Here is a 112,728-nt window from a genome sequence, read left to right as displayed (position 1 = left end):
TAATTATTTTATGAATTTTTATTTTTATTTTGAATGATTAATATTTATGTGGATTAATTCTTAGTTTAATTTTTGTTAAGTAAGTTAAAAATATTCTTATTTTTTTTCGTGGATTTTGCTGGGTGGTCAGAACAGTAATTCCCATGCGAAAAGAATTTTGTGTTTGAGTCAATAACGGTAGAAATGCAGCAGTAGAAACAATCTCTAAGTTGAACAGTACCTTAGTTCAGAGATTTCAAGCGTGTCATGAACAATTTCCTGAGTGGCGCGAAATACATATGTTTCGAAGTTTTAGGCAAAGGTGTTTGGATTCCGAAACAAAGAAGTTTGGTAAACAAAGACTTTTTATCCTTTATCCAAGTTTCGAAGGAGAATGTCGTTTTAGTTTGTTTCATTTTGAAGCCTTGTAAAGAAAGATGCTGACCCGTTCACGAAATAGTAATAAGGAACTGAACGAATCCCTAATTGAAACGCTGAAATCGAAACACACCATAACAAGAAAAAAAGTAATTATTAGTAGTCTTCTGGCTAGAGGGGCTGACATCAATCACTTAAATTGTTTTGGAAACACTCCACTTCATCTTGCCAGTAACACTAATGAGGTTTACTTACTTTTCATGTTAGGTGCAAATGCTAACATCCAAAATTACGTCGGAGAAACTCCGTTGCTGCATATAATCAAAAAGGATAGATCCATACCCATTGATGCCCGAAAGAAACGTTTTAAAGAATCTAAGGACATCATTAGGGAATTTATAAGATTCTCATTTAGAAATCGCGACTTAAATATGAATTTAAAAGATTCTAAAGGTAATTCCCCTCTTTTTGAATATGTTTTTAAGAATGAGTGTGATATTAACATTGTGAAGCAGTTTGTTCATCTAGGTGCAGATCTTAATATCAAATCCTCCGGGCGTAACACTCTCCTACATGCTGCTGTAACAAATTTTTATTGTAAGAATGATGTTGTACAATACTTGCTTGGACAAGGATTACATCCTAATGCAGAAAATATTCACAGGCAAACACCTCTTTATTGCTGTCTAAGAAATAGGAATATTAAGTTAGATATTGTGGAAGAGTTGATTAAGCATGGTGGGGATGTCATTAAATCAGATGTCAATGGTAACACACCGTTATATAACGCTGTGTTGAATAGACATTGTAACCGAGAGCTGGTGGATCTATTATTGCATGGTATTGATCCGTCGTTCTTAAATGGAAGGTTACGATTTGGTGACACACTTTTGCACCAAGTTGTGACTCATGCAGATATTAGTGTTATTGAAAAGTTTCTCTCTTGTGGTGCTGATGTAAATGCATTAGATAGCACCTGCTGTACTCCTATGCATTTAGCAGTTAGTATGCCTTATTGTGATGAAAGGATTGTGGGTATCTTGGTGAAATATGGAGCTGATGTTAATGCCAAGAGCAACGTAAACAGTACTCCACTTCATAAAGCATTTGAAAACACTAGAAATATGGCCGTCATCAAAACTTTGTTAAGGTATAAAGCCAAAATGTGCACTCTTGATAATAATGCATATACACCATTGCACTACTTAATTAAAAATACCTATTTCCAGCCATCGTTTTTGATTGAGTTGCTGTCTACAGAAAAGTCAATTGAAGCATGTTTAAAGCTTACAGCTAATAATAGAAATTTCTTACACTTGTGCTATTGTTACGGGAAGAGAAGTATTTTGAAGATTGTTCTTAAATATTTGTTTTTGAAGCATCATTCAAGGATTAGTGAAAGGAAATTCCCATTAGTTGTCGAAGTCTTTTATTCTAAGTTAGAAGAGTATCATTGGAATTTATTCAATGATTTCTATCTAGCTTGCATGATGGAAATCAATCGGATGCAGCGGGATAGAGTTTCGGATTATATAAATTTTTATAGTCTTCTGGTAAATGAGTTTTCTCTACTGGTTATGGCTCGAGACCATCAGGTCAAAAAGCAAGTGATTGATGCAATTCTAGTTAGAATGACAAATGATCAGTATCCAATTTATAAAGATATGGTATTGTATGTAAGGAAGCAAGATTTCCTTGAAAATCTTGATGCTGTCAGGATTTGTACTAGAGTTTATCGTGATGGATCTTTGAGGAGGATAAATTTACCTCAGTTTCCTGTACGACATATTGCTGAGTATCTCTCTAAACAGGATGTGATAAATTTAATATTAGCATATTCCAATTCTACTGATTCGTTTGAGAGTGAAGCTGATATGAGCTTTGAGGAGGAAAATGGAAGTGTATTATCTGAGAACCATATAGATTTTACAAAAGAGGTGACAGTTGAAGTTTCAAGATTATCTCAGGTAAATGCTGTTTGTTTATTAAGTCTTACTGTGAAAAGTCTTCAGAATTAGCTAATGTGGTTACTTAAACCAGATTTTCATTTTAATCAGCTTGAAAAAAATAGTGATTTAGATCAACTGATTTTTTTAAAAAAATAATCATTCATTTAAATCTAGGGACATTTTTTTTTTAATAACAATAATTTTTGACTTAAGAATTTACAAGGCATTTAAATGAGATCGTTAAATTTTTTTATTGACTTTAGATTTAAAATTTATTATAAATACATATCTTTGTTAATAAGCTTCTGTTACAAAATTACTTATTACTAAGTAATTTCTTGGTTTGTGGTAATAAATTACATTACTTTTGAAGTGTCAGTTTCTTAATTGACATTTGAATTTTGAAATGATTAAATAAATTTTTTAAAAATTCTAATTGATTTTTCAGAATGCAAATAAAAAACAAAAAGAGAATTTAATGCAGTTTTTCTCCCCACCTTTATATTTGTAAAAAGTAGTATTGAATAAGCATTTTTTTTGTGCAAAAAAGATGATACAAATTTGCCAAATTACATCAGTAAAAATTCGGGTTGTTACAATGCTTTAGAAATGACATTTGAATTGTGAAATGACAATCAAAAAATCTTTTGATTTAAATTATTTTTCCAAATGCAAATCGATACAAAATGTGGAAACTTAAAACAGTAGAGAACCGATTATCCGGAACGATCAGGACGATCACTTTTCCGGATAATTGATTTTTCCGGTTTTCTGAATAGCTTCAAAAGGCTGTTTTTTTTATTGGCAAACCCAACTAAAAAAAAAAAAGTATTTAGAAATAATGTTAAAAAGAAGAAAAAACCATTAAGTAATACACTAATGATTATTTCTAAAATGATGGTAAGGTAAACATCTTTTAAAAAAGAGAGAAAAATCCTAAAATCTTATAAGGAAATTTTTATTTTTAAAAATGGCTGGAAAATTTATTGATTTTCGTCCTGGTTTTCTGATTTCCAGATAATAGGTTCTGTACTGTAAATTTTGTTACTCATATTTTTACATCTGAAAAATAGTTACTGAATGTGTAATTTAAAAAAATAAAAAACAGGATATAAATCAGCACAATTACGTTAGTAACTATTAGATTTGTATTACCAATATGATAGTTCTGTAAATTTAGCTATTCAATATTAAGATTTTTTTATCAATCTGCAATTAATTTAATATATGTGTTTTCTTATATAGGGAATCACAATTTTTTGTCTTGCCACTAATAATGCATTTCTATGAAATTTTTAATCATGCATTAGGTTTTATAAAATAATTTTTAATACAGTTATATAAACTGCTGTTTGTAGAAAATGCAACACCATGAAGGAATCATCAGAATCAAATGAAATTCGCAGCAAATGTCAATTATAGGATATTATGCAAATTAATAAAGTTTCAGAGCCATCGCGCGTGCGTGGCGCGCGCAGCGCCCTCTGAATTGATGCTGAAAGCGTATAAATAAAGTGCTGTAGCGGGACGTTGAAAATAGTCTATGATTATTTGTTAGTGGCAAACGTTTAGTGAGACCTGAGTATGCCTCCACGACGGAAGAATAAGAAATTCAAGCAACTTACGGAGTTTGAACGAGGGAGGATAATCGGCCTTCGAGAAGGAGGATTTTGCTATCGCGCAATAGCAGCTCGTATGCAGCGGAACAGTTCCACAGTGATGCGAGTTTGGAAGCAGTGGACCGACGAGCACCGAACAACTCGAAAAACAGGCACTGGACGACAGAAGGTGACGTCAGAGCGCGATGATCGACACCTGCTCCGCATGGCGGTGAATGATCGCACAGCTTCCTCCAGGCAGCTGGCAGCACATTGGTCTACTGCTACAGGTGTACAATTGTCGGCTTCGTCAATTCGTCGTCGTCTGCTGCGCCGTGGATTGCGTGCAAGGGTGCCATTATACAGGATTCCCCTCACGGCGGATCATCGACGGCTGCGTCGGCAGTGGGCTCTTGAGCACAGAGACTGGCGAGCTGATTGGCACCAAGTTGTCTTTTCAGATGAATCACGCTTCAATTTGTGGACCCATGATGCCCGTGTTCGTGTTAGACGTTATGCCGGTCAACGCTGCCTTCCTGAGTGTATTATTGAACGACATAGTGGTCGAACACCCGGAGTTATGGTCTGGGGTGCGATTTCGTATCATGGACGATCCAATTTGATACGAATTGAGGGTAATCTCAATAGCAACAGATACGTCCGTGAAGTGCTACAGCCCGAAGTCGTTCCTTTCCTTCAAGGCATCCCTGGAGCTATCTTTCAGCAGGATAATGCACGCCCACATGTTGCGCGGACTGTTAGAGACTTCTGTTCAGCACAACGCATGCAACTTCTTCCTTGGCCTGCTTATTCACCGGATATGTCGCCTATTGAGCACGTGTGGGATATGGTTGGTCGGCGTCTCACTCGTGATCCGCGTCCTGCAGTTTCCAAAGACGAACTTTGGTTGCGCATACAAGCGATATGGAATTCTCTTCCTCAAGCAGATATTCAACATCTGTTTGACTCCATGCCACGTCGTATAGCAGCACTTATTGCAGCGCATGGTGGCTGCACCAAATACTGATTTCGGACGCTTAATTTGTTTCTTTTGTTTTGAAAATTTCATCATTTATTTGTATCAATACAAGTCGTTTCTGCATTAAATTTCATTTGATTCTGATGATTCTTTCATGGTGTTGCATTTTCTACAAACAGCAGTTTAGTTTCAGATGTATTTTTATTTATTTTTAATGATATTCCAATTCCAATTATATTAATAATATTTAAATAAATATTTAAAAAAAAAAATCAAAAATTTCGAAGTTAACATTGTTTAATGTAAGAATAGCAGATTTCTTCTCATCTGAAGATGGTTATGAGTCAGGATTAAGAGAAATAAAGGCCCTGAGCAGAATATAGAATTAGGAGACAAATTATTTCCAAATTCTATAATTTTTAAAAAATAAATCCATCCAAATCAAAAAAATCTATAAATATGTTAGTAAATTCCGGAATTTTCGCTAACAGTGATCTCCGGAAGTTTCCGGAGATCGAAGGTCCAGACGTTTAAACAAATAATTGATCACAGAAGTATCCGGAAATCAAATTTTCAAAGGTGGAACTTAAAAACACAGTTTATTTTATTTGTTTGTAAGGGAGAGCCAGAGAGATACTTTATAAGCTTATATTCATGATTATTATTCATTTTTTATCAGTAAATAGTTGTTATAATCATAAACTGAAGAAAGAAAGACATATTTGTGAATTTTAATTGCTTCTCCAGGTCATCATAGGTACGTGTAAATGGTAGAGGTATGTGTAAAATTTTAAATATATTTTAAGTAAACTAAGAAATATTGAGAAAAAGGAAAAAAACCTTGTTTACATTTTTTCTTCTAATTTTTCAATTTAAACTGTTTTTTTTTATTTATTTTTTTTAACTCAAGAAATTTTCCGGAATTTCGACTTGGGCTCACAATCACCCCTAACGTTGCAAATGTATTCATAGGGAATTTTAAATTTTATTTTTCAAAATCATGTTTAAAATTTAATAAGTTAAAACATTAAAGCAAAGGGTCACACATTCCTGCAATAGAAAAATGTAAATGGCAAGAATAGTAGTCGCCTGTGGTACCCAAAATGAAAAGTGGCCACCAAAAAAATTAGCATTTCGTACTGCTTCTTTTCGCCATTTGACACCCACCCTTTCCTCTAGGTGACGTTACTATTTCTGCTTACAGATGTTGTTTTTATTATTGTATTTTTGTTTCACCCAAATATTTTTAAAACAGTTGATATTGACATTCATTAATGCCTTTTATATTAATGAACAAATATTTATTTGAAGATGGATTTAAGGAAATTATGCAAACCTTGCAGAGTTGTTATCAAGAACGATATTGAAACAAAACTACTTATTATGTAAGTATGTTAAAATTCTTAGTTATCTAATGAAACCGTGTGGATACATTTTATTTAAATTAATGATAGAAAGAAATTTCCATTTCCGTACTTGTTTGTACCAACTATAAACAGGGGTCTGTCCAGGCCGAATTTACTACAGTTCAGCGGTACCTTCACAAATTCAACTTTAGGACACAAAATCAATTTTAGGATTTCACAAAATACTTTTTCTTAAAATTTTATTTTTGTATCCCTTAAGAGGACGCAATACCTACCCTCTCAATACCAGCTGCTAATGCTTTTTCTATGGGAGCTTCATTTGCTAATAACTTTTTTGCATTTTGATATTTTGGAAAAATTCTTTCAGCATTTGAAACTTCATAGTTTACTCTAAGGTTTTATGAAATCACTTTTTGTTTTACCATAAATTTTAAATTATTAATGGAGTTTAAATATCGGTAATAGAGACATCTTCAAGAAATCCGTTTTTTATCAAAATTCATTCAGTAAATCCTTATTTTTGAGTTCACTTACTCGAACTATACATTTCAAGCTACCAGAAGAAATAACTAGTAATTATTTTCTTCAATTATGAAATGTGTTATTATCAAAGAAAGATGAAAAAATTCTTTAAAAAATTGGGAAAAGAGCCTAAACCACGCCTCCCATCTGTCCTCCCTTCATTTACCAATACGAGTAAAAGTTCTAGTGGGGTGGGATTTTTTGGGGGGTTAGGAGAAAAGCCTCTTTACTTTCTTTGAATAGTTGAGGGGTTAAATAGCCTTGGGGTCTTCTGTTGTGGTTGAAAACAGTTTTTATTTCATTCTCTTTCTTTAAAATGAGTTAGGATGGAAGACTTTCTTTCGAATTTTCTTATGTTTTTTATTATTATTTTTTCTTCTTAATTTTAGCAATAACAACTTATCAAAACATTGTAGGATAAATATATTTAATTAGTTAATTATATATATCAATTAAGCTAACAATAATTATGCAATCTTCTGTAAAAAATTTTATGTAGCACTTTTAAATACGGAGTTAAAAAATAGTAAAAATTTTAAACTTCGTAATTTAAATTATAATATTGTCATTAAATTTTTTTTAGCTTTATATAAGAGGTTAAAAATTGAAACTAGCTATATGAAATTTCTTTACTTAAATATCAGTCCTAAATTTCATAAAATTACAATAAATTTCAGAACAGTCACATGTGGGTCTAATACTTTCCTAATTAAACTTGGCACCTTCAATTGGCAATTTCATAAAATTACTATAAATTTCAGAACAGTCACATGTGGGTTTAATACTTTCCTAATTAAACTTGGCACCTTTTTCTTTAACTACTTAAATAAAATTATCAACAATATTATTAAAGAGGACTTTTTTGGATTATCACTAATAATCCACCGATTTTAGAATTTATTAAAGATAATAAAATTAATTCTATTGCCACTTATGATTTCCAAGATCTTTTCAATAGCATTCCCCTTTCTAAACTGAAAGATGCTCTTTTGAATTATTACTATGTTTTGAAAAAATCTTTAATTGCGATTTTGATTATTGGGAAATTCCAATTAATTTTTGTCTTTTCAATAATTGTCTTTAAAATGGAAAAGATATTTTTTTTCCTAGTTGATGGAATACCGGAAGGACCTAACGTTTCATCTCTCTTAGCTAATTTTTTTTCGCACTAAAAAAGAGAAATTGTACTCTTAATATTAAATTTGTTTTTAGATTTATTGATGATTTAATTATCTTTAATTTTCATGAATATACTCTTTTATTTAATAATATTTACCCCTAGGAATTAACCTCGCTTCGTAATCATAATGATAGCTTTAATTTTTTGGATTTGGGTATTATAAAAGAAGAAAATATCTGCTTTGTTGATCTATTTTATAAAAGAAATTATTTTTATTTTAAGGCAAATAAATTATTTGGAATTCTAACGTTCTTAAAAATATCTATTTTAATACCATTTTTAATCAAATGTGTAGAATTAAAAGATTATGTAATGTTTAGTTATCCAAAAAACAAATAGACAAAATTTGATAAAAAAAAACAATGGTTACCCAAATAAAGTAATTAAATTCTATATAAAAACATTAAGTTAATTGTATGTTATTGTGAATAAATTTACTAAAAAACTTCTTCGTTAATTTATACAATTTTTACCGTGTGCAAATCCATTTCGGGCAAATCCTTAGCCGAAATTATGTGCATAACAGGCAATTCATATTTCCTTCTCTCTCTCTTTTCTGTTTTATTTATTTTTTTCTTAAATAATCCGATATAATAACCGATTTGTGATTTATATTTTAATTTCTTCACTAGCAAATGCTAACTATTTCTAAGCATCATATAATGTTACTCAGGTTTTTATGTTCGTAAATATATATTGCTAGTTTTAAATATGAATATTATATTTTCCCATTTCGTAAATTTTCCTAACTGTTCAATAATAATGAGTTATTCTGAAAATACGTTTCATTTTCTTTACAGTGCTAACAGAGTTAAATGAACATATTTTATTTTAGTATTTTCAAATCTAATTTTTATTACTGTGCAGCGTCACGTATATTTTTGAAAAGGAAATTTTTTTTCCCTGTATAATTTGTTTTATTCACGTTTTATTTTCCCATTTTCAAATCTCTGCCACTATTTAGCATTATGTGTTTATTCGAAAAGATACTTCTTGACTGTGTCAATAAATTTTATGATCCTTGTAATACTTCCACATTTGCAAATTCTAATTATTTTTTAGTATATTTCGATGATTTAAAATTGACAGGAAAATGTTCACTTTAAGAAAATAAATGTTTACTTCAACTTTTAACTACTACAAAATGCCCATAATTAGCATTGTATTATTTACTATGCCAATTTTACCTTTAATTAACTTTTTGATATTACATTCCTTTTTTCCATCTGTGATAAAGTAAGAGTTGTGCTCTTGTTTTTAGCCCTCATTTTGTCACCATATGTAAACATAATAAATATATTGCAATTATACATTTCTTGTGACTCAAGTTATACTGTTTGTAATGCGCATACACATGTAAACTATTTATATTTGCTCTATTTTGTAATTTATATTTTTTATTTTTTCCTTTTTATGTTTTTATTTTGATTATACGGAAGTAGAAGATCGGGATGGTTATAAATAAAGATTTTTTATGCTTTTAATTAGAGAGTTTTTTTAATTGCATGCTTTGCCCACAAAATTGGAATTTTTTGTAATATTACAGTCTTTTTCTCTATTTTTGATTTATTATTTATTTTTGTGTTTGCGAAGTTCTGACATATGTCTACAAACTTATCTGCGTTATAAATAAGTTTATATTTCATTACGTAAATAAGAAATACATCAAAAAAGTAGTTCGAGAAAATTTTTTTCACTAAATTTAAACCCCCCAAATAACACAATGACCATTTTTTTTTTAAATATAGTGTCTCTTAGCTTTTATATGTATCTGTATGAACAGGTGTGTGCTCATAGATACACAATTAAAATGAAAGTAAAGAATTCAAGGTGTGATCAACACAAAATTTAAAAACTGTAGAGAACAAAGTAGAATCACAGAAAAAAAATCAGGGGGAAAATTTTTTTTAATTCGTTGATTATCAAACTACACGCTAACAGATGTTTCATCTGAATTCCATTTTTCTGAGGCTGAAGTAATATGGAACATGCGGTGAAAATTCACTTTAAAAAAGGAGAGCAAATAAATAATACTAGAATACAAAAATAAATAATACTCAAACAGAAATTTTAATAATTCAAATGGAGATTGAAATGTATGAAACAGAAAAGAATATAAAATTATTGAAACGGAAAAAAATAAAAAATTATTTTTGTGTAAAAATATTTTTTTTAAAATTTTCTTTTTCCTTTGCACAAACACACACCCATATTCCAATATACGTATGTGTCTTAAACTATTAAAAATGAAAGGAGAAAAATTCTCAGACAAATACAAAACATAAACTTCAGCAAAATTACAACGCAATATAAATAAATTATAAAATTTATTGAGAAATTATCATACTTATTTACAGAAAATAAAATTTTCCCGGATGGTGAATGTAAGTTTAAAAAAGATACATCAAAACAAAAATTTTCTTTGATGCAACCTAAAAAGCGTTTGATTTTTCTTTTATCATATTTTATAATTAATTCTTATTTTTTTATTTTTAAAACTTTTTATTATATTTGTATAAGTTTTAATAATTTCTTTAATTCTGTATTATGACTTAATAAATTGCCTACGTTTTAATAAATTATGTATTTTTCAGAATTTTTATAATTATATTTCTTCATATATTTACAGCTCAATATAATTAGCAGTTCTAGCTCCGATTATTAAAACTAAGCTACTTTAATTCCACACACATTAATAAAAATTTATATTCTTCTTGGTGTTTTAATTTGAAACGAATTAATTGTAAGATATAAGTAATCTCCATTATCTTGTAAACACCTATTTACATACAAATAAATAGTTAGAATGTCTATTCTGGATATTTCACAACGAAACTAAGAATGGGTTTAAAAATAAAAGACCGCGTACCCGGAATCACTTTTCGAAACTAATGCTTATATTGTTCAGTTTTGCTAAGGAAGGATGGGATAGTTTAACTGACCCTCTATCATATATCACTGTCACTGTACCAATTCACTCCTTCCTCAAAGCGACGCCCCCAAAGTGTGACTATTACAACTCTGATTTTGCCAATTCCGGTTTTTTATCTGGGTAAGGCGTCCTCTTAAGAAACGATAAATCCATATTTTTACCATATTTTTGTGTTGATTTTTAATTTTTCACAAATTATGTCTAAATTTTCACAAAATAGGTAGCTCTCAGAAAAACCTAGACAGACCCCTGATAAACGTTTAGAAACCAAAGTGTTGTTGCTTGGTTCTTTTGCGTGGAAGAAGCTCGCTACTATTCTACTACTACTGTGTTTGATGCTTTTTTTTTGTAGTGTGGGGTGCTTCTTTTTTTCATTTTTAAAATAGTATATTGAGTAGTGTGATATAAAAATAACAGTTTTTTAGGATTTCTGGCAGCTACTTTAAGCGTTAGTTCGGTAAGGAAACAAGGCTCAAATGCTACTAATTTTGTGAATCTGTTTGGTATAAATATTCATGGTTCAGTTAAAAGATGCTATGTGAATAATGTCCTTGCAGTGAAGTGTTTATAGGAGTTACATCTGATATTTTAGAGATCTGAGGTTTTTAGGAGCAGTAAGGATTCAAATAGAAATCAAATAATAATTGTGTTAATTTCAACTAGAGTAGCATATAAAAACTAAAATAAAGCTACACAGGAATGACCATGACCGTGAACATTATACAGCTCTCACAATATGCATTTCAAAGTACGGTGATCTTAATACAGCTCTCCCGGCTTCTCACCAAACAGCAATGAATCAACTAGTGGTATCCATTCATCGAATTCTATCACAGCTAAAATTCTGGTAAGAGAGTCATTTCTCGAAAAATCGCCCGTCAAGAATTCCCCGTGGACAACGAATTTCTCGAATCTGATGTCCGTGCGGACGGCCATTTTCCCGTTGTGATGCATTTTCAATTTTTGTTATCTTACAAAAGTAGCGCCTCACTTCTAATATGACCTTCTAATCTAGAAATCCAGTTAATTCCTTCGTTACTATTGGTAACCTAGTATTTCTTTTATTATCGTATAATGTAATCCTAGTAACTACTAATTCGTTGTGCAATTTATATAAATGTTTGCAATAAATAAGAGAAAATTATATTTTTATTTATTTAGAAGCTATGGGTTAGTTCCAAAGGAGGCCGGGTACATTGTTGGACCAGCCGTCCACAGGGACAGGCAAAATTTCTGAGTTTTTTCGAGCCCTGGGGGGAGTACTGTAGTGTGTCTACCTCTACAAAAATACAATTCCAATTCACAAGTATATGAGGCATGTTAATTTGATTTTATGATGGGGGACCTTTTCATCGATGAAGGTTGACATTGTCAATATCTACTCTCCCCACAAAGTGATCAGAGCCAATACAGGATTATCCCCAAAATAGAAGGAATATGATTTTAGAATTAAAAAAGTTAGATAAGGGTTAATCAAGCTTTTCAAATGTTAAAAAAAGTTTTGAATATAATACTCTTCTTTTTTCTTTTTCATTTTAAAATTAAAAAAATACTTTTCTGTTTTATTTTTGTTTAGAAATTTAGAGAATAAACAACATGCTGGCAGTTCATCGCAGCAGAAAGAGACTAATTTAATGTCTTGTGTAAGTTCTTATATTTTATATTCATATAAATTTCAATCAAATTAAAATAATTTTTCATTTGTATTACTTTATTTTGTCTGTAATTTTGTTCTGTTATTGTTTTTTTTCTTTTTGAAGGTATAAAAAAACTTTTGGGATTTTGTGTTGTCATAAACAGTTACCCCTTCCGTTAAATAGTTTAAATGTGAACTGTGTTTAGTTTAAAAATAAAAGTAGTTCGATTTATATTTCATACAAAATTCTAAATTCTCTTTATTTTTCAAGATATTCTTTAAACTTTAGTAAGTTGTTGAAACCTTAAAGCGAAAAGTAACGCATTCTTGCAACAGGCCATTGTAGGCCTGGGGGTCATGAAGATTAAGATTCCACAACTTTGTTTCCAACAGCTTGATCATGTCAATGTAATCAACAATTCATAGTAGCCGCCTTTACTTCCTAGACAAGCTGGTACTGGTTGATTTAGCCTATCCAGGCTGGTAGAGTCGAACCTTGATCCTATATATCAAGAATTCAGGCTCTTGAGCAGAGATTTCTTTGGGTTCAATTCTATATTATAGTTGGGAAGATTTCTGTATTGGGTTTTGTGCCCCAATTTGATGACAAATTGCTGTGACATGTGAGAAACTAAGAAAAGAAAAAAAGAAATCATGGAACAAGACCAACTTATAAGATACGGCTTGTAGCCACATTCCAGAAATGAAAACATATTTTTTTAAAAATTGTGCAATTTCAAAAACCTTTTGCATCCTGGCTATCATAGTTGGTATTAATGCTATTTTCATAACATTGTGATAAATCTTACAGATTTACGAAGAAAAAAAATTTCAAACAATTCAAATTAAGATTTTGTATTTCTACTGATTATTATTTTTTTTTTAAATTTAAATAGGAGAAAGTGATAAGCCCTTTTAAAAATATATTTTATTTATACTTAAGTATTTTGCTTGCAGTTATTGTTGACATTTGTTTGTACCTTTTGATTAATAAAATATTTTTTATATGAAGGAGGATATCAAGGATGGTGATGAAACAAAGCCAGATGTTGTGTAAGTTTGTTAAATTTTTTTTGTAATGAATTATTGTGAATATATTTTATCTTTGTTAATGAAGGGATAAGAATATATTTCCATGCCGAATACTTGTTTGAATCAACTACAATTGCCAATAAAAAGTGTTTCTTCACGGTTCTTGTACTTCGATGCATGAAGGGAGTACAAATTTTACTCTTTTGCACTACTTTCTGTGTTTTTTTAAAAAAAGTTTTTTGTGTGTCCCTGTGCAAGTACCCTTAAATATAGTCAACCAATTTATTACTGATGTATGCATAAATCTACCAAATGTGAATGTATTAACGTTTATAAAACATGTTCAGTCAAAATTTAAAAGAATTAAAATTTTTGGTTTAATTACATCTTAGTTTCAGATATGTAACAGATACATAAATTAATTTATTCTGCCAAATGTAGTTTTGTTGTAGTTTTTTGTTTTATTTTAAAATAGTATCAATAAAAGTATCAATGAAGCTTATATTCAAAACTTTTTTTTAAAATTTGGATTGCTTGAATATTCTATTTCTAATTGTCATGATTTCTTAGACTAGATTATTCTAATTTGGCAACATTCTTGTATTGGATCTGATTATTTAAACTACAATTACACAGATGCTCAAGTGCCGCTGCCCGGTTTTTAAGCTTGTAATAAATAAATAAATTAAGAAATATTTATTGTGGCTTGCTTGAAGTAAGCTTCTAATAACATGTTTTACTTTTCATTATGTTTCCTTCTACTGTTTCCACACTGAAATTGATGTTTTCTTATCATTAGATGTTGGCAAAACCAGTTTATGCTAATTTATTCTTTAAAGTTAGCTGTTGTTCACATTGTTTATGAGTCTGTAAACAAATGTTTTTTTATTATTAACTTTCTTTTAATTTTTTTATTAACTCTAATATTAACTTTGTTTTTACATTCCCTTTTATGAATTGTAACTTGGCACAAAGTAAATACTCATTTGAAACTTGGCTTCTTTTTCATTTTAAAAATAATAGAATACTTTTATTTTGTATAGATGTTTAGAGAATAAGCAAGGTACTGAAGGTTCATCTCTGCCGAACGAGGCTAATTTATCATCTTGTGAAGCAACTTGCGTAAGTTAATATATTTTATATTCATGTAAATTTCAATCAAATTAAAATAATTTTTCATTCATATTACTTTATTTTGTCTGTAATTTTGTTGTGTTGTTTTTAACTCCTTTTTAAATTTTTAATATCAAGTTTGAATCAAATAATGCCATGTTTCTATCCCTGTTCATTATAATTAGTAATGTTTGAAATATAAATCAAAATCAGAGATGTTTGAGACGGGGATGTGCAACCATTTTTGGACAGTGAACCACAAAAACTGCCAAATCTAGTGATAGGGAGCAACATTAACTTAAGGCTGTAATTATAAAATTATAAACTTTTGTATTATTTTCTTAAATTTTTGAATATATATATATATATATATATATATATATATATATATATATATATATATATATATATATATATACAGAGAGAGAAAATGAGAAAATATGGAAAACAATAAAAATATTGATGAAATGAGATGAAGAAAGATAATTGAAATAAATTTTTTTAAAAAGAATTTAAATATATATATTAAAAACTGGATTAAAAAAATGAAAAGATAACTCTTCATCAGTTCTCAAGATTATATCCGCAAAAAAGATTTATTTATAATATTGTATCAATGTAGCCTAAACAAAATATATCAGTACAATAATGTGAGGAGCACTAAAAGAAATTAAAACAAAATGGAACACATTAATTAAAAAATATATCATGCAAAAAACAGAAAATAAAATGTAAAGAAAAAACAACAGACGCACAATGAAATTTATAAAGCAAGTAGCAAATTCAAATGAACTTACATGTACTTGCATGTATTCTTTTTGTCTTTATTATGATATATATACTCTTATGAACTTCCATAATTTTCTTTTCTTCTCTTTTAATTTATTTGTACAAATTTATAAAAATATTATCTGATATTTTTTACATGAAAATTAGCCTTATAATATTTAATTTTTAAAACGAAAGAAAACAAGAACTACAATATTTCTACATGTAATATTGTAATATAAAAGTAGGGCATAACTTAAAAATTAATGATTAAATTTATGCCCCCGGTTACAAAAATTAGGGAAATTTGATAAAATTGATCTGAAATGATGAGGGAAAAGTGTGAGAGTTTTTTTTCTGATTGTTTGTGATCACTTTGTATCAGAGTTGACTAAAACCATCATTTTTTTATTTTAATAATTTAATAATCTTTAATTTTAATAATTTTTAATAATCTAATTAAAGCTCTAATAAAATGTAATAATAATGCTTTACTATATAGCTAAAATATTTAATGTTTGAAATTGAAAAGGTTAAAATTATTTAATTATTACAAACTAACCATAGAATAAAATCATAATTTTTGTTCAAACTCAACCCTCTCATTAATTGTGGTTAAATACCATTATTTGCTTACGCTAACTACATTTTGATAAAAGTACTTCATTTAAATAAATTTGCAACTAAATAGGTATAATTGAATTATTTTTATTAAAAGCAAATTGTTTGATATTCAGATGTTGAAAAATAATAATTTGAGAGTTTCATGCTATTAAACTCAACATTTAGTTTATTATACTATTTTGAACGTCAAATAATAATGTATAAACATTCTTTTTTTATCATTTCTTTTGATAAAACCTGTATTAACAGGGGTCTGTTAAGACGAAATTTGTCCCCTTGAAAAAAAAACGGACCCTTCACCTTAAAAAACGGACCTTATTTTAACTTAAAAGCGGACCCTTCACAAAATAATTTATCTTTTAATCAGACCCTTCACAAATTTGTTTATCTTCAGTATTGTTTTGTTAATCGAATTAACCCTTCCCAAGAACGGGGAGGGAAGGAAGACTAATGTAAACGAACTAATATTGTCTTCGTCAGACGCTTCTTCCTTTATTCATCCGAAATGAATATTCTGCGTTCAGCAGTATAGGCTTAGTAACGAATATTCGTATGCTACATCTCTAATTTAGTAGCAGCAATTGCTGTTTATTTTTTAAAATTTAATTTTTTTATTATTTTACAGTGTTGAGCATATTCTTGTACATCTTTACAATTTAAAAACTCCTTGAAAAAGTTTTTTGAAATAACAGGACCCTTTTTGCACAAATTCACAAAAGCAGGACCCTGGTTGAAGGAATGTGACTTAACGTTTATTTTATATTCACAAATTACGAGTAATTTTTTCACAATTTTACAAAAACAGACCTTTCACAAAATGTCTGGACAGGCCCCTGATTAACGACAAAAACAGAATTGAAAATTACTTTAAGCATAACTCATTAATTATACTGCGTAAAATTATATTCAACTCAAATTAATGCTTTAAAAAAATGAGTAAAAATATAATCAAAATCTATTATTATTTTTATTTTTAAATTCATGCCTACCCTGCCCTGTATTATATGAAGCTATGTGAAAATGGTATAAATGCTCCTGTAGCTCTATTTGCTTCTGCAAAAAATTCTAATACCGTGAGGCAAATATCTCTTCAAATATATTTTTCGCCTGCAATTCTATTTTAAGAAAAGTTAAGTGTTAGGAACTTTTTTAAAAGGCAAACTAAATAGATTTTATACTAAATCTAATTTCTCATCAGAGAATTCAGGAAACATTTCCTAAAACTGTTTTCTAAAAAAGCAAATGGCTCTGCAGGAAGAAGTAGCTTTAGTTGCTTGCCCCTTTGATCTTAACAAACTCCCCTTCGTTGGAAACCCCTGTTCTAGATTATTTCTTGCAGTGGTTTCTACTCAATAGAGTTGATATACTATCTAGAAAAGTTTTGACAGTGGAGAAAAAAGTTTACTTTTATTATTATTTTTATTTAAAATAGGAAAATGTTAAGCAGTTTGGTATAGCAATCTATAAAGAATGTGATACATCAGCGATACTGATATGCAGTCAATTTTCATTTTGTGGATATTCCGTTATTTTATCCTTTTGCTTCAGAGAAGTTTTAATTATTAAAATCATTTATGCAAGGCTGTGGCTTTCTTCTTAATTCAGGACAGTGCTTTTTTAAAATTTAAAAAGTTGTGACATTGCCTCAGAATTTGTTTGCTGTTAAAAGATTTGATGTGTCCATGACTACCAACAACTAATGAATATTCAGGAAAAAAATATACCCAATATACCTATTTTAAAGAAAATTTGCACCTAATATGAGAAATTAATTCTTGCTAGTTTCAATTTATTATTTTGAAAAAAACTTTCCCGATTAATCGAAACCCCTGCATATGATTTATGACTGGTAAATGTTTATTTCTGTGTCTTGCTATATTTTACAAGTGTATACTGTGCTGTGTGACAGCAATTTTCTTAAAATACTTCTGAGAAGTGAATAAAAAATTTCAGCAATTTTATTTTGCTTGTGAAGAAAAAAATAAGTGTTAAAATTTTTCTTTTACTAAACCCTCTCAATTTTTCGCCACACCCAGCTCGCAAGCCCTCTAAAACCTTTAACTGTAATAGTATAGGTAAATTTTTAAGGGAAAAAATTTACTTTCAAATTATTTTTAATTCCGCATAATTTATAACTAAAAGTGTCTTAATGCATAATATTTCATGCTAAACAAAATTTTAACTGTTTGGGAAATCCATGATGCATGTAATATTTTGCTAAAATGTTCTTTTTCTCCAGCTATGTTTGAATGCTGTAAATTTTTTAAATGACAAATTTTTACTTTTTTTTGTAGGGTTATGAAAATATTAATGCTAACTTAGCTTCTCCTTATTTGATTTTTAGGGGCCCAAAGAACAAATAAATGATAACTCAGTCATGCCAATGGATCATTGAATCTTTGTAATTCTGTTTAAAAAAAATGTTTCAAATGATAAGTCAAATGATAAAACTTGGTTAATAGCATTATTGGATTGATGAGCAACAGTTAAAAATCATTTTGAGTTTATAAATTTTATAACTTTGTTGATAATATCAATTTTTACTATGGTTAAAAAGGCTTAATTATTTTTTTTAAACAAGATATGAACAAAATTCAATAACATGCCTTTAGTTTATTATTATTGCCATTTTAATTTCATAACATTATCTCAGCTTTTTTTTCTATTTTCTTTTCTGATTTTTTATATATAAGCTCATTACAACAAAAAATATTTAATTTTATTAAGGTTCCAATAATGTGAAACATCAATGTTCAACAAATCAATCTTTACATGTTGTTTGATTTTTATTTGCATTTTCATTTATTTTTAAATATAATTTATAGGTTTTATAACTGGTACTAAAATTCAAAATTTTATTTTTTGATACATTTTTTACAATTTCTTCTGATAAAAGATGGCAATTTACTTTTATAATATAATTCTTTAATTTCACTGATTATCAGCCTGTTTTAATTTTATATTGTATTCTCATTAATTTATAGAATTTATTTTTTGGCATTGTATGTTTGTTTATTCAGTGATCTTTTCCATTTATGCAATGCTATTATTTACTTTATTCAACTTCATTATTTCATTATGTTACTGTAATATATCTTATTATATTTTAGTAGCATAAGTGCATCAGCACTGTTAAAAGTGAAGATACTTCAAATACTGTTATGCAGTTTAAATATTTTATAATTCATTCATTTTAAAAATTTGTCAATTTTTTTTTTTAAAATACTAAAATTGAAGGATTTGTTGCTAATATTGTAATAAAGTTTTTATTAAATAATGATTTTTATTTATATTGACTGATGGGATTCAACTATTTTAATAATAGGTATAATAATAGAAATTAAATTTTTAGAAAAGAAAGATTAATATCAAAATGTTTAATTAAACTTAGTCCATTACAAAATTACTGAAGTCTTTTCGAAATTTAAACATATTTAAGACCTATATTTTTAAGATTATATATAGTTTTTGAATATTTTAATTTTAAGAGTATATCAATGCATGCTCTCTTAATCCCATAATTAAATATGAAAGTTCAGTATTGTTTATATTATAGTTTTAATGTTCTATTATATTCAAATTTAATCGGAGCTCATTGCAATAAATCATGAATTTTTTTTTAGTTCGATTAAATTAAAACTGTTACTATACATCGTTTTTTATGTAATATTTATTTGCATTTCTTAAGAGTACTCTTGCTTATAATTATGGAACTTAAATGTGCATGCTAAAAATAAGAAGTAACAGCAGAGTATGTTTTGAGCATATTTTGTCGTATTATTATATTGTATTGAAGAAATTGATAAATTTTATTACTTTTATAGGTTAGTATTTTTAATGATATTTATGATGTCAGTATTTCTTCATTTTATTATAATATATTCCATTCTAAGCATTCACAATTAATGATTTCAGGTTGAGGTTTGTGATTGTTCTTTACTTTTCTATTAATTCATTAAAGAGATAAATTGTTTTAATAATCTAGCCTATATTATATTTGTATTGAAGAAGTTGATAACTTTTTTTTGTTGTGAAAGGTTAGCAAGTTTGATTATAATTTTTCATATTTACTATGATTTATCCCATTCTGAAAATGGTGCACTATATTGTATATTGATTACCGAATTGTTATTTGTATTTGATAAGTTCGAATTCTAAAAATTCTTTTTTTGTTCATAATCTACAATGATCAGTTCATCTATACTTATTTACATATTGGGGTATTTTGTGATGAATGTACCTACATCCATTTTATTTCTTTTTTTTAATTTTATTTCTTGTTTCAGTTTTTGTTCTCTTAAATGTTCTGGAACTATTCTATTGCACATTAACATTAAGATTTAATGTTATGTTGTAAAAGAATATCAATCCATATGAGCTTAGTTATGATTTTAGTTTTTGTGATACTTGTGATTTAATTGGTTTATAATTTCTTTAAAATTTTACATTTGTGTATTATTGGTAAAAACACATTTTTATTTATATTTTATAAATTTTTGTGATTTTTTTTAAGTTATAATTTGATATACATTTTGGAAAAGTGCAGTGCATTTTGTTAATTATAATAACAAATGAGAATAATATAAACGTTTTGTTAATTATAATAAAAATTATTTAATTTGTTTTGAAATTTGTTTTGAATTGTCTATTATTTTTGAAATTTGTTTTGAGATTATTTCATTTGTTTTGAAATTTTTTCTAAGTTAATTTTTGATTGTTATTATTTTATTTAGTTTTTTTCTTATTTTAGACTATTCTTTGAAAATAAAGAAATAACATGTTCCTTTTTTGCATTTTTCAAGTGTAGAGTTTATGTATTGAAAATGTCTAAAATATTAAAATAAAATATTAATTTCCAGATTTTAAGTGACTTTTATGCAAAGAAATTTTATTAATTACTGTAAACATTTGTTTTCTTTTGATGTTTCTATTCAAACATACATTTATACTAGAAGATCACTAGTCTTTTGAGCATCTCTACTTTTAGATAGTAACCTCACCTAAATCTAACACAACTGAGTTATATATACTTCTAACTAGGACTGGGCGATATTAGAAATTATATATCGTGATATATCGTCAGTTTTGCATCGCGATATAGCGATGTATCGCGATATAGTATTTTTGAATTTCATTTACTTCAAGGCACAGAAAGTCAGATTTCTATCAAGACTTCATACGCATATTGATTTAAATCAATTTATAAATTTGAAAATATATATGTTTTGCTAAAGAAAGATATTAAATAAATTAACTAAGAAGTACAAATCTTACTTAAAATATTTATTGAAAAAATGTGTGTAGATACAGAATGAAATATTTGCACTTCTTTATCGTTTATAAGGTATAAGCAGTCCTAATTTAAGTTAACCCCTAAAACACCCTTAATGAAAAAAAATATTGTTATTAAACAAAAGCTGATTTTAAAATTTCAAAATATATTTTAATTAAAATAAAAGTTAGATTGACTAAAAGCCGAAGTTTAAAATTAAAAATGTTCGAATTTTAAACTAAAAAGTAAACATAAGATTTGTAATAATTTCTTAAAATTTTCGTTCTCTGAAAGATTTCTCAGTTTACAAATAAAAAGGGAATTTTATAAAGATATCTAGCTGAAATTATTGAGAGAAAATTTAAAAAATTAAAAAAAAAGCTTGTTAAGAAACTCATTATACACTTAAAACAAAGTGTTAAAAATATTTTTTTTTTTAAAAAAAGAAACTTTTTTTAACAAATCAATATTTGCTTGTACTATTATGCGTAAATAATTACGGAATTATTAAGTTCGATCGTAATGTTCAAATTCTTAATGAAGAAGTAAACACAAGTTTTGTTATATTTTCTAAAAATGATCACGCAAATAACAAAAGATTTCTTAGTTTAAAAATAAAAAAATAAATAAAAGTGAAATTTATCAATATATTTACCTAACAGCATAGGAACAAAATTTAAAAAATAAGTTCGTTAAAAAATTATTTGTATGCTTAAAACAAAAGAGCTAAATAAATTTTAGAAAAAAAAATGCTTCTTAAACACTATTTTTATTATTATTTCATGTAAATAATTAAATTAAATTAAATAATGACCGAATTATGAACGAAAAACAAAGTAAGGCAAAGTTTCTTAATTAAATTCTTAAAAATAAAAACAAAAGAATTGTGACATTCGGTAATATATTTAGCTAATTAACTAATAATATAAAACGAAAATTAAAAAAAAATTATGATTTTACTCTCTAATAAAACGAAGTAGTAATTGATAAAATAAAAAAAAAGAAATGAATAAAATTCGCAAACTTTTCAAATTCTTTTGAACAAATAAAGTTTATTGACTTATGTCCAAAAAATAAGTTTTGTTTTAACTTTATTTCTAAAAATAAAAACAACTCAAGATTTATAAATTTAAAATCAGTAATAGAAGCCCATTAAATTATTAGAAGTTTTATCCGAAAGGTTTTTAATAAATTAAAAGAAAGTAAAAAAATAACCTAACAAATTTATTTACTTTGTAATTTAATTCCTTATGGGTGCCTTAAATTAGATTTCCGATAATTTTCACATTTAAAAATATAAAAAAAGTTTTGTCAGAAAATAAATAAAAAACTTACCTAATTAATGAAGAAACTTTTCTTTATAAATTCTTTTCAATAATAGATTGCGTTCAGAACAAGGTTACGACGGCGATCACGAAGTTAATCCCATTGAAAATAATCTACAAGAAACGATTTCAAATCGCGAAGTTGCGAAAACGAACATGTGATATAACGATATAAGGTCTCAAAAGTGATTCTGATTCTACCGCTGATCAGTCAAGGCCGTCTCAACATAACGAAACAATATCGTCTTCCACAGCGCGAGTTGGCATCGGAACGTAAGAGAAAGTCCTTGCGTGTATCGCTATATCGTTATATCGTCTTCTTCACTCGACGGCTTAAATCAGATTTCTGATGCATCGCTTGGAATGAAAGTCGCTGTATCGGTTTGCCGATATAGGCGTTAAATCGATATGTCGCGATATATCGATTTATAGCCCAGTCCTACTTCTAACAAAAATTTTCGGAAGGATTCACCTTAGGAAAAAACGTTGGAAGTAGATGGCCACATCCTAAGTTGAACAAAGGTTTTATGAGCACAAGAAGGCTTATTTTCATGTTTTGTAGAATTTTCAAAGGCTCGTTATACAAAATTATAGTTTTTATTTAGATGTAAAGTAATTCTTTAAAATTTTCTTTTTAAAAAACGTGCCGTCTAATCGTCTAGATCTAATCAAGGGCCGTCTAAAATTCTTTTTTGAAAAGAATTTTAGACGGCCCTCTTCCTGGCCCTTAGAATGAGTGCCCCTCTCCTTCCTCTCCTCCTTTGAGTACAGCCTTTACTTCACCATATGTAAGTTACATGTATAATTTTTTTGAATTGTCTTATAAAGTAGAAATATCTGTTACTTTTTCACTGAAATTCTAGCATTTCTAAATTTCCCATAGACATGTTCTACCCAATTTGATATGTAATTTGACATGTTCTACCCAGTTAAATTTTTTTTCCAACTAAAAAAATTATTTTTAAAGGAAAGTCGGAAATCTAGGACTTTTTATGAATGATATATTGTATAGAACTAAAATTGAAGAATGAATATCTTTTTAAAATCAGGAATCTAGTCGTCGAATAGTTTAACTCCAATAGGACCTTCGAATCTTAGCTACAAAGTATTACTATTACATTTTTCCCTACAGACTCACGAATATATATATATATATATATATATATATATATATATATATATATATATATATATATATATATATATATATATATATATAAATGTGTGCCTGAAAATTGGAGTGTTTTCGTCTTTCCTTGTTTTTAATATCTCTTTGCAACCTATTCAAATCAGTATAGGTTGCAATGGTAAGGTTGATTTTGTGATTTCATTTTTTAAAAGTATGCATAATGGGATAACACTAATGACAGAAGAATTTTGATATTATATATGGTTTCTTTTTATTGATGTCTGCATTGTTTGAAATAGTTTTATATGTTACATTAGATACCTTTTTGACTATATAGCTATTCAAATCTTCCTTTATTCTGTTTATGGCTCCACTTCTGTTGCCATAAACAGAATAAGTACTTATTTAAAGAAAGTAAACTGTGTGCTAGATTTGATTTGTCTTCTAGTGATTCTCTTTTTTTTCAGCTACCTTCATTTCTATGGTAGCAAGGTATATGGTTTCAACAATACAATGTTGTAGTTTTAACAGTATTGTTCACTTATAATGAATATTAAGAGTTTCTTTAGGTTTCAGGCAACATGACTTTTATAATAAATGACAGACTGAACGTCCAGGGTGTAGGGATGGTACATGGAGGTGATAGTTTAGGCTGTGATCACAGGAAATAGCGTCATTTGGTAATCTGTCGACAGGTCTTAAACATTTTCTGTAAAATTAATTTTATTTGTGACTTTGACCTGTCTGATATTGTTGAGTAAATTAAATTATGTCAGTTTAGTGTTTTGCAGCATAGACACTTCTAGCTTGTGAACTATTAACCCCTTAACTTGTGCGCTCGAGTTAATTCGAGCATGCTAAACAGGCCAAACTGTGCACACTCGAGATAATTCGAGCTGCGTTGTATTTTATGCTGTTATAATTTTTCACACTTGAATATAATCGAGAATTGAAAATATGCATTGACACAATGTTCTAAAGTGTGTTTTATTACATTAAAAAAATTTATTTTATTGGGCCGGTTTTTTTCTAAAAAATCTGTTCGTTAAGGGGTTGAACTGTATATTCCTTTAATATAAATAGATAAAAAAAATAACAAGAGAAATATGATTTATTCACATTATTTAAAAAAATTGTGTAATTTAATTGAAATTTTTTTGTTGAACCAGTCGAATATGGGAAATTTTTCTCTACCCCTCTCACATGTTCTATGTCTCAAAATAAATAAGTATTTTGGATTGACAGGAATTTTCTTTTAGAATTCAGCTTCCTATATGCTTCTTTTCCTGAAAAAAAAAATGAATGTATAAATGAGTGTAAAAACTTAATTAGAATTTTGAGTTATTAAAGGGAAAATATGTGTAAAGTGGTCTGTGGTTACCTCAATTTTCTTTCATTTTTAATGTTTTCCATACGATGTGACAAAGCTAAACAGTCGCCATGTTGGAATTGCCTGTGCCTTTTGGAGTCGATCGATACATTTTTCTATATTAAGTTATAATTTATTATTTTTTTGCTTGTCTTAGTGATACCACTTACTGTTTTTCATTTTATAACCGTCGTTGAACAGCAGACCCAATTTAGGGTTTACGGAATTTGAATCAACTAGCCATTGCCGGGATTCGAACTCGGTTCACCTCATTGTAAGGTGAGTGCTGTATTGCCTGAGCTACTATGGCTCTACCACTTATTGTTTCGCTGTTTGAACAAAATATGAGTTCCTTCAAGTTGAAGTTGTCTTTTAAGTTTTACGAAGCTAAATCGTGTGTTAAATGCTAGGGCACATTTTTTGTGATAGCTTTAAGGAGATCAAAGTGGTCATGTTGAGCTACAATATAGGCCTATTCAAACCATCACTTCCTAAAACTGAAAGCCTCCGCATCTCATTACACAAGTAGGTTGCTGAGGCTAATTAATAAAGTGAATCAGTGCAAAAGCAGTCTTTCATGAAATTTTTAGTCTCTATGAATATGCAACTAATTTTTAATATTTAGTGGCCGCCAAGGAAATGTAAAAAGAGGACGATTATTTATTCCCTAACGAAATAGCTTTTATGATCTATGTTTGTCTTTAGATTTTCTTGTTTTTTCTTCTCCGCTATCATTTAAAAGTTGGCTAAAGCGCAAATAAGCTCGTTTTTTTAAGTCGCTGAGCAACCTACTTGCAAAGCGAAGTGTGGAGGTTTTCAGTTCTAGAAGATGATGCTCAAACTAAGAAAGCAATGGAGTATGGATTGTACTGATTTTTTATACTGATAGCGCTTAAAAAAAAAAAAAAAAATGGTGAATTCGAGTGCGAATTTTTCAAGCACACCCCATAATTTATTGTACTATTAATAAAGAATCTTTCTTTTTTAGAAAAAGTGAGTTCAGGTAAGCAACCATGAAGCTTCAAATGTTGGTATAAAATATCAAAATGCAAACAAATCAAGTCCGGTTTACGTTGAGGGGAATTAACGAAATTCGGGCTCCTAAAATTTTCTTCCTCAACCTCACTGGTTACACGAAGCTATCCTCTGAAGCAACTAGATTTGATCTATGTTACCACCACTTGTTTTGGGCCTCCAGCTTAAGTCCCAAGAGTTAAATACTCATTTGTAGTAGGCCTATTCCCATTAACAGCAAATATAATAGATAAGATTTCTCTAAAATAAGCATGGTTTCTTAATATGGAATAGTATTTCTTACTAGCCGTAGTGTGGTATCGCATATAGGAACTAAACATGTTATTCATCCATGTCTTAGAGACATTTTAATGAGAAAAAAAGGAACCTTTTTATTCTCAGAGACCTTTTTATTCCGGACACAGATCAACAGGAGTGTTTAAGAGCGTGGAAATAGCATTTGATTGCGTTTTTCTAGCTTCTTCATGTAAAATTGCTCTCTTTATTGAATGAACTGAAAATCGGCAAAGTGATGTCCATTTGCCTAGATCACTTAGAACATTTGTTTAAGTTAAAATTTTTTATATATACCTAGCCACCGAGACCTCAAAGTCTGGTACTTAGCTTTATAATGATTTTGTAGAGTGTTTTAAAAAAAGGAAGTACGAAAGCTGTAGTTTAGTTGTCAAATTTGGGTTGAATATTGAAAAAAAAAAACGCATTTTTGCAGTGTCCGTTTTCTTAAACTACATTTTTGAGCTGTATCTATTTTCTTGTGTCCATTTTGAGCTGTGTCCAGGTTAAAAAGATCACTGACGATATAAAACATTACAGAATATTCACTCGCATTTAGCTTAAAATAATCCGTTGCTCTGAACTTGAAAAACTATGATAACAATAATGGAAATTTTTTATATACTATCCATGTTCGCACTAAAGCTTTGCTTCTAACTGTTGTCTTCACACAATCTACATACATACTTTAGACTGTTTTTGTTTGAACTTACCATCTTCGACTAAAGTTGGCACTATCGTATATTAGGGAACTATCCCATGTAAGACACCTTACCAATATTGAGTCCCACCATGAGAACGGGTATATTGTTCTAAACTAAGTAGCTTTCTTTCTTTATCGTGAAAAAAAAAAGAAAATAGATTTCTAAGAAATGAAGGAAAAGCAATTTGATAAAAACTAAGAAATTACAATTAAGGTGTTGGGGTTGAGATTTGTTAATTCCTCAATTTATATTTTATTACCCGTCTACTGCTATAATGCATGTAATAAAGTGATAAAGTATTTTTTTAAAAATTGTATTCTAAATATTTGATGCATTTTATTTTGATGTATATATAATTTTAGATACCTTCTTAGATCGAATCAAATTTTTCTTCCTTTCGAAAGCCCGTTGAGCCCTCAAAGCTTCTTCAACTTTTCTTTCACTCAACTTTTTTTCGGCGTCTAACATCTGGAAAGCAAAAATTAATATTTTCAATATTATTTATAAATGAATACAACATACATGATTCGATGTTCAATTGTCTATTTTCGAAATCTGGTAAAATTACGATTAAAAAAAAATCAAGGGTCCTCTGTTTGCACTATTTAAGGTAAAATTTTTATTTTCAGTTTCCGCGGCCATTGGGTAAAGTTAAAAAAAATTAGAGGGAGAGTTTTTATAGTCTTAACACCAGTCTAAAATGTGTAAAACATTTTGTCTTTTAAGACCCCTCAAGTACCGCAGAGGACTGATCGTTAAGACACAGTTCCCAGCAGATCACCGAAGTCAAGCATCACTGGCTGCGGTCAGTGTGCGGGTGGGTGACCACTTGGATCAGTCTGCGTAGGGACCGAGGGTGTGCGGTATTGGTCCTCGTTAAACTGTTCTACCTTAAAGTGCTCGACTTCGCGTGCAGGTCGTCGAACTACCGAAGCGGGGGTGTCATCCCCTCTGCAGAGGATCAAAATTGTGATGGCATGTCTTCGGATCATTCTCAGGGATGTTTCCCATACCGTCGCCAATAGCCCATTGTGCTGGTCTAGTGCGACGTAAATGAACAACAACAAGACACCTCAACTTTTAAGTTTAGGTGTGATTAAAAAATATTATTTAAAATTGTTACAATACCTTTTAGTATACTAATCTATTACTGAAAATTTCCATAGTAGACTAATCGTACCGCATGGTTTCCAATAGATCACCAAAGTCAAGCATCACTGGCTGCGGTCAGTGAGCGGGTGGGTGATCAGTCTGCGAAGAGATCGAGGATCCTCGTTAAACTGTTCTACTATAAAGTATTCCTGTTGAACAGCAAATCGGAATAGCTTTTTTGTGGTCGAATAATTTGAGTTATGAATAATTGGTTCAAAAAATTCATTTCTTACGGAACATAATAAAACTATCAATGGTTATTAATAATTATTAAATAGTTAAAACTTTTACCTTCAACAATTCCTTCACTTTTTTCTTTGGAAAAACATCAAGCTCCTTAAATAAATTATCCAGAGAATCCTCTATGGCTACTTTCATCAACGCAATGCTAAATATTAAGGTGAAAATAAAAAGATCATTATTTGCTGAATTAGGAAGGCAGAACGATTTGTTCGTACCACGTTTGTCTACAAATACCATAATTTAAGATTGGTCTTATTTAATATTTTCCTTCTAAGTTGCTGATGGTTATTTCAATTTATTGTGAACTGAAACTATGAAAAACATATTGCGGTCTCTGTGAAGGTTTATTTCTTTATTCATTTTAGTGATTTTGTAAATTTTATTCTTTAAAATTTCATTAATTCATTTAATATTTTTTTTTTATCAGTTACCTTTTGTGATTGGCTTGATTTTCAAAAATAAAATTGTAATGTTTTTGATGACTTCAATTTAATTAGACTCATCTAGAATAAAGCGAGTTAAATCTTCATTTTAATAGAAAATTTTATTCCTGTTATTTAATTTATGTATATTTGTACATTTGCTTTCGGAAATTAATTTCGAAAAGTTATTTTTCTGTTTGAATTCAAAACTTAGTTTTAACAAAAATAAATTGAATAGAAATATAGATTTTTTTTTAATCTTTATTTCTCCTGTAAGTTTTCTAACTAAAATGTTTTACAAAATTTTTTTTTATAAACTTAATAAAAATTAGCTATATATTAAGAATTTTTTAAAAGGAATATGTTTATATAACCGTAATAAGAATCGGTGAAACAAGTAAACAAATGTAACCGGAATAAAAATCGGTAGAAGGTATACATTTAGCAGAAAATTTTTCCTGGTCGGAGCATGAAGATACGGCGATAAAACACCAAAAGTGTCTATTCACTTTCCTCCGATTCTTAGTTTCTCTTTTGCTTCGTTTTTTCCCCCTTCTACCTCTAAATCGTTGAAATAAACTCTACCGGTATTGCTTGTCTCTCACTTTATACATGCCAACTAGTAATAAAAGACTTATACCGAGCATGGAGAACTAATCGCTCCGGTAATTACACTTGAAGTGCAATTAGCCACTGCCATAAAAATATGATAAATGCTATAAACTTGCATAGTCAACATTCTATTACGAACATACAATGAAACAATGTGCAAAAGGTATGTGTTTCTTACTCCATGTATTGTACTTCACTGTTTGTGCGAAGTTTATATATCTCAGTTATTTTCTTCAGTTCATTTTCTCTGTTCAATTTCGTCCCATCAGGATCTTCGTTCAATAAATGACTAAAAATAAATGAAAAAATAATAAAAAAAAATATATAAAAAGCAGTATCAAAGTTATTACATAGCATTAACACGCAAAGTTAAGTTACTTAGTTGAGAAGTTCATATTATTAAAAATGAGATATAAGAAAATTTTACGGCAAACTGAGTTATCGCTAATAAAAATTCACTTAAAATACTGGCAGGAACAAGAATAGCTGTTAAATACCATCAAAATGATAAGCCGTTTTATAGCTTAAATTTGAATGAAGCTACTAATTTTAAAATAATAATTTGAAAATATATTACAAATTATGAAAAATCTTCCTATGATTGTGTGGTAATTAAAAGTGCAATTATTGCCCTTTTCTATGTTTTATAGAGGGAAAGATAAAAAAAATATTTGAAGATATACTTTATTTGATTCTCAAGCTTGTCATTTTTTTCTTTTGCCTTTTCAAGATCTTTTTCTACTCTTGAAATCTTCATATTCCATTCATCTATCTCGTCCTTCCTAAAAAAATTCAGATTATTTTCTCTTCTTAAATTGGCTGTTGACACTAAATTTAGTAGACATTTTGTTTGTACGTTGAGAAGAGTTGGTGGTAAATTGCATTTTAACCAGTTATGTGCGGAACTTAATCTTACAAAGCTTCCACAGAGTGCGGAATTTAAAAACCAAGCAATGACATACATACGCTTCGAACAAAAAGCAAATCATCCTATTATAAATTTTACAAAAAACTTACTATCAAGATATTTTTAAACAGCTCTAACAAATGTATAGAATTGTTTTTTTGCCCCAAGATAAAGTAAATAGTGATAAAAAGTTTATAATTAAAAAACAGTAAGAGATAACAAAAACTAGCTATGAATTGAATGGTTTTGGCAGTAGTTTTTTTTCTTCCTTTCCTTCTTACTTTAAGCTCTGTTTCATATGATTAAAAAATCAAAACAGTTAGAGTTTTTGGATTGAATGCTACGGATACTAGAATTCAATTTTACTTAATGATATATTTTTAATTTTATAACGGTCGTTGAACAGCCCACCCAATTTTTGGGTTTATGTCTACTAGTGTTCAACTCCGTATCCTTGTACTTTGCAACCCAATCCAGAAGACAAGGGAACTCCTGAATCAAGTATTGGGAGAAATTTTGTCTTCGTGGAGGTCTTTTTAGATGAAATTAACCCACGTTTGCGTTACATGAAGAGGAAGACCACGAAAGCCTCACACGGTTAGCCTGACGCCAAAGGGACTTTAACTCATGATCCGTCTACCACTGCTGATATTTCCCGTCAGCACTGTGGTCGGTGCAAACCGGATGGGGATCCGTTTCGACTAGCCATCGCAGGGATTCGAACCCGGTTCTCCTCATTGGAAGGCGAACGTTGTATCCCCTGAGCTATCGCGGCTCACACGTATTCAATTCAAGAATATCTAGGATTCATTATTATTTACTTTACTGATTTAATGTTTGTTTCCTACATATGTTGCGGTTCATAAATTTTTAAGGGCGAGTTGGATTTAAAGAAAAAAACTTGACGGGATATATATTTTTTTTCCTACAGCATATTTTCAAAGATTTATAATGAAATGAGTTATTTCTTTGTTTTGGTCTTAATATTATGGAACAGTATACTCGCCAATACATTTATTAGACCGTCACCTCCAGAGATAGCGGCAAGCAAAGCAAAGCTCAGTAGCTCAGCCACTAAGGTCTTTGAACTGTGAAACACAGTGTCAAGAAATAGGTATTCTTCTCCCTTCTTCACGAAAGTTGGTTTTACTCATTTGGTCACAATAATGTCGATATTTTTCGGTATTTATTGTGTGACGTAACGATATATTTCTGTACATTGTGTTTTCATATTAATTGTTTATCCATATTTTTTGCCTGCTGATACTTTATTTTATAACCGACGTTTAACAGCCGACTCAATTCTGAGCTTACGACTATTAAAGTTCAACTCCATAGACATAGACTTGAATCAACCCATGTGACAAGGGAACTCCTAGATTAAACATTGGGATAAACTAGCCTTCGTTGAGGACGTTTTGACGGAACTAACCCGCATTTGTGTTACCTGGAGAGGAAAACTACGAAAACCTTCCTCAGTTATTCGAACGGCAAGGGTATGTACCCATGATCCGTCAACCACTGGGGATATTTCCCGTCAGCACTGTGATCGGTGCTATCCGGGAGCAGAATTCCTACAGCTCGCTGGGATTCGAGCCTGGATCAACTCACTGGAATGCGAGCGCTCTATCCCCTGAGCCACCGTGGATCGCGTCGTGTCGACATTTATCGTATTCATGATACATCATGAGGATATATTTTTAGCATCGTTATCGTTATAATGAAAAATATCGATATTTAGCTTATATATTATGCTTTATTGTGTATCGTCCAAGTCAAGCGGGGTGGTACAGCATTACGTTATGGTTCAGCATATCAATATTACTGACATAGATGACAAGCTTTTCACGCTATGGTGAAACGTTGGTGAAGCATAGTCCAACATTATAAAGTTTGCAACAAAATTGATTGATATTAGTGTAAAATTTGATTTCATTTTTAAACAGCGTACTTTCATTTTTGATTTTACCATCTCACAATTCTAAATTATTTGCAGGTCCTGCCTTAAGTATTTTTCTGTTTAAAACATTAATGTATTTAGTTTATATCAGGCATTTTCATCTAGGCTCCATGTACAAATTAAGTGTTTTGTATATCTATTGAGTTTATTTTTTTGAATACAGTTTGGTATCAAAAAAATTTGAAATTAAGTTGCCAGATTACATTTTTTGTGAGGACTCCGTCTTCATATTTATGATGCTGGATGGCAGATTAGAGAAATAGTTATTGCGCACGTGGTTATTACGCACAAGAGAGAAATTACTGTGCTTGAAATGTTCCAAGAATCTTAATACATCTTCAGAGTTGACATCCTTCTGTATTGGTTCCTAAAACAGTAAAATTATAATAGGAGTCCAATTATTGAATTTTATAAATACTTTAAAACATAAGTTTTCAAGAAAATTTGATTTTTTAAATTATTTATTTCTGTTGTTGTTCGTAGTAAATCGCGTTAAAATTCTTCCGTCTTAATCCTAGTATGCATTACGTATACTAGGTTTGGCGGCATTGGCAATGTCAGGGAAGGCGATAATGTTCCAATCTGTAGCAGTAGATTTGGTGACACATAAATTTTTTTAAAATTACTTGAGTTTTAGTTTGCTTTTTAGTGCCACTGCCCGTTATACATTTGCCCGGTATACCCTACAGTGATGTTGTTTTTAAGGTTAAGTGCCACTGCTCGGTTTATCAACAGCTTGGCGATAAGTGTCATTATAGAGTTGGAACTACTTTTCAAAACCGCGCCAAGATTGCAAAGTATTACAAGATTGCAATATTTTACCATTCAAGATTCGCCAAGATTGCAATATTTTATCATTCTTTCCTCAGACTCTCCTCAACAACTACTCAACGCTAGTTTTTAATTCTTATGGAAGGAAGAATTTGAAACATGAAAAACCGAGCCTGTAGCTAATAAAATGTACGAAGCAATAGCAAAATGGCAAATAAAAATAAAATGGGAATCGTTATTTGTAGGAAGTGAGCTTCGGATTTTTATTTTAATATTTATTCACATTAAGCCTTATTTGAGAAGTGATAAACGGCGAGTAATCTAAACTATTAACCTTAAATTGCAACTTGGTTATTTTTGTCGGAGTATTGTTTTTTTTTTTTTTTTGTAACTTTAAAAAATAATGGTTGTTCTATTGTATGTTGCAAAGGCAACTTGTTAAATAAAATGATAAAAATGTTTTAATAATTTACTCTGAATTATTGTTTACTTTTGAATTGATTTTAGATAACATGACCAATGTATTCACGTTTACTATATTTTAATGACATGCTTCAGCTTATAATACAACATATTATATTATTGAAACGTTAAAACTTGCAGCAAATTATAAACTTTTTAAGGAATTTTAAAGTTGGGATTGAATTAATATTTAAGTTGCATTTTACTTACAATTAGTATTCTATCATCTAAAATGTCTTCTAACACATTTCTAAAAAAAGAAAAGATGAAAAAATATTTTACTGTTTTGAATAATGAGAAAGATATGAGATCCATATTAAAATAAGAAAAATGCTGAATTTTAAGCACAAAATAAAAAAAAATATGTATAAAATATAAAAATTCTGTGAAGGCTTTTAAAAAAAGTTAATGCTTGAGACTGGGTTAATTTAAAGTTATTAATTCATTAAATTGAAAATTTTAAAGTTACTTTTTTCTTTTTATCGCATAAATTGTCGATTATAGCAAATAAAAAAAAAATATGTTAACCGACATGTTTTGTCTCATTAAGTCAAAATATCTTTGATTTTTCAAACAACAAGAGTTTCAGATTTGAAAACAAGATTTTTAGATCTGACAAGGTAATTATCTAACTGATGGACTTTATATCTATATTTTTTTACATTATTCAAATTCGTAATATAAATGATGGAATAGTGCAAGATTTTTTGAAATTTTTTAATTAGTTAAAATAACATATATTTTAAGAAAACAATGATATTTTTCGGCGAAAAAAATACTAATTTAAAATGTTTAGAAAAATTCAAAAAAATGTGTTAAGTAGTTCGAAAGTGAAGATTTGAGGCTTGATTAAAAAAAACTAATATTTCGATTTTATACTCAGCTCTAAATTTTATTTCGTTTTTTTTTTAAAAATATCACGAGCATTTTTTTCAAAGAAACATTTTTAAACATTGTAAAACAGGAGAAGTGACAGAGACCGGGCTGGGTATCATGCAGCACATACTCATCTTTAATTGCGTTTTACAGAAAATTTATTTTTCACTTAGACATAGAAGACGTTTTATAATATACAATAGTTATTTTATTTTATAACCGTTGTTGAACAGCCGACCCAATGTGCAACTCCGTAGCCTTGTAATTTTGAACCCAATCCAGAAGACAAGGGAACTCCTGGATCAATTATTGGGAGAAATTTGTCTTCGTGAAGAACTTTATGATAGAACTTACCCGCATTTGCGTTACACGGAGAGGAAAACCTCCCACTGTTAGTCTGACGAAAAAGAGACTCTAACCCATGATCCGTCTACCTCTGGGGATATTTTACATCAGCACCGTGGTTTGTGCGAGCTATGTGTGGAGTTCGTATTTACCAGCCATCGCTCGGATTCAAAGCCGGTTCACCTCATTGGAAGGCGAATGCTCTGTCCCCTGAGCCACCACGACTCACACAATGGGTTATTGACAATGGTCTGAGAAGTATCTCTGAGGATGATCCCAAGACACGCCATCAGAATTTTGTTCCTCTGCAGAGGGGATGGCTCTCCCAAGCGCGAGGACTATCGCACGAAGTCGAGCACTTTACGGTAGAATTGTTAAACGAGGACTGAAAACAGCATATCTTCGGTTCATCGATTAAAGTGGTCACCCACCCACTCACTGACCACAGTCAATGATGCTTGGTTTGGCCGTGGACTGATCGTGAGGATACGGTTCCCAATAGAACACCGAAGTCGAGGATCAATGGCTGCTGTCAGTAAGCGGGTGGATGACTACTTTGATCAGTCTGCGTAAAGGCCTGGTTTCTTAGGACAGGACGCCGTCAGCTGGAAATCAGTGCTAACCTCTGATTGGTCCATTTGTGAGTTTGATAGTATACGTCATCGAACGCTCATCTTGAACTACAATTGCCGTCCAACTCAACTGCAGTTGGATTACAACGTGACGTTAACCACAGAAGCAATGGCGGACAACATCCAACAGCACATTGAAATCATCCAAGATTTTGATTTTGACATTAAACATTGCTTCTTCATTTAACATAGCACTCTTCATTTAGCTCAGCTATAATGTGTTTTTTCTTGGACAAAGTCATTATTTGTTCTCTAAAACGCTGGTCGACAAAAACAAAATCAATGCAAATTCAAGATAAATATTTGTTTACGTTATTTAACGCATGCGCAATGAGAGATAATGTCTGCGTTGAACCGACTGCTCACGCTGAGCTAACAAAAAAGTATTTTTTTTGGCGTCAGCTCTACGTCAACTTTCCGCTGACGCCCAGATAAGGCGCTAGTTCTAAGAAACCAGGCCTTGAGCTAACAAACCAGTGTTTTGTTGGCGTCAGCGGAACGTTGACGTCCCGCTGACGCCCAGATAAGGCGCTTGTCCTAAGAAACCAGACCTTAAGGAAAAAGGGGCACGCTCATTAAACTGTATGTAAGGTGTTCGACTCCGCGTACACGTCCTTGAGCTACTGAAATGGAAGAGCCATCACCTCTGCGGAGGAACATAATTGTAATGGCATGTCTTCGGATCATCCTCAGTGATGTTTCCCTGACCGTCACCGATAACCTATTGTGCAGCTAGTGCAGCTTAAATAAAGTACTACCTACCCACCAATGATGCTAGATTTCGGCGATCAATTGGGAATATTATCTTTCTATTAGTCCACTGTGAGACTCTCCAGTGGTGAATCTAGGGGCGACTGTAACCGAGTGACCTTCTGTCCGAACTACCTGAAGTCTGAAGCCTGTTAGAATATTTGTTTATATATTGATTTATTTCCTATTCAATTGATAGCTTTTTAAAATTTTCAGGATTCCCTTTTTTTCAAAAGCTTTTCAGTCATAGTCATTTTGTTTGATGTCGTTTTTGTCTTAACTAAATTTTACTTCGCTTCAAATTTCGAAAACTTAAAACTTTTGTGTGGTGTTCCCTCGTGTGAAAACTCTTGTATAAATTTCGTTATGTTGTAGAAAAATTTCCTCAGATTTCACAGAAATTCGGGTGCATTGTTTTTCATATAACTTTGAATAATAAAAATAACGGTAGAATGAAGATTAAAAAAGAAATTGAATATACGTGTAAAATAGAAAAAAAAAACCCGAGTAATTATAGGGCAATTATTGGATGTGTGAAACCTATATATTTTTTTTTACATATGGTGAACTTTTTGTAGAGTAAAACAAAATTGCTGCTTTTTAAAAGTAGTGAGTATCGAAAGGTTTGCTTGGAATAATGAAATGAACAATAAGTTAAAGCTTCAAGGTTCCAAAAAATATTTGTCAATGGAAAAAAAAATTAGAAAAAAATATTTTTAAACTGACTATTTGCGTTAAATAGCAGTCTAGAGCCTAAAGACTATTCCTTAAGTAATAGTAAAACTAAAGATTAAAAAAAAAAATTCCTGTATTTCATATAATAAAAAAGTTATATCATCTTATAACAGCTAATTAGAAGTTTAGTTGAAATAAACTTTGAAATTTAATTTTGAAACATCTAATATTTCTGAATTTAAATATTGCTTAAATATAATCTGTTTTTGCATAAATATATTAGTGGGCTTTTGGAAGTCTTAATTTGGAACTTTGTCACTTTAGTTGTAAAGGCAAAAAAGGAAAAAAAAATCATGAACATATAACTACTAGTTGTGGTGGCTCAGTAAGCATACAATTGAAATTTTTTAGTTAATAACTACAAATATATATCTTACTTTTGTATCGAGACAAAATCTTCATCAGCAAATTTCGGGCCGAAACTTCTTAAAAATTCTATTTAACAAACAAAAAAATATAGTTAAGAAAAAATAAGTTAAGAAATATGTTAGAATGAATAATAATTATGAATAAATTTCTTACTGCTAAGAAACTTTAATACCTCGTTAAGAGGCTTTTTATAAACCTGAAAAATCTTGCTCTTTTTTTCACTCAAACTAAATAGTTTAAAGCAGACAAAAAGTGTTAAATCATTATGAATTATTCGATGAAAGTTTGTAAATGAAAATTTATGCAATGAGACAGTAAATAATAAGTTTAAAGTTATAATTATACATTACACTGAGTGTTTTGCAATCACTGCTCTTAATATATTTTTTCTGAATGAAGTTAGCAAAGTATGTACTACATTAAGGATCGCCTTGCGATAAAAAAAAATCGTTATCGAAATATGTACGTCGAATCACTAGTGCGTGTAGAAGAAAAACGTTAAAACCAATTTGATTGCCCGCTGAAACTTGGGTTTCTTAAACGCTTTTCATCTCCTTGCTCGCTTGTACTGTTGTCAAATAGTTCTTGATATCTTTAATCAGCTTCATCTTCCACTGCAGTGACTCATTAGAATTCTATAGCGCTTTCTCCTGATTTAAAGATTAAATTTTTCAACATAATTTTTGACGAGGCTTTTAAAATAAATGTAAAATGTAAGTATTAACTTTTTAAAAATATACATAAAAGGGATCATTATAAAAAGGGGCAATTTTCCTCTCCTTTTGAGGCTAGTTTTAGCCTTTTTTTAAAAAAAAATACTGAAGAGCTCGAAAGAGAGAAATTTATGCATTGAGACAGAGAATTAATGATCTATCAGAATTAATTTCCTTAAGATTTGCGTGGGTGCCTACCTCTTTTTTCCTTGAAAGTACTATTCGTTTTTTATTTTCGTTTTGCTTACAAGATAAGTTTAAGATTTATAGTTCGCACATTATATTTTAAAGTTTAGAAAAAAAATCTTATGATCATCGATGAAATTTATATGCATTCCAACACGCATAAAATAAAGTTTTGTGCATATTGTGCTAAACTAAAAAGTATAGGAGTGGTGCGTATTTTATCTATGTATTTATATGGAAAGTAAAGAGAAGAATGTTAAAACAAAGCTTGACTTACGTTTTGGAAGCACTCTTTCTATCTCTCCGTAATCCTGTGAAATAAAATGACATTATTTACAGTACAGAACAATTATTTAGAAAAAAATGTCGAATATTGAGAAAATGTTTTTGTAAAATAATCCAGAGTTAATAAGTTATTATAAATAAGGTGCCACGCAGTAAAAATTGTATCTTATGTAAATTGTTATTGATAGCCATTTAATAATAAAAAAACCTAAATAGATCATAACTTAAGTTTTTTTCTCTTATATTGCAAATATGATTAAAGTTTATCTCTTTCAAATTTCTCGTTTTGTTGAATACTGCAAACTTTAGGATTGAAAATGTTTACCATTTTCATTTTAATTAAATGCTCAGCATAACAAAATAATAATAATAATATTTTAAAATCCAGGTTTTTCAAGGAGACTAAATGGGAGAAAATAATTTAATTTTTGTCCCACCTAAAATGAAAAATGTGGGATGTATACTTGAAAAACAATAAAGTGGGATAGGGAGATTTTAGGTGGTAACAGAAGTTTATTAAAATGCATTTTTCGCTTAGAAAAAAACAAACTATTTTAACATTTTTAGTCCACCTGAAAAATGTAATTTTGAAAATTTCTGTTTTATTATTTTTATCTTTTTAGTTTAGTGTCTGTTTGTTTTTGTCGTAAAGCGGTCAAAACTTCGATTGCCAATAACGCTAAATTACGATTTTGATTTTAAGAAAGCAATTATAACTTGTATGTTCATCAGTCATTGAACACCAGTTTAAATTTGAGTACTCTAACTAGTAGGGAAGGGGTCAAAATTTTGATTGACAATAACTTCTGCTGACAATATTGTGGGAAAAATTCTGCCAGTAGGGGTCAAGAAAAGATTGAAACATCTATTATCCTATCTTCAGGATATATTTGTGCACTCTGGCTAGTCAGAAAGTGGTCGAAATTTTGTCAGAGATTTCATTTTTTTTGACAATAATTTCTACATGTATAGATCAGAATACTATCTGAACATATATTCTCATCAGATCTGACTCAGTACGGACTTGAGTGCCTTCTTTGTCGTCAGTGAGAGGTCAAAATTTTGAATGAAATATTTCACCCCAACACTGACGAGAGTAAAATTAAAAAATGTGGCGAAAAGAGACTTTTTGAATTTTTTTTATTCGCCTTTGAATTCTCAGCTGTTTTTATATTGTTATGCCTGATATGGTCGACTTCTTATAATTAATAAGATAACTACTGGGTAATTTAAAAAAATCACGTATAGACTTGGAAGGGAAGTGGGGCACATCATAAGGATTAATAATTGCTTGGGAAATATCGTACGCTGCTAGGGGTGCTTCTCTATTATGAACTGTTTCTATGTGTGTCTTCGAACAGATACTTTTAGTTATCTTAATTTTAATGTTTTATAATAAATATTGTCAAAAATTGCCTTTGAATTGGTTCAATAATTTAATTTCAATAATTTAATTTTGATTTGCTGATTAACTTAACTAGCTCGCCAAATACTTAAATTACGTTACGTTTCAGAGGTAATTAGAATGCAATTTTCCGCAATAAATATAAGGAAACCTTAAGATTAATATAATGTAGATAAATAAAAGTACCTCCACACGTAGAAACAGTTCATAACAGGAAAGCATCCCTAGCGGCGTACTTTGACATTTCCGATCATGGGTTCCTATGTAATTTTTATTTCTTATGATGTGCCCTACCTTCTCATCAAGTTAGTACTATGATTTTAGAGTCGCCCTATATATTCACCAATGATTTACCTCAGAAGCTACTTCTCCGAGAAAAGCGTAGCACATCAAGCATTCTAATAGTTGTTGCTCCAGTTCTCGAAGCTCACTAATTGATAAAAATTCATAACAGTATAAATGATAAAAATTTAACAAACTAGTAGATTATCTTATTAATATGATATATAATAAAATACTTACTGTTTTTATATTGTACAATACGTCAATGTTCTATCAAACTGGTATTTTCTGTTCGAATAAATTTTTTGTTGTTGTAATTTTAATAAAAATTTCAATTTTGGTAAAGATGGTTGTTTCTTAATTTATGAACTACATAATATAAATAATGTAAATAATACAAATAATATAAATGTAGTATAAATGAGCTATATATTCAGTTTATTAAATTTTTTAACAAAAAATTTGTTAAAGCCCGTTTTTAAATTTTACACAACTCATAAAATCCGCGGTATAAAAATTAGAAGAAAACAACATTATTTTAGTAATTTTATTTCATTAAAAAAACAAGAATTCAAAATTAAAAATCGAATGTACGAATTCTACAAATTACAGGTATGTTAATTTTAGTGTTTTATCTGCTATACCAATATATTCCATAATTATATGAGTTTCAAAGTCAGGAAATTTGGCAAGCCGATCGAAATGTAATGAAGTTTGTGAGTGTTCATAAAATAAGTCGCATATTCTTTCAGTCCAATGAACATTTCAGTTGCCATTCTTGAAAAATAGAAATTGAAAACAGCATACTCATCATAACGATATTGATTAAAAGACCACATCCGATCACCCAGAATGCTTCAATAAAAGTACCAGTCTATTTTACTCGGTACCTGAGTGAGCGGAACCCATTCATAAGAAGAAAAACACCTCCAAATATCATAGATCTAGCTTAGGCTAAATAATAATTTTAATAATTTCACTAGATATGATTAGTCCCGCAGTGGTCTGATTGTAAGACATGATTCTCAGTAGATCACGGAATTCAATCATAACTGGCAACGGTCAGAGAGTGGGTGACCACTTTGATCAGTCTGCATAGGACCGAGGGTGTGCGGTACCTCGGTCCTTCACAGGCTGATCGCTCTTCGTTAGGCTGTTCTACGGTAAAATGCTTGATTTCGCACACAAGTCGTCAGGTTAACAATGCTGGGAAGCCATTCCAATCATAGGATTAAAAATGTGATAACATGCCTCTGTATCAGCCTCAGGATTATTCCCCAGACTGTCGCTTATTGGCCAATGTGCAGTTCTAATGTGACGTAAATAAATTAATACTACTGGCGTGATTTATATTTCACCCAGTGAATTTATAAATGCCGTAATAAAAACGCGAGGAAAAAATGGTTTATTTTGAATAACGTTCATCTATTTCATGCTTACTAGCATAAATAAAATAAAATAAATAAAATAAAATAAAATAAAATAAAATAAAGAAATATTGAATCTTTCTTATTGCAGAATCGTTTGAAGTTCCAGGATCAACTAAATGCGCCATGCTTTAGCCAATTCGTAGTATGTCAACTATTCGAATCACGGTATCTAATGTTTTATTTTCGTTCTACCCGAATGCCGTATCTTCAAGTTAGCTTTTTCTCTCCACATTTTAAAGGTCTGAAATCAGAGGTATCCAAATTATAAAAAAGTCTTTTCGGGTGTCGTATTACTTAATATACAGTCTCATTATACTACTTATAAATAAATTTAAAGTCTGCACTTCGAATCTTTAAAATCGCGTCATATTACGTAAGAAATCCTATCATTATCTAAGAGTTATTTAGTATGCAACTTTTTCATCTTGTGAACTTCTTCAAAACATCGATTCTCAGGCGAAGATATGGGTTAAACTGTGTTCTGAAAGTGGTAAGTAGAATCGAATCAAATGATTCTAATTTGTTTAAATTTAACATCTCAATAAAAAGATATGAATTAATCCAAAAGTAATAAAATTCGAACATCTTTGAATTACAATTTTCAATAAAATCATTCAAATAACTTAAATTAATCGTTTGATTCGAATAAGTTTAATGATTAAGTGTTTTTTCTTGAAATTACTGCTGGTAAATGAATCGTATGTCTATACCAATCATTGCTCTATTTTCTGTTAGAATTAAACGCTGATTCAGTCTTGTTCTTAGAAATGTTCTAATTGCATTTTAATTTATTAATTTTAAAATGCAATGGGAGGATTTTGACAAGCTTGAGTGAGCTAATTAGTTAAATTTGAATTGCTGGTGATTCGTTTAGCTCAAATATAGTAATTTGTATAAATTTAAACCATTTTTTATTTACCTTTGTAGAACAAACAATTTATCTTCCATATCATTCAGTTGTTCCAGTTTCTTATAATTACTTTTAGCCAAATCAACTACCCTAAAATATAAATCGTAGAATAACTAACGTATAGTGATAGTTACGTTACAATTCGTTAGCCAAAAACACAAAGCAAATTCCCAGCACACCATTTAATCGTTTAAAAAAATTATTGATTCTAAACAATTTCATGTACAGGGTGTTCTGTTACGAAAACCTTTAATATATAATTTTCGAATTATTGTCAAAATTAAAGTAAAAAATGTACGCAGTAGGAGCTCTAATTTAATATTTAAGCCTAAATATACAGTAACCCTATCGAAATCTGTCCAATTACTAGAAAGGTATGAAAAAAAAATCAAAGCCTGTTTAATTGCCTAACAAAATTTGGAAGAGTATCTGATATATGATTTTCAACTTCTCTTTGTTTCATAATGGCAATCAAATTTTTCCCCCGCAGTTTTCAGTCCAGCGCTCCGCAGTTGTAATTTCTTAGATCGTTATAGTGTTATATCGTTGTGATTCCTAATGTGCTGATTTTATTTTAGTTTAGCTTAAAATAGGAATTTAAAATTATGCATCAATACAGGTCATTTGGAACACCTTGTAATGCATTATATCGTAAGCAAACGCAGCTCGTGTATTCTAGAATTAAGATTTTAAAATATTCCTTTCTTTTAATTGGTAATTTTAACTTTTTATGGGGTAGAAACTGTGCCAAATTAAAAAAAAATATATATAATTGAAAAAGCTTTAAAATGACAAAAACTACTTTTGAAAACTGGCAGAGGCGGCTTCGTAGTTACTCTGTATGTAATCGAAAAAATTTGAAATATCGTCGCTTAGCTTTTTTGCGTCCTGAGTTAGTTCGGTGTTCATGTCTTGAATTTGTTTCTTCATCTTCTGTATCACTCTTTGTCTTACCAGTGAAGAATGCTGAAACAAAAAAACAGAATGAAAACGATTTGTATTGTTGGGCATTTTTTTAATTTCTAAATTTCTCCTTAAAATCTAACCTTAATATTTTTTTAAAAACATTTTTAAAGGATTCCGAAATACATCAGTAAACATTCAGTAGGTCACAAAATTACAATTCAGCTTAGCTATAGTGAATATTAATTACTATAAGCTGTAACACTTTGGTAACTCAAAGCGTCATGGAAGTAGGTCACAAAATTACAATTCAGCTTAGCTATAGAGAATATTAATTACTATAAGCTGTGACACTTTGGTAACTCAAAGCGTCATGGAAATAGGTCTAAAAATTACAATTCAGCTTAGCTATAGTGAATATTAATTACTATAAGCTGTGACACTTTGGTAACTCAAAGCGTCATGGAAGTAGGTCACAAAATTACAATTCAGATTAGCTATAGTGAATATTAATTACTATAAGCAGTGACACTTTGGTAACTCAAAGCGTCATGGAAGTAGGTCACAAAATTACAATTCAGCTTAGCTATAGTGAATATTAATTACTATAAGCTGTGACACTTTGGTAACTCAAAGCGTCATGGAAGTAGGTCACAAAATTACAATTCAGCTTAGCTATAGTGAATATTAATTACTATAAGCTGTGACACTTTGGTAACTTAAAGCGTCATGGAAGTAGGTGACAAAATTCTAATTCAGCTTAGTTACAGTGAATATTAATTACTATAAGCTGTGACACTTTGGTAACTTAAAGCGTCATGGAAGTAGGTCACAAAATTACAATTCAGCTTAGCTATAGTGAATATTAATTACTATAAGCTGTGACACTTTGGTAACTCAAAGCGTCATGGAAGTAGGTCACAAAATTACAATTCAGCTTAGCTATAGTGAATATTAATTACTATAAGCTGTGACACTTTGGTAACTTATAGCGTCATGGAAGTAGGTGACAAAATTCTAATTCAGCTTAGTTACAGTGAATAGTAATTACTATAAGCCATGAAACTTTGGTAACTCAAAGCGTCATAGAAGGCCAAAATTACTAGAAGCCATCAAAAAATTCGACTAATCTAAAATTGAATAAAATATTTCTTCTTCTTTCTGTTGTCTTTTTCTCAATGAGTTAATGTTTAACATGGACACTTAAACTTTTAAAAATCCTTATTCTTTATTCAGTTAAAATCTAAGAAAAGTTCGAAACTCTCAGAGGGTAAATTTACAAATTTACATAGAATGTTTTACTGTAAGGCTATCAAATAGCTATGGAACAGAAAACGAAATAAAACACTTATTCGAAACACATGTAATTTAACACACTTAAATGTTTCCAATGACACACTTTTTACCTCTTTCTCTCCTGGTGTCACATTTCCGAAATAAGAATAAGAACAAACATCTATTCTATCAGCGTACCACAATGAAAGAAAAATATCGCTATAATTGCATTATCTCAATGGCACCATTCATCGAAAAATAGGGAACTTTTCTCTCTAAGTTGTTCGTTTTCTTTCTATTTCTGTACTGTTTATTACAGTAAAATTAGACTTTTTCTTTGAAAAAATTAATATTAGTTTTTTTTTCGTTATAAAAAGCTTTGTTATGTTCTTATAAATGATAACTGAAAACTTTCCATCCCTCCTCTATACGGTTTTTTGAGGAAAATAGGGGTGATATGAGGTGAACAACTGAATACGATTGTTCTAATAGTTTACAAGTTATAAGGGATTTATGTACAAAAAGTTTAATTTTGTTTGTTCGCTTCAGACATTACAATCTAAACATGTGAAGTATTGCTTCCTATGAGCTTTTTCACGTTGTATTGAATGATACTAAACACAAATCAATGGAATAAATAGTTCAAAATGTCAAGACTTTTTATGTATAAAAATTACTTCTTTTGACTCGTACTTATGTACACAACTCACATTGCTATCTAGGAATTATCTGAATAAGTAAGGCATATTTTCCGATGTAATTTGTTTGCCTCAATTGAATGATTCGAAACAGGAAGCGATAAGTAGTTAAGATTTTATAAGGGTTTTGTGTACTTGTTGCACTTATTAACACATCGGGCATTGCTATATTGACAAGTGAGGTATTGTTTTCTATACTGAAAGAAAACACAAATAATTAAGATCAAAAGGATAAAACTTCTTTGAAAAAAACGCGCTAAGAAGCAGCAGAAATTTCAGAAAAAAGTATCAATACAAAACAAATGAAATAAAATAAAAATATGACCACCGAAGCCGACGTCTTCAGGGGGTACCGGCCCCGGTAGCCATTAAAAACAAAACCATTTCTATTTGAGGGAGAAGCAAAAGCTTAAAATATCTCCCTCAGTACCCCGATGGTTTTGTATAGAGGTCCAGGAAAAACAAGATACATTCAAAAGAATAAACAAATTACGAAAAGAAAATCAATAAAAATCATCAGAAAATTAAAAACTCACAGTCACAGGTCAAGAATCAACTTCAAAAGCAAGTGGAGGAAAAGAAAACACTAAAAACTGAAAAACAACGCCCCCTATAATAATGCGCAGTAGAAGTTTAAAAATGAAATGAAAAAGGTCAGGAGAAGGAGATACGTAGATAAATTAATAGAATGCTTAACTGGGGCTGCTCAGTTAAGACTAGAATTGCGCCCTGTTAAAAGAAAAAATATATAAAAACTTAAAAACCATCAATCATTTTTTTAATTAAAAAATTAACATTACAAAAATTAAAAGGAAAATCATTTTTACTCAAATTATTTAAAAAATTATCCACAGCTTCCCGAAAACTTTCAACATTATTACAAATTTTCTTGATCCTAACTAATTGCGAAAAAACAAGATTTTTGAATATTTTACTACACAAATTAGTTTTAAAGTTGCAGAAAAAAATAACATTAAAATTAAAGGCTTTTCTTTTATCAAACACACCAATTTTAATAAAATTGTTAACAATATCAATTTTAAAATCTAAATATTCAATATTAAAGCAATTTTCATTAGTTTTTTTCAGGACCAAATCACCAGGATAAATAGTATAAATAAAATTATAATCGTCACAATTAAACAAAATCAAATCATCAATGTATCGTAAAGCATTAAGTACTTTATGTTCAAGAAATTTAGCCTCGAAAAAGTGCAAAAAAATGTTGGCAAAAGCCCCAGAAAAGGAATTACCTTGTGGAATTCCAATAATTTGTTTATAAAAATCTAAACCATTAAAAAGAACATTCTCAAAAAGATTAAACTTGCATAAATCTAACCAGTTAAACCTATCAATTTTTTCATCAAATAAATACTTGTCATAAATACCTTCACAAATCTCAATAATTTTTTCATGTGGTATGCTGGTATACAAATTTTCAAAATCAAAAGTGTTAATGCTGGAAATATCATTACTTTTAATAAAATCCAAAACTTCAACATTACTTTCAATAATAATATTTTCCTCTTTTTTAATTTTAAGCAAAATAATTTTTAAAAAACAAAAATGCCTTTTACTAATATCAGAATTATAACTATTAGTACCACATGCTATAAACCTAAATTTAATCGGATTTTTATGAAATTTAACTATTGGAAATAAATATGGAAATGTAATCCTATTTAATTTAAATTTTAATTTTTTACTAAATGCAATAATTCTTTTTTCAATAACTTTTTTATCTTCTTTTAACTTTAAATAGGTATTATTTGCATTATATTCCCCAATAATCAATTTTTTAAAAAAATATTTACACATAATACAGAAATTATTTGAAGCTTTATCTACAACAGTAACAATGAATTTATCCTTAAGATTTTTAATTTTTCTAGATAAATCATAATCAATAAAAGTACCTTTAGGAAATGAACTAAAACTGGTATTAAATAAATTAAATTTAACCCTTTCAATAATTTTAGCTTTCCACTCAGAAAAACCTTCAACAGGCCAATGATATTTTCTGGAAATTTTTGCAATAAAAAAATCTAGATCTTTTTTAATGGATAAAATAAAATCTTCTTTTTTCATCCTAACTCTGGTTCTAAATTTTGAACCCTTACTTAAAATGCTAATTAGATCCTGATCACCCACAATTTCCAAATTTCCGGTAATAACATGTCCATAATCATTATCAATAAATTTTGAAAAACCCACCTCATTACAATAACAATCAGATTTAGAAATACAATTAAGATTTCGACTTAAAAAATTATAATTACACACCTTTTTCCTAAGTGTAGAAGAATATTTAAAAGCAGCAGTAACCCTAATTTGTTCTAAAGGAAAGAAATCAGAAAGACCATGAATAATCTGTGGTAACTTAGCATTTTCAAAATTCTTATCATGAAAATTAATCGTACAAAAAACTCTTTCGACTTTAGAAACATTATTAAAAAGCAAATCAGTTTTATCAGTTTCTCGCTTAATAGTATGAAACAAAGCATGAATCAAAACAGCCAATATTTTAAAAGTTTAAATGGTTTTTTTCGTACTACTTTTAAATTGTACTTATTAGGAAAAAGCAGCTCTTTACAACTTCAAAACCATTAACCCCATCTGCTCGAACTTTATATAATTTAATTCACTATAAAAATTTCACCAGTATTTCATATGCACAGATAGTGCAATGATAGCAATGTGAAGTGTATATATAGTTTAAGCACGTGTCAAAAGAACTACTTTTTATACATAGAAAAACTTTTACAAATTTTAAATTATTCGTTGTTTTGACTTGTCTAGTCTCATTCAACTTACCATGAAAAATTACACTGGTGAGCAAAACTTAAGCAACAAGTGGTTTTACGGCCACAGCTCCCCAACAAAGTATAAGATAGCCATGAAATTGCAGTATAATATGCACGTAATTCAGTAGAAAGATTATTTGTATGCAAATTTTAGAAATAAAACGTCGTAGGTGATGTAAGTGTACGTAAACCTTGTGGGTCGGCGCGCGCAGGTCAAAGCTGGGATAAAAGTATGAAGAGCACAGTAGTTAAAGACATTCGCTGCAAGTGCAAGTGATTTTTTTTGTGAAACATGTCTTCAAGAAATCATTTAGACGACTTTACTCGAGGAAGAATGATTGGAAAGCTTGAGGAGGGGCGTAGTGTGACCAGTGTCGCCGAAGAGTTCGGGATCAACAAAAGTGTTGCTTCTTGTGCTTGGAATGCATTTAAAACTACTGGTACAGCTGTTCGGAAGGTTGGTGGTGGCTGTCCGAGGAAAACAACACCAAGAGATGACCGTTACATTGTCCTCCAGGCGAAAAGAAACCGTTTTCTGTCAGCCAGCGCCATATCTCAGCAACTGTGCGCAGCCACAGGACGACAAGTATCAAGATTCACAGTGGCCAGACGCCTCCACAAAGGTGGCTTATTTGCTAGACGTCCTGAACGCTGCATACCTTTAAAAGTTAGCCATCGGCGGCACCGTTTAGAGTGGTGCAGAGAACACGAAACCTGGACTCCTCATCGATGGAGTCGCGTCCTCTTCACAGATGAGAGTCATTTTAGTGCTACGAGCGATTCTCAACGTCAGTTGATCTGGAGAGAGGTTGGAGCTCGATTTCATCCCAATAACATCGCGGAAAGAGATCGTTACGGTGGTCCTGGAGTTGTCGTCTGGGGTGGCATTATGTTGAACGGACGGACTGAGCTTCAGATCTTCGACCGAGGTTCTGTAACTGGAGACCGCTACTGCAATGAGGTAATCCTGCCCCATGTGCGTCTGTTCCGAGGGGCCATTGGACCAGACTTCATTTTTATAGATGACAATGCCCGGCCCCACCGTACTGCTAATGTTCAAGAGCTACTGGAAAGTAAAGATATCACACGAATGAATTGGCCAACTTACTCTCCAGATCTAAATCCCATAGAGCATTTGTGGGATGCATTAGGGAGACGTCTTGCGGCACGACAGTATCCTCCTGGTAACACCCATCAGCTGAAAGATGCGTTAAAGGAGGAATGGAGACGTTTACCCCAAGAACTCCTGGATAATCTGGTGCTTAGCATGGAGAGACGATGCCAAGAAACAATTACAGTAAGGGGAGGGCACACATACCACACCAGTGCACACAATTTTGCACACCACTGTATATCAGAAAAAAACAGCCTCAATTGGTTATCTAGGATAAACTCAATTCTCCTTCTCAAATCACCCACATTTCTCCCAAAAAGGAGGAAAACGTTCAGAGGAGAGAAAGAGATTTTTCAGGTATCATTTAATAACATAATAACATAACAGAACTTTTTGTCAAAACTTCTCAGGTATTAATTTTTCCAACTTCTTATTTTTGCTAAAATTACTGGAATTTAAAATCGTTAAGACATTAAAGTATGATTCTCAGTTAATTAATTGATACCTTAAGATTTGTGCCCAAATCAGGAAGGTAGCATCCTTTACATGAATGTTTGAGCCTTAATTAGATCGAAAGTTATTAAGGGGCTTTTTAATCCACTGTACTTAAAGTAACCTTTTTTAATGACAGTCTACAAAAAATCAAAATTCATAATGTTTAGCAGCTCTTTATTTTTAAAAGAAATATATATATTTCTTAAAATCCCTTAAACAAAAAAGAGGATGTTGCAGATCTTGGTCATAAAATCAGTCTTTCTTGCTTGTTTATTTTGAAAATTGAATATAAGCTGTATAAATTAAAGTTATATACGTTTAAAGCCCATCCAATATTAATTGAAACTAGATATCAAAACAATTGTTATTTGTTAGGCTAAAATGTATTAGTAGTTGTGATTTTAAATTTTTATAGAATTTATTTCTACGTGAGATATAAGAGTTTGAGCATTACTTTGAACTCTTTTGTCTACTTTTTTTTTTTTTTTTTTTTTTTTTTAAAGCAAGATGATATGTAGTTTAATAATTACCTCATTTAAAAGAATTTCTGTATTTCTTTCAATATAATCTGAAACATTTTTACTACCACTGACGTGAACTGTAAAGTAAAAGAAATATTAATAAGAACTCATTCAATGTTTTTAAGTACGCTTAACATTATATCAATGTTTCTTAGTGTTAAATAAGACTACATTCTTTGCAAATATTTGAAAGTTGTATTTTAAGTAGCATGCAAGTTAGAAATTGTTTCTGTTAAATTAAAAGGGATGGGGAAGTATATTGACAAGCGACCTTTTTTTCTTTATAGTTGTTTTTAAAATTAGGCACTTTAAAACATAGGTACTTTACAAGTTTCCAGAATTTCCACCAAATAACAGCTTATCAATCGGTTTTCGGTGATTGTGAGTGAATAGAGCAAGGACCCTTGCATAATATTAAAAAAAAAAACACTCTTGTATAACATTAAAAAAACGTTACTTAAATTGAAAATTTTCTATATTAAAGTGGTTTTTATATTTTTGAAATTGGATTTGAATTGAAAATTTGCCGGACTCTACTAAAGCAAATATTCTCGCTCTCTTACAATTCTTTCGCAGACGTAAGCAATAGTAGTCCGGTGACCATTGGACTAGTCAATATACCAAAGACTAGTCAGACAATATACTAGACACCAGAGACTAGTCAATATACCAAACCAATAACGATATAACTTGATTAAAGAACACTTCATTTGCTTCACAAATATGCAGATTGAAATAAACGTCAACATGCACTCAAAAATAAACGCCCATTTTCAAGACTTGTTAGACGTAAATGAAAAAAAAACCCAATTATGATTTGAATTATAAAACCTAAAGTTGCCAAAGAAAAATAGAAAATAAAGGTGAGAAACAAAAGTAGAAAAAACACAGACACAAAAAGGAGCGCATCAGAGTAAAATGTATTTCCACGAGCCATGGAGAGGTGGCGAGGAACTAATGTAATTAACAAGAAAATCAGCATTCATGTAAATGAATCAAGAGCATCAAAATGAGCTGATGTGATGGGGTGGGGTGTATGCCATATAAATTATTTCCACCCCAGTCACATTGGCTCATTTTGATGCTCTGGAATCTTGATTCATTTATATGAATGATAATTTCTTTGTTAACGACATTAGTTCTTCGTCACTACCTCTACAGGTTGCGTGGAAATGCATTTTACTCTGATTTGCCCCTCTCGGTCACAGTGGTTTTTCTTGTTCTGTTTTATTTTTAACTCTCCCTTTTCGTTTGACTCTCGGCTACTGCGGTTTCTCTAGTTTTGTTTCTCATCTTCATTTCCCCCTTTTTGTTGGCAATTTTAAGTTTTATACTTCAAATAACATTTGTCTCTTTGAGCGTATTCTATTTTTGAGCGATTGTAATATGTCGAATTTTATTTAAATCTGCATATTTTTGAAGTCAATGAAGTTTTTAAAGCAAGTTATATCTTAGAGCTTCAATTTCTTGAAATTATTTATTTAAATAATGATATAATCATTTCTACAATAAGAAAATAACTTCATAAATATTTCTTCAATGAATTACAAATAATGGTATAAAAATTCTTACAACTAGTATTAGTTTAGCAACATTCTTCTTTGTTTATAATATAAATTAATTCAATACACGATTTAGTAATAATACAAAATATACTTACTGCTTTTGGTTAAATCCAAAATGTAACCAGGATCAATCAAATGGTTTTCCATGTCTTTCAGAGCTTGTTGAACAAGCTTTGCTTCCTTTTCAGCTAAATTCCTTAAACTTCGCATTGTTAATAAGCACGAATCGGCTTTATTAATCTCATTTTCCTTTCTCCTTTTCTAAAATGGATTAAACGCTATAGTTATAATTGAGCCAAATAATATTTCGTTTTTCATAAATATTTAAATGTGATTTTGTTTCTGTTTTTATCGTATGTTAAATTAAATCCACTAAAAAACATGTTAAGTTTAGACTCCAAAACTCGAACATGTTAAGTTTAGCTAAAATTTTGCTACTTAATTATAGCTGTAAAATATTTTATGTCCCAAGCAGTGCTTAAAAACCTCTTATATTGTGCAATTTTTGTTGTTGTTTTTATTGTCACTTGGACAAACCAAGTTCTAGAGCCATTGGCCTCGCGAATTAGGCCAGGAATGTGCGCTTTTCGCTTGACAAGAGAAGACTGCAAGGGTCAAAGAACGTCTTGGCTCAGAACCCCACGAATGGATGGCAGGACCACTTTTTTAAGAGGCTACTTCCTTAATTTAAACGTAGATCTGAAGGGGAAGGAAATTTTCTCCAGATCCCAGTATCCACGGTACTGATCAGTAACCGACCACAGAACTATCGATTCCACAGATTTTGCAAGCACGTTTATTATGTGGCGTAACTACCACTACGGTTATTAAACATCAAGTCACTGGTATATAAAACATGTTAACATGATTCAATCTTGAGGTACCTTTTGATAGATGAAAGTTGGCATTGTCAATAACTCCGCCCCCACTTTGGTGACTTGCGGACGTGATCACGCCTATCTTGACAGAAACGCCCACTTCGATCTTGATCTGGTAACACCTACTTCGATGGATGGTCCACATTGAACAGCTAACCTGCTACTTGTGACTGCGACATTATCCACCTCCTCACGCTGTTGCTACTCAGTCTCGTCTCGATCATACACAACGTCAGCTGCATACACTCGACTGCTAAATGCAACACAGGAGCGACTACGACCGTGAAGTTAATACACCTCTCACATTCTACACTAAAAAAAACCCCCCAATGACCTTAATCCAGCTCTCCCGGTCTTTCACAAATACAGCAACTAGTGTTATCCGTTCATCGAATTCTATTCACGATAAAATTCCGGTGGGGGAGTATTGTGACGTAGCTACCACAACGATTATTAAACATCAATCCACTGGTATATAGACATGCTAACATGATTCAATCTTGAGGGATCTTTTGATAGATAAAGGTTGTCATTGTCAATAACTCCTCCCCCACACAATTACTTGTTCGCATACCTGCCAATTTTTAATCCCTTCCATTATCATTTTCCCCAGTGGTATTAAAATGGAATTAAAACTTCAATTTTAAGCAAACAAATACGTTTGCATTTGAAAAAACTTAAGTTGATGACCATGATAGTACCGCATATTAATATATGTGCTTAATTTTTGAAAGAATAGTGGTGATCAAAATCATTTGAAAATTAAGTTTATAAAAGAAAAATAGTATATATTTACTACCACTTTAAATATGAAAATAAAATCTTCCGGAAAATCCGGAAGAGTTGGCAGGTATGTGTTCGGATTCGAGGGTTGAACCCCGGCCCTTCCAGACAAGAGTCTGATTCTCTACCCACTGGCTACCCATTAGTGATGAATTTAGTATATTAATAAATTATACTTTTATTGTCCTTCAAGTCAAAGCTTTAGTTGAAATTTTTGAGATCAAGCTAATTAAAAAGTTATCAAAATTTCGATTGTAAGACTTTTCTTCACAGACAGACACGAAAGTTATTTAGACAATTACAAGGTGTCTGAGATATATACTTGATAGTTTTTCTTACATTTAAACCAATCTTTTATTGATAAATATTCCTTAAACATTATATGGGATGTTTTTTAATTCCTACTATTAGCTCACACTCTCCCAATATCTTGTTCAAATTTTCAATCGTTAATAAAATACTTTTTATTCATCCACTCAAGTTCAAATACATTTTTTTTTAAAACTTGTAGTGGATGACACTTGATGTGAATACAGTTTTTTTCAAATATTAATTCATTAATTAAATAGAGATGAGAGAAAAACGAAATGGAATTTTCTGATTGGTTAAGCGTTAGTCATTGTTTTAAATTTTATTATAAGCGATTCAGTTTTTCCCATGTTTTAAAAATTACATCAGTGACAGTTTCTAGCTTATAGCTCTATTTGAACAAAAAAATAGTTCATTGCGTATATTTAAATATTGATTTATTTTATATTCACTGTTTCAGATAAATTCAGTAAAGAACATTACGTGGTAGCACGTGTGGTCCACGTTACTTAATTTATACTTGTATAGTTATCTGATACCATGCACCTTTTTTTTTTATTTCTTACTATTAGTTCACACTCTCCCTATATATATTTATATATCTGGTTCAAATGTTCGTCAAATGGGCGTCTTATTCAGTCAATATTTTGATGGAACTAAATGAAAACGTGATAAATTAATGTCTGATATTTACAGGCTCCCGCTAGACGGCGTACTCGAGCGTTGCGATCGCGAATAGTTAATAAAATACTTTTTATTAACACTTTTTATTCCAGTTCAAACACATTTTTTAAAACTTGTAATGGATGACAGTTGATGTTAATACAGTTTTTTCAACAATTAATTCATGAATTAAATTAAATTAATTAAATTTAATATCTAATTTTAATTAATTTTTTAATTAATAATAATTAAATTTAATTAATTTAATGATAAATTTAATTAACTAAAATAAATTAAATTAAATTTATTGATTTTAGTTTTACATAGGAGAATTTTTTTAAATTATTTAATAAAAAGCTACTAAAATAAATTTTTTCTTTGTTCACCTGAGTAGGAAACTTGTTTAATAGCCTAATAATTATGCATATAAGAAAAAGGGAAAGAAATTATGTTAAGACTAAAATATGCTAAGACCAAAATATGTTAAGACTAAAAATATCAAATGTGATTAACGTTACACAGAAAGGACGAAGAATAAAACATCATATTTTCATTTTAAATTCAACTCCTCCTGTAACCATTAATGGGATTGTTTTTTTAAAATTTATTAAAAAAAACTTAATTAAGACAAGAAATGATGCATGGAAATTGGAAAGTGACTGATATTATAACTTTTATGCGACCAATTTTAAAATTATAAGCTATATTAAAATATGAATAAACTTTTCTTCTTATTATTACAAAATACTTAAAAATTACAATTTTTGAATTCATATCTAAAATATCTAAATAAATACTTATATGAAATTTGTTAATGGAAGGATGCTATTAAATATTAATGTTTATTTTTTGTTATGTTGCTCTTTGCATCATGGGAACGTGATAATAAATAACAAATGGAACTGTTTACACGTTTTAAATATATATTTGAATAAAACAGCCGATCTAAAATAAAAAAGTAATCTTAACCCAGTAATGTCAAACCACAAAAAGGGATTTATGTATGAATAGAAGCTTATATGAAAAAAGTATTGCTACATAGTTTTTTAGATGAAATTGATATTATCTGTTAGCTTAGCTACCATTTCGTTCTTGGGATAAAAAAAAACTCTGTGCATTGACTTCAGATTCAAAGATAAATATTTATGATAACAGTATATTGTGGGACAGAACTATCTTGTATCCGTAAAATAAGTTATAATGATGAAACACTTTTGTTACCACCACTTCTTCCTTTTACAGAGACGCTTAGTACAAATGCGTTAAGATAAGGTAACCTTCAAAAACCAAACATTTTATGAAAATCGGCCAAAATGAAAATAACACGAATTTTCGTTTAAGGTAAACAAATAAAATATTACCTTTTCAAGGCGAGAAAAGTTTTGGGAAGACATTTTTCTAATTACTGCTCAAATAAAGTAATTTTTTCTCTTCGAGTTCAGCAGAGCGTAATTAGATGCTAACCAACACAATAATCATATTAAAACTTAAAACGTTGTAACCATCTTTCTTTGTGATTTGAAATGAATGCCGCTATGATTAGGATTAGAAGATTTTTTGTTACGCTGTTTCCATAGCGACGAAGTTTGAATTCTTTCCACAAATCTATACCTATCTTTTCAAGATATTGAATTTAACTGCTCCTTTGACTCCATAGTAGTTTTTGACTTTGTGTTGTATTTTATTGGGGATTTTGTAAATTCCAATTATTTTCCAGGATTCTCCAGGAACTCCTCCGAATTGGGTATAATATAAAAAAAACACAACTACTTCCACTTAGTAGGAATAACATTTACCATGACGCAATGCTAAATTCTATGCCACTATCCACATAAATCAATTATTAATCAAAAATCGAATATCAATTACTTTTCTTTATAATGCAATAAAATCTGGCGAGCAGCTATTTAAACGATCAAACACTTCGTTTGTTTATTTGTGGCTTGAAGTTAGGCTCGCAGAAAATGTCGTTCATGGGTTTAATTTAGTAGGAATAACACAACCTGTGACGTAGGTTATAGTATACCCAATTGCCCTTTGAGTCTTATTCTTAGTGTCTTAGTGTATCAATGGGTCTTTTCTGCGGAACGGTCTCATGGAGCTAGCTCCAAATTTCTTCAACTTTAGAGAAGTTTATCGCATAACAACTTTAATCATTTAACACTTGATGTTTCAATTCATAATTTTTACGTAACGTCATTATTCGACATTACGTGACGATTTATTTCGAGCTAGTTACAATGCTCTAATTTTAAATGTTCTCTATGATATTATAAATTTCAATCGTTTCCTGCAGTAAATCGAAGAAGTCACACTATTACTAAATATAAATTAACATTGTGGGGGATTAATCTTAGACTCTGTCAACTTTCATCTATCAAAAGGTACCTCAAGTTAGAATCGAGTTAACATGTCTTATATACTAGTGATTTGGTATTTAATATTTGTAGTGGTAGTTTCGCCATAACATCAATAGAAATTTAGACTACTTTCCTAAAAGCTAAACTTATAAAATTTCAACTACAGAGCAATGTTTGAAAACAACACATGTTTAAATGGTTAATGTTTTAATGACCGCAACAAAAAATAATTTATAAATTTATTACCAAGTAGGATGCATTGACCATCGGCACCGACCACTGTAATTCCGACAAAAAACTCAAATTTTTATTAAAATATAAGTTTCAGTCGTTTAATTTTCTTATAATCTTTTAAATAAACCTGAATGTTTAATTTATTTATTTATTAGTTTTAATTTGTGTTTTTTAATTTGTAATTTTAAATGTTCTTTAATGTATAAAAAAACAAACAAAAATAAGCACATTACAAGGTGTTTTACTAGTTTTATAGAACACAAAATACCATTAAAACATATTGATAACTGTCTGATATATTTCATTAGTAAAATTTTATTGACAACTCAACTTCTTCAAACTGATAAATGAGTCTTTTGGAGGCTTATCATGACCATTAATTAAAACAAAAATCACAGCATAATTTTCCCTTACAAATTTTCGCAACGTATGAAATTTCAAAGAATAGCTTGATGAGGTAAATGCGTCGATGGTATTTTGGTAGAATTTAGTTTCAAATGCAAATATGTTTCTCTAACATTTCTTGAATTTTGTTACGTTTCAATAATTTAGCAATATCATAGCACGTATTTCCGTATAAATCCTGCACAGAGATATCAGTTGAATGCTGAAGCAAAAAACAAACTATATCCCCGAAGTTCATTTCTGTAGCATAATGTAAAGCTGATCTTTGCGTAGCGTCGAGTTCGTTTAAATCTGCTCCGGCCAGTCTCAGCGATATAAGTCGACGCAAGTTGTTTTCTTTGGCGGCGCTACATATAATTTCTCCCACTTTTGTATTTTTCAAATTTAAATAACCACCGGCTCTAATAACAAGTTTAATAATCTCATGGTGATCATTCTCGATTGCGCTGAGCAACGGAGTTCTATGTTCCCGATCTCTCATGTGCACACTAGCCCCATGTTGCAATAAGTATTCAACGATGGCAACATTGCCATTTTCACAAGCTATGTGCAAAGGAGTTCTATAATCATAATCACAAGCAGAGAGATAAGCACCACATTGCCGCATTATATCCAATTTCTCCAGATTGCCCTCAGACACAATATGGCATAAAATAGAGGGGTAGAGAGTGTCACGTAAATCATCCAATTCTTTTGATGAGGAAAGGCCTAGTGCTTTTACCACAGCCGTAACAACGTCCGAATCCTCGAGTTTCATTTCCTTGTGAACAGAGAGTTCTCCACGCAAATTAGTTCTCATTACATCGCATTTTGTTTGCATTGACCATTCAGTTTTGCTCAGGACATAACTTAGTTTCGTCAATGCCGCTTCAGGCGTCATATCTGAACCAGGGAGAACTCCTGCGTCAATTAATGCTCTTCCAGTTTCATAGGATGGATCCACTTGCCCTAAAGGACACTGAGTACAATTAACAATAATCACACCTCTTTTATGCGCAAGTTCCAGCTCATCCAAAATGTCTTTTCTTCTTGAAGGGCCATTTCCAGCACCATAAGTCTGTAGCACAACTCCTTCAATAGGTGGGTTTAAAAAAGCTCTGACTACTTCAATAGTAATGCTCGGGAAGAGTCTTAGCAGCCCGACATTACGATTTAACGTATGATGTACTTTGAACTTTTCAATAGTTGAGTGATAGAAAATATTCTTCCAATCTACTTGAATACCAATCCCTATGCTGGCAAGAGGAGATAAATTGGGTGAATTAAAGGCCTCAATTGAAGATGTGCTAACTTTGCTTGTTCTGTTTCCTCTGAAAAGTTTATTGTTGAAAAAGATTGTCACTTCAGGAATACAATAGTTACCAGCAATTATTAGAGAACCCAGGAAGTTATGGAGTCCATCACTTCTAGCTTCGTATAGAGGTATTTGAGAACCCGTAATAATAACTGTTTTTCCTAAGTTCTCCAACATAAAAGACAAAGCAGAAGCTGTATAAGCCATGGTGTCTGTTCCATGTAAAATAGTGAATCCATCAAAAACTTCATATGCTTCCTTGATAGCCATCGCTATTTTAATCCAATCATCTATGGTAACATTTGAAGAATCTAGCAAAGGATTATATTCTTGTATGGTGTAAACAACTCTAGAAGTATCACCAGTGTCTGGAAGTACCAGTATATTCTCTTTGTGGTACTTATCCCGATATTCATTTGCCTCATCCAAATCATAAAGTTGGGGGTATGCTTTAACTTTTTCTGCCATAACGCCTGCTTTAGGAACGTATATATTTTCTTCATTACGTACCATACCTATAGTTCCACCGGAATATATAACAAGAACTTTAGAGAACTTCTTTTTCAATTTTACTCTAGTGAAAGAATTTATTTTTTCCATTTGGTTACAATGAATAGTACTACTTAACTGGTTGTATAATTATCTTGAAGCAATTTCTTTCATTGGTTTTTATATCAAAGAACCGGTGGATATATTATTCATTTCTCCTCTATTTATATAATGCTGATTTATTTAAATGGATAATTTAACAGTCTTCATTTTATATGATCCAATTTGCTTCGTTTCGAATATAACTTAATTATAAATACACTCTAATTAGGAAAAGTTGCTTAATCTCAGCAAAATTTGATAAAAGGGTTAAACATAAACAGATTTTATTTTATGTTTCTAAAATGAAATTAATTACTGATTATTGCTGATGCAAACATGAAATTCGACAAAAATCTATAGGTTAAAATGGTATGTTTATGACCAGTCAGTTACTAAATGAGAAACAAAGATGTCTAAGGTGACGTCACTTCAGTTACGTATCCATTAGAAATCCATCAATAGTCAATAAGGCTAGAGATTGTGTTAACTTTTAACAGCATGCAGGACATACTGATTTTAGTTTTGTAAAAAATGGACTACTTTTCGCAAAAATTTTTGAAACACGTTACACATAAAAGTATAAAACTTTTTATTTTCATCGAAATTATGAACTTTGTGAAACGTTTCCTTTTCCTTTAATCTTAGTTTCCTTGCTTTTAATATCTTCAGTGCTTTCACCAGCCTCTTCCTTCAATATTTTGATACGTTTTTTCTGCAAAGGCAATTTGCTCAGCCATACCTGTAACAGCAAAAAAAAGTTACTTTAACCTAATTACGGATTTAATTTTAACTCTAGGAACAACACATTTACGAGAAAAGTCGTTATAAATTTGAATTTCAAATAAACGGATAAAGTCTTGTGTTAGCTGCTATTTTAGTTCTAAAAGACAAAAGCCTAATTATTTTATATTCAAATAATGTTTATATTTCTGGTAGCATATTATTGCGATACAAATTTGCTGACACTTCAGAAAATTACAAATAATTTGGTTGCGACTTTTTACAATTTTCAAAGCGGGATTTAAAAATCTCGTTGGCTCGTTGGACTCCACACTATAATAAAAGCTAAATGAGAAAAAAAACTGTGTTTTTTTTTGTTACTATTTAAATAAATAAAATAAAATTAAAATTCTGAGTTGTAAAACTAAATGCTAAATTCTGTCCAAAAAAAAAAAGAAGAAAAAAAAGCTAAATTCTGTTGAAATTTTAAATAAGGCAATTTGTTTTAGTCAAAAAATATATTTAAGATGTTTTATTGTGTTTATTTATAACATTAAAACTGAATTTTTAAATTTATTATAACATGGTTTTCCACAAAACCGTAGGTTTTATATAGCGATGAGCGACTCTTAAATGTTCTAATCCGTAGCCTCGTAGCTTGAATTTACCCCAGAAGAAAGGGATTCTTGGGGCTTGGATAAATTCTCTTTCATGGAAAACTTTTAAGTGGTATTTGCGCGTTATTAGGAGAGGAGAAACATGAAGTCGACTAAAGTTAACCCGATGGCAAGAAAATTCTATACGGTGTTGCATTTATGACTAGGGACATTCTGCACCAACATTGCTTTAACCTGAAATAGTATAAAAATCAGCCGGCCAGATGGCAAGTCGGTCAGTGTGCTTGAGTGCAAAGCCAATGGTTACTGGTTAGAATCCCACTCAGGACACGGATGTTTCTTTCTGTGTGTTGCCTTTTGCTGTGTGATGTGGCCCACCCTATGAGCGGGTCTGAGACAGTGTGGCGTAGTTAATGTTGCTCACTTCCGATATTTTGGTTTACAGGTGCCCATCGCATAACGATAAACGAGCAACAGTTCCGGCATTTCGGGGGCGAAGAACAAGATTTCAGTGCCTGACATTAAAAAAGAAAACTGTACGAATCAATCAACCATTGCCAAACTTTAGATCAGGTTCACTTCGATGTTTCCTTCATAGGCTATTTTAGCTGAAAAATGTATAATTTTATTTTATTGGACACAGCCAATTGGTATAATGAATGTGAGGTTTTTAATAATAAACTTTGTAGTTTTTTAGTTTTGATACCCAACCTGGAAGACAAAAAAAAATCTTTTGGACAAACATTAAGAAAAGATTCCTTTTCATGGAGAATGTTTTGTCCTTACTTAATATGAAGAAAATCACGAAAACTATCCATTGGGTGATGAAATCAAAATTTTGAAATTACCGTTTAGAGAATTCTAGCGCAAAGAGTTTTAATAAGTTTTTCATAAAACCATTCCTTCAAACCTTTGTCAGAAATTAAAAATGGTTCTGATAAATCCATCCTAATCTTAGGATATTCTATAAAGGCTTTTTTCTTAAACTACACATGCTCAGTAGAACATACTATTTGAGCTCTTAATGAAATTTTCTTTAAAAGATTTTCAAGAAAAAGTGTTAAACGAAAAAAATACGAAGAGAAAAGAAATCTGGAAAATTACCGTATTGAATGATAATGACATTTCTGGTAAAATACAACCCCGTAATTTTGGTAATAAAACCGAAATATATAGTATTTAAACCATTGATTTGGTAATTATCACTTGTATGGTAACAGTTTGGCGGAAATATTGATCTTTAAAATTATAGTTCTTATCACTACACATTTACTAAAAAATACGAGACTGAAAAGTAAATTCAACGAATAAATGGTTTTTATGCCATACTCTAAAGTGTCATGATAAAATAACCAATTATTACAACATTTATCAAATTGTATCACATAGTATAAAAACATCTTTTATTGTTAATTTTGTCAAAAACATTACGATACGTGTCGGTAAAAACTACCGAGCTATTTGGTGTTCTCATAGACCCAAAAAACACGGTAAATTTTACCACATTTTAGCAATTTTAACCATACTAATTTTTTCAGTGTCTAATTAATAATAAACTAATGAGCAAACCAGATATTCTTCATTTTCTTCTTGTGAAATCGGTGTAAAATCAGAAAGAAAACCCACGAATTCAGATGCAAACAGGGGAATCTTCTGCTGCAGAGCTAACCTTCGACTTGTTAGAACCTAAATTATTTATACACAAAAATATCCAATTTTAATGAAATACAAATCTGATTCAAACTAATAGAGTTTATTTAAAAAGTAACTACAGTCACGATAATATAACTTCTTTTTCACAACTTTTAAAAAGTAGTGATGATCTTTATTTGATTTTTATGTCTATCGATATCTCAACAATAACTAATGAAATAAATGGTACTTTAATTTAAAATTATAATCTGTAAATAGTTTTCCCACCAGTTTGATATATTTATTTATAATACATTTAAATGCATTTATCTCAAAATATATTTTCTATCTATTTAATAAATTTAGATATGTAATATAAGAAAATTTACTTATCTCTAAATATTTTGCCTATCCATTTAGAGATATTATATAAGAAAATATATTTATCTCTAAATATTTTTTCTATCTACTTAATATATTTAGATATATAATGTAAGAAAATTTATTTATCTCTAAATATTTTGTCTATCTATTTAGAGATAATATAAGAAAATATATTTATCTCTAAACATTTTTCGATCTATTTAATATATTTAGATATATGATATAAGTAAATTATATTTATCTCGAAACATTTTTTGAGATTATAACTCTTTAATGCATCTCTTTAATGCAATATTTAATGTTTTAATCTTAATTGTAATATTTTGAGATTATAAATCATTTTTGAGATTATAAAACTTTAATGTATCTCTTTAATGTTTTAATCTTAATTGCAATCTTTAATAAATAGTATTTAATTTTTAAAGACTTTTGTGAGCTAAAGATATAAACTTTTATATTTATATTTTCTTCGATGCAGTATCTGGTAAGCAAGAAAAAATGCTTGTTTTTGCAATTGTTTGAAATTTTATTTACAGCAAAACTTCTGTTTTCTTTCCTCCTTGAAAAACAAGTGTTTTCTGAAAAATTTTATGAGATATATTTTGGTAAATTGTTAAAATTACAAATTCCATTCATTGAAAAAATATTCATCTCTCATTTTGTTTATTTTATTTTATATTTTATAACAGCATTCTGAGTATACAACTATCAATGTTCAACCTCATAACTAGTAATTTCGAACCTAACTAAAAGGACAAGTAAACTCTTGGATCAAGCATTGGGATTAAATAGCCCTTATGGAGATTTTTTATGGAGATGGAAACCATAAAAACAACATGGAGAGAAAAATCACGAAAACCTGCCAGGGTTAGCCTGAAAGAGAGAAAGGGGATTCCAACCCATGATCCGTCTACCACTGAGAGTACGAGTAGGGGGCAGAATTCGTATCAAACAAACACAGCTAGGATTCGAACTTGTTTCACCTCCTTAGGAGTTATAGTTGTGATTTTTAATGGATTTTTCTCAGAAAGCCTCAGACTATATAAAAAAAATGATTTTCAATGAATTCCAATTAAAATATTTAAAAGAACTCTAAATTAAATTAATGAGTATACTTAATATGTAATGGAATAAATATTGATTAAAAAAATCATGTTTGTCAGTTGGGATTAATATGAAATTTCTGTTGTCTGTTAAGTATTTATTAATTGCTTATAAAGTATAACTATTTGTATAAAAATGTATTATATTTTTTATTATTTCCTCTTGTAACATGCGTTAATTTATACAGTCTAGTGCATTTATGTGCTTATACATTTTATGTGCTTATTTTTAAATCTTAAAAATTTCATTTTCATATTATTTCTATTAAACTTACATTGTTGTTAATATTTTTCCAACAAAGGAAAATTAATTTTTATGTAAGAAAATTAAAACGAACTTTGTCATTTGTAATTGTTACACAACAATGATATACAATTAAAGATAAACTTAATTGTTATTTCGAATACTTAATATTAAAGTGTCATTTAGACTTCAAATTTCAAGAACTCGATACTGAAAAAATAGTAAAAAAATGTAAGTAGTTCTATTTTAATTTTATTTTCAGTTGTTTTAATAATTTTGGACTTAAAGCCTTTTTACTCACAACATATTCTTAAAATAATTTAAATTTAACGGAAAAATACTAGAGTTAATAGTTTTTAACCTTTTATCAATTTTCATACAATATTTTTGTAAAACGCCAAATTTTAACGTTGCATACATATAGTGTATAGCTGACCTCAAATACATTATCTGATCAAAATGGTATACATTTTTTAAACTATACCACTGAAATTCATAAATTGAAAATTACTAAATTCATTTCTTTTTAGTACGATATAATAAAATATGACTTAAGTATTTCTCGAATTGTAAACTTTTATATCGATCATGAAAAAAAGAAACAAGCAAAAAAATACAGATTTTTGATTGCAAATTGACGATAAATTTCGCCAATTTTCAGTAACTATTGGCGATCCGGTTGAATCTTTATATTAATAAGGGATTTGAATTTCAAACATACAACATTTGTAGTTTTTGATTCAAATTGTCAACTTTCATTCTTATTCACAAACCTTGTGAATGGTAAAATATGATCGAAATACTTTCTAAATTAAAAGCAGTTATTTTTTTTATGTCGATAATCCTTAAGAAAAGCATAAGTTAAAGCATTTTAGGCCAAGTATAGTAATTTTTTTAAATGAGGAATTATTTTCATTGAAATATGCTTAAACTGCATTAATTGAAAAACAAAAAAAGTTTCATGCATGAAAAATAATACTTAATTTAAGAAATCAAATGGTGCGTATATGCGCCAATGGCTAATTTAATATGAACCATTAACTAGATCAATGGACCAATCATTTAGTTGTACACTATTTTTAACCCTTTTGTGGAAAATGGGTAAAAAAAAAAATATTGATTTTTAAACAGCAAGTGACATGGTCGTAACCAATTGTTTTTTTTTCCATTGGCGTAAAATTCCTATTGAAAAGACTTAAAACTAATAAAGGATTCAATTTAAACAAAACAAAACTTGGAATCTTTGATTCAAATTAACAGTTTTTATTCATATTTATTAAGTAGTGCCAGAATTGCAGATGCGAGCATTCAAAATGCTTCTAAGAGGATTTCATGGATTGGCACTTAGCATCTCTGATAATTTTGAGCATAAATTTTTATCTAAGATACTTCACAAAATGAAATTTTTTTTCTCTATATCGCCTAAGATTTAAGCTAAAGAAGAAAAATTTTCAGATTTTTGAAAGCTAAATAACGTAGTTAAAATGAATCTGTTGAAATATTACCACTGATAGTGAAATCATGTTTCTTAAACATGCATTAATTGCAGTTTCAGAGGTATATGTGAGAACTAATTTGAGAAACATGGCATAGTTTCAGGTATTCTTATTAGAGTTATAGCAAAAAAAAATATTTTTTGATATTTTTGTTACCATTTTTCATATCTACTTTGTTACCTAAAGTCTAATACTTAACGTCACTGCCACTTAACGTCAATTAGAGATAATAGACTAGATTATTTATCTCTAATTGACGTTAAATATCACCAATTTTCAGAAACCGTTGGCGAACTAACTCTGATTGAGTCTTTAAATTAATGAAGGATTTGAAATTCAACCATACAATATTCTAATCTTTAATTCAAACTGACAAATATTATTCTTATTCAAAAAAGCAGTGCTAGAAGTGCGTATTCAAAATGCTTACAAAAGAAACTCAGGAACTGGCACTTATCAAATTCATTGGATTTCTGTGTATTCTAAAATATGACTAAGATATTTTCCAAATTAAAAATAATTACTTTTTATATTGTCAACCTTTAAGAAAGGTATTATTTGAAAAAAATAATGATTTTTGAACATTAAGTGAAGTTGTCATAAAAATTTTTAACCATTGGTGAAAATTTACTTTTGAAATCAAACAATACAGCTTTTAGAATCTCTGATTCAAATTAACAATTTTTATTCATATTCATTCATTAAGCAGTGCTAAAAGGATTTCATGGTCTGGCACTTAACAACTTTGATGATTTTTAGCATAAATTTCTATCAAGATATTTCGTAAAATGAAAACAATTTTCGCTATATCGTCTAAATAATTTAAAGTAAAAAATTTTTTGCCGATTTTTGAACACTAAATAACTTAGTTAAAATGAATATGTTGTAATAATGCCATTGATAGAGAAATAAAGTTTCTTAACAACATGCGGCTATTGCAGTTTTAAAGGTATATGTAAGAAATAATTAGAGAAAAATTGCATAATTTCAGGTATTCGAGTCATTATTAGTTATTTCTGAGTAATTAGTGTTTCTGACATTTTTGTTACCAACTTTTGTAGCCACTTACAAGTCTAAAGTCTTGAAATAGATTAGATTATCGATTACTGAGCCTTAATTAGTTAAACCCTAATTCTAAATAAAATTGTTCTTTTTAAATGAATAATTTAACAATCGCCTTCTCGGAGCTTAAATACGGCTACTAATTGTTAGAATTGGAAAAAAAGGGGTTAATATTGTGACGAATTACTACTGTCAAGTAGAAAAATGGCATTTCTTTACGTAAATGCATAAAATATTAATCCACTCAGAGCTACATTTAGTGTGAGGCTTAAAGTACCATACAGATGTATTATTGATTACTGAAAACATCTCTTTAAATATTTCGTAATTAAATTTGTTGCCTTAAAAGAGAGACAGAAACTGCTTTGTTTAGATACTTTTATATTTAAGTTAATTTCAAAAAAAATAATTCATAGTTTATTCTAAAAGTAATGTATTTTATTTAGTAGTAGTTAAGGGATTGAATTAAATTTATAATTCTTAATTCCCACCACAAGTTAATTAAAAGAAAGGAGGATTCTTAACAGTAGCAGATTTTATTTAATAATCGTTGTTGAACAGCTAACCCAATTTAAGGTTTACGACGACTAATGTTCAGTTCCATAGCTTTGAATCCAATACGGAGGACAAGGGAACTTTTAGATCAAGTATTGGGAGAAATTTGCCTTCATTAGGGTTAACTTTTTGATGGAACTAACCAGCATTTGGTTACATGGAGAGGAAAACCTCCCACAGTTAGCTTGATGGCAAGAGGATATTTTACGTCACCCCTGGGATTTTGCCTTAGTGGATGACTTTTTTGTAGCACTAAACAGCATTTGCATTACATGTAGAGGAAAGGGCTCTAACCCATGATCCATCTACCACTGAAGATATTTTACGTCAGCACTGTGGTCGGTGCTAGTTGGAGGTAAAAATCGCATCAACCAGGATCGCCATGCTTCGAACCCGGTACACTTCCTTGGAAGGCAAACGCTCTATTCCCTGAGCCACCATGACAGTAATAGATTAACTTCTGGGAATACTAGTTTTTTTACTGATTTTTTATTAAATTTTACATTCGTCAAAATGACATGAATTCTTTTGCAGAAATATGGTGACTAGCGTCCTAAGGTATATTATTTTAAATTTAAAATTCAATAAATTGTAACATTAACAAATTATCAAATTTATTGATTTTCAGTGCATTGTTAAATATTTCTTAAATTGATTACAACCAAAAAACCAAATTTTTCCATGTAGCTAATTTTTAAGAAAGCTATGAGCTAAAAGAATTACCAGTTTTTGAACTCTAATTTATGTTGTTTCCAATTATCATTTACCCTGGGCAAAAAAAATTCCAAATGAATAGCCATTAAATAATGAAAGACATGAAGAGCTACAATGTAATATTTTCCAGTTTAATTGTAATTGACAATTTTTTTCACTTTCATTAGGAAGTGAAAGCAGTGTAAACGTGGGCAATACAAATGCTTCTATCAGGACCTCATGAATTGGTACTTAATTGGAATTATGATGTGGAAATCCGGCAACCACTTAGCACAAGGTAGATATTTTTATTAAAATTTAGTCTTACAACCGTTTTAGTGTTATTTATTATATCAATTATTTGCCTAATAAAAGCTATAGCTCGAGAGGAACTTTTACGTGGAAATATGATGATCAAAGTTTATTTGTGGAGATCAAAAAATATTACACAGATCATCAGCTGAAAGTTAAGTATTCTATATAAAGGGTTTGTTAGCAATCACAAAATGATTGGAATTTATATTCTCTTTTAGCACAAATCTCCAGTTAAGATTTGAGTGTTCCTGCTATTCAAAATAAGGTCGAAATTTTTATTAATGATACTTATCTTATGGCAGTAATATGAGAGTAAATTTTGCTTGTCGCGATCAGAAAACAATTAAAAATTGTAAAGTTATTTTGTTAAGATTAGCAGTTTAAAGTCAAGTGCTTTAACTAGATGGACTAGTGATAGATGATTAATTTCCTTTGGCGATATTATTGCTATAAATTCAGCTGGTAGAAGTCAGAAAATGAGTGGAATTTGTAACACCTAGTACAAAGTTCCAGTTAAAATTTGAGAATTTCAAGCTTCTCAGAAAAAAGTCAGAATTCTGATAGACGATAAGATATTTTCGGAGATAATATTGCTAGGAATTTTGCTTGTAGTGGTCATTAAACTATTGAAAATTATATTGTTATTCAGCACAGAGTCTAAGTTAAAATGTGAGCACTCTAGTTAAGCGAAAAATCCTCAAACTTTCAATAGCAAGATTATGCCCACACACTCATAAAAGCGAATTAATAAAGAGTTATAATACAAACAAAATGATGTATGATAGATACATTGACATAATGTTTTTTTAAAAAATTTTCACTTACTGATATTTTCTCTGTTTTAAACATTTTAAAATATTTGGAGCTTCTGTATCATTTCAAACTTAAAAATACTAAATCTATATTAAACAATATTTTTTTTTAACAAACAATGAAATAAACACTTATTTTCAGTCAAATGTTTTTAATCACTTCAAACATTAATTAAAACTATTCTTTATGGCACTCAATAATAAATTTTCAACAATTAACGAAATAAGACTTATTGTTTCCAAATTTTATAACAGTTAAAACTGAGACTCTTATTCTTATTGAAATAAACATATTTTCAATTGTTTCAAATATTTATTCTAAATTGCGCAGCGAAAAAATTTCAGTCATTAAGATGACAGATTTCATAAGAAAATGGTATCTTAAAATGATACTTGAAAGTATTGAAATCTTTACAAGAGGACAAGCGAATTGGACAACTAAATTCACAAGAGTCAAGCATGTAAGTACTGTTTCTTTCTCTATTAGTAAATGTACAATTATTACGTGAGTAATCTAGAAATTATTAGGTATGCATATTGCGCTCCGAATAAAAATTTGTTTCATGCATCATTTTTCAGTAAAAATGGAATATTTGTTTTAAACTATTCTTGTTACATAAATATCAGTTCATTTATAAATGTAACTTATTTGATTTAATCACCGAACTATTTTTTCATACAATTTAAACACCTAACTACTCCTTCTTTCTCTAATTATAAATCTATCTCTTCCAAACATATCGATTTTTTTTGTATGTAAGTAAACAAGTCTTTCAAATTAACTGATTAGAATTAACACCGAAAATATGTAAATTGTTGCATTACAGTGACTTATAATGAACTTAAAATAGGAAAGCTCAGCATTAAAAATACCTCTTGTTCAAACGCAGTGATTTATAATGAAAGTGGTAATAGATTTCAATGAGGGACCCTTCTTATTTTTGGCGATTTACAAATAAACGAATCTATATGTAAATAAATCAAGAACCAATCACACAAAGGTAAACAAAAGTTGAGGTAACCCGAAGGTGACGTCATTGAGAGCAAAGACAGCAAAGAATATCATGGTAACCAGAAATGGGATTTCAGCAAAACTGAACAAAAATTATCGCCAAACCAAGAGGCCCTCGATTCTGCACTAGAGCCATGGAATTAAAATAGATTTACACAAATTAAAATACGCGAATTTTGATTGAAAGATCTAAATGGTGTCCCATAAAGGTCTGGTTTCTTAGGACAAGCGCCTTATCTGGGCGTCAGCGGGACGTCAACGTCACGCTGACGCCAACAAAATACTGGTTTGTTAGCTCAAGGCCTGGTTTCTTAGAACTAACGCCTTATCTGGGCGTCAGCGGAAAGTTGACGTAGATCTGACGCAAAAAAATACTTTTTTGTTAGCTCAGCATGAGCAGTCGGTCCAACGCAGACACTATCTCTCATTGCGCATGCGTTAATAACGTAAACAAATATTTATTTTGAATTTGTATTGATTTTGTTATTGTCGACCAGTGTTTTAGAGAACAAATAATCACTTTGTCCAAGAAAAAACACATTATAGCTGAGCTAAATGAAGAGTGCTATGTTTAATGAAGAAGCTATGTTTAATGTCAAAATCAAAATCTTGGCTGATTTCAATGTGCTGTTGGATGTTGTCCGCCATTGCTTCTGTGGTTAACGTCACGTTGTAATCCAACTGCAGTTGAGTTGGACGGTAATTGTAGTTCAAGATGAGCGTACGATGACGTATACTATCAAACTCACAAATGGACCAATCAGAGGTTAGCGCTGATTTCCAGCTGACGGCGTCCTGTCCTAAGAAACCAGGCCTTAACATGGTCCAAAACACTAAACCGAACAACTTCAAATCGATGATGAATGAAATCCAGGGAAAATACATTATTATAAAATGGAAATATCAAAAATAAAACTGAGTTCAACTATATTTATTATTTGTAGTAGTACGCTATTTATGTAGTGCTAAAGGTACACAATAGGTTAAAGGCGAGAGTCTGGATATGTTCCTGAAAGCTATCCGAAGACATACTTTCACAATTTTTAAATTCAATCCTATACATAAGGGACAGAAGGTTGCTTTGTTCGCCAGACGATCTGTGTGCGAAGTAGAGCACTTTATAGCAGAAGAGTTTAACGACGATCGATACCGCGTGTCCTGGCACTTCCCAGGCTGATCAAAGTGGTCTCCCACCTGCTCACTGTCTGTTGCTCGGGGTGTTTGACTTGCTACTATAAAACGTGTCTTACAATCGGCCCACGTTGGACACTTTGAGTGCTTTTGAGTTATTACCGACCATGAGAGCACATTAAGTCTAAGTAGACGCGTGGCTTGGTTAGTCAACTTGAAACTTTCATCACTGATATCTATTTTACCATCGTCTATTTCGTCCAATGATTAGACAAATAAAATTGGCAGGTCCCGTTATCAGGAGGAACGAAAAACGCATCACAAATAAAATGTTAAAATAGACCAGCTGGCACACGAAGATTAAATCTAAGATGGAATGATGACTTATATAAAAACCAAGAACTGGAAATCGTTTTCGAGAAGATTGTCTTGTAAAAAGCTTATTGGGAAGATCCAAAGCTAGTCCTGGGTATGTTGAGCCATTAGGGAAGAAGACGTGTAAGTACTGATTTTAAAATCTATAATGCAATTTACACACGTAAACAATATATACACCGAAGAGTCATTACATTACGACCACCCTCCATCTATAACAATGGTCTTGCCCTGGTTTTCATGGTTTCTCGCCCAGGAACAATGTTTTCATGGGGCACATTAGGACCCATAATCGTCATAGAACAGCTTTACATACTTGAACATAGTTGCAGACCAGGTTCACCCATTCATGGCAACAGTTTTTCCTGCGGGGGAAGGTGTTTACCAACATGATAATGCACCATGTCATAAGGGTCGAATTGGTCCGCGGAACATTCCAGTGACTTTCAAGTCATGTCTTGGCCCCCAAATTCACTTGACCTTAATCCAATAGAGCATTTGTGGTCCTACTTGGAAAACCAAATTCGTGCTTCCACGCTACCCCCTCGCAATGTGAGGGAATTGCAGGACCAGTTGGTGAGCGTTTGGTACTAGATACCTCAGACTACCTATCAATACCTTGTGGAATCAATACCACGGCAGGTGCTACAGTTTTGAGGGCTAAAGGTGGTCCTACATTTTATTAGCAGGGTGGTCATAATGTAATGGCTCTTCGGTGTATATTTTTTATTTTAAGTTCATAATTACAATGTATGTATCATTTTTTTTAGGAAAAAATTTACTTTTACTTGAAAAAGCATTTTGGAAACTAGAATTTTTCAACATAATTATCAACATTAAACAGATATTTGTCACACGGGAAACCAAATTGTCTACAACCAGTACACAGAAAGATTCCGCCAGTGGAATTAGATACTGTTTAATATCGATATTATCTTCCATTTTAAACAATATCCTGCAAACTGGTTTTTGAAATTATTCACAAAATAATTTTATTGTGAATACATTATTATTATTCAAGAATTTTCTCATTCACCTTTACTACATAAACCATCATTGACAACAGAAGGCTGTAAACTCGTGCTACACGCACATGAAAATGCCATACACACTTTTTACCTTTCATCACTCATTACATAATAAACATAAATTTCTACATGTTGACGATAAATTTTAAGTGAGTTAACATTCTTAACTTTCAAACATGGTATAAAAAAAACTCACTACCCAGTCGGCGGAAAGGTAAACATCATTAAAATCGATTTGAGCAAACAAGAGAATGTAAAAATAAAGGGAAAATTTATTTAATTAGAACACGAAAAACGGTCTAGACAAATCGTAACTAAATTTAGGGCCAAAGTGAGACGTTTGTCTTTAAAAAACACAAATTGGAATTGAAAGTGGATGGAAGGCTAAAGAAAGCATACAAACTAAGTAAATATGGCACAAGAAGTTTGTGTGAGAAAAAGTTAGGTTTGGGAGCCAGGTGAAGGTTTAACAAAAATTCGGGTGCCATGGCCTAACAGTTTTTATCTGTTTCTTGATTTGTAAAACATACATGGTCGTAATAAATACTATGTTTGAGATTTCATTTAATTTGTTTCGGATTTTAAGCCGAAGGAAAAATAACACTTAATTTTCAATAAGTAGCAGATCAGAAAAAAATGTTTTAAATTAATGTGACAGGCATAACCATAATTTAAATCAGGATAAGTCACAGTATCATTTAAAAAATCATATCCAACAGTCAAATTTTCACAACATTTATAATAATTTTCTTTCTTATCTTATTATTCTTAAACCATTAAAATGGCATTTCTTAATGATCTTCGAAATATATTTATAGATAGGAGTGTAAGGTTAGAGATATAGAAAAAATTAAGTGGCCATCGCAAAAATAAATTTGTATTAGAGACGTGCCCGGTGAAGGTTTAACCAGAATTCGGGTGCTATGGCCTAACAGGCATTATATCTGTTTTTTGGTTTGTAAAGCATACATGGTTCTAATACCTGTATTTTTGAGATTCCAGTTCATTTGTTTATGATTTTTAGAGAAAGAAGTGTAGGAGATTAAAATAAAAAGTATGTTTCGAATTAATGGGTTGGGATCCACCATAATTTAATTAGGGAGAAGCCAACAATTACATCAGATTCCAGTTATATATTCTTCTTCTTGACATTTAATTTAATTTTCTTTCTTATCCCATAATTCTCAAAGCAGTAAATTTTCATTCCTTAATGATTTAAAAAGCAAATTTATAGTGAGGAAAATAAGGTTATAAAAATCACGCAAATTAAGTGGCCATCGCAAAAATAAATTTGTGTTAGAGACGTGCCTGGTGAAGGTCTCTCCGGAATTCGGGTGCTATGGCCTAACAGCCATTATATTTGTTTATTAGTACAGAAAACATACATTGTTTTAATACATATTGTTTTTGTGTTTTCAGTTAATTTTTATTTACCAACTATAAGGAAAGATAAAAATAAGAGCTAAACATTGAGCAGCAGCTGATCATCATAAAAAGTACGTGCTATGCTGATCAATTATTTCACACGATGTTTTTTAAGGGACGAAGTTAGGCCCAAAAATGTACCTTCTGAAATTATATATTCTCTTTCAAATGATTTGTATTCTTAGTTCTCGAAATATGGGGTATAGTAGCAATCTGATAAATTCTTCCACAATAATATGGTCAAGAGGGCCGTTGAAATATTGATCCTCTTGCTCTTTACTTCCCTTTTTGCGTAGTTTACTATATCTCGAAAATCTTTTTACCCGCAATCATAAAATTCGTTTTTCCAAAGATAATTTCAAGGAAAAAAAATATTGTTTACTTATTATGATCTATTTTATCTTATCATTTTCAAATCAATTTTTTTTAATGCTAAACTTTAGAGATTTTAGGCGTATAATCTGTGATTTATGAAATTTAAGAAAAAATCATAAGTCGTAAATTCGATTACGCAATATATTTTCCTCCGATTTCGTTCAAATTTTACATTGTGTTTCATTAACAAATTTTTAAAAAATATCTTTTAAACATTGGACTTTCTTTGTGTTTTTGTAATTGTGAACCAGCTGACCTCATGTTTGTTTGATTTAGTCGGATATAATTTTACTTTAAATTCTAAAAATTGCTTGATATAAATAATTATATTGTTGCAAATTTAAGCGTTATTTTGAAAAAAGTTCCTTTTGTTTATATAACTCTCCTTAAAATTACGAACCGCATTGTATCCACAATTCATATTACAAATTAAAAAAATTATGATTTTCTTAAATTCATTTATAGTATGCTGCGTTTTTAGCTGTGCTTCTGATCTTAACTTACCTGCTCAACAGAGCTCTTAATATGAGGAGCAGTGAAACCTTCAGAAACTCCACACAGAGTACTCAAACCCATTTCTGGAGTGATAATTCCTCTTCTATTGAGTATCATTTCACTCCATAAAGCTTTAGTAAAGGAACAATAAGTTTTAATTTTGATGGAAACACATCAATATAATATTAAAACACACCAAAATCAGGGAACTAAAATAAGAAACGCACCAAAAAAAGTGCGACTAATAATTTCCAGAACTGATATAATTAGTCCTAAAAATGCCACGTTAATTACATATCATTGTAATATAATTAGATGAAATTTTCTGCTCCTCAATCCTATTTTGGAATTGACCATAAAAATACTGAATATTCTCTCTTACTCTTACAGAATACGTCAGGTTTTACTACTTAGTACCTTTGACCTTCTGCGATGGATGGATGGATGGATGGATGGATGGATGGATGGATGGATGGATGGATGGATTTCTTTAAAGGAACAGGAATGACGAAGACATCAGGAATTCCCCGATTTCAGAATTGAAGAGCGTTTTGAATATTATATCGTCTCCAAGCGATTATTACGATGAAATAATATTTCTTTCTGAAAGTCTAAGCGATCTCGTAAAGGTGCATCAACAATAGCAATGATTTTACAAGTTTCAAGGATAGGACATCATATGTTCCACTGTAAGCCCTGAGCACCTGAATGCCGGGACATAGTATGTCCAGGTCGTACTTCTAGATTCAATAGTACTCGGAGGGCGTATGTTCCACTGATGCCTTTTTGTTGATTGCCAACTCACATCTACAACTATCCCACCTCTGTTCTCTGCCCGTTACTTCCACCCCACATCAACGTGATAATTTTCATTAGGTTCATGATATTTACTTTGTAAATTAAAAAGAAAAAGGCCGCAAGTCTGATAAAATCATTTATTTATTAACCTTTTTTGGAATTAATACGTAGAACATTAGGGATTGAAATTGATTGTACAGTTGCAGAGTGCTGGAGTTGGAGTTATATACAATGCCTAATTCAAACGTTATTGCGTATTCTAATTTACAACATCAAACTGCTTTATAAACTAAGACTAATTACGCAAATAAAAAACTTTACATAATGTTTTCTATAGATAAAGACAATAACCTTAACATGGTTATTGTGTTCATCTATAGAAAGCAAACTATCAGGCGATTTTAGTCGATTAAAAATGTTGCGGAAAACAAATTCTTTATATTTATAAAGTTTATTTTTAGTTGTGCTTTATTAAAGTTCAGTTTATTACTTAAAATCAATTGAAAAGTTAAAAATCTAGAGATAGCAAATACCTCTTCTGCAGTTGTGATCAGGTTTGGAAATACAAATGACTTTATTGTAGCAAGAACTCAAACTTTTCAGGTCTGCGTCAAACGGTGTGACAGTTGTTCCGCAAATCATAATTCTATCATCGTTTCCTATTCCCTTGATTAGTTTGGGCAGTTCTTTTTTCAGGCGTTGAGCTTCAACCTGAAATTTTTTAAATAATCAACAACTATATTATTTTATTTTATTACCGTTGTTGAACAGCCGACCCAATTTTTGGGTTTACGACTACTAATGTTCAAATCCGTAGCCTTGTAATTTTGAGCCCAATCCAGAAAACAAGGGAAGTCCTGGTTGGGAGAACTATTGGGAGAAATTTTGTCTTCGTGGAGGAATTTTTTTTGATGGAATTAATCCACATTTGCGTAACAGGAGGAGAAGGCCACGAGAACCAACCCCGGTTAACCTGACGGAAAAGGGACTCTAACCCAAGACCCGTCTACCACTGAGGATATTTCACGTCATCACTGCGGTCGGTGCAAGCCGGATGCGGCAATCAGTCATTACAGGTATGCGAACCCAGTTCTCCTCACTGGAAGGCGAAAGCTCTATCCCGGCTCTTTAAAATTTATTGATAAGTGAAAGAAATTGCATGACCTGAATATCTATATCACTTGCCTAAATCGCATGACCTGATACCCAATAAAAAACTTGATCTGAACATTTTGCACGCGGAACATTTTTCCCTGAACATAATTCACACTACTTGAGCCGTGGTGGCTCAGGGGATAGAGTATTTGCCTTCCAATGAGGTGAACCGGGTTTGAATCCCAGCGATGGCTTGTCGATGCTAATTCCACGCCCGGCTTGCTCTGAGCACATTGCCGACGTAAAATATCCTCGGAGGTAGACGGAACATGAGTCAGAGTCCCCTTGCCGTGAAACTATACTTTTGGAGATTTCGCGATTTTCCTCTCCATGTAGCACAAACGCAGGTTACTTCCATCAAAAAGTCTTCATAAAGGCTAGTTTCTCCCAATACTTGATCCAGAAGTTTCCTTGTCTTCTGTATTGGGTTCAAAATTACAAGGCTGCGGAGTTGAACATTAGCAGTCGTAAACCCAAAAATTGGGTTGGCTGTTCAACGACGGTTATAAAATAAAAATTAAATTCACGCAACTTAATGGAACTGACCATATGAGTCAGTTACTTAATTATTTAGTTACTCATATTACTTAGTAAAACTAACTCGGGTTACTTAATCGAACTAACTCGTAATGCTTAGAAAAATCCCAAACGAACGATTCCTTAAAGTTTTAAACTTGCAAAAGTAACAAGTAATGCTTTTGCATTGAATCTTTATATTAAAGTTATCAATTAATTACTTTCAAACTTTAAAACAGTGGGAAAATGAGGGATAAGGATTACTTGCATAATTCAATCGGATCCTCAAACTGTTTTTGCAAAATTCTATTGCTCTAAGTTAATACTATATTTTGAAAGCCTGTTGGAACACATATTTTTTTAATATCTCTAATATTTTTTTAATATTTTTAGTCCTCGTGTGATTTTATTGTAAAGTTAATTTCCAATTATACTACAATTTAAATTTTGTTTAGCTTTAAAACAGTGTACGAAAATACGATGCTAATAAGTTTTACGAAGGATAAGATGTGAGGAAAATAAAGCGCGTTCAATTGTCTGTTTGGAACATAAGGGCAGCAAGCAGCTCAGATTTGTTCACTTTTTTTTTCTTTCTTTCTCTTTTTTCAATGAATTGATCGATCTCTGTTATTTTGAAAGCCAATTGCCTGTGTTACTATGAAAATTGTAGTTGTTTCTAAAATAGGGATAATTTCCTTAAAACGTACAAAGGTGTTGAAAGATTCGAAGTTAATAAAAACGATACTTGAAAGGTGTCGCATCGTTGAATTAATAGCTGTGAGGGGTTCAAAATATTGCTATAAATCGGGCAAGCCTTAAAAGTAGCAAGACGAATGATGATGTTTTTAAAAAGGTTGTGGATTAATGTGGTATTGGTATGTATGATTGGAATCAAAACTAATGAAAAGAAACCGCGACAATTTCTTTATATATACAGTAGAACCTCAATTGATCGTTTCTCAAGAGACTATTCATTACGAATGATAGATTCTGGAGAACGAAGAATGTAGGTCAATTCAGAATACCAAACAGTGACTTGAAAATGAATGAAAAGTGATAAAGAAGTAATAGGACTTAAAAATAAATAAATACATTATTAGTCTAAAATATTTTAATTCAACAATAATTTTTGTCATTTTTAACATATTTCTGTTCATTCATAACATATTTCTGTTCAAATGTTTCTCAACACTTCCTCTTTGTCCTGCAATTTCGTTTGAATGCAGAAATCCCTTTATTGTTTCAAAGACTTCGAGGCCTTCTGCAAATCTTTTCACTGGTCAAGTGCAAATTCTCCATCGGTATCACATTGTTTTTTTTTCTGTTTCTACAACCATTTCTTGAACCGACAATACCTCAAGTTTCAAAATTTTCATCAATTTATGCATAAACATCAAACATAATGTTTGAGGAGTTTTTCTTAAGCTGCAACAAATCCTAATTTTCTTCTTCATCCTTATCGTCAAGAGTTTGTTTTCTTCTCAAAATGATATTAGCTTACAATTTTTTTTAGAAAATCTCCGTAGAATTTCTGAACAATAAGAGGAGGAATCTGCTAGTTTAATAAACGATCTAAAAATGTATTATTAACATCATAAGAATGACATTTGTGTCGGGACTGCTAAAACAAGAAGATACATGCCCGAAAACAAAAGATGATGGAACGATGGCTCGAGATTCGATTGCTAAATTATGCATTTAAACGCAGGTTAAAAAAATTGAGGAAATTGAGAATAATGAAAAAAAATTGCACCATCCTCTTATCTAATGATAAATATTATTTAGAAGTCTCCATTAATTATTTTCTACCTTACTTCTTAGAAAAAAAAAGACAGAAAAAAAAATCATAGCAGAATTTACCAAAACGCTTGTCGTAGCTTGCTTTTTCCAGAAATAATTTTCGGCGTCTCCGATATAAATAACAGCTGGTTGGGCAAGCTTTCCAACTTTCGTAATCAAGTGCATCAACATGTCCAAACCTTCTTTTCCAATATATTTCCCATTTACGTTTTCTGCTGACAAGTCCATCAATATAGCTCCAATTTCATTGCAAATCGCATGGATCAAAGACTTCTTTCCTACACCGTGTGGTCCAGCAAACAATATTGATTTCACATAAGTTCCTTTAGAATGTATGTAGGATGACCCTACAAAGATAAAGATATTACGATTTTAACGATTCAAAATGACACTTTTGAAGTGCAACTGAAGGACAGGGATTTGTTGAAACCTTTTTTTAAGATGGAGACATAATTTCAATATTTTACAAGATTTAATGCTTTTAAATTTTGCACGTTTGATCGATTTGATATTTTCATTTCATGCAATAAAACTTCTGTTTATATATTTTATATTATAAACTTAATGCTGACGAAAACTATTACTCATTTGTTACGTTTAAATTATGTTACAGATGCATTAAAAAAGCAGTAAGATTTCGTACTATCATAATGAAATGCAAGTTCAGCAACTTCGCTAGGTTTTTAATAGACAAATTGGCTATACTTATCCTGATCGTTTCGATCATGCCTATCCTAATCTTGTATGCTATAATTTAGAAATATTCAAGTAATGGGTAATTTACGTGTATTACAGATAATTTAGACTAGCATGATATTAAATATATATTGTGAAATACTTCTTATGTAGAAGATAAAATAGGGGTTTAACCTTCAAAATTTGCGTAAGAAGTTTTCTTATAAAGATGTCCCCTTCAGCGCGATGCGAGGATGAAACGGCCTAAGGGCGGCTAACACTGACAAAGGAGGCGGTGAGTGAATGTGAGCAACTAGTATAGCTAGAGTCTCTTTGCTAAGAAATTTTTAGAACTTGAAATAATGTCGGAGAGTGGAGAGGATGTCGCGGAGCCTCCTGGATTTGAGGACTTCTTTGAACTTAGTCAGCGTGACTGGGCTGCTACTTCCTATGTTCTCCCGGAGAAAGCTAACAAATTTATAACCACACACTGCGGAAGGGGCTTACTACGAAAGCTATTGAAAAACTAAGTGACTTAACAACCGAGATGCTTCTCACCATAGCAAGACAAAATGAGGTGCTCTCCTACACAAAAGAATGACAGCTTGAGGAGGAAAGAGCTTTAGCAAAAGTTCTAAGGAGCAAGAAGAAAATGAGTCGTAAAACGTATAAGGAAACGATAAAAACAGGCCAACAAGCGCACCGCTCTAAGTCGTGCAGGAGACGCGTCGTCATGATTAAAGGGTCAGATGGAAAGTCTCCAGAGGAGGTTGAAAGAGTAATTAAAAACAAAATCTATCCATCTGAGTTGTAACTCAAGGGACCTTTTAGAGTTTAAAAAAACGCAAAAAGGTGAAGTAGTGATTAAGCTTGAATCCCGCAACGACCTAGTAATTCTAAAAGATCAAATTGAAGAGAAATGCCTTGAGGACCAACTTGTCTGTGAAGAAACAAGAAAGAGAAAACCCCAAATTACTATTTTGGGGCTTAGTGAATTAATAACAAAAGAGACACTAGCAAACCAACTCAAAGACAACAACGACGACCTCTTTCAAGTGAGAAATTTTAATGTGGCCATCCCAATCAAAGCAAAGAAAAGCGTCCACTGGGTTGTTACAATAGAGCCTTAAGCCTTTAGAGGAATTATTAAAAAAGAGCGAGTAAATATCGAATGGAAACGACACCAAACCAAAGAATACCTTAGGGTTCTAAGGCGTTACAAGTGCAACGGGCTTGGACATATGGCAAGAAGGAACTTGCTCCAGCTGCGGAAACTCAGATCATTTTGCGAACAAGTGTAAAGAGGAAAACAAATGTGTGAACTGTCATGAGACTAGCGTCAAGTTTGGCTCGACATTGAGAACAGACCATAGTGTCCTCAGTAGAACTTGTGTTTCCAATCAGCGGACAATCATCAGACTCCAAAGGAGAACCAGTTACTTGAACTAGAGCATCCAAGTCCATGAGAATTCTGCAGTCCTGACGCTGCCTATGTAACTAGATTATTTATTTTGATTGTTGTCACGTAATTCATATGTCACCATTTGTATTTGTTATTTCATTACAGAGATTGCAATTTTGTTTAATAAAGTCATGTGGTTTGGGATCTTCCAGTCGGAGGGTTGATCTCTTAATCGCGGGATGGGTGTTGTCTCCCTGAGGTCAGCCCAGGCTGACCTGCGTCTCGGAGGAGTTGATACCTACTCCCTGCAGGTCTTGCACTAGAAGCTTCTTCAATTTCAAGACCTATAGGGAGTAGGTATTTCGTCGGTAGGTATCTACCGAAGTTTATAGATATCGGTAGGTATAGAGTAGGTATCTCGTCGAAGCCCCTCTTTGTCCTCGACGAGAATGTGCTGCTTTTGTCTGGCGTGACTCGGGGCTATGAACCCTCGTGTGTCCATGCACAGCTGGGTCCGCCGTACCGATTCAAGGATTTACGCAGTGACGATCACCATGTGGCCAGCCTGAATGCCCCTACAGGGCTGGGACAGGGTTCAGTCCTACTTATAAAGATGTTTGTTTTCGGATATGCACTACTATTTACAAAAATTGCAACGCAAAGAAAAAATTGTGTGAATATAAACACTAAACACTATAAGCAAATTGGGACAATACTAGCACGATATTAAATGCATATTGTTGGGAAATACTATTCATATGAAAGATAAAGTTGTGAAATTCCACCTGCAAAAATTGCATTGAAAGTTTTCTTATAAAGAAGTCAGTTTTCGGATACGCACTACTGTTCACAAAAATTGTAACACAGAGAAAGAATTGTGCAAAATGAAGCATTATTAACAAATTGAAACACTTAAATGGTGAAACATTTATATTGATTGCCCATAGTTGGATCAAACAGAGCTTGTCATTTAAAGTTTGCAGAGGCTTATTAAAAATTAGTGCATAGTCACCTAATCGCGGCGAACATTTGATAATATCTTGAAAAAGATGGTTCAATTTATAAAGTTTAGAAGAGTTGTTAAAACGACATACAAGTTGTATCGTGTTCCGATTATTATGATACGGTAATCCCTTTCCTTGATAACGTGAGTCTTGTATTTCCTTCATAACGTGCATATGGGCATTATTATGTTGATAAATTCTATGGGAATCATTTAAAAATAAAGTGAGAAAGTTTATTGGAGTATGCTTAAATTTGCAGATCAAATTAAATTCATTAAGTATGCAGATTTTGACTTTGTGACTTCAGCTTTCCTTAAATAGAGCAAGATAAAAACTAAATCCTAAACTTTGATTTTCAAAAATGGTCTTGGTGAGAATAAAATTAGTTAAAACACCCCTTATGATGTTGTTTACCTATCTCTGCAATGTCCGATGTTTATACGCCCATCACTGTAGTCCGCATTTAAATCGTGATTCATTTAAAAAAAAAAGGATTTATTGTTAATCAGTATGTTATTGGTAACGTTAATAAGCTCATTATGATCTTGAAAACCCCTATGGATTATACTGAATGCAAATAATGTACGAGAATGTTATAAAATAAATTCGCATACAGGTAACATAAATTTATACACAGAGTGTATACAATTTTAATGTCTAGATATTACCCATGGGAAGAATGCAGTACTCGTTGACAAGTCGTCTTATGTCAGCCAGGCAAGGAACAGGATCTTTTTCTGGATCACTACCTGATTCTAAGACAGATCCCGCATAATTGTAATCTCCGATGAAGTCAGTCAAAAAAAACTTGGGATAACTAATGATAATTTTTTCTTTGATTAGTTCTTCTACCAGGGATTCAAAACTCCTGAGGAAAATAAGTTTCGTAATTTAATATTTTCCATTCAAATTATTTGTAATGATTGTATAGTTGCAACAAAACTTTTATTAAATAGTGATTGACTTAAAATTTAAAGGACTTAAAGTAAATGAAAATGAATACATTAATTCAAAGCAAAGAACTTGTGGCTAAAAAAAAAAGTGCCATTTCCCCGTTCTTCATAGAGATGTGAGACTCAAATACAATTTTGTAAACTCTCTTTAAATCTTCTCTCTCTTTAAATGTATTCAATTTTATTATTTTATATTATGAATTCCTATTATCTATTTTTAAGATATTTCAAATATATATATATATTTAGTTGTAAATATGTACAATAATTATATACAGAGAGTGACCAAATTATTATGAGCACCCTTTTATTATTTGTTGAATTATCTTTTGCCCTTAATAGAAGCCCTTAGTTCTTGTTATAGACTATTTGTTGGTATGAAAAACTTGCCACCATATTCGATTAAATTCACTTTTCAGTTCCTTAAGATTTAATGGTACTGGATCTAGCTGTCCAGTGCCTCATTTAACTCATTCCCAGCCTCACAATCAATTCGAGATCTGGTGATTGTGCTAGTCAACTAAGCAAAGTAAAGTCTCTATCATGCTTTTCGAACCATCACCGGACAATGCTAGGGTGCACTGTCCCTTTCACGGCAGGGTACACCTGTAACATAATATGATATAGTTGATCAACGGCTGCTATCTTTGGTATTCAGACTTAGCTCCTCAAGAAACAAAGAGGCCATACAATACCAAGAAAAAAATCACCCAAACCCTAATATTGTCTGTACTAGTTTGAAGTGTTGTAGCAATGCAGTCGGGAAACGTGTTTATTTTCCTCCGGTTTTCCTGATATGTTTTTTTCTCTGCCTATAGAATGGCGTAATTGGAAAGGAGATTCATCGGACTACATGAGCCTTCAACCACCTACCGTCCAATTCTTGTGATCCAGTATTTAAAAGCGTATTGGAAACGTCTGTTCTTGTTCAAGGCTTTTAAACATATCATATCATGGGCCTCCATAGCATATTCCACAAACATGACGGTGAAATCTGATTTCCGATTAAAAATCCAATCATTTGAACGAAAATTATTCAGAATGATGCTTATTATTTTATTTTGCTCACTGCGCATTTTTAGAACTCTTGTAAACCATGAAGTCCAAAAACTGTGCACATTAGGGGTCAAAAATTAATATTTAAGTACGGAAATATAAAAAAGTTTCCGAATTCCGACCATTCATTAATGAGGTCATTGAGGGCAAAGAAGGGTAGAAATGACCTATAAGCATATTATTTACTGATAAAGATTAAAGTAATAGTTTACAACCGGGTGCTCCATCATTTTTGGCGATTTTCAAATTAACGAATATATATGTAAAGAAAACAACAACCAATCACATGAAGGCAACCAAACTTTGCGTCATTGAAAGCAATCACTGCAAAGTGGTATGGTAACCAGAAATGGGATTTCAACAAAACTGAACGTAAATTATCGCCAAACCAAAGAGCCCCTGATTCTGCACTAGAGACAAGACTAGAGGTGTTCCTACCGAAAAACCTACACATACTAGTTCCACTACGCAAATATGCTGGTTTTGTCCTTTTTTTTTGGTTTTCTTAACTTAAGCAGAATTAGGAAATATTTTGTTTCTCTCTCACTTGAAGAAAAATTTGCGATACCTAAATTGCAAAGATTTTTTTTAAACTTTACCATTGAAAAGTATTTTTAAATTATAAAAATTAAGGATGGAGATTATGGTGCACTTTGTATGTAAGAGCAAAATAATACTATTACCTATTTGGAGTTAAATCTTTCTCCTTTTTTCCTTTTCCTTTGCTTTTACCTTTATCTTTTTTACCTCCTTTCTTACCACCTTTTTTTCCTTTCTTTCCCAAGTCTTTTTCATAAGCCTTAAAATAAATAAATTTGAAAATGGGAAATTTAGAAATAATTTTTAAAAAGTCAGGAAAAATAATAATTAATAATGGATGAAATGTTTGCTAACATTCAATTATTTGTATAAAAACATCAGCTCGAAGTATTGAATAAGATAATTAAATGTGATTTTTTATATTACTTTAGAGACTATCAATGGATTGCCGAAGAGCTAATGTTAAAGATTCAAAATTGTACATTTTAAAAACAAAATTATTCAACTTTCAAACAAGTTCACCGTGTTTATTGAAATACATTAAAAATTTTATTGCTATTTCAATACCTTATTGTTGACTGTTCCTTGTATGCGAGTTTCTTTCGAAGAACGTTTCATATTGTAGTATCAGAATTGGGATTTTTATCTATGAGGGTCATTCAAATGAAACCTTATCAGTCCATCTAACTTTGTATTAGACGCAATGACAGGACACGTAACTGCGTGCATGGCGGCACCATCTATTGGTAGAGAGACAGACGCATGCTCAACGTTTGACGTTGCGTAGCGACTGTATGGTTGCACGTCGAAGAGAAGGTGGTCATACAAGTTATCACCCGCACATGGCCAATGCAACAAAGACGACATTGCAACAGTTTTGGTGGGAAACGCTGGAACATCCACTGTACAGTCCAGACCTTTCACCGTGTGACTTTCATGTTTTTGGACCTCTAAAACAAGCTATTCGTGGACATCGATTCACAACGGACGAAGACGCGTGTGACTGGGTCGAGACCTAGATCCGACAGCAGCCTACTAGCTTCTTCAAAGATGGAATCGACCTGCTAGTGTCGCAATGGGATAATTATTAATTTTTACAGTTTTAGCAACTATTTTTGGGTATGTGTACTGTGTGTAACTACATTTGTGAGTTAATAAAATCGTTACCATTACTTTACACTAGTGACCTGGTTTCATTTGAATGCCCCTTATATTTTCCTTATGGGTCCTTATATTTTCCTTATAAAGTCCTATTCACACCTTCAGTAAATTGAAACAAATGATTTTTTTGAAAAGTTTTAGTTTCATATTTGTAAAAATAAATTCGTGTTAATTTATGTAGTTTCAAGCAATCATATATTTTATTTCTTAAGTTGCTACATTTTAATTCCATGGTGTATTTCCGTATCAAAATATGAGAAAAAGAAAGGCTGTTTTTGTTTTTAAATGTTGAAACTTTCTTTTCGTGATAAATTTTATTTGACTAACATAAGCTAAAATTAAGACCTTTTGTAATAATAAGCAAAAATTCATATAACAATAAAAAAAAGTGTTTTATTATATGCATGGAGTTTATTATATGCATCCATACACATTTAACCCGCCTCACTCCATATACTCACTTCGATTAATCGATGTAACTCTTCTCTCATATCCTTATCGACAATTAATCGTACTCGCAATTCCATTTCAGTCATAGCTTCTTTTCTAATCATGTCTTCATCAAATTTATCAAAAAATCCGAGAGGTTGTCGCTCTTTCCAAATATCTGTTGGAAAAGTTTTAAATAACAAAGAAGTCCTTCGATAATACAGAATGGCGTTTTTTGAAAACGCAAAATTATCCTTTTTTTGAAAATACAGAATTATTAACATCGGCATATATTAACATCGGCTTAATCATTAACGCTTTGCTTTTATTATTAACACTTAAAGTTTAATTACGTGTATAAATTTTTTTTCTCCAGGTTTGCTGGTTGATATTAAATTGCATTTAATATTTTTTTATTTACAGCAAAAATACATATCCACTCATCCTTTCTGAATTCCTACGACTTTTGATTGATTTTTACGATTTCCTAAATTCCCTACGATTATGACTTTTGATGAGGATGATGATCCTTTGACATCTTTTTCAGTAATCAAAACATTTTTACGGGCTAAAGTTAATATTCAAAGAAAAAATATTATATCAAAATCTGAAGAATTAGTATCGGGATCAATTTCAGCAAAAAAAAAAAAAAAATTGAAACTAAGAAAACTAGATTAATGAAAACTAGGATAAGACAAAAAGGAAGTTATAGGCAATCATCATCAGCATGCATATATATATATATATATATATATATATATATATATATATATATATATATATATATATATATATATATATATATATATATATATATATATATATATATATATATATATATATATATATTTGGTTATTTGACTGTTTCGGTTGAATATGGTAAAAGGAAATTTTCAACACTGCAGTACGGAACCCTTTCTTTTAAGTATTCTTATTTCTTCAAGATTTCTCATGTATTTAAACTTGTCATATAATTCTTATTCATTCTCTATATTCAGTCATGTTTATAGAGTATACATGTTAACGAAAATGAAACATCATTACTATTATATTCTTTAGTCAGTGAACACAATTCAGGAACATATTTGGATGTCTTCAACACATAGCCACTTGAATCTTCCTAAAATGTACAATAAGAAGTAAACCAACTAAATCGGGAGAGAACACAAACAACAGAATACTTTTAAATCTTTTTTTTTCTTTTCTATTTACATGATTATGAACAAAAAGAAGTAAAGCTATTACTGCAAAAATTCATGCTAAGATAATTACTGTAATATTTGTGTAAATAAGACATTACCTTCTCTCCCGATTCTTTAACTTCTTTCCTCTCAATAGCTTTCTCCTTAGATGCGCCTTCTTTGGCCTAAATAGATTTTAAGTCCAATGATTAGCTACGAAGAGCAATACAACAATCGAAAAGCACAAGATATCTTCATGTTATTTTTCTGATCAAACAGTTAAGAAGTTCCGTCATAAGTGCCTTTAGTGTAATGTTACACCCGGCATTTAAGAATATTTCACGAGATTCCCGCCATTAAGAATATATCACATTCTGACACAATCTATCACTTGTATTTTTCTCTCTTGGCATAAAAAAAGAATGTTAAAAAAATAGTCGCCAGTAAAAGGACAAGCAATTTATTCTTTTAATGATGGTCTCGAACTAAACAGTTTGTGAAAAATTACGTGTAAATTATTCAAGTGAAAATACAAGTATAAATTGAAAAGCAAAATGTCTAACTTACATTTTATAGAAAATTGAATAAAGTTCCACGAAGATTTTTTTAAGAGAATGAATGGAAAATTAAACTTGGTTTTAACTCGAAGAGTCTGTCATTGGATTTTATTGCATTGACTGTAATCTATCTTAATTTATGACTCTGATCATCAAAAGAAATTAACTGACTAAAGACCACTAATTTATTCTGTAGCACATCTTATCTCGTTTTTATACTTTTGATGAATAAATTTTGCTTAAGGGGGGAATTATTGAAACAAAAACAGGAAAATGAATTCAACATAAAGCCCAGAAGCAAAACATGCGATAAAAAGTGAAAGAACAGTAGCTTTAAATAGCTTTGTTGTAGGTCATGTGGTAGAAAACACATCATCAAGGATTTAGCATTTTGAGTACGAAATTAATTTAGAAAAAAAATGACTCGAAAAAATTTGGAGATGAAGAGTTTTGGAAAAATAATCCAAGGAAAACTAAACTTGAAGAATAAAAAAAAGAAATTTATATTTTCGTGGCAAGTAATAGTACTTTATACCCTATACTAGAATTTCTTTTCTTTTTTTCTTCTTTTTTTCCAATGAGCTGCACAATCGGTCTTGCCGATGAGCAGACCTAGTGCGTTCTCCAGAGGTGGTATCTACTCTTTCAGGACCACCACAATGGGTGAGATACCTTTGGTCATGTTAATTTCGACGTCTAGTTTCTGCCACACTAGATGGCAGCACCGAGACTCTATTTGGATGCTAAAAATACTAGAAATAAAGGAACAAGTCTAACTTCTAAACAATTAGAACAAGGAAAAATATGCGCAAACAAACTTGTTCAGGAAAAATTCAACAAACAAAAATACCAAAAACTATACCTTTTCCTGATCATTTTCTTTAACATCTTTCAGGAAAACAGATGAGCCGCCTTCTTCTTCAGAGGGAAAAGACGGATATTCACCGTGTTCTTTCCTAAATTAGAATGCAAAATCTTATGACGATATGTTACCGTTGTTCTTTTTAAATAAATTTTTTCTGACGCTCTAATTACAAGCAAAAATATATTTTGGTATTTTTTAATGATAAAAAACAGTCTAATCATTACTAAAAAATTGTTAGATTATAGAAATTACATTTGTACTACATTAAATCCAATAAAATTAATTTGAAAGTTTTTTCATTTATATTCTAAAAATGTATCCATAACTGATTTTGTAAATTAAAGAAATTTAAATGATGAATAGCTATTTATCTTAGATCTAAATAACTGCAAATAAGTGCAGATTAAAAAAGAAATTGTTTAGAACAGCGTGTTTGAAAGATTTCCCCGTTAGCGGAAAAAAAAGACACTGATGTTTCTTGCTGTATTTAATAACCATAAATTATTAAAATGCAAAGTACAAATTTTTTTACTTATTTTGACTTATTTAATACAAATAATGAGAAAAGTATTAAAATATATTTAATATATTTTGCGTCAAAGGTTTAAGGCACTTGCACGCAAGGCTTAATAAGGTTCTAAAGAAACTTATGTACCAGGTTTAGTTCACAAAAGCAAGTTATTTGTAATGTTTGACACATATTGCTTTTAAATATATTACTCATACCTTTTTAATTTTTGTTAACGAATTTAAGAGAATATTTTGATTGTTTTCCTCCATAAAACTTCCTGTTTTAAGTTTGTTTACTTTTTTACTCAATGTAACAGCAACGCTCGCCGGTATTTTTTTTAAAATTTAAATTTCTCTTTTAATGCTATTAAAGTACGTTTTTCTGAAAATACACATTCAGACTAACCCTAAGAATCCTTATGCATATGCATGTGCGTGTGTTTTATTTTTATATTTTCCATCTTTATTTTTGTCTTCTATGATTCTGATTAAAAATTAATATATTTATTAAAAAGAAAATTTTATTCAATTTTATTTAAGCAAAGCTCAATTTTTCCATGCGAAGTTCAATTTTGTACTCTAAAGATTGTGGCCTCTAAGTGGCCCTTGACCTTAAAAAAGCATCAGTGTTTGGAGTATCTGGCAAATGTAAACCGGGCAATGGCACTTGACCTTAAAAAACCATTGCCCAGTATACCCAACACTGATGTTTTTTTAAGGTCAAGGAACACTGCCCAGTATATATTTGCCCGATACTTCAAACACTGATGTTTCTTCAATCTATCGTCAGTAAGTATTAAAATATCGAATAAATGCAATTATATCCACGAATAAATTAATATCAAATCGGATGTAATAAATATTTCGGACATTCACCAAAGCGACTATGTGATCGTCAACATTCACCAGTGAAAGTCAACAACCACCGATTTCGGTCATTCACAGTAACATGCACCTCATTTACATAATAACATCATCAGGACGTTTACTTCATACCTTGCCTAACTAGCATCCGGCATTATATATAATGCCTAGGCAAAGTATGTAATACTTCTCATATTTCATACTTTGCCTAAAAACATCAGGCATTATATATTACGGCGGCATTTCATACTTTGCCGGTCACATATACAGTAACATTATATAAAATTTCACTAGCTCCGAAGTCTTATGAAAGAAAATAATCATTTAAATTTTTTTATAAAATATCAAACTCTTTAAATAAAGCTGACTCTTAGGTTTAAATACCTGTAATCTTCAAAGTAAGATCGAATTTTGCTCCTTAAATCTTCCATAGCCTGAGGAGCGATGAATGTTTCAATCCCTTTTTTGATATCTTTAATGGCATCTAAATATTCAGCTTCATTTTTCAGTATCAATGCTCGGCGATTTCTCTGCAGTTCTTTCAATTGTTGCAATGCATGGAATCTTTCAACTTTGTCAGCAACTGATGGTTGCTATAGATGACAATCAAAAATATTTGATACACATTACTTTGTTATTGTTTAGTTTACAGGGTGTTCAAGAAATTACAGTGAAAATTCAAAGTTTCATTTAAGAAAAAAGGAATTCATCTACCAATTTTCCAAGCTGCAGAAAATTAGTAACTTTAATTCGATTTTTTCGTTTCCAGTTTTTTTTTAAATTTTTTACTAATAAAAACGTAAAAAGGTGCATGTTTTGCCATTAATACAAACGAAAAACCATCATCATATTCAACCAACTGTTAAAAACAGTAATATCCTTCAAATAAATTTTTTAAAATAGCTAATTTTTTTTTTGTCGTATGCCTGTTCAGGCAGTGGGGTGCGATTGTTCCTGTTTTTCAGTGGCGCCATCTGTGGCCAGGAATTCGACTTCTGCCACGTCATTCACACCACTACAACCCGTTTATAGGGTGGGTCACATTCGCAGACATTCACACACAAAGGAGAAAGGACATAGAACACAGAGAGAGAGAAAGAAACATCCATGCCCTGCCCGGGATTCGAACCCAGGACCTTTCTGATGCAAGGACAGTTCCCTGCCCCCTACACAGACCGGTCGGCAAACTAATTGTTAAATTAAATTTTAAAATAGGGAGATGAATATATTTGTATAACACTGAAATGTATGACACTGAAACTCATTGATTTGTATAACACTGAAACTCATTGTACAAAAACTAAATGTATCAAACTGAAAAAAAGGAACAAATAAAAACCTCTTAAGTGTTATTGAAGGAATTTTCATAGATGTAATAACTGTAATTTTAAACTCAATAGATAAGAAAGTACGAATACCATTCCCAAAAGATTCATTTCTGCATCGTAAATCGTTCTAAACTTCTTGTGAAAAATAAACCATCGCCATGCCTGAAATAGTAAATAAATAAATAAGTAAATAAATTAAGTAAAAAATTAATATAACTTGAATATTAAATGGGTTTTATTAGATAATTTACTCCTAAATTTCAACTTTAATTATAAATTTCTCTTTAAATATAAAGATTGCTTTAACACTTAATAAATTGTGTTTAATTTATTAACAATAGTTTAACTTTTTTTACTTCATTGCAATATTTATCTAAATATTTTACTAAAAACCAATATGAGATTAATACATTTTAAATTATATGCGAAACTATTCGATAATTATGTTTACTAAATTTTCAATAAACAGCAAGTAAAACTTGCTGTTTAGAAAACGCTTAATTGCGTAGCTTTTAATTAGATAAAAATTGAAGAAAAAATCTATTTTAAAACTAAAAAAATAATGCATGATTTGAAACAAATGATTTTCCAGATCTTACTAAAAAAAATCTATTTACTCTTTAGAGTGCTGTTTTAACAAACTGATTACCATACCTATTAGCATTTATTATGCATTTTATCGTTTAATGTAATTTTTGTTGTTTCTAATGACACATTGTGCTTGACTTCGCGTGTAGATCGTTGGGCTACCGAAGAGGGGGTGCCATACCCTCTGCAGATGATCAAAATTGTGATGGCATGTCTTCGGATCATCTTCAGGGATGTTTCCCAGACCATTCTGCCAATAGCCCATTCTGCAGCTCTAGCGCGACGAGATGAACTACAACAACAATAACAATCTAATGACACTTGGATAAGCCAAGCTCACCAGCCTTTGACTTTTTGCGACTGAAGTCAGGAAGATGCGCCTTTCATTTGACAAGAGAGCACCACTCAGAGTGAAAGTACGATGGCGATGAACTGAATAGTTATTAATTTCTTTTATCTGGTGCTAATAAGCATGAATTCTGACTGCAGTCAATCGAGTCACGCAAGCAATTATTTAGTTTTTTTTTTTTTTTTTTGTATAAGAAAGCCAGTTTTTGTGTTCTATGAATTCTTTTTCTCGGATTGAAAAATTGTTAAGTTTTAACTCTTGATTTTATGCCATTTATTTACTTAGCTTTATTGAATTTTGCATATTTTTGGTGTCTGTTTTATTTAACCTGATTGGATTTTACACACGTCTTAGACTGCGGGCTGCTCATTCGTGGAGTCATTTCGTCAATTTAGACCTGAAACCGTCAATTTATCCTGAAATGGAAAGAAATTTTCCATGGTATTGCTCAGTGGTCGACCACAGGACTCTCGATTTCACAGATTTTATGAGCTCGTATATCGTATGTACATGTCGGGTTTCAGCGGTGTCGAAATCGAACCCCGACCTTTCTGGACCGGAGTTCGGTTCTCTAATCACTGAGCTACAACGGTCTCAGTATAATTTTAGTGTAAAATTTTCAAGTACACTTAAAAGCTTCCAAAAAATACGAATCAAAGCTTAAAAAATTGAATTTCTAGAAAAGAGAAATCGATTAGGTACAAAAGTGAACATTTACTCTTTGTATTCTTGTTGCTGCTACATCCTGCGTAATTTCTTCCTTCAAATTCTTTCTACATTCTTTCAGTCTGTTTTCCTCTTTTATTTCAAAAAGTCTTTGTGCATCCAGAAAAGCCATTCTTCCTCGTCTTGCTCTGTCATGATTCAAGATCAAAGACACCGCTTCTTTCACGCTCATTCTTTGAGTTCCCCAATGCTGTTGAACAGATAAAGTGAAGTGCTTAGTGTTAAAACATGTTAACTGACATTATAAAAGTTAAGTGTCTTTCTATCGATATACAGGGTGTTTATAAAGTCAAAGACCCATTTTGATGCTTAATAACTCATAAAATAATAAAGATAGATTAAAATTAATAATATAAATGGTTAGATAGACTCAAAAAGTTTCATGACCCTTGTCAATGAACTTCCACGTGTGCCCCCTTCGCACGGAGAATATCAAGTCGATAGTCAATTTCACGCCAGGTAGCGGCAAGCATGTCGGCATGCACAGAGGCTATTGTGGTTGTAATTCTGGCTTTTAGGTCATCAATGTTCGACATGATCCTCCTGTTAACATTGTCCTTTATAAATCCCCAAAGAAAAAAGTTCAGCGGTGTTATATCAGGTGATTTGGGTGGCCAAGGAATTGGACCTCCTCGCCCAATCCATCTTCCTGGAAAATGGTCATTCAAAGAACTACGAAAGATGATACCCCAATGAGGTGGTTCACCATCTTGTTGCAAAAAGACATGTGGCTGAAGCTCTTCTAGTTGTAGAAATACGAAGTTTTCCAACATATCTAAGTATACGACTGATGAGACCGTCTTTTCTGTAAAAAAGAAAGGCTCAATGACTCGGTCGTGCAATAGTCCACACCACACATTAACCTTTGGGGAATCCCTTTGCGTCTCACGGTATTCATGGGGGTTTTCAGATCCCCATATGCGCACATTATGGCGATTAACAATGCCAGAAACATGAAAGGATGCTTCGTCGGAGAACATTATGTGCTTCAGAAAACCAGCATCATCTTCTATCTTTCCTACCATATCTGTTGCAAAGGCCATCCTCCTAGGCCTATCGTCCGGTTCCAAACCTTGAACAATTTGAACTTTGTATGCATGCAGTCTTAATTGCTTCTTAATAACCTTGTACACCGTCGAAATTGGCAAATCCAATTCTCTTGCCGCTGATCTCACAGATCTTCCAGGATTGTCTAAAAATGTCTGTCACGCTCAACGTCAAAATCACTTAAGCAGGGACGTCCGGGTCAAGGGTCGTGAAACTTTTTGAGTCTATCTAACCATTTATGTTATTAATTTTAATCTATCTGTATTATTTTATGAGTTATTAAACATCAAAATGGGTCCGGGACTTTATAAACACCCTGTATAATGTTGATTTGAAAAAATGATGTTCATCTGCATTGTTTCGAAATTACCTCACTTCGAAGACACTGAGAATCGTAAATTAAGTATTGAGGCGTATCTGCCTCCACAAAAAAATTATTGAACCAAATAAATACACATTATCTTTGCATAAAGAGAAAAACTATAATAACCCATAGTGTTAGCCCATAAGGAAATAAAATTCGTAAATATGACGGTACACGGTATTTTTCTTCTTCTCAGCACTATGCACAAGCACGAATCAACCAATCATTTCTGAGATTCAAACAAGCGTGATTACCAAGTTGATAAATATTTAATCCTCTTATTTCCAAACTTTTACGATTAGCAATGCCCTTCCTGATTGTCAATTTTTTAAAGCACTCTACATTAGCTTCTATTTACAACACTTACAAACTTAGTGGCAAAATTTATTAAAGTCAGCGGCAAAATTAGCGCTGTTATGGGTTCGATAAGTACTCTGTATGGCGAGGCTGTACTTTGGAATCCACTGGCAAAATTCATTATTAAAGACAAACGGTGCTGACGTGTAATATTCAGAAGGTTAAATGAACCATATGTTAGTGTCCGTTGGGCTCTGTGAGAGGTTATTTCCATGTCAGGGTTAATTTAATTCAGAAAGTCCTCCAGGAAGGTAAATTTGTTCCGATAATTAACACTAAAGCTCTCTCGTTTAGACATCATAACCTCGAACCCACTATTTGAGGAGACAGTTGATCAGCGGTATTAAATTGACTGTGTTATGCAGTATTTCGCAATATATAGATATCTTTCTAAAAGATAAAGACATTATGAATCTGATATACATTCTGACTTCCTTTAATCTTAGATAGATCTGAATCCGAAAGTATTTCTTGTAACCCCGTTTCAGAAGTGAATGAATTGAAGACTTTTTTAATTATTTTAGACTGATTATGTTAAGAATCGGTATCATTTTGATTTCCTCACGAAGTTAAAAAAAAGTTATGAAATTTTAGGCAGTAGAAGGGTGGCATTCAGGTGACAGATAGCTGATTAATCAGCTTAAAACATAACTAAAAACTCACAAAAAACATAATTTATATGCTTTCTAATTTTTTTTTTATTTTTAGGAAAATGTGTTTAGGAATGTCTTTATGACTTTGCACACAAATTTTCTTGAAATTGAATGAATGTTAGATTATTAACACTCAAATATATTTCAATAAGTTTAAGATTCATGATTTGCATGGATGTACCGATTCGAGCATAAAAAAACATGTTTATTTTCAACTAAATTTAAGTTATTTTTTATGAAAAAATTTAAATTCCTGATGTGGTCGGAGGATAAGCCCAAAATTCTTTTCTTATCAGACTAATTATATCATGCTCCTTTATGAATTTGATTTCTTGACAATGTTTGACGAAACACAAGCCCAAAAATCTAATTAAAGTAGTTGAAGCACAACATTTTAATGCCAAAAATTAATTAACAAACTAGGGAAGAAATACATTATTAATAGTAGTATTATTCCATCATTTTTTTAGAAAAAAACGTTTCGGAATACAAGCATGATTCCATCACGTGACACATAAATTCGTTGCAATTGATTAATTTCAAGATATCATTTATATCTTGAAATTAATCAGACACTTTAGCGAACATGATTTATAATAATTAATCATGAAAGAATCATGCAGTCGAATTCGAATCCATTCAATACTGTGCCAATGTCTTAACATATAATGTTTCGTATACAGAGTAAAAGTGATACAAAAAATTAAAAAAATAAGCTCTTACCTTAATTGACGTTTCCTTTGTTATGTACTTCAATAATTCAACAATTAAAGCGTGCTTTTCTTGTTCTTCTGTACTTTTATCATAGAAATACATCGGGATTTTGATATCCATTTCACTCTAAACAAATGAAAATATTTTCACACTTTTTTTAATTATTAACATTTTATACAAATTAACGCTCCATAAATTTTTAACGTTTTCGTTAAAAAATTGCTACAATTCTCTTCAGAGCTTTAAAAAGTTTAAAACATTTCTGAAATAAAACTAATTCATGAAAAACACATTCAGTGTTATTCCTCACTATATATGTAAATTCTTCAATTCTAAACCTTATTGAGGATTTATTATGTTACTTTTTTCGGTGAATAAATGGGGTAACTTTATAAATTAATTTTTTTAATCAAATTGGCAAAGAAAATCAATTAATCAAAATAGAAAATCAATTAACAAACATCAATTTAGCACAGGAAATGATTGTTGTGTAGATATGTATGCGCATAATAATACTTAATAATTGTAAACTTGCTAAATTTCATTTTTCAAAAGTATAACTTTTTTTTTGCTATTAACATACAGTCCTCATATGTGATCCGCGAATTGTCAATCTGATTTGTTTGCATTGTTTAACAGTTCTTTTTTTTAAATTTTGAAAACCATATATCACTGCATTACCTTCAGCAACAGAAATCCGTATTTAAGGTGTTCCCCAATGATTATTCTTTAAATGTAGTTTTAGAATTATTGTGAATAATTAATTCAAAAATGTAAGCGACAGAAATTTGTGTTTAAGCAATAATATGTAAGAAAAAAAAACGCTATCAAATTTTTAACGAATCAGTAGTGATAAAAGCTTAGTTAAAAACATCAAAGTCTGTTTAGTCTTCCTAATTAGTGATTCAATCGATTTTGAAAGCGTTTTTTTTTTTTTTTTTTTTTTTTTTTTTTTTTAAATTTTTTATTCCTCTTTAAAATATCCATTTATACCCTCTAATGTGAGTACTTTTTTGTCCTTAAAAAATTTAAACATTGTAAAAATATGAATTAAATGTGATCTTAACGGAACACCCTTCATGTATTATGTTTAACATATTGTGGAGTGTTAATGCATCTAAGATAGGAGTGAATAAAAAAAAATTGTCGTGACTTTTCAAATACTCGAAGGAATTTATTTATTTTGAACATAAAAAAGTTGAAAAAAGATAGGTTTTAAATCAGTCGATTAAAATGATTTTTAACAATAATAGCTCTTTGAGATAGACTTACAGCTTCCTCTTTTTATGTTAATATTATAGTGTCCTTAATGCTATAGTGAGTACAATTTTAATTGTTATATTGTTCTTCTATGTTAATGTTATGGCATCCTTAATGTATATGTTATAATCTCACTCTTACAGCCCGTAACATTATGGAAAACGATTTTTCCTTTTTCTATGATGTTACAATATCCTTAATGCTATGGTGTGTATAATTTTAACGCATATTGTATTTCTGTGCTAATATTCTATTCTATTCTATTCTATTCTATTTACACCTTATAACATTAAGGAAAACTACTCTTCCTCTTTCTATATTAATGTTATAGTGTCCTTAATGCAATGGTTTGTATAGTTTTAATATCATAGTGTATTTCTATGTAATTAGCGTCCTTAATGCTAATGTTATAATATCTTTCTTACACGCTATACCATAAAGGAAAACTATTCTTCCTTATTTTCTGCAATTTTATTATTTATCAAGATTTTTACTACACTTAGATAAACACATAGATCATTTGACAATAAAGCGACAAAATTTGTTTTATATAACTACAGTTAAAGTTACTTACAGGAACCATTTTTAGTTCTAATAGAACTTCATCCAAAAACTGAATTTCTGAAAATTCTAATCCGACGAGTTCATGCTTTAGTTCCAAAACACGACCAATGCAATTATCGATTAGTTTTTGCAGCAAATTTCTTTTCTGTGGTTGCAGAATATTTCTATGGCAATCAATCAGCTTATTAGAAACTTTGATGTATTTTAAATATAAAACAGAACTCTTGCGAATTGCCTTAAGACGCTCCTGTTGAAAATATAAAAAATATTATAGCGTGATTTAAATATGCAATAGTTATAATAATAATAACTAGTTATTGTAACTGCATAAATAGTTACTATAAAAATAGTCGACTAACATCAGACAACATGTTTTAAATAACTTCATAAATTTCTTGTCTTCAAACATAAAAAGCATTATTTCGGATTTTGTAGTTTATGCGAAATTTTTTAAAAAATTAAAATAACTAATTATTATTTCTAGCAATAAAGAAAATTTAATGAGTTTTTTTTCATTTCAGGGAAATATCAAGTAAATAATTTAAACTCATTGGGGGGGGGGATATAATTTCCAAATATAACGAGTACATCAATTAAGAATTTCAGAAAATGGCACCGTGTTTGTATTTCCAAATTTGCACCATTTTTGGAATTTAATCGCTTAAACAGAATAGACTGATCTTTTTATTAGAATAGCAAAATTTAATTTATTATTTAAAAAAAAACATTGCCTAATGCAGATACTTTATATTCTATAAAATATGTTAAAACGAACCTGTTAGTTGAATTTGTTAGTCAATCTTTCTGTAGTCATAGTCACTTCTCTTAGTGATCGAATGTTATTGTAGTTAGACTCACTATAAACAGGAGACGGGACTTATATCCTGGGAAAGGGGTCATATAATTTATCATTTAAATATGTATAAAGGAGAATTCAGTCCCTACCTAAGTAATATGAGTGCACATAATTTAAATATCGAGTTTTTATTTTATTTTATAGCCGGTGTTAAACAGTCAACCCAATTTTTAATTTACGACTATTAATGTACAAATATATAACACTGTGATTTTGAATTCAATACGGAAGACAGGAGAGAACTCTTGGATCGAGTATTGGGAGAAATTTGTCTTCACGAAGGACCTTTAAATGGAATTAATCCGCCTTGCTTTACATGGAGAGGAAAACCACGAAACCCCCCTCCCACGTTTAGACTGACGGCAATCATCACATAATTCGTTAACCTTTGAGAATATTTTACGTCAGCACTATGGCCGGTGCTTGCCGGGTGCAGGATTCGCATCAACCAGCCATCGCTGGGATTTGAACTTGGGTCATCTCAGTGTGGGGTGATCTCTCTATTCTCCGAGCCACCACGGTTCTAAATATGAAATTTAAAAACTTATAAATAAACTGCGTCAATATTTATGAAAACAAATTATAACATCAACAGGCTTGTCTCCTTGAAGTACATTATTTATGCTTTGTATTTTATTTTGTAGTAAAGTATAAAGATTCATTTTTTTCCCCTTTTGGATTCAAGGTACAATATTCCATGCTTATAAGCAGTAATTACTATATTCCGTACTTATACATAACATACAGGAGTTCTGTAAGCATAAACTCAATATTTGAAATAAAATTGTTCTTAGAGTTAAACTAAAATTACTAATAAAGGTACAACTAAAATTACTACTAAAAGTACAACTAAAATTACTTGCTAATAATTACTGTGCGATAGAACATTCAAACTAAAACATTGTTACGTCAGCCTTTTATACTAAAATTTATTAGGAGCAATTTATCTATAAAAAAGCTAAATTGACACTCTATAATTAAGAAGGTGATTAGAAATTCACAAAGTTTATTAACAATGCATAAAAAATATTTTTTTCCTTATCACTCACTTGATCCGATAATGCAGAAGTTTCTATTAATTCTTCTTCAAGAAGCTTCTCTAGATCAGCTTGCGTTGATTTCCACAGATCATTGTATTTTCTTTAAAAAGAAATACTATTTTAAATAAATAAATAAAAATAGTTATGAAACGATTGAAAAATCATCTGCTACGTATTGCATTTAAATCAACATGCGTACCAAAATACTACAAATGAATAAATAAAATTAAATAAAATTTTGAAAATACTGCAAATTTGAAATCAGTATACAACTTATTCAGTATAATAACTTATCAGTATTATCGCAATTTATCAGTATAATTACTTACTTATTAGACATTTTTAATTTAGCTTGCGAAATCTCCACCTGAAAGAGAAATTTTAAATAATGATTCAATATTTTTTAATGAGCAAGACTTAGATAATGTAAAAAATACTTTTTATAATTTTGTATGCGATTATTGGATAATCGGTCTCTATGTATTTCTATTCTATACAATGTTAATAGGGTCTTACAGACTCTAGTTGCTGTTTGAGTAGATGTTGTTAGAGCATTGCATACATTGTTGTTAGAATCTTCTCGAGTCTTTTTTGAATTTCCTTTAAAATCCGTAAAGTAAAGATACAATTAGTTGATCAAAGTTTAATGTAAAAACTGTTTTATTTAAGACAGTTGTTTTCAGTGAAATGTTTATTTATTTTTTTTTATCACTGACCGCTCAAAACTTAGTGAAAAAAAATACTACTGATCTGATTGGGTCTGTTGTTGTTAAATATTGCTTACGTGTTCTTTTGTTTCTTGCACATAGTGTAACTATTTTAAGAGGAGCTTCCTAATGACCTAATATTATAGATACTTCAAGACTACTTATGTAAAAAAGAAATCGAGAAATTTTGCTTATAAAGGGTCACAAATTAATATTCAAGTGAGGAAAGACGAACCGATAGAGCCAATAAGAGTAAAAGAACAATTTAAACCAGTTTATTTGAAAACAATGTTTAAGGACGTTTTCTTTAAGTGAATATATATTCTTTTGCACCCAAAACTTATTCTTGATTTTTTTTTTTAATCCCTAAACTCTTCGCGATCCCCACAGAGCTTTAGAAAGGTTTTTTTTTTCTTTTCTTTAACTAATTATCAATTTGAAATACATCATGAGAACAGTTTTTTGATTTCATAGAATAAGAATCTTTAACATAAAAAAAAAAAAAAAAAAAAAAAAAATCAAATGAATGTAAGGAAATAAATGTTAACTCTTTACAACTAGACTCAAACAAGCGGTGAATTATTTTCAGAAAACTTTCAATGCAAACTTTTACGTTTAAGTCAACTTTAAAGTGACCATAAAAAATTAGTAATCAACAAAAAATAGCAAAAGCCCAAAATAATCTAAAATAAATTGTTTCATTGATTTCTAAAACATTTTAATTGTCTTCGTCGAGTTGTATTTTTCAATAATAGTTCATCGCGTTTTCTGTCACAGTTATCTCCAAAAAATAATTTTTCTTTCAATTAATTGATTTATTAATATTATTTTTATTTCATTTTTATTTTGAAATTTTGAATAATAGATTAAGAAGTTATTTGTAAGAAATGGAAATTGTGGTTAAGTTCATTGATTGACGGAAGTTAATTTATACCACGTCATTTATAGCCAGAAAGCTATAGATTTTTCATTTTACCACTCTGATAAGAAAAAATAAATAAAATAAAAATGAACTAACTTAATAAATATTTAGTTGTCACTGAATTCCATGCAAAAAATTAAGAGAAATGTTACTTAGAATTAGAAACAGATGAATTATTTTTATTCTAATTCTGAATTTTTTTCTCTCTTTTTAGTTACAATTAAAAATAATAATTTAATAAATGTATATTAAAATAATTAAGCAAAAAATTATATTTAATTGAATAAGAAGTTAAAATATAATATTCAAATTTCAATAAAATGAAATCTTATTTCAAAAACCAATTTAAAATTAAACAAAAATTAATTAAGTATGTAATTAAGTTAATTTATACTAAAATTAAACTAATTTGGTACTGAAAAAATTAAATTGATTCATTATTTAATTAATGTGCTATTTAATACGATATAAAATAAACATATTTGCCTCTGCTGTGCTGAAAATATTTTACTTTCAAAGCATCAAATTCAGAAGTGCAACACTTGTCACAAAACGCAAAACATGACAAAAGTTTTAAATTCGTTACTATGACAACTGTGATAGACATTATGCTACACTTTTACCTAATTTGTTTTTATACAGTATGGACTTTTTAATGCAACTTATTCATAAAATAAAAATGAAATTGCATCATAGACATTTTAACTACTTATGAAGACAAATACTGTTGAAATACGCTTATTTGATGAGACGTAAATAAAAGTTGAATTTATTTATATAATTTTTGTTGTTCTTAGAAAATGGCAACATTATGTCCCGCCAAAATTTCATCTTGAGGAAAAATGTAAACATAACATTGCAATGCAGATTGCGTTTTAAGTTTCTTAGAAAATTTCTTTACATACTTGTTATAGTTTTCTTCATACAGTTTGACACGTAAGAATATTTAAGGCAAAACTTCATAACTTTCTAAATTAGTATGGTATAGAGTCAATAAATATGTTCATTGAAAGATAGAAGTAGTAACCTCTAAAGATCAGTAATTGTTTGAAAACTGTGATTAGTAATTGCTTGAAAACTTCAATTTAACTTATATAGTTGTTGCATATTTATTAATTATTCGTATATTAAATAATTGTAATTAAGTGTAATTATTGTTTACTGCAAGTTTTCCATTTTATTCTTCAAAATAGTTTTATGTGTATATTATTTTCACTAAACCAAACAAATAATGGATTTACTCATTTCTTCATTTTGTTTAAATTCAGCAACGATAAAAATATTTTGTTTCGAATAAGTATCCAAAATAAAAGTGTAATAGCAAATTAACGTTGTCAAACGTCTAGCATTTTTCAGTGTCTTAATTTAATTCTTTTCTTTTTAAAAAGTTTATTTTATTTAAAAACGAAATATTTCAGTTTTTTTAAAAAATAATTTGGGTTACTGTTGTACAAAAAATCTGTTAGCCTAAGTGTTAAAATGGTAATTGGTATCAAGGGCGCCGGCAGAATAATATAAAAGGGGGTGCAACCCTCTAGCAAACTACCCCCTCCCCCCCACACACAAAAAAAATTAAAAATATTCTGTTATTACATTTTGTTTTGTTATATATACTTTCATCTGTTAATTTTTTCAAGATACATTTCTTCATTGTTAACAAGATATTTAAAAAGAAGTACGAATTTCTTGTACTTGCAAATTTTGCCACGAGAAACTGTACTGATGGCGCTGGCAGAGCTACTGACTTTGAAACACAAAAAACTACAAACAGTAGTTTCGTATACTAACGTGTTTGTGCTCGCTTAGCATTGGTATTTATTGTGTTGATGAAGTTTCACAGTTTTGAGAAGTCAGTTAGTGTTATACACATTTGTTAAACTAAATAACTAATAGAAAATATAATATTACTTATATTTTATTAAATGAAATTTAAAAATATAGCTTAGATGTCTGCCAAGTTTGTTCAATAAAAATATGTTTAATAAAAACTTTTATAACAAAATTGTTTTACTGTATCTCTTTAACTGTTTAAAAAAAAGCCAAGGGGGTGCAAGTGCACCCCCTTGCACCCCGCTGCCAGCGCCCTTGATTGGTATTCTCTTTAATTGCAGTCTTTATTCTCTACTCTGTGTTTAAGATTACTTCTTTTGTACTGGTTTAATATGAAATGTTTAATAAATGAGAAAGTTAAAAGTTTGTTATGAGATGTGCTCTTAATGTAAATAAACTTGGAATATATGTTTCCTTCATTTTAACTCATTCATGATTAGGTAAAAGTCTAATAAAAGTAACTGAATAAGTGAACTAAATTAATGTTTAAATTTGACATTATGTGAAAATTACTCAAACTTAATAAATGAATTTTAATGTAAAGTCATTTAGAATTATAATTTTAGAGAATTTAGAACAGATTATACTCTATCATATGTTAGTTTTCATTGCATAGTACTCGATCATATTTAAATTCTCAGCAGCTTGACAAAATTAAATTTATTGATTTGATTAACAGATGAATCGGGTATGCTTCCATTTTCGTAATTGTTAGTTCGTGTCCACTTAAATTGCCAAATGCAACATGTTTTAATATGTGTTATCGTGTTTCTTAATTATTGTTTTTGTTTTATTGTATTTTAAGAAATACATAGTGGTTTGCCAAAAATTTCTACAAACTTGACCTTTTGAATTTTAATATTATCCTTTTGTATTACCGCCTGCCTGAACTTCGCAATTATTTTGGCTTATGTATTAATACAGAAAATTTCTTTGTAAATTTAAAGACTATTATTTAGAGAATAATATCAAAATTACCTATTAGTTCTTTTTTGCTCTCTACAATTGAAGAACTCAGAATATAAATGTTCTAAGTAGTATTTTAAGAATTTAGGAACAGCAGCATCAAAAATATATCAAGAGTCTAAAGCTGCTTAAAATAAGTTTTTTTTATCAAAATTTGTCTTATAATAACTTGTCAAGAAATAGTTTTCTGCATATGGCAGCTGTCTATAAAACATTTTTAAGAGTCAGGCAGGTTTTTTTTCCTTAAGGTTAGAGCAGTGGTTACCAACTGGTGGCCCCTAAACTAAAATATATTAGTTGTCTTTTTTTGTGGACAATTTTCGTAAAAAATCTATATGGGTTTTAAATACTTTTAAGCTTAACAGACATCTTGGCAATTCTATGTCTGTTTCGCATTATTGTTTAATACATAGGTGCACATTAAAGTTATTGTAACCAGAACTTTTTAATATGCAATTAAATATTTTTAAAAATATACTTCTTATTTTAATTTGTAATTTAATACTTTTGTTTTGTACAACTTTAAAAAAATTACTGTATCATTTAACTTTCAAACATGAAAGAGTCCTATATAAAATTTTGATAAAGTTGCATCATGCCATTTGACTGGTGTTTTTAACTGCGGTCCCCGGCCTCATGTAAAGTGGAAACCCCTGGGTTAAAGGGATTAGAACTGAAAATCCTCTGTAGTTTTAAGATTTTCTGTTTTTTTTTTCTTTTTTATTTCTGTACATATAAATTTATTTTGTAATCTTGTACTTGTTACTATATTTATTTTAATTTATTTATTATTATTATCTGTTATCCATATGAATCATTCACAGCATTTTAATGTTGTACCTTTATATTTGCTATCATTATGTTTTTTTTTTAGTTATTGTGGTGCTTTATTCAACAACTTTGCATGCCTATTAATAATTATTAAATAATAACAAAAACTCTTGATTAAGTTATCAAATTAAATACCTTAAGCCTTATTATTAAGTATGTAATGAATATTCGGCCACTATTCGGTATTCGGCCGTTTTGCCGAATATTCGGCCTAGCCGAATACTGAAGTTATTCGGGCGAATAATGAAGTATATGCTATTATTAATTATTTAGATTTGTGAAAGCCTTATTGTTGGCATCAAGATATTTAAAATATTACAAAAAATACATCAAGTTGTTAAATTTTTTTTTAAAATATAGAAAGTTTAAAAAAGCAAATTTTTTAATATTTATTTCCTTTTTAATGTTAAATTTGAAAATTATTTAATTACAAAATTAAAATTTCACAAGTGACGCTTTTTAAAAAGTTCTTAATTTTCTGAGTTATAATAATTTTTCTGACAAAAAAGAAAGTTAAGAATACATTTAAACAGTAGTAAGTAATGAGTTCTTATCTTAAATAAAATAGCATATAAATTACAAGTATAACTATAACTAAAATATGCTATTATTAATTTAGATTTATAAAAGCCATATTGCCTTGTTATTGGCATCAAGATATTTAAATTATTACAAAAAATAAATCAAGTTGTTAAAATTTTTTTAAATATACAAAGATTAAAAAAGCAATTTTGTTAATATTTATTTCATTTTTGATTTAAAATTTGAAAATTACTTTAATTACAATCAAAAGAGAAATTTTTAAAAAGTAAGTATTCGGTCACCGAATATTCGGTATTCGGCCTAAAATTTGGCCGAATATTCGGTATTTGGCCCCATCACTATTCGTTACATCACTACTTATTATGTAACCTAATTATATGTATCTTTTTATAGAATGCTTGGAAATGGTCATGTAATTCCTGGGACACCTATAGCAGTAGATATGTGGAACCCTAAAAATTATCCACAAGCCCGGATTTTTTTCCTTTCCCATTTTCATGCTGATCACTTAGTTGGTCTCACAAGCTCTTGGCAATTTCCAATATATGCTTCTCCTCTCACTTGCAAGCTCTTGATTCATAAAATAAAGGTATATGTTATTTTTAATTGCTAAAAAATACTGTGTTACAGAAATTATTACAGTAAAACTTGTGTAAGTTGACCACTTGCGGTGCATTGTTTTAGTGATCAACTTACACAAGTGGTCAACTTATAGAGGGGGTGGGTCATTGTTTACTTTTTCTTTTCCTATATCATGTTGCTATATATTGAATTTTTTTTTTACTTGACTTAAAAATTTTATTCAGAAAATATGCAAATGAATATGTTAAGAAATGTGTTTAAACCTGAATGAACTTCAATTTGATACATATAATTCTAATATTTAACTATTTTTTTATTAATTATATTTAATTAATTTTCAATTATTGCTGTTAATTATTGTGAAGGCTATGTAAGAGTTCAGTTAAAAAAATTATTTGGTTAGTTATGCATGTGAAGTGCTTAATAAATATAATTTCTTAAAATATCAGAACACGAAAACATGTAATTTGAAATCTTTCACAAAATAAAATTATTTGGACACTTTAAAATTAATTTACTACACTTAAAGATCAAAGATTCAGAGTATTCATTTATTCAAATGCTCACTATTGCAACAGGAAGAGCAACTTTTCAACTAACACACCTGTTTTCAATGAACGAATGAAAGAAATGGTAAAAAGCTGACTCCTTACAGTTTCCCCTGATGGTCAACTCACAAAAGGGTTTAGATTAGCTTTTTACACTATTTCACCAAACAAGTGAAATTTTAACATACATTACCAAAATGACAGAAAATTTTCTGAATTTTTTTCTGGTCAACTTATGAGGTTTTTAGAATAGAATTTCATAATACTCCTAGACAAAATTGACTTATTTCAGTGATCAACATACAAGATAGACAGGTGGTCAAGTTACAAAGGTTTTGCTTCTTTATATTATATAGGAAAAATTCCGTTCTTGATAATTGAGGTCAACTTATGCAGGTGCCCAACTTACAAGGGTGGTCAACTTGGCAGGTTTCACTATATTTTTATTTATCAATTTTCAGAACGCATTAACTTATTTATTTATTTGTATTCTGACAATCTAATTTGAAAAGGTTGTCTAAAAATATTTCTATAAAGAGAGAAAAGGTTATAAAGAGTGCTGATGTTGATGAATCGATCTTTTTTTATCACATCTCTTTTAAAATCATCTATCTAAAACATACTTTATCGACAAAATATGGAAATTTTGTTTGTCTCTGATTTCCTGATCACTAAGAGTGTTTCATATCTTAAAAACACTAGAAATAACAGAGGTGATATCCAACTGGAACACTTGCTCTTGTATTCCAGCTTCAAGGCTAAGGTCAAGAAAACTGGGATGGGCACAGTAGGCCTTGGTTTCCTATAGCCTTGTTGATTTTAGTCTTAGTTCAGTTATTAATAGAAATAGTGAAAGAATGTGGCTAATTAAAAATATACTAATTTTCTATAATAAACAATTATTTTAATAATTAACTTATAAATTTACTAATTTTTTAAAAATGTAATATTACCAAAATTAATTATATTCTTGCTCTTTAAATGTACTTTTTCAATAGTAAGTTTGAAAATTTACAAATGGTATCTTGGCTTCATTTACTTCTCTGGAATATTTAAATACTAATTAAAATTATTGGAACTGCTTTTCAAGCTCACTAAAATGTGATTTAGTAATTTTTTTTTTATTGCTAACATTGTGGATTTGCTAGGAATTAAAAGGACATCTGCCTATTAAGCTGTGATTGTGATGATTAAAACAATATGATGATGAGGAATGAAGATGTTGATAAGGTTGAAATTTGATTGGTAATGGTATAGGTTACAGAGTAATGATACATTTTACATATAATTTTTTGTTATTGTTGAAATTCCATTAAGAAATTTTATACTATCTAGGGCCTGTTTTCTATAATTAATACTGGGGTTGAAAAAAAAAAAGAGAAATATGATGGAGGCTTAAAAAAAAAAAAAAAAAAAAAAAAAAAAATGCAGGACATGGAATGGTATTTCTTACATTTATGTGTTTTAATGTTAAAGGCCATGCATGGTTTTTCTTAATATACAATTCCATGCTGGGTTGTAATTTCTTGATTAACTCTGAACTAATACATGTGTGTGTGTGTGGAACCAAAGATAACAGTACTGGTGTTATTGGAGGCATTTTGTAATAGATTGTAAAAAGGTAATGCGGGATATGAAATGAATGCTAGCATTGGAAAGTTTCTGGTATGTGAAAAGTTATGAAAGCTGTCATGCTAGTTTTGTAAATAGAAGGCTTAGTTATTGCTGTTAATTATTGTGAAGGCTATGTAAGAGATCAGCTAAAACATTGATGAATTTGTTAAAAGATAAAATTCAGCCTGGAAACCATTTGCAGAAAATGAATTGGGTTTGAGATGTCAATGCTTGTTATTTAAATGAGTAATTTTCATGTGTTTATATATTATTTAATACAGGGTTCTCCGTAGGAATAAAAAAGGGCAGGATGCTTCCTCATAGAAAATGGCACTTTTAGTTTTGGAAGGTTAACTTCCCATGTACAAAATAATGACCCATGCACACTAAATCTGTTGGGGTCAAAAAATCCTCCAAGTTCCCATAACAAATCAATACCTCCATGGGTACTGGATCGAAATTGATCTTGCTCTGGTTCAGGTCATAATTAAAATCTGCTGAATGGTGGGTGCATGTGTCCTCCCTGTAAAACAGGCTGTCATGTATGTGTGGGGCAGAAGTCCAATTCTTGACCATAGATGGTGCCACTGGGGAACAAGAAGAGCACGCCCCTCTTGCCTTAATGGCATATGACAACAAAAATAGATTAACTTAGCAGGGTTAAAATTTTTAAAATGTATTTACAAGCATAATGACTTAATAACTTTCACTCAGTAATGCTTAAATATATGTTTTCCTTCATAATTTTCTTTTACAAACACTTTTGTATATGTAACTCTGCATAAGTATGTAAGACTCTAAATAAAAAAATTAACCTTATATTTATTATTTTAGTATGTCAGAGTTTTGCTGATATATCACTATGATCGCTAAGTTCCAAAAAATAATCAATTGGAAGTATTCTGAATTGAATGAACAATGTGCTTTTTTTTAAAACTCTATTATTTTATAAATATCACAAAGTAAACAAGATTAATTTTTAAAGTATTGTTTTCCAAATGTTTCTAATTGAAAAACAAATGAAATGCATATTAAGTCATCAAAGAAAGTGATAACTTAGACCTGATTGTCTGAGATGAAGTTTCTAATATTTTTAAAACTGTTTTTACATTTTTTTCTGTTTTTAATGGATTAATTTGAAACCGTTTTTTAATAATTTTACTCCCTTTTATTCAAATTTATATTAGCATATAATTGGTTAAAATCTTTTTAAAATGTTTTTTGAAACTTCATAAATGTGATTTTTATACTTGAAGTATATGGCAGGTGTGTTATTATTTTCTCTTTACATTAGGTAAAACCATCTTTAGTGAAGTGTTTAGAGATTGGAGAAGATCAATTTATTCCCTTAGATCTGGAAGGAAAAGAATTGCTTACTGTTACCCTCTTTGATGCAAATCACTGCCCTGGATCAGTAATGTTTCTATTCAGTGGTTATTTTGGCAACATTTTTTATACAGGTGATTTCAGATATAAAGCTGGAATACTTGAAGATTTTCAATTGCCTGAAATTGACGTTTTGTATTTAGATAACACATACTGTTCTCCTAAATGTTTATTTCCAACACGTGAAAATGCGATAGAGAAAATACTGTTGCAACTAAGTGATTGTTTAATGAACAGCAATAGAGTGTATATTGGCCTTGACAATTTGGGCAAAGAAGATTTACTACAGCAAATAGTAAAAGAAAGAAGAGCTAAAGTATTTGTCAACCCAGCTAGAAAAGAAATTATGGACATTTTGGGTTTTTCAGACATTGTAACTAGTAACGAAGATGAGACAAATGTGTTTGTTGTACCTACAAATCAAATTAATGGGAGGAATCGTGATAAGTGGAATAAAGATAAAAAAGCACATGCAATTTTAGCCACAGCTAGATTTAGTGGCTTTGAATTTCAACCTTATTCTAAATATTCTGATATTCATGTTATTCCATATTCTAATCATTCCTCTTATTTAGAATTAAAAGAGTTTGTCAAATTAGTTCAGCCATCTTCTATTATTCCTGTTGTGAACAAAAATGCCAAAGGAATTTTTAACACTGATATATCAGATCGAGCAAACATGAGCGTCTTTAAAAGATTCCTCAGCAATACCAAGCCTTTTGATTTTACTATTCCGGAATCTGTGAAGAAATCCATGGCAGCTTCAGAAGTATCAAATGTTGTATCTCTCCCACTAAAAAAGCGCAAAGTTGCTAGACCAATTAAAAGACCTTTTAAAAAGCCGCCACCAGCTGCTGGGATTAGATACATTGTTAGTGAAGACTCTGAGACTGATTCAGACCCTGATGCAGTTCACATTGAGGTAGATGAAGTTGATTCTACCACTTCTAAAAAATTAAAAATTGTATCGGAGGATATTTCTGATTTTAGCTCCCCTTTATCGGAAGAAGATTCTGGTGAATCGGATGATGCATGGGAAGTTACTTTAGTGACTTGTAAAGGAGTACAAAATGTATCTCCTGTACAAAAATAATGTAGCATTGCTTTGAGACTTAGACATTAAATTAATTGAAATGAGTTTATACATGTAATGTACAAAATATAGATATGTCTATAAAAATTATTTATTAAAAAAAAGGAAATATGTTATTTACTTTTATTATAGGTCCACAAGTGAGGGCTTAATGTGTTAATGGCAATTTGTTATGTTAAACTGGGCAAAATATATGTTGTAGATCCTTGTGTGTAAGTTGACCCCCCCATTTTTGATTACGGCATAGCAAATTTCTGGTGCGTATAAGTCAACCGCTGAAAGAAACAAATATGAAAGTTTCTAAAATTAAAATAACAAAAAAATTCTTAAGTCTACAAAACATTATCAAGTCAAAAATATTTTATTGTTTCCTCTGGATCTCTCAAATAAAAAGTTAGTTTTCACCAGAACATTTTCCTATGAATCTTAAAGAAAAACTTAAGAAAAGTTAAACGCGCATATTTTTTTATATAAAATTTTTTAAGATTTCACAAGTTTTAGTATCGAAAGCTTCATATTCATTTCATAAAATAATTGATTATGCTGATGTAATTCACTAAAGTTAATAGGTCATACTATTTATTTCAAGAAGTTTTCATGCTTTTTCTATTTGATGAGTTAAGTAATATTTTTTTTTGTTGCAAGATTTATCAATTTTATATTCATTATATCCTGCTGGCCCTGGGGCAAGAAAATATGTGTTAAATCCAATTGCTAACTTTTTAAAGTCGTGGTTAATATGGAAATCATGGTTTTCTTAAATTGTAATAAAGTCCTAGAATATGCAATTGTAAATTTTTACTTCCTCTAGAAAAATAAAAGGTTGTCATTTACTGGAACTTTTTTGAAATTGAAATGTATAATCTGAAATAATTACTTATAAGTTGAAAAATACTTAGTACTTTTTAAATATTTAAATTTATTTTTCAAGCAATCTTCATTTGATAATTAGAAAAACTGTTGCTCTGGCACTAATTTTATTTCAAGAAGTATATGAAATAATTTTGTTATATTATTGTCACTTTTTAAAATTATATTTCAAAAGTTTAGGAAAACTTTTCCTTTAATTTTATTTATTTTTTGCATTCAAAAAATTACAAAAATATGTTCTAACGGACTCTTAATGTAAATTAAATTTGACATAAAGTTATTTGTCTGTTTGGTTTTTTAATTTTTTTCTACTAGTATCTGAAAATGTAAATCTTTCTTGTCAAAACTTCAACTCTTGTTAGGAAATGGAAATCATAGTGGAATCTTTTAAAATATTTTTGAATTTTAAAATGCTGATTGTAATTTATTAAAAGGGCTTTACAAAATTATCTTTTTACTCCTTTTAATTGGTCATCTTTAGCAGCCAGCTGGTCTAAGGTTAAAAACTTTGCTGCTTTTAGCTTCACATTGAGCAGGGGCTGTGCTG

The 112,728-nt window shown here is 30.3% G+C and overlaps 5 protein-coding genes and 1 pseudogene across 11 annotated transcripts; 2 read left to right on the top strand and 4 right to left on the bottom strand.

Moving 5' to 3' along the window:
• The first annotated feature begins 269 nt into the window (after positions 1-269).
• LOC107441664 (uncharacterized) lies at positions 270-19,417 on the top strand. Its single transcript, XM_043043727.3, has 6 exons — positions 270-2,324; positions 6,195-6,268; positions 12,461-12,527; positions 13,533-13,573; positions 14,596-14,674; positions 18,402-19,417. The coding sequence occupies exons 1-6, from the start codon at positions 417-419 to the stop codon at positions 18,450-18,452; spliced, it is 2,220 nt and encodes a 739-aa protein (XP_042899661.2). The 5' UTR covers positions 270-416; the 3' UTR covers positions 18,453-19,417.
• Positions 19,418-24,880: 5,463 nt separating this feature from the next.
• Positions 24,881-56,183, bottom strand: LOC122269649 (uncharacterized). Its single transcript, XM_087157634.1, has 15 exons — positions 55,981-56,183; positions 52,082-52,247; positions 50,431-50,498; positions 43,414-43,577; positions 42,621-42,701; positions 40,344-40,419; positions 38,577-38,610; positions 37,409-37,466; positions 33,904-33,943; positions 32,664-32,827; positions 30,277-30,375; positions 29,772-29,882; positions 28,608-28,704; positions 27,531-27,632; positions 24,881-25,069 (listed from the first exon to the last, which is right to left on the bottom strand). Exons 1-15 carry the CDS (start codon positions 56,011-56,013, stop codon positions 25,046-25,048), a joined length of 1,317 nt encoding a protein of 438 aa, XP_087013760.1. The 5' UTR covers positions 56,014-56,183; the 3' UTR covers positions 24,881-25,045.
• LOC107441659 (5' exonuclease Apollo) lies at positions 42,173-111,356 on the top strand. Of its 6 annotated transcripts, XM_071177761.2 has the most exons (4): positions 42,173-42,191; positions 68,198-68,307; positions 106,482-106,677; positions 110,127-111,356. In XM_071177761.2, the coding sequence occupies exons 2-4, from the start codon at positions 68,231-68,233 to the stop codon at positions 111,309-111,311; spliced, it is 1,458 nt and encodes a 485-aa protein (XP_071033862.2). In that variant the 5' UTR covers positions 42,173-42,191; positions 68,198-68,230; the 3' UTR covers positions 111,312-111,356. The 6 variants fall into 6 exon arrangements, with proteins under 6 accessions (XP_071033862.2, XP_042899662.1, XP_042899663.1 ...); XM_043043728.3 differs by lacking the exons at positions 42,173-42,191; positions 68,198-68,307 and adding an exon at positions 102,696-102,854; XM_043043729.3 differs by lacking the exons at positions 42,173-42,191; positions 68,198-68,307 and adding an exon at positions 103,658-103,767.
• On the bottom strand, positions 57,467-59,752 carry LOC107441662 (L-asparaginase pseudogene; annotated as a pseudogene). Its single transcript, XR_015430884.1, has one exon. The product of XR_015430884.1 is annotated as an L-asparaginase pseudogene (transcript).
• Positions 73,979-81,385, bottom strand: LOC147815880 (dynein regulatory complex subunit 11-like). Its single transcript, XM_087155213.1, has 5 exons — positions 81,256-81,385; positions 79,307-79,593; positions 76,309-76,486; positions 74,987-75,108; positions 73,979-74,026 (listed from the first exon to the last, which is right to left on the bottom strand). Exons 1-5 carry the CDS (start codon positions 81,383-81,385, stop codon positions 73,979-73,981), a joined length of 765 nt encoding a protein of 254 aa, XP_087011339.1.
• On the bottom strand, positions 82,947-91,927 carry LOC110283393 (dynein regulatory complex subunit 11-like). The gene is made up of 8 exons (XM_043043750.3): positions 91,862-91,927; positions 90,828-91,036; positions 89,067-89,160; positions 87,767-87,832; positions 87,511-87,586; positions 86,499-86,644; positions 85,020-85,135; positions 82,947-83,195 (listed from the first exon to the last, which is right to left on the bottom strand). Exons 1-8 carry the CDS (start codon positions 91,877-91,879, stop codon positions 82,985-82,987), a joined length of 936 nt encoding a protein of 311 aa, XP_042899684.2. The 5' UTR covers positions 91,880-91,927; the 3' UTR covers positions 82,947-82,984.
• Positions 111,357-112,728: the final 1,372 nt, after the last annotated feature.

Source organism: Parasteatoda tepidariorum, chromosome 2, assembly GCF_982258835.1.
Source record: "Parasteatoda tepidariorum strain Cologne lab strain chromosome 2, Ptep-v5.0, whole genome shotgun sequence".
Lineage (NCBI taxonomy): Eukaryota > Metazoa > Arthropoda > Arachnida > Araneae > Theridiidae > Parasteatoda > Parasteatoda tepidariorum.
Note: the sequence above shows the minus strand (reverse complement) of the source record. Positions and strands in the feature narration are given on the sequence as shown.

Bases quoted from the DNA above. Each gene is read 5' to 3' on its own strand.
- LOC107441664 (XM_043043727.3), top strand. From the start codon at position 417: ATGCTGACCCGTTCACGAAATAGTAATAAGGAACTGAACGAATCCCTA. The intron at 12,528-13,532 runs GTAAGTTCTTAT...TTTTATATGAAG, and splicing joins AGACTAATTTAATGTCTTGT to GAGGATATCAAGGATGGTGA. The intron at 13,574-14,595 runs GTAAGTTTGTTA...TATTTTGTATAG, and splicing joins GAAACAAAGCCAGATGTTGT to ATGTTTAGAGAATAAGCAAG.
- LOC122269649 (XM_087157634.1), bottom strand. From the start codon at position 56,013: ATGTCTTCCCAAAACTTTTCTCGCCTTGAAAAG. The intron at 38,611-40,343 runs GTAAATCATTGG...TTTATTTCACAG, and splicing joins TCGGAGAAGTAGCTTCTGAG to GATTACGGAGAGATAGAAAG. The intron at 29,883-30,276 runs GTATATCTTCAA...ATTTATTTTTAG, and splicing joins AAGCTTGAGAATCAAATAAA to TCATTTATTGAACGAAGATC.
- LOC147815880 (XM_087155213.1), bottom strand. From the start codon at position 81,385: ATGGACTTGGATGCTCTAGTTCAAGTAACTGGTTCTCCTTTGGAGTCT. The intron at 76,487-79,306 runs GTAAATTCTGCT...AAAAAATTTCAG, and splicing joins AAGCTACGACAAGCGTTTTG to GTTGAAGCTCAACGCCTGAA. The intron at 75,109-76,308 runs GTATTTGCTATC...CCTTTACTAAAG, and splicing joins TGATCACAACTGCAGAAGAG to CTTTATGGAGTGAAATGATA.
- LOC110283393 (XM_043043750.3), bottom strand. The intron at 89,161-90,827 runs GTATTTAAACCT...ATTCTAATTTAG, and splicing joins TCTTACTTTGAAGATTACAG to GAAAGAACACGGTGAATATC. The intron at 87,833-89,066 runs GTATAGTTTTTG...AAATCTATTTAG, and splicing joins AAGAAAATGATCAGGAAAAG to GCCAAAGAAGGCGCATCTAA.
- LOC107441659 (XM_043043728.3), top strand. From the start codon at position 102,730: ATGTCCCGCCAAAATTTCATCTTGAGGAAAAATGTAAACATAACATTG. The intron at 102,855-106,481 runs GTAAGAATATTT...ATCTTTTTATAG, and splicing joins TTCTTCATACAGTTTGACAC to AATGCTTGGAAATGGTCATG. The intron at 106,678-110,126 runs GTATATGTTATT...TCTTTACATTAG, and splicing joins TCTTGATTCATAAAATAAAG to GTAAAACCATCTTTAGTGAA.